We start from the raw sequence: 144179 nt of genomic DNA, 5'->3' as shown, positions 1-144179 counted from the left end.
ACTGGCGTCGTGGTGTGGAAACCCCCCTATGCAAATCCTGCGTTTGCCCCTGAATGCTAAGCTAAGCTTTCGGAGCTTGATAAATTTGTCCAGACCGTGGTGCCCATTGAAAATGATGGGACTGCTGTGTTCTATCATATCTCCTGCATTAGGCATTTTATCTAATTGTTTACATACTTAAATATGTCTAAACCATGCGGAAACAATCATTTCCACATGGCTTAATGGTTGCTAAATAGACCCCTTAGTCTTTAAACACACGCAGCAAAGTGACAAAAATTACAGTGGAAAATGATGTAGTGTCCTTCACTTAATTTCTTTTAGAATGTATTAAATAATAAATGAATCTCATATATATAATTAAATGCACCAAGTGACTCAATTAATAAAATATGAGCTATTATAATCTTTATAATAACCATAAAAAATGCATTAGCAATAAATCAAGTTGATCCAGACAAACATTAAAGCAGCAGGTAAAGTTCATTAGGGAGATGACAATTAAATTGGAGCTTTAATTTAAAGCAACGCAACCCACTTGGTTTTTCACTGATTCTTCACCTCTTAATTGATGTATGTAGAGGAGACATAAGGACACTTCATAATGTAAAAGCAAACATTTTTTTCAAGCTCTTCAATAATATGTAAATTCCTACCAGGTATAAGGAAACCAATACTTATTTCTAGAGACAGAGATTGGTTCATCAGCTGCAACAAGTAGTTTGCTGTAGACGGAAGGCAAATAACATTTCATAACCAGCGCCATTATGAGGTGTCAAAGTAATGTGCGTGTAAATAGACCTGATTCATGTCCGAACTCAAATTGCCCGTAATTTACGTGTTGAAAAAGAGCATGCAACTTGTGCATATTTAGGCTTGTATCCAAATAAAAGCATTTCTTAAGCTTCGTTACCATTTGAACAGAGGTATAAATACGCTTTGTATAAGGAGTATTTTCCGTACGTGACACACATAACAGAATGAGGTATATACACACATGCGTATGTACAATAATTTTACATTAGAATGCACATAAAATTAAATAACAACTGCTAACAATATAATAAATAAAACCAATTGTTTTTGTTCTATGTACATTAGGTAACTATATAATTAACTCTTCAATTATTAAATAATAATACTCAACCAGTAGATAAATACTTCAAATAAAAAGTTTGGATCCTCTCCTTGTTGGGAGGTGATTAAGTGATAACAAACATAGGGAAGACATTACAGAAAATGGACCTGATTCATTAAGGAAAGTAAAGCAATAAAATTAGTAACTTTGAACCTTGGCAAAACCCTGTTGCAATGCGAGGCATGCAAATGAGTTTATTATTTTGCACATAACGAAACTACTGGCTGTTTTTCATGTAGCACACAAATACTTGATGGCTTTATTTTTACACTGACATTAAAAGTTTATCTAGGACATGCTCTGCCCCAATTATAAATCTGTCATCACATTTTAAATTTACCTCCCCCTCCAATGCAACATGGTTTTGCCAAGGTTCAAAGATATTCATTTTTTTGCTTTACTTTCCTTAATGAATAATGTGTCCACATTCAATATGACTCACCAGGACCGGAACCCCCCTCTACAAATTTGCAGAATTTGTAGAGGGGGGTTTCCAAACCACGCCGCCAGTGGGCGTGACCAGCATGCATGAGGGCGTGGCTATAATTTTAGACAGTGCTTGGCTGCTCTCCAACTCTTCCTATCCCCATAATATTCATGGATAATGCTGCATGCACTACTGTTAGGTGCACGCAGCTCTCCCTTTTCAAGCTGAGGTGTGTGAAGCGGGAGCAGGGTCCAGCCACCTCAATTATACAGTGCCCCAGGCTTGGAGGGGGGTTTCCAGGCACTAGGAAACCCCTCATCGGTTTGCCTATGAAGATGCAGGCTTGGTCAACGTCTGTTCTTTCAGGCTTAACATGTTAAACTCTGTCCAATGAGAGGTCTCGACAGACTCTGCAGCTGCTTTAAGGAAGGTCAACGCATTAATAGTGTGCTTCAGTGATGTCACTAGCTGCTCGTGAATTGATAGGCTACATCCTTAGGAAACCTGGCTAAGACCACACAATGGGTGACCCCTACGTAAAAAAAAAAAAAATTAATATTGTAAATGCCTTTTGTCAAACCAAAACATTTTTCATCCATCTTTTTATGCTTTATTGAAGAAGAATTAAAATGAAAGCTCCAAGCAACACATAGACAGATGGATTTTCTGTTTTGTATTCCTCGAACCTCCCGCTATATCATAGGCTTGTTCCAGGCTGTCACTCCTGTCATTTCTAAGGTAATGTATTCCATTTTTGTTACTGTCTAGCAATTAATCATAACTAGTCTGAGAGTCTGTGTGTTGTGGGCCCTTATTAAGGAGGGTCGACACCTTCTTGGGATCTGCCAGCTTTGCTAAATATCACCAAAAAGCAATAAAATATGTGCCTGGGTAGATAATGATATCTCACACGTTTGCAGAATTAAGGGTGACGGGAGAGTGTATGAAAGGATCACACTAATGTTTCATGAGAATACATTACTGCAAATCCATTTTCATTCCATTTCAATCATGGTTTAGAAACAAGGCTTTTTCCAGTTTCATAATTTGCAAACAAAACAAATGCACTATGGGGTTACTAATGCTGATCAACACAGAGAATCACCATTTTTAAGATCGATATTTTGATCTATTCAGTGATGAAATTTAGAATGGAACGTGGAGATTTTGCTTGATGTGAAACCCATAAGACACAAATCAGATCAGAGGTGGAACAATATCTAAAGGGTCATCAGTAACACTACCGTCTACCTCTCATGACTTCGTTGAACCAATAATTAACCACAAGTGTTATGTCCTAATGGGAAGCATACATAAATGGCTCGGCTACCTAACCATAGAATAGTGAAATGCAAATAATTATAAAATAAGCAATTATCTTTGGGTCTTCGTTCAGGGGTTCTGTATTATAAACATGAAAAGCATCTACCATATTTAAACATTTTCAGTTTTGGCATCTGTCTACTTTTAAAAAGCAAAATTGAGTGAAATATAAGATCTGCTCAAGATACCTCCAAACCACATCTTTTTTTTGGACCAAACCAAGCACAGGTTATGCTCAATCGCAAAACCATTGAAAGGAAGCCACACCTGATTTCTGGTAGGTTGCACCCATTTTCTGGTTCTGAGAAACAAGACAGTCCCATTGTGGCATATAGATATGTGGGTTAGTGGGGGTCATCTTTCACAAAGGGAGCTAGGGGAGATCATATGGGACAGAATCCGGCCGTCTGGTAAACTATGCTGCTTTCTCCTACCTGTTCTTTAACTACCTGCTGCTGGTGTCTTACGCTCTACTGCTGCTTGGTTGGATCCTGGAATATGGGGGCCCTGTTTGGAAAAGGGATAGGTAATATAAATTAATATCATTCACATTTAATACAGAGACTCTACATTGCATTACTAGTCTCTACAATATATTAATAGCCACCACCAACTACACATTACATGAATAGCCCTCACATTTAATAAAAATAGATCACATATTAAATTAATAGCCCGCAACAGCCACAATGTTACATTTATAACCTCCACTACACTACATAAACACCTGCTCCCTACACGTTACATTAATACCCCACCGCACTTACCTGCTCTGCAGACGACTGCTGGGGGAGGCAGAATACTCTGTCTGCCTTCTGCATTGTCTCAGAACACTGGGGAGATGGCACTCGGAGGTGTGCAGAGACCTTGCATGAGGCAGCTAGATGATGATATCCTGGTAGATTTACAGCAGGTCCATGTCTACATGGGGAAGTTAGAAAATAAGAGAAAAAAAGCAACTAATGTGGTGGATAAACTTGCAATAGTGAACAGGAACCAGACAGGTGTTAGTTTTAGAAAATCTTGCAGATGAAAGATAACAGGGCATATGAGCCTAGTTATAAAAATGATGCCCACGGTAAAGGTAGGTATAATTTTGTAAACACTACTTATATTGCAAGTACAGCCAAAACAGCTGAGCGCTAATTTGCTGAGTCGGCGATACTGGCCCAGAGGGGTAAGAGTTATTTATTACATTGTTGGGCCAGTCTCCATTGTTACTTGTATGCATGAGCTAGAGCAATGGAACTGAAGGGCCAGATTTAAGCTTGCAGTCCCTGTGCTACATATTCCCTATCTGATAGGGACAATTCGGAGAGTCAGCATGTTTGTCCTGTGTAATAGGAAGTTGGAGGGTATGTTAGTAACAACATAGTAACAGAGGGAATCTACCTGGAGAGTGATTACCTTCGGTCTGCATGGCAATTCAAATGTGTTCTGAGGGAAGAGGGTTAGGGGGGAGGCCCCTTGGTGTATTGGCACACCCTCCTATGTGAACTGACCACACCCTCTGGGACAAAATTGAGATGTATGCAATGATCTACTATTATCTTACCATTTAGGCAGCACAGTGGCTCAGTAGTTAGCACTTCATTCTCTCAGCACTGGAGTCATGAGTTTGATTCCTGACCATGGCCTTATCTGTGTGGAGTTTGTATGTTCTCCCCGTGTTTGCGTGGGTTTCCTCCAGGTGCTCTGGTTTCCTCCCACACTCCAAAAACATACTGGTAGGTTTATTGGCTGCTATTAAATTAACCCTAGTCTGTGTATGTGTGTGTGTGTGTGTGTGTGAATGTTAGGGAATTTAGACTGTAAGCCCCAATGGGGCAGGGACTGATGTGAGTGACAAATGTCAAAGTCAAATAATTGAATAAAGTTGTTTCAAATTAATATCCATCAATTGTCTTTGTCTGAAAATATGCGAGTAGCACGCTAAGGTGTGGAAGTGCGTATTTAACCACAACACGTGCGAACACTTCTACCCACATGTACACTTACACATTCTCTTGTAAATAGTTCACCTTAAAATAGTTCCAACACACAGTCGTTTATAATCAAATGTAATAGAGTTAATAGTTAAATATAAAAATGTTAAAAGCACTTTATTGAGAGGGTTCAGGATACAGGAAACATATCATGTTTGGTATCATTCTAATCCCCTATTTATCCTCAGAGATCCGTTTCTATTGGCTAAGAGATCGCACCTTGCGTATGTGAGTTATGGATGATAGGGAATTAATGATCAGAATGGTATTGTGAGTGTAATGCAAATAGACCAGTTTGAACCAGCTATTCGGCGGGAAGATACGTATGCAGCTGTTGGAGAGTTGACCCCCACCCTTGGAGGGCATCGTTTGAACTGGCCTGTTACCTGCATTATACCGGACTGTCCTGAATCCTGAACCGATGGAAACATGCCAAGTCATCTCTACTGTTTTCAGTGTAACTCCAACTGTATATAAACTCGGCTCTGGGACTATCATACAGTCTTCTTGACCACAGACTCCAGGATTGAATGACTGTATGCTGGATCCAGTGCGCCTGCGTATGTAATCAGCTGTACTTATTTTATAAATGTGTTACTCTTTTGCTTCTTGCTATTAAATCACTTTGTGCGTTGGAACCACACAATTCGAAGTGGACAATTTTCATTGAATAGCGACTAGACAAACATAACACAAATATTCTCTATACAGCGCTGCGGAATTAGTGGCGCTATATAAATAAATAGATGATCATGATTTGTTTATTATTTTTTTTTAAATGAGGTGAGTTAAGGCAGGGAGTGGGAATATATTTCATTTTTGCTTGCCTGCCGTTCATATAATTACCTCTAAACATCCACTTCACTAGACTAGACTCTGCCAGCTCAATCTCTAGATAGTTGTCCCTATTCTCCCTACTCCCCTTCTAGAGGTCTCCAGATTTTTCTATTCTCTAGGCTTCAACAAAATGGACACTGGAGCCCACAGCGGAAAACAAATGCTGCCTATATTGTTGGTGCTCTATTGTTCAGCAGCTGGGAGATGGACTGTGGAGGGGAATGTAAGCCACATTACCAACTGTCCTGCAAACATTATTAGGACTTAATGACATTTTTGTCTTGGCTAGAGATGCTCAGACTCGGTTTCTCGAGAACCGAATATACCCAAACTTGCAGATCCGAGTACCGAGCCCCTTCACGCTTTTTCGTATTTAAAAATGAGGCAAAACATCATTGTTACGTCGTCAGGTCTAGGATCTCGCAATTTTTTTTATTCCTTTTTAAGATCCAACATAACGGTTGGTGGGAGGGTGGGTTATACATTAATTTAATGAGAAATGTGTTTATTAAACTATATATTCTCGTATTCTTTTTCAGAATTATATAAATGGTCTCCCAGATCTCTGGTTGTTCCATATAATTCTCGACTACTTATCCGACATATGATACAGGAACCAGTCCAACCTCTAAGGTCTCTGATTACCATCTAACGGCGAGAACGAAGATGTTCTATTGTCGTTTACCACGGCGATAGATAATCTAGTTTGGCTGGAATCTATCAATAAAATGTGATCGGAGCAGTTGAGTGATACTCAGCTCTCCAGCAGTACTGACCTACCCCTTTGCCAGTCAGTCCAGGGTGCCTCTGCTCTTGCATAACCTAGCATTGCCAATTTACCCAAGCACAGTGGATCCAAAGGCCGGGGTTGGACCTTTAGTTCCACTTTCTATTTAAAAAAAAAAAGTTAATAAAAATATAAAAACTTTTTTTAAAAAAAAATATATAATTTTGTGAAAATTTGGGGGAAACCAATGCTGTATTTAAATAAATAAAGCGTTTTTCCATTATTGCTCTCTGTTATCGCCACAGTGAAATGGCGATAGCAAAGAGGACAGAACTTGGACCACCACTTGTCTATGGTACATAGGCAGCACAGGGAAGCTTCTCAGTAAGACAAAAAAAGCCTGCAGGACTCTATGCCTGCGCTAAGACCTTGATGTAATAGCACACTGCCTCTCTGTGTTCTCCCGAGAAAGGAGTTATCTCTCAGTAATAAATATACCCACAATTGTTACTATATCACAAAGTTTATGGACTGTGTATGGCTAGTTGGCATCCGCCACGTTCCTTGACGCTACGGTTTAGGTGCCCAATCCGCAATGTTGAAATTTATTTGTATGGGATGCGATATTTAAACAAAGGAAGGTGATTGAGATTGACATATTTTACTGTGGGGTCTCTGCATCAAGCTTAATTAACACTTAAAAGATGCGGAAACTTCTGTTTCCGTATCTTTTAAGTATGTTTCCTATGCGTGAACTGCCTAACGGAAGAGATTTCACGGAAATCTCCTCCGTTTAGGCAAATACCGCTCAGCATCGCAGTCCCCATAGATTATTATGGGGACTGCGATGTTCTGCAGTGCATCAAGCTTTGCTAAGCTTTGCATTGCGCAGACAGATTACGCCATCTCAGGATGGCGTTATCTGTCATTTCCTGTGGGAGTCTGTTGAAGCCTCTTCGGCTTCGCAGAATCCGATACAAGGTTAGTGATGTGCGCATGCACCCAACACCTCTTCTGTCAGTGGCAGAGTAGCCCCGGCATGGTGCATCTTAGCGGTGCATAAAATATACATCACTGCGATGCATATTTATTTGCACTGCATCTAATTGATGCATAGACCCCTATGTTTCTTTTGTTCTGGAATAAGAAGTATTTTAGCCATATTAATAGACTTACAAAGGAAACTAAAAAAATAAATAAATAAACTAAGCTAAAAAATAAACTTACAAACAAAAGAATTAAATTAGCCTAGCACATCCTTCATGTTGTAATGTGGATAAAGGAGCTAAACGCAGTAGGAGAACCATTAGCGCCTATTCCAACATGGCAGTTTTATTGTTATACTTACATTGCAGCAAAGTATTCTTATACATAAATTAAAGCCATTAGTTATAACGTTGCAATTTCACTATGACTATTCTCATCATCTATTTATATAGCGCCACTAATTCCACAGCGCTGTACAGAGAACTCACTCACATCAGTCCCTGCCCCAATGGAGCTTACAGTCTAAATCCCCTAACATACACACACAGACACAGACCGAGAGAGACTAAGGTCAATTTATCATCAGCCAATTAACCTACCAGTATGATTTTGGACTGTGGGAGGAAACTGGAGCACCCGGAGGAAACCCACGCAAACACGGGGAGAACATACAAACTTCACACAAATCTTTGTTGTCGCCGTTAGATGGTAATCAGAGCCCTCAGAGGTTGGACTGGTTCCTGTATCATATGTCAAGTAAGTAGCCGAGAATTATATGGAACAACCAGAGATCTGGGAGACCATTTATATAATTATGAAAAAGAATACAAGAATATATACAGGGTGATTCAAAAGTCGCAGTACACCCTTTTATTTCAAAAACTCTACAGGAATTGGACCGATTGATCGATTTCAAGATGGCGCCCATGTTTGGTACATACCGAAAAAGATAGACCACGTCACCCATACCTTACCGGAGTATTCAGGTTTCCCAATTTCCTGTAGAGTTTTTGAAATAAAAGGGTGTACTGCGTCTTTTGAATCACCCTGTAGTTTAATAAACACATTTCTCATTAAACTAACTTGTATGTAAGAATATATATAGCCCCCTTCCGTTATAACAAGAATCTAGCTCTTTTCATATTGTGTGATGACCTCTGTCTTTTATATATTCTAATCTGCATCATGTAACTAATGACAGTACAGTTTAAGCTAACATTCATCTTTCTTCTTAACTGTGGATTAACTGATGGGACACCCAACGGGCTGTTAATTGGGCTCCGGGCTGCCATGAAATGAAATAAGTTGGTTTGTTTCGAAAATCTTTATATAAAACAATAGATCTTGATAAGCCAATTTTTTTATGCCAAAAATAGGATAATGATCTTGGTATATTGAGAAATGTTTACCAAAAATTAAGATATTTTTCAAACATATGGAGCAAATCGTACTTAGAACAATGGCTAAATCCATAGTCAAGACTAGGACGTTTAAGACCACATTCACATTGGCCAAGATTAATATGTCATTAAGTCCTAATAATGTTTGCAGGTCAGTTTGTAAGGTGGCTTACATTCCCCTCCACAGCCCATCTCCCAGCTGCTGAGCCATAGAGCACCAAACTATAGGCAGCATTTGTTTTCTGCTGTGGGCTCTAGTGTCCATTTTGTAGAAGCCTAGAGAATAGAAAAATCTGGAGACCTCTAGAAGGAGAATCAAACTCATGACCCCAGTGCTGTGAGGCAGAAGTGTTAACCACTAAGCCACCATACTGCCTATGAAGGTTGTTTTCTTTATGGTCCTATCCACCTGTCCTATGAGCCAACAGAACTCACCAAATACTGCAACCTTGGTGCCACTAAGCTTACTGTTATTATAGTATTTTGATACTATCCTTATTTAGTTCTTATAAGTAATTGCTTTTTTTATTGGTTCAGAAGAACAGTATGCATGCTTGCAGTGGTAATAATAAAATAATAAAACTGCGGTAATATTTTATTACATAGAATAGTGCTTAGAGTCCATGTTGATGTTTTAACTTGGGCAAGACGTTTATTTAAGTCCAAAATTTAAATGCCTGCTCCCCTTTGAAGCACAGAAGGGCCATGGATTTAATCGGTTGGATCGAGCACCTGTTTCTATGTAAACCTAAAGTAGCAGGTACAAATGTACTTGTATAAATACAATGATCCTCTTAACTTATAAAACTCATAAAATTCGGACAGGAAGCAGATAAATCGAGTGCTGTATCTATAGAAGGTTAAGAATCTGACATTCTATTAGAATATAGGTAATATTTTCTAAGGTAAAGGATAATATTAAAATACAATTTAAAGAAATAATCAATGTGATAAGGAATACAAAGCAAAAAATAAGAAACCACATTTTAACAGTCAGCCCAAACAAGCTTAGACTCAGCTGCAAAATTTAAAAATATACTTGGCCACTCCCCTGAAATTTACGGGGAGTGGCTCAGTGGTTAGCACTTCTGCCTCACAGCACTGGGGTCATGAGTTCGATTCCCGACCATGGCCTTATCTGTGTGGACTTTGTATGTTCTCCCCGTGTTTGCGTGGGTTTCCTCCGGGTGCTCCGGTTTCCTCCCACACTCCAAAAACATACTAGTAGGTTAATTGGCTGCTATCAAGTTGCCCTTAGTTTCTCTCGGTCTATGTGTGTGTGTGTGTGTGTGTGTGTGTGTGTTAGGGGATTTATACTGTATACTAAAAGCCCCAATGGGGCAGGGACTGATGTGAGTGAGTTCTCTGTACAGTGCTGTGGAATAGGTAGTGCTATATAAATACATGATGATGATGATGATGACTCCCGAATTCTGAATGGGACATCCCGGAGATGATTTGATTGTCCTGCATCTTGCTTACTTCCTAGTGAAGCAGGGCAGGATGGGGACCTCCGTGGCATTATTGATGGTGAAACGCGTCATTTTGGCCCCGCACACCTGTGGAAAAATATTGCACTTGCATCATAGCTTTAGGGGGCCGTAATGATGCGATTTGACCCCCCTCCCCTCCCTTCCAGATCTCCTGGAGTAGTAACAGAAAAAGTCAGGAAGTTCGCTTAAAATTCTCCATTGGGCTCCAAGCATTTATTGTCCCCTATTTTCAAATTTGATAGCTGAAAACAAATGAAAGTACCTTTGTTACCCTTTGATATCACAAAACCACGACAAATTCTATATTCCACTATTGTAGGTTATTGGATATTTTCAGTATAAAATCTGAGCAGTGCATACAATTTATTTTCAGCACTACTGGTGGGTTTTGGCTGTTAACATCACATTCTGACACTGAACCTAAATGCTGTATACGGTAATAAAAGCTTCAAACGCTAAACACAGCTCCACCTGTCTAAAATGTAAGATTCACACAGCACAATACTGTAACTATATCAGCATCATCATCAGCTATTTATATAGCGCCACTAATTCCGCAGCGCTGTACAGAGAACTCACATCAGTCCCTGCCCCATTGGAGCTTACAGTCTAAATTGCCTAACATATACACACACACAGACCGGGAGAGACTAAGGTCAATTTAATAGCAACCAATTAACCTACTAGTATGTTTTTGTAGTATATAAAAACATGTTATAAAACATGTTAATGTTTCCAAACCTTGGGTGTCAGAGAGAATCCTCTAGGCTGAAATGTCCACGTTCTTCACAATTTTATCAACATGATTTTCCTACAATAAAGCCAGTATTATGATCTCTCATTTTTTTTTTTCTGAAAGGTCACGAGCAGAAGAAATAATAAATGTCAGAGCCGGCAGGCTCCATGCAGATCCTTAGCTGCCCTTCCTTTGGCTTTTCACCACAGAACCCCCTCCCCGGGATGATGATCTTTTGCAAGTCCCCTGGGCTATGCTATATATAAAATATTAATACTATGCAGAATCACTTGTAGCTCAGCTCCCCGGGGACTGTAAATTACTCAAGTGATATTGAAGCTGAAAGGTAAATTAATGCATTTTAAGTAAAGAAGGGCCCTTTCTGTTAGTTGGAGGCTGTTTGGGCACAACAGGACCTAGCACAGAGTTCATTTATTATACATGTCGGCCAATAGATGGAAATTAGGAAGAAGGGGGCATTGTCATCCTCTGCATAATGTAATTGCAATTTTGACCAAGCTATTTAAAGAGAACTAACTGTATAATTCAATTATAAGGAGACTTTATTTTATCATTAAGTATTGGTGTTTGCATTATTTGGGAAAACAAACTACAACACCTGGGGTTGTTCTGCTCTATAAGGTATTTGAAGGTCCTCAAGCTGTGGTGAAGAGTTAGTGGACCTGGGAAGCAGCTATGTGTTAAGGAAGTAGACCTGGAAATCATAATATTAGAGGTGGACGTCTGGAATGGCACTGAAACGTTTTATTATTCACCATGGGATTTTTCCCAGTCTAAGTGGGGGAGGATTAACGGATTCAATGTACCCAAGAACTCTTTGGACAGGTAAACTGGGGAGATTTGCAGCAGGTCAATTATCTTTGGTAGCACAATAATTTTCAATATAATACCACACCCCCTCAGGTTGTGTATTGACCTGAAAGCCTTTCAGTACCGTACTTATATTAGACCCCTATTTAGTCAGGGGTCTATGAATGAAAAGGTAAAAGTATTGAGTGCGTAACCTAGGGAGATTAAGAGGGTGGTAGAGGAATATTATAAGCTTGCCTGAAGTGGTGGGTTTTCAGAGAACGCTTGAAGGTTTGAAGACTAGAGGAAAGTCTTACTGTGCGAGGGAGTGAATTCCACAAAGTGGGTGCAGCCCGAAAAAAGTCCTGTAACCGAGAATGGGAGCATGTGATGAGAGTGGAAGAGAGACACAGATCTTGTGCAGAACGGAGGTGTCGAGATGGGAGATATTTTGAGACAAGTGAGGAAATGTATGTCGATGCAATTTTGCTGACGGCCTTATATGTTAGTAGAAGAATTTTATATTGGATTCGGTGAAATACAGGCAACCAATGTGGAGACTAACAGAGTGACTCAGCAGAGGAAGAACGGTTTTCAAGGAAAGTCAATCTAGCCGCTGCGGGCAAAATAGATTGTAGGGGTTCAAGTCTGACTTTGGGAAGACCAGTAAGGAGGGAATTGCAATAGTCGATACAGGAGATGATGAGTGCATGAATTAAGGTTTTTTCAGTGTCTTGTGTGAGATATGTGAGTATTCTGGAAATGTTCTTTAGATGTATGTAACATGATTTAGATATAGAGTCAATGTGGGGAATAAATGATAGTTGTGAGGCAAGGATTACACCTAGGCAGAGAGCTTGCGGGGTGGGATTTATGATCATGTTATCAACAGAAATAGAAATGTCAGGTAGGAAGCTTCTGTTTTTGGGTGGGAATATTATTAATTCAGTTTTTGAGTTGGTGAGAAGACATCCAAGATGATATGGCAGAAAGACAGTCAGTAACGCGAGACAACACAGATGGTGAAAGATCAGGAGAGGACAGATAGATTTGTGTATCATCCGCATAGAGATGATACTGAAATCCAAAGGAGCTTATTAGTTTTCCAAGAGAAGTGGTGCAGATAGAGAATAGCAGAGGACCTAGGACTGAGCCTTGTGGTTACTACAACTGATAAAGGAAGCGGAGCAGAGGTGGATCCAGAGAAATTAACACTGAAAGAGCGATTAGATAGATAGGATGAGAACTAGGATAGGACAGTGCCTTCAAGACCTAGGGATTGTAGCTATTGTATGAGGAGAGAGTGGTCAACAGTGTCAACTGCAGCAGAGCGATCCAGGAGAATTAGAAGAAAGGGGCTTATGATGTGATGGAGTATGATGTGTTTGAGGGGGGGATGATGTGTCGGGGGGGGCTATGATGTGTCAGGGGGTTGTAATGTGGCTCTGGGGATGGCGTGATGTAGCCGTGGGTGTGGTGTGTTACATGTAATGTATAATTATAATGTATTTATGATATACTGCATGCTAAAAATTAGGAGGCGCTCAAAAACCCTTAAATATTATATATATATATATATATATATATATATATATATATATATATATATATATATATATATATTATTTAAGGTGTGTACATCTTAAATATATATATATGTATATATAAATATATATACATATATTTTATAATTTTTTGTATTGTGAGACATGATGGAGATTCAATCAGTTGTCTCAAGAACATCTACAAGACACTTTGCAGTGGAGATTCCAATTGTAATTCTCGGCAGTGTGCGCAGAGCATTGTCCACGTACAGCATTTGACTCTCCCCCATATTGTTACTTTATAAATAAATTAGTTTGTAGGACACATTGTCTGCAATTACGGTACAAATTTCTGACAATAACTCTGCCGCGAAGTGTCCCACGGACGTTCCAGAGACACTTTGCGGCTAATTGAACTCCCCCCCCCCCCATTTCATGTGTAAAGAGGTGCAGCCACAGCCCATGTTGGTCACACCCCCATCACTATGTGACCACGCGCATCCTTTCTCCTACTATATGTGAAGGGGGCACAGAAACTGGCTGTACCAGGGCCCCAAATTCCTCTTGGCAGCCCTGTTCACTATGCAAACTGACTCACGTCCGAACATGAATCATGGTGTGAATTTTGCAAGTTCTGATAGGAGTAGCTTTACAAATTGGGGATCGCTGATAGCGAAATGCAGGCTAGATGCACTTGTGCTACAAATAGAATTGGAAAATGCAACACAAGATTTTGTTTTGCAGGTTGGTGAAGGCTGCAGAGTATTTCTGTCCCCGGCATAAGATTTATTTTCTATATGTTTTTTGAGGTTGTGTAAACCAGGATTCAGCCGGTACAATCCATAAGACACCTTTGTACTTTCCAAGAGTATTTTAATTTGAGATGGAAATGAGCATTTTGGATAAAAAAATAAAAAAATAAAATTAATCCATGGGGTGGTCTCCGTTCCTAAGCTGTCCCTTCCACTGCGCCCATTAGCAGTTGTATCAATTATGCAAAAATAGGCGCAGCAAAATTTTCTGTGCCCATTCTGGGCGTGAGGCGGATAATTATCCGCATTTGCACAAAATAAACTGCAATTTGTAAATGACCTTTTCATATTTGCAAATCCCAAGTCTAGCCCAACGAAGCCACCAGCGAAGTTGGAGAAGATTAATGTTCCAAAGCAAAGATGTGACGGCAGAGGGGACAAACGCCGTACTCGGAATACTGTCAATATCCTTATCAGGTTGAATGCAGAATTTGTAGCGCAACAGGGTTTAAGCAACGAGCTGAAGCACAGGATGTAACTGCAATTTCCCATCTCTGCAAGAGCAGGCATCAAAACTAGCGCTATAATTACTGCTGAATGGAGGTAGCTGCTGGAGAGCATTCATTATAATGTACACAAGCTATTTTTAGCTACACATTGATAGTGCTGAATGGATAACTGCTTCAATAACTGGAGAGGTGTTTATTTCTGAAAGGCAATCAAGCAAATATCATTTTATTATCTATCAGCCCTTGCACAGCAGTTCAACAAACAGCAGGGAAATAATAGATGCTGTGTATATAACATTGTCCCAAAAATACTGAACACTGATTATTATTTTAAAGAAAGCCACCAGGCTCTCATTATTCATGGGTGAAATATGGAGCATCTTTGTACCTTAGACCCCAAACATTCCCTATAAGTCCATTATGTTAAAAGTTATATTATAAGTTATTGTTATACATTTGGAGTGAGATAAAATATTTGTGCTACTTAAAATTAGAGATGGTCACTGACCCCCGTGTTTTGGTTTTGAATTCGGTTTTGGATCTGGATTACCATCGTGTTTTGGTTTTGGTTTTGGTTTTGCAAAACCGCCATTGCGTGTTTTGGTTTTGTTTTTGTTTGGTTTTGTTTTGTTATTTTGTTGGAAAATCAATGTTTTTGGGCCTAAAATAACCCAATTTAGTGCTCCAACTGTTTCATAGATAAGTAATCTAATTGTAGAGGTAATAAATCATCCAAAAAACAGTTTAATTCCTGGTAGGTAGGCCTTCATTTATTCTACACACAAAACAGATTGTCTTCCTCTCCATCTATGCATATTGGCAATGCAGCCATCGTCTTTGGATGTATATTACACCCTACACTTATAGTTAAATATGTAAAGAAATGGAAAAAGCCAGTTTGCTTTCTGTCTCTATAGGCCCCCCTCCACTTGTTTAAAAAAACAAAAAATTCAGCCGTTATAGACTGTACAATATTAATTGAAATGGACAAAGCCAGTTTGCTTTCTGTCTCTATAGGCTCCCCTCCACTTGTCGAAAATATAAAAAAATTCAGCCGTTACAGACTGTACAATATTAAGAGAAATGGACAAAGCCAGTTTGGGGTCACTCTGTCTATGACACCCTACCCTTAAGGAGAAATTGCCCAAACAGCAGCCTTTCAAGACGGTACGTGATATGGAAATGCCACAAGTCCCTTTCCTCTTTGGGGGTAGATTGCACCCTACACTTACATAGAAAGTTTTAAAAAGATGTTATCGTCATCATCTTCAGCTTCATCCTCACCCTCAGTGTGTACGTCATCATCACAGACTATCAATTCATCACCGCTTGAATCCGCCATTAGATAACAGTCAGTGCTTGGATGTCTTGGATGGTGAAGGCCTTCCTCGTGGAAGATGTAGTTCATTTTTATAAACATAATTTTCTCCACATTTTTGGGAAGTAACCTTCTACGGCGATCACTGACTAAGTTCCCTGCTGTGCTTAACACTCGTTCAGAGTACACACTGGATGGTGGGCAGCTTAGGTATTGCAAAGCAAGTTTGTACATGGGTTTCCAAATGGCCTGCTTTTCTTCCCAGTAAGGAAAGGGACTGTCTGACATTTCCATATCAATTACCTCTTGAAAGTAATCCTCCACCATCCTTTGCATGTTTATACTCGTATTGGATGGCGTTATGGGCAAAGTGACACATTTTTTTGAAAAATCCTTCAAACCAGCCCAGATGTTAAATTGTTCTGGTCTGCCCCCTGCGTCTTCCCTGCTTCTTTTTGGGAAATTTAATTTTTTACGAGCAGCAGCAGCTTGAGAAAGTGAAGGAGGACACGTCGTCAAGCCGAGGCCCAGTTCGGCGGCCAACTTGCTGAGCAATAGCTCCTTGCAAAAGTTCCCATCGCGCTCATTTACAAGTAAAGACTCAATGTAGGTTTTAAACCTTTGATCAAGCACAGTGGACAAAACGTACTGATCCAAGTTCAAGATCTTAATAACTCGAGGATCATTGTGAAGCAAATTAAGTACTTGATCGACAAGGCCAGCATACTTTGCAGAATTGCTTGCTTTTAGCTCCTCCTTCATTTTCTCAAGCTGCTTTTCCAATAGTCTAATTAAAGGAATGACTTGGCTCAAACTAGCAGAGTCTGCACTCACCTCACACGTCACAACTTCAAATGGTTTCAGCACCTTGCACAGCACTGAAAGGATTCCCCACTGTGCAAGAGTGAAATACATCCCCCCTCCTTTCCCAATGTCATGGCTTGTGCAATATGCTTGGATGGCTTTGCGCTGTTCCTCCATCCTTCTGAAGCATGTACAGGGTGGAATTCCACCTAGTTACCACCTCTTGCTTAAGTTGGTGGCAGGGCAAGTTAAACTGCTCTTGGAGCTGCTGTAATCTCCTACATGCTGTGGCTGAATGCCTGAAATTTTACGGGCCACCGAAAGCATCTCCTGCACCTCACGGTTATTTCGTAGGAAGCTCTGCACCAACAAGTTGATGGTGTGAGCAAAACAGGGAATGTGCTGGAAATCACCCAGCTGCAATGCTCGCACTATATTGTTGGCGTTATCAGAAATGACATACCCTGGTGAGAGTCCGAGTGGTATAAGCCATGCATCAATCACATCTCTCAGTTTGCGTAACAAATTGTCAGCTGTATGCCTGTTAGTGAAGCCGGTGAAACAAAGAGTGGCCTGCCTGTGACAAATGTTACGTAGTGGTGTACATGCTGCTGCTGTTCCTGCTGGTGAAGGCGAATGACCAACCCACAGGGCTGTCACAGTCATATAGTCTTTGGTTTGACCACTTCCACTTGTCCACATATCTGTGGTTAAGTGGACAGGGGGCAGAATGGCATTTTTCAGCGCAATCTCTACATTTTTAAACACTTTTTGGTATAGTTGTGGAATTGCTTTACTGGAGAAATGGTGTCGCGATGGAATTCTGTAACGCGGACACAAAACCTCAATTAACTGTGAAAAACCAGCTGCGTTTATTGTGGAGATTGGACGCAGATCTAACACTAACATTGTAGCCATGGTGTCTGTGATTCGCTTGGCGACTGGGTGACTGCTGTCATATTTGCTTCCCCTCGCAAATGATTGTTTCACAGTTAATTGCTGAAATGTAGGACTGCTCATTTTCTTGACCTGCCTCTGGGATGACGATTCACCCCCAGCAGCAGCAACAGCAGCAGCAGGACTAACGCTTTCTTCAGAGTAATCAATAATAGTGCAGGAGTCATCCAGCCTTAAGTGGGATGCCGGCCTAACTCCGAGCGCTACTGAGGATATTGATGAGGATGGTGTGGTGGGTGTATTTTGTAGCCGTCGGGATGTCGGTAAGCGGAGGGTCTTAGCTGATGATGGAGTGCTTGTAATTTTTTGGGAAGAACTTTCATCTTTTCCCAACACTTTGCCATGAACTCTCATTAAATGGCATAACATAGACGAGGTTCCAAGATGGTTAAGGTCCCTCCCTCGACTGACTGTGGCTTGACATACGTTACAAATGGCTATACAATTGTTGTCTGGATTTGGGTAGAAATAATTCCACACATAAGAAGTGGATTTTTTTGTTTTATGCCCAGGCATGACAATGGCCTTTTTCTTGTCACGTGCCAGAACTGCTGCCACTGGTGCAGGACTTACACAAACAACCTCATCCTCATCAACATCCTCATTAGCGCCCTTGTCGCCTACACAAATCTCCCCCTCATTCTCTCCTAATTCCAAAGTGGCATCCTCAATTTGGGTATCACCGGCTACACTCGGGCTATTAAGGCACACATCAGCAGAATGCTCACGATTAGACATCCTACTGTTGGATGGACTCTCCACAGGGATTGCTGTCATTTGTGAATCAGAGCAAATATTCTCCTGTAATGCCTCACTGTTATCTTGCAGCTTGGCTTTGACGCGTAACAGTAGTTGTGCACCAATTGTAGGCTCGGTAACTTTTTGGGATCTGCCACTAATAGGCAAAGGTGAAGGCCTCATTCTCTCTTTGCCACTGTATGTGTGTACAATGGCATGTTGTCAATTTTTTTTTTATCGGCACTTAACTTTTGCTCAGTAACACTTACTTCTTTTTCGCTTCAACACAGTAAATTTTTTTGTGGGTTTTGTTTTTTGGACTGATTTCGAAACACTCTGTAGTTTGACATCGCCTTGCCCAGATGATGTACTGGGAACACTAACATCAGGACTGGTGACAGAACCTGGTTGCTAATTCTGATCATATGTGGACTGCTTTGAATCCATTCTGAGCGCAAAGCTTTTGTAGTGATAAAAATTATTTGGTAAGATACTGCTGACAAATATGACTTTTGACAGCCAGAAATATTTATGCACAATTATGAGGGACACCCCAAAAGCACTGGGGAGTGCTAAAAATTATTTGGTAATTACTGCTGACAGATATGACTTCTGACAGCCAGAAATATTTATGCACAATTATGGGGGACACCCCAAAAGCACTGGGGAGTGCTAAAAAATATTTGGTAGATACTGCTGACAGATATGACTTTTGACAGCCAGAAGTATTTATGCACAATTATGGGGGACACCCCAAAAGCACTGGGGAGTCCTAAAAATTATTTGGTAGATACTACTGACAGATATGACTTTTGACAGCCAGAAATATTTATGCACAATTATGGGGGAGACCCCAAAAGCACTGAGGAGTGCTAAAAATTAGTTGGTAGATACTGCTGACAGATATGACTTTTGACAAACAGAAATATTTATGCACAATTATGGGGGACACCCCAAAAGCACTGGGGAGTGCCAAATATTAAAAAAATAAAATAAACCTCTATCCTCCTCTCTTCTCTAGCGATTTTTGTTAGAGCAATTGCAAGAAGAATATTGTATTCTCTGTCCCTGCTCTAATCAGCCTGTGACTACACCCTGCTCTTTCCCTCTGTCAAATGGTGATGCATTGCTGTGGAGGCGTGTATTTATAATCTTGAAGTATCGCGAGAACCGAGCCACGAGATCCGACGACGTCACAATGACGTGCGGCCTCGATTTGGATTCAGAGCGGGCGGGAGAGTACCGAGCTCGGTACTCGGATACCCAAGTTTGAGTGGGTTCGGTTCTCGGAGAACCGGACCCGCCCATCTCTACTTAAAATATTGTCTACATTTTCTTAAAGTCAGGTTTGACATGTCTAAATGCTGTTTATTAGTGACAGAAAGAGATCACAGAGTAGCTGCAGTCAGTCAATCTGTAGTCATTGGTTAAACAAACCTACTGCAATATGTAGGTGTATAAGTTTCTGTGTCTATTGCGTCTTCTGATGTGTGAAATAAACTCTATACTGAACTTACACATGCACTCCCCTGGCCAACTCTTCAAACGCTGGGGGGGGGGCAATATAAGTGCAACTCAGAAAATGGATGCAAATTGCAATGGCAATCCACAGTGTGATAATGTCACGCAAGCCACATTTTTAAATCTACAAATGGACTTATATCCAGCTCTAAATCAGGCCTTCTTGGAGCACCCGGTGACATGAGGGAGAGAGTTCCAAAGAAAAGCTGCAGCAGAAGTAAAACCCTGGGGCCTGGGGGAGAGGTATATGCCTGGGGGATTTATTGGTTAAGACTGAAATTTCTAACTATATCCTGAGGATTCAGGGAGGAGCCGCACTTGAGAAGGAGGAGTAAAGGTTTATGAGTCGAGTTGCAGATTTCACAGAGTGGGCCCAGTCTGTTCCGTGGTAGACCCCTGAGGGGGGTATTGCAACAGGATGTGCTTAGAGCAAGCGCCAATATTTTAGTTGCAATCCTTTTTCTATAAGAGGAAAAGTGTAAGTAGCGTAGTGTATGCAGTGGTGCTCTGATGTCAGTATTGTTCAAATCCTTAAGTGTACTTATTTTTCAAAACACATATATTGACAGCCCTCTTTGTATGCGCTTGAAGTCAACAAATATAGCTCATCTACAGGTAAAAATATACATAGAGGGCACCCAGGGGCGGACCTAGACCTCGGGAGGGGGCAATTTAGCATAGTCATGCTCCTTCATTCTGATTGGCTGGTCCAGGATGGCCCCGCCGCTGGTCCTGATTGGCCTCACCCTCCTCCATTTTGATCGGCATCTTAGCCTCAATTTAAAGGTATGCTTGTGCTGCTAGGTGGGGGGGGGGGATTGCCCCTATTGATCCCCCTGGGGATTGCCCCTATTGACCACCCCCTCCTCCCGGGATACGTCACTGAGGGCACCTGACAGTGAATACCAGATATAAAGAAATTGCATGCTTATCTCATAAAAGCTCAAGGGAAGGATCAGTCCAGTGACATATAAAGAGTTCTCCAGTATTATATGTGTAACAGTAAAATCGCCCATAATGTACAATTGTTTGACAGATTAATGGTCTCATTAAAAGTTACAAGTGCACAAAAATATCACCAATTAGGCTTATCTGAAAACAACAATCCTCAGAAAGTCCTAATAAGGTACCAACGCGTTTCATCTTCTCCAGATATCATCAGGAGGACTTCACCATGGCTCTTAGACTCTTATATATAATCACATACTCGTTATATCTGCTTCCATCATCAAAGTTAGACAAATACCAATTATGAATAAATAGGACATGATTCCAAACATTTTAAACATATTACATATAGTTTTCCATTTTTATATTATTTGCATAAATGGCCTCATAACAATCAATACATTATTTTATATAGCTGATTATTTAATAACATTATATCCTTCATTGTATCAACATCCAGTCTGTGAAACTCATCCTGTGGTCTATGGAAGGCAGGCGTGAGACTCAAGCGCAATAAAATGTTATAAAACAGACTAATCCAGCTGCTTTCGGTATCAGGTATTTTGTTTTATGTATAATTATCAGTAAGAACAATAAGGTGCGTCAGCCTAGATACCGTCTGAACCAATGTAGCGAACAGGACAATGCAGACTTTGCAGATTGAAAGCATCCTAAGGATTAGAGTCATTCTGGTGGCACACAAATGCAATTATAGAAATGCTGCCCAACAATTGCAATTCTAACTCAAACAGAGGATTAGAAAGGAGATTTAGGTAAATTTAGGATAAATCAGTTTCATTCACTGTCTAGAGATTATGAAGTACAGAAGAATTGGAGAGGTTCCAGATCACATGGAATGTATCACATTGTTAGGAAACTTTTCTTTAAATGACTGTATTTGTAATTGAATTGAACTACGATCTTATTACAGCACGGTATCTTTTTCCGGAAGCCTTTGGGGTTTTGGTTTTTTTTAAAGAAGGAGCTTTTTCATAATTTGGAACACAGTGGCAAAATATTGCTTAGTTACCCCTGACTTCCCCATCTCTTCCCCTGGCATTCCCTTTCTCACTGAATGGTTTAGCAGCACTCGTCACAGTGACTGTAGGAGGAGGTGATGGGTGATCATGTCTGTGTAAATGACATTCTCCAGCTTACTAAATTGTGCTAGAAGTGCTCCTCACAGTGTGTGTAGGGGAAACTACTTAATTATTATGTTTGTGTATATGACATCTTCCGTTTCACAAAATTGTTTTATCGAGGCTCCTGACATTGACTGTATTAGAAGCTGCTCAGTCATTACTCTTGCCTGTATCGCGTATACCATCTCAATGCTCGTCACAGTGTCTTTAAGAGGAGCTGCTCAGCTATTATTCTTTTGAGTATGACATTTAATTTCTCAACAACCTGTTTCTTAGCAGTGCTCCTGACAGTGTCTGTAGGAGGAGCTACTCATAATGCCTGTGTATATGACATAATCAGAAAGCAGCCACAATTAGTTAAATTTTACCTCCCTGCCTTTCAGAGCTTCCAAAATAATGTTGTTTTGAGCAACCAATCCCACATCAAGAACCAATCCCATATATATATATATATATATATATATATATATATAATGCATAACTTGTATTCCTACAATTAAAGAACCAAATGTGTTGCTGTAATACTTTATTCTGCTAGGATAAGCAGTATGTACGTAGTTTTGATGTTGATCCAATATTACCGGATAGCACGTCCTGAACAATTTCAGAGTGAGGAACGCAGTCTAAGATAGATTGACCTCTTTAGAATGTGGGTTTCTTCTATAATACAGAACAGGTGATGAGTTAGGAAACTTTTCTGATGTCAGCAGATCTGAATGTTCATCCCTAACAGTGCAGTTCACAAGGTTCTATCCAGTTGCTGGTTCAATAACTGAACAAAGGGAGGAACTTAGGATACATGGAAAATGGAATTAACAGATAACTGTTCAGTTAAATATCATCATAGGTGCATGCAGCACATTTCATTAGGGTGTGCACCCAGGGAAGTGTAGAGAAGAATACTCTGTACCGCAGTGCACCGCCGGAGGGGAGTCTCTATGTATATATGAAAATATCGTATATTGCCAAAATGGTCACAATAATCATTAAATCAGTACAGGTCTTACCACGCTGCTGTGTCTGGTGGAGGAGAGATCAACGGACTACTAATAGTCTCACTGCTACCGCATCCACAGTCTCTATGGAGGGAACTGTTAAAGTGGGGATAAAATAAGTTATAAATGGACAACATGACCTTTAGACCTCCCCACGTGCCCATCAGACCTCCCCACATGCCCATCAGACCTCCCCACATGCCCATCAGACCTCCCCACATGTCCATCAGACCTCCCCACAGGTCCATCAGACCTCCCCACAGGTCCATCAGACCTCCCCACAGGTCCATCAGATCTCCCCACAGGTCCATCAGATCTCCCCACATGTCCATCAGACCTCTCCACATGTCCATCAAACCTCCCCACATGTCCATCAGACCTCCCCACATGTCCATCAGACCTCTCCACATGTCCATCAGACCTCCTCACATGTCCATCAGACCTCCCCACATGCCCATCAGACCTCCCCACATCTCCTTTAGACCTCCCCACAGGTCCATCAGACCTCCCCACAGGTCCATCAGACCTCCCCACAGGTCCATCAGACCTCCCCACAGGTCCATCAGATCTCCCCACATGTCCATCAGACCTCTCCACATGTCCATCAAACCTCCCCACATGTCCATCAGACCTCCCCACATCTCCATCAGACCTTCCCGCATGCACATCAGACACCACACATGCCCATTAGACCTCCCCACATCTCCATCAGACCTGCACTGAATACTCCTCATTTAGAGTAGTCTGCAATTTTGTAGCCCAAATCAAAGTGTCAAATTCCGTGGCCTTACGTGTACATTTTAAATTGCAGGGATATATGCATCTTAAAATATAATAAAAATTCAAGGTGGCCGAAGTCAATATAAAAAAGTCAACGCCATCAGCTTGATAAAGATGACTGCCGTATTACAGCTATGAAAAATACATAAAAATGCATGTAATATAGCCTATATACTACATATAGCCGACTTTACTACAGGCACAAATATAATTACGACAGAAGATTCGTGACTTGAACAACATCATTAACCAAATGTTATCAACCAATCAGACACTTGCTTGTATTTTCTAACTTGCACTAGACAAACAAAAGCTAACTCCTGATTGGATGCAGCGGTATAGTACACATTTTGCACATAAATGCATTGTTAGTAAAAGAACCCACCTGTATGAATAAACAAATGAACCCGTCTTAGCTGTATCTCCACATTAGCCTATTCCAAACAAAATGGCTTTGCTGAATTAACATCACAAAATAAATATATATATATATATATATATATATATATATATATATATATATATATATATTCATATATTTTTATTTATATGATCTCTAAATCACAGGCTTTGTTACAAAGCAATTTAAATATTTGACTTCTGCATGGTCTTTGTGTCAACATTTCCAAATGGGTTTTAACAAAAAGAAAGCAAAACCTAAACATTTGGTTCTGTTTGATATTTTAATGTCATTTTGCCTGTTTGTGAAATCATAGTCTATATATTGGTGGAAACTGCCACCTATTGATCAAAAAGTATAAATATAATATTATAGCAAACGCAGCATTGCAAACTGACTGCGATTTTATTGCATGTTATTCAGATAATCTACAAAATATAGTGTATAATGTGTGATAAAATGAAGTCAGGGAGCAATTATAAAAACCTTTGGAATTTAAATTGAAACAAGGAAAAGCACAACACCAGGTATATAGATACTGGACCTGATTCATTAAGGAAACTAAGGCAAAAAAGTTAGTAGGTTTTCTCCTGGACAAAACCATGTTACAATGCAAGGGCTGCAAATTAGTTTATTATTTTGCACATAAGGAAAATACTGGCTGTTTTTTCATGTAGCTCACAAATACTTGATAGCTTTATTTTTACACCAAAATTTATGGTTGATCTAGGACATGCCCAACCCCAACTATAAATCTGTCCCCACATTTTAAATGTACCTCTCCCTCCAATGCAACATGGTTTTGCCAAGGTGCAAAGTTGCTCTTTTTTTGCTTTACTTTACTTAATTAATCAGGCCCACTGTTTTCATTCCCGCTTTACCCTGACAGCATACAGACAGATGGAAAGAAACGCTTAGTTTGTGACATTAACAACACAAAGACTCGTACCACACACAGAGAAAATGTTCACACTCCATCACACCGACACAGCCGGGATTCACAGCAAGCTTGTAATAGGACGTCCAAAGAATGTTGTCCCTCTAGGGAGAAAGCCCAGGCTATTGGTCCATATTGTGCATTCTAATTGGCTATTGAGCATTCTTTTCCCGTTGATTGATGAGAGACATTCAGTTCTGATGGACAAAGCAATCATAATTGAATGTATCTCACTGGCCAATGGGAAGCCGGCAATTCGCAACCAATCCAAGTATCCCCGCATACACAATCCCTGCAAAGTATTAACCCAACACATCAGACCCCACATAACATTAACACCCACACACCAGTCCCCATATAACATTAACATCCACACACCAGTCCCCAAATAACATAATACCTACACACACTAGTCCCTACATTGCATTAACCCCCTCACCCTTCCCCACATAACATTAACACCCACACACCAGTCCCCACATAACATTAACACCCACACACCAGTCCCCACATAACATTAACACCCAGACACCAGTCCCCAAATAACATTAATACCTACACACACTAGTCCCTACATTGCATTAACCCCCTCACCCTTCCCCACATAACATTAACACCCACACACCAGTCCCCACATAACATTAACACCCACACACCAGTCCCCAAATAACATTAATACCTACACACACTATTCCCTACATTGCATTAACCCCCTCACCCTTCCCCACATAACATTAACACCCACACACCAGTCCCCACATAACATTAATACCTACACACACTAGTCCCCACATTGCATTAACCCTCTCAACAGTCCCCACATAACATCAACACCAACTCACCAGTCCCCAAATAATATTAATACCTACACACACTAGTCCCCACATTGCATTAACGCCCCCACCAGTCCCCACATAACATTAAAACCTGCATCAGTACCCACACAATATTAACGCCAACACACACCAGTCCCCTTATAACATTGCCCCCACCGGTTCCCAAAAAACAATACCCCCATCACACTTGTCCCCATATAACATTAACTCCAGTTGAAAGGGAGGAGAGAACTTCCACCTAACTTCCACCTAACCTGGCCTTCTCCCAATTATAAAAAAAAGGGGGAGGAGTAAAGGCCCCTGTTCTTTCAGGGCCCTATAAGGCAGCTTAGTTCACCCATTCCTTGGTCTTGCATTTGAATCCTGCCGTCAACCCAGACAGAACATCACTGATGCTGATGCTGATGCTGACAATTGGACCATGAGTGAAAGTCATCATACATCCTTATATGCATAAGGCAAGAAGGGTAGGATGCACTGTATACAGGTCATATATGTTTGCTGTCTGCAGCAGAGAATGAAAGCCAATATAATAATAGAAATGATGAACATATGAAACAAAAGACACAATACATAAGAATACAACACGTAGCAAAAATTATATGTAAATATTTAGTCAACTCCAAAGTTTCGGATATAGGGACAATAAATTGAAGCAAAAATAGCTACAATATACAAGAAAACAGCACTCACACCTAAGTATCACAGTCTGGGACTTCATGACCAAAATGCAAGAAAAAATGTAAACTTTAATTGGCCATAAAATACTGCAAACCCAACAGACTCTATAATACGAACAGCGACCATTCTAAATACAATATACAAAAGCATCAGGTTTGATGTGTCCGACAGCACAATTTTCACCCGTCAGATCAACAACTCTCAAACGACCCAATGTCGTCTTTTTTTTTTAGAAGTGAACCAACCAGCGACACTTGTAACTTCACCCAAAGACCGTGACAAGAAGAGAAGAAGTACTAGAGGAGGGAGAGAGAAGCAGAACATGAGCAAATCCTAACAGATACGGAAATCTTTCTCCATCTTTAATTTGCGCAAACACATTGTAAACCCAACTGAGCACAATGTTCTCGACAAAAGCTATAATTTGCTCCATCCACAAAGCTCAGTACATTCTAGACCTTTGTTCGCATCAGATGTTTGTACACAACCTTTTGCCTAAAAATATACTTTGTCAAATCTCAGAAGATTACTAGCACTTCACAACCTACAGATAGCAGCCAACTAAATAACTTTTATCGGAAGAGTGAAGCAAGGTCACACAGGTCCACCTTCCAGAAAGGGACATTAAAAACTGAAAGTCAAGAGTAAAACACAGACTGAATCTAACCAGACAAGAGTATCATTCCACAAAACACTGAGAAAGGACCAGGAAATTCTAATTCATCTTGATGACAAAGGAGGAGCAATAGTAATCCTAAATGAGGAGGAGTGATAGTGATTCTAAATAAAGCTGTCTACAATCAAGAAGTATATAAAATACTCGATGACAGCACATATACAAACCCAGATCACCCTTATTTCCATTGAGTTATGAACATTATTGGACTCCAGAAAACTAAATTACATCTTGAAGTAACAAAATTGCAATATTTATGCTCAACTAAAATATACTAACACTGGTAAACTGGCATTTTATTATCTAGCAAAATTCCATGAGAGTCAAAAGTCCCTGGGAGGCCCACCTAATGGGGAATAAGTTCTCTATGATCACCTCTGTCCCACATTGAATATAAAACGTCATCAAAACACTAAATAACTTACAACGGTGAGAAGGTGACATTTTGGGCCTCATGAGTGCAAAATTTGTCTATTTGGCATCCAACAAGTTGTCCCGATAATGGGCCTGATTCATTAAGAAAAGTAAAGCAAAAAAAAAAAAGAGTAACTTTGCACCTTGGCAAAACCATGTTGCATTGGAGGGGGAGGTCAATTTGAAATGTGAGGACGGATATATAGTTGGGGTAGGGCATGTCCTAGATCAACTTTACATTTCAGTGTACAAATAAAGCTATCAAGTATTTGTGTGTTACATGAAAAAACAGACAGTATTTCACTTATGTGCAAAATAATAGACTAACTTGCACCCCTTGTATTGTAACATGGTTTTGTCCAGAAGAGTCATACACCTTTTTTGCCTTGTTTTCCTTAATGAATCAGGCTCAAAGTATCACATTTTCGTTAACCATCTAGGAGCCAAGTCTACATCCGGGCCCCACAGTTTGTGACCACGTCTGGCTGTAGGAGAATGACAGCGTATTTGACATTTGTGACATCGGCGGTTTAGAACATTTACCATTGAACATCTGTCCATCATCCGTATGGGTTTGTGAGAGTATACAAAATGAAAATGACATATCCACATAAGTAATCATTATGTTATAGCTTTAAAAGAAATTAGCAGATAATATTCTCAGAATGAGAAAAGAAAAAGATTGAAGCCTTGAAAAAAATGTTACAATAAGATGTTCTGAGAGAACATGGACAAGCCAAGGATGGACAGCGGAATGTTCCATGAAAAGTAACAATAAGACTAGTGGCAGAATGCCTGAGAAGATAAAAACATAAGAAAGATTTGTTTAAAACGTACATTATGTGTATTCTGCAATTTGTTGTTAGCTTGTTGTTTTCATGCTGTATTCATAATTTACTGTCTTCTAATTGGTTGTTAAGCGTCTATACCCCTAAAACTTCTTATTGGTTGTCAAGCTTCTATACTCCTAAAACTTTCATAAGTGTAAGAGTTATTGCTACAATAAAGCAGTTTCAGTTTGGAAACCAGACATTTGTGTGGTCTCTTATACCCCATTCATACTGCACCAAAATCCCGGGTTTTTGCCGGGACGAGCTCAAACGACCCGGGTCTTGGTGCAGTATGAACGGTACAAGTCAAAAATCCCGGGTCTAAAAACCCGGGTCTTCAACCCGGGATTTATCGAGGGGTAATTCCCGGGTTGGACCCGGGTTGCCTGCACTATGAATGGTGCAACCCGGGTTTTTCAACCCGGGTTGCACAGAAAACAAGCTGATTGGCTGTCTGCCTGTCTCTGGAGGAAACAATCACCACCCACTTTTGCATCATCTTTATGCATCAAAAAACCGGTCACCTTTCAATGACATCACCATTTTTCAGCCAATGAAAACTGCTCTGGTGATGACTCCCACAAATTGCCAGGGCACAGACTTGTGCAGTATGAATGGGGTCAACCCGGGAAATTCCCGGGTCCGGGTGCAGTATGAATGGTGTTTCTGAGCTGGTACGCTCCGAGTCCCGGCAAAAACCCGGCTTGAAAAACCCGGGATATTGCCGGGGCGGCAGTATGAAAGCGGTATTATTCTGTGCTCCGATCGATCGTTACTATAGATATCTGACAAATTGCTGACTGACTTATTCAATTACAGGTTGTTATTCTGCTAACATAGGTAAAGAACTCCAACAGGTGGATTGGGATCTCCAATGTACAGTAGAGGAAGAATCTGAATAATGCGTCACCATGATTAAGCTCTGTAGTATTACTCATCCAAACTTCCCGTGTAACGTATGTTTCATAAAATACACAAGATACAAACACGCAACATGCATGTAAACGAATTGCAGTGAAAGGTGCATTTCATAGGTACGTCAAGAATTACAGGTCTGATATATATATATATATATATATATATATATATATATATATATATATATATATATATATATATAATATAAAAGCCTAATGGCGTGTGTGGAGGAAAAAAAAACCAAGCTGCAGCGCCACCTGCTGGGCGGAGTTATACACTGACCTACTAAATTCTTAGTGTGTGTGGGAAAAAAACTCAGAAAGGGCTGAAATTTGGTATACTAAGATGTTTTTAATTTGTTAATTTAATTTATTAATTGTTAAAAGTGTTTATGAAGATTTTAAAAATATATATATATATTTCTTGCTGGAGAAGTGACAGTTGGGAGTGGTTGGTGGTTGCCGGGGGTGACAGCTGGGAGTGGTTGGTGGTTGCCGGGGGTGACAGTGGGGAGTGGTTGGTGGTTGCCGGGGGTGACAGAGTGAGAGGAGTGTGATACTCAGGACCGCTGAGAGAGATCCCTGTGTCTGGATAGACATCTGGATAGATGTGGCGATAAAGATGAAGGATGAGGTGATGGAGAAAAATGATGAGGTGGTGACATGTGAACAAAACCACGTTAAAAAAGGGCGCTTACGTTGGGAAGTAACGCTCTTCCCCTGAGGAGGCCTGGGCTAGGCCCAAATGCATGACAAGAACCTTTTTAACACCTTAAGTAGCTTGATTTGACTAGAATGCATGAGTATCATGCACAGGTTAACGTGTGTGTATATATATATATATATATATATATCAGACACAAGGCTTGCATAAGGAATAAGTGGAAAGCAGCAGTATAGCTCATCCATTTCATATTTCATCTGTAAGATTTTACCTTCAGTAAGTGAATAAATAATATATTATACCAAACATGGACTTTTAGTGCATTTTTAGAACCATTTAATTTCCAGTAAACACAGACTATATGGTTATTTTACAGTCAGTGGACATACCTGCTGGTTTTCTGTGCAGTCATGCAGTATGTATGTCACGTAATTGCAATGCTGCATGTATATTTCATTCTAAGGGGTAAATGTATCAAGAGGCGGTTACGTAAAACTGCCGATTCTCGGCGGTTTGCCGTCATTTTTTTTTAAACGCCAATTTTATCAAGGGCAAAGCCCATCTGTTTTTGTCTTTAATAAAAAAAAAAAAAAAAAATTCGGCAAACCACAAAAAAATCGGTGGTTTTACATAACCCATCGCTTGATAAATATACTCCTTAACCTTAGCAATGGAACCGTTAAAACAAACCACCTAAACCTACTTTAAAAGAGACTTGGCTATGCTCATGCAGCATACATCAAGTGCTGAGAGAGAAAGACAAAGGGGTATATTTACTAAACTGCGGGTTTGAAAAAGTGGAGATGTTGCCAACCAATCAGATTCTAGCTGTCATTTTGTAGAATGCACTAAATAAATGAAATCTAGAATCTGATTGGTTGCTATAGGCAAAATCTCCACTTTTTCAAACCCGCAGTGTAGTAAATCTAGCCCCAAGACTTCGTCCAACCCCCACAGAGACAAATAAAACTAAGCAATGACCCAACTACCAAATTCATTTCAGAACTAGAAAAATACTGGAAGAAGGACTAGCAAACAGCATCCTCAACCAACAAGAATTCCAACATCTTAAAACCAAGCAACCACAAATCCCCACATTCTACTACCTACCAAAAATGCACAAATTCATGACCAAATAGATGGGGGATAAAAATTGTCCAACCTTGTCTATGAAGCAGCTGCTGGTGCTGAATTTCACAAAGCTGGGTGACATTACATCAGCAGCTGATTAGTCAGTTTTGTAGTCAGTTATGATGCAATACACATGCATAGGAACTAGCAAATTCGTCATGCAGGATTCCATTCAATTCAATAGTATCCTGCTCAATTGTGCCCTACTAAGCTGAAATATAACAGATCACTTATATATCATCTAAAACACCTTCCTGCTTGTGTATTGCCCCGGCTTACTATTGACTGGCCGCTTGTGCCAACGTGGTTTCTGACTGACCACCCACTTGTGTGCCAACCTGACTAAAATCTGACTACCCACTTGGGTGCCAACACAGCTTATGCCTGACTTACCACGTTTGTACCATCCCAGCTTACTTTTGAATAACTGTTACTAATATACAGTGCATTCGAAACACTCTCGCGTTAATTCAGTATACTGACTTTGCTTGCAATTGTCTTTAACTCACCAGTATTATGACAGTGGTACTCTGCAGTTCAATATTAATTATTCTTTAATCAAACTAACCCCCCAACTTTTAAGCACAGAGTTTCATTATTTCATATGGATGTGCTCACCTGCCCGGGGGCAGAGGTTATCTTATCTACCTGGTGTCATGTTGTGATGGAGGTAGTATGTAAAGTTTGTTTCCTACCTTGAAGTAACCTTGAATCAACTTCCTGTCTGTAGCTCATTCTCTCCCACCTCCAGATTCTGTGTGTCCAACCTACTGAACAGTGGTTTATCCTGCCCCCAATGCCCTCATGTTGGGATGGGTGGTTGTAATAGTTGTCACCCCAAACCACTGAGTCAGTAAATTGCCCAACCTCACATTGCACCAGGTGGGACTGTGGAGAACTCCCCCAGAACATTGGGGAAATATTTTTTTTTCCCAGACCAACAATGCACTAAGTTGGGCTAAGTAGGGACCCCAGTACTAGGCCTGGCATCATTGTATCATGCCACCCTCCTAATGAATGAGAGGAGGATGGTTAGGCATAATTTTTTGAATGAAACGATCCAAGGATCCAGCTTTTAAGGCAACAAGAAGAATTCTAGAATTGTTGACCTCTAACTGTCTTTCGTTGGACATTACTGTATATAGAGGCGCGTGCATATTGTACTCTACATATGAAACAAGTTCAAGCATTCAACTTGTTTTTCCCACTTGTGATATTAGAGGATGACCAAATTATAACCAGGTGATGGTCATGATGATGACCAGATGATGACCATGATGATGACTAGACGATGACCAGATGATGACCATGATGATGACCAGATGATGACCAGATGATGATCATAATGATGACCAGATGATGATCATAATGATGACCAGATGATGATCATGATGATGACCATGATGATGACCAGATGATGACCATGATTATGACCAGATGATGACCATAATGATGATCAGATGATGATCATGATGATGACCAGATGATGACCATGATGATGACCAAATGATGACCAGATGGTGACCATGATAATAACCAGATGATAACCAGATGATGACCAGGTGATGACCATGATGATGATGACCAGATAATGATCATGATGATGACCAGATGATGATCATAATGATGACAAGATGATGATTATGATGATGCCCAGATGATGATCATGATGATGACCATGATGATGACAAAGTTACTGTAATAAATATTATTTTTTGTGAGATGATAGACGACATTTAAATAATCTGGTAGAGCTTTTTATTAATGACAGAAAAAAGCTCAACTTTATCAGTCCCTTCCCTAAAATGAGACTCATTTTAGGGAAGGGACCGATAAAATAATGACATTAGCCTCAAAAGTAATTTTCTCTTTTACTTCTGTCGTCACTGGATCCTGAACGCTGAGACATCTGTTCTTCTTTTCCAAATCCTAATTGGCAGCACACAAGATAACCTAGTTTGTAGTTGACATTACACACTGTTCACGGAAATAATTTACGGGTGCTGTGAATCACTTTATTGTTATTTAAATACACAATGTTTTAAACATTATTTTATACAGCTTGGTCTAGACAGCTGAATACATAAAGGGAGAAATAAATGATCGGAAAAGCAAATTATTTAATGCACGCTACTCTGTAGAAAACTCATTTGGTGAATAACAAGCTTGTCGAGGTAGGAGGCCGGTATACTTTTCTAATTATGAGCCAGTGTTTAGTGAACTGGGATTTTTGATTTTGCTAAAAAAAAAATAACATGTCTGTAATTGAAGTTTAATTGTTGCCTATTCAACATTTTCCTGATATTTCGGAGTAATCAGCCACGATTGTCATACCGTTTCTGTAGTGGGAGACAAATCACACTTCCCCTTACTATGTTCTGTATTCTGTTCCTAATGAGTGTTTTGCATAATGACAATTAAAACAAATGGAGACAGAATTGCTAATGCTACATGACTCATATCCCTAATGTCATACGGAGTATGGAAAGATTACTATTCTTCCAAAACAGCAGCAGGTTAGTATAAAGAAAAGTAAATGAATACAGGCAAGAAACAGCATGCACACTAGTATGTTATGGTTAATAGCAGAATTGCAGATAATGCCCATTGTATAGTAATCTTAAAAGTAAGTCTCAAATGGATCATCTGCAAGTTATATAGCTCCAAACTTTCCATAATATAATGTAGACCCTGGGCCTGATTCATTAAGAAAAGTAAAGCAAACAAATAAAGAGATAATTTGTACCTTGGCAAAACCATGTTGCACTGGAAGGGGGGGGGATTTAAAATGTGGGGACAGATTTATAGTTGGGATAGGGCATGTCCTGGGTCAACTTTAAATTTCAGCGCAAAAATAAAGCTTTCCAGTATTTGTTTGATACAAGAAAAAACAATCATTATTTAACTTATGTGCAAAACAATAAACATTTTAAATGTACCTCCCCCTCCAATGCAACATGGTTTTGCCAAGGTGCAAAATTATTCATTTGCTTTTTTTTCTTGACTTTCCTTAATGACTTAGGCCCATTAAGTCTTTCTGACATTTTCTAGCTGAACAGTGCTGGGCCTGTATATAAACTTTATCTGCAATGATCTGCATAGGGAATATTTGAGGCTGAAATTTGCTGGTAGAAAGTGTGTACTAAATTACAGTATTGAGTCTATATACTCTTTACTTGTACAGTTTGGCACAGGACTGTATTCTTCTCTATAAAGTATAAGTAAGCACAATGCATGCAAATCCTTTATAGAATGTATATGGATTGTATGAGAAAGGAGAAAAATAATAAAGATGATGATTGCAGAGTGACAGGCAGATGGCTAGTGCTAGAATTCACTACATTACTAGATTTCAGCAGGAGTAGCTGCATGCAGAGAGATTAGTCCTCTCACACTTCTTCTTTGCTATTATCCCTTGTTCTATCACTTTACCCATTAGCTTATTGGTCCAACATAATGTACTCTATTTTTTGCTTGTTTTTACTTGACTCACCAGTCACGCTTTAATTCATAACATCCAACTCACCAAAACTAAGAGAACCCTCAAAACTATTTTGTTCATATATACTGTAATCTAGACTTTATTTTAACAAAATTCTCTGTCACCTTTAATTATAATTATATTGTTCCAAATAAATAATCTGTGGAATGCACAGCTGCCCGATTGTCACATAAATTATTGTGGTGTATTACTGGTGTGTATATATAGGATTAATTTTTTCTGAACCGGAAAAAATTAATAATGATAATTTTGCTCAACATATAGGGAATTCGTTGTGAATGTGTTTCTGGCATGTGCAAAAAAAAGTGTTCTATACATAGTTCCCTATTTTGTTTGGTAATATTCACATGTTTTAATATTGGCCAAAGAGACAATAACAATGTTTTCTACTTTGCATGCTAGAAGTCGTTCTTACCATTAATTCCTAGTCTCTGTGCTTATGAAGTTAATATTTATTGAAAATAAGTTTACAAAATGCAATATTTAAAAAGTTATAAAGTACTATATATATATGGAATATTCTACTGCTCTATCGATGTTGTTTTACATGCTTTAAAAAGATGAATTTTTGTAAAACTTGGAATGATTAATGTCTTATTAATGGAGCGAGACTCATTGATGAGTATTTATAGCATTCGAGAACACGTCTGCCTTGGTGTTAACATGTAAACAGATGAATGTAGTAGAAAACATACTGCTACAGCGCACAGTACATGTCGTAGTCGTGTGTAAGTGTGAAGTCTGCTTTATATTACTAGGCCTGTGGTGAAGACTATGGGTCTGATTCATTAAGGAATGGAAACACCGTTACGGGCCATATTTTGTGCATTCCAAGAACCAAACTATACGTTGGTGAACGCAATAACATACAATTCACCTTTGATCGCAAACAATCCTTATAGCAGCCTGTGATTCAGAGGCAAAACGGGGAGAAAAATGAGCGTATGCACGTAGTCAATGTACAGTAAGGGCCAAGCTCCAGCGCACACAGCAGCGTCCGATCCAAGCTTTGGACATTTCAAAGGTTTTCTGCCGTATCACTGGCACCAGCTACAGGTCTGGTGTAAGTGCCAAGTGATAGTGATGACGGCTGTGTATACAGCTAGAACATGTGTTTGTAATCAGGAGCAACTGTAAAAATGTATTTTATGCACAGCAGACATTAATAACATCATGATAAACATTTTGGAGTGACAAAAAGTATGAAAAAAACATTTATTTATTTTATTTCCTTAACAATTTTGTCATTAATGGATATATTATTAACAGGTGACAATCGTTGAATAATTTTTTTTTTCTGTGTGTTCTTTTGTGACTTTATATTCTACATATGGATGTATTCTGCAGTGTGTTGTCCAGTGTGTTGCAGATGGCACCTAGACCCGTATTCAACAAGAGACGTTACTTCAGGTCTGACCCCAGTTGAATACTGGACTTCTGTACGCCCTACAAGACTCTAATTATTCCTGTAAAAATGTTGAATATATAATAACAGCTAACACAGAAAATGTATAGTTAATGTATAGTTAAACATAATAGGGATTATTATTGAGATCGCACTTCTAGTGAGGTTTCAAGAACATAGTAAAGTCCCTGTTTCATGTAATGACATATACTTCCTTTTTCTAGCACTATTAGCAAAGCTTTCTTCTGTTATAACTGAAGGAATAGTTCTTGGATTACATAAAGAATCAGCTGTGTGTAAGACGTGGTCCAAACACACGTTTAATCTGATTTTCTGAAGTTTTTTTTAGAGCTTTATATTATTTTGTTTGGATGCTATACATTGCGGACTTTGAATTTGATGTGCAAGTGACTGTTATTATCTTTACTTAGTAAGTTGACCAACTTTGTGCTTAAACAACTGTTACACTCGGTGGAGATTTGTTGAGATTATTGTCCACGGAACTGTGCGGTTTTCTGCTAAGTGGAATATCTGACAAAATCCTGGCGTCATATTGGGACTTGTCAGTTCTAAAGGATTGTTGTCAATTTCTACTACTATTAATTGTTTATTGTTAGTTTATACTTTTAAACCTTTTATTGTAGGTTATGGTGTATGTCATAATAAAATGTAAAGATCTTGTAACTAAGCCAACTCTGGGCTGTTTCTCACTTGTTAGCCTTCCATTTACAGACACATTTAGCTTGATTTAAATTTTAGATTATTAAATAATATATTTATTTTCTATAAATGTATTTTTATTCATTGGGATTTGCACACAGCGGTATATAGGTCCATTTAGCAGCGTCATTAAGTCATTGTTCTATTGGTTATAATGTTAATAGATATTTGCCAATTCTCTAAGAATGTCTGAAAGACTCTAGAATTCCGTAAGGAGTCTGGTATGGCCACAAGACATCAGTCTTATAGAGCTAGTTTAGTGGGTGTGGCTGATGTGATTGACAAATGGAGAGCTGGTTTAGTGGGTGTGGCTGGTGAAGTGGGTGTGGCTGATGTGTATGACAATGGAGAGCTGGTTTAGTGGGAAGAAGACTCAAAGTTTACATAAGGAGAAATTTTACTTTTACCAAAAGCGTGATAGATCCATATAATAATCTCCCAGCATTTGTGGTAGGGACTCAAAAATGTTGGTGAGTTCTCCTGGACTCATGTAGAGTAGGCCACGCTTTCACACCCTGCAAAGTAGGCGAGGTTGTGATGGCCCCAATCACTGCGGATAACATCCTCATGACCCCGCTCCCTGCTTTGTGATCCCGCAACTGAGCGTCAAAGTCATACCACACGCGTAGACACACTGGGGCGAATTCAATAGGTCACTTCAAACACTGGGACGTGTAAGCATAGTACCATTCATGTTTTAGGAAACATTGTTGCTTTACCAGCTGTTGTTTACAGTCTGTATTTGCTTTCTGCTTTAATTTATGTTTTGTTTTTCCGCAGGATCAAATCACCATGACGTATAACATCATTGCACAAAACATAATAGTTTACACACCTCGCAGAGATGATCATTTCCTAATTACAAACAGTGATGTACAGTACATAATGCACAATTGTATTACCTTGTTGTGTTGAGGGTGCAGTGAATATAGGATTAAGTACAGGTCACTGGTACCGTGGTGTGAGGTGGCTGTGCAGGCTCCTGCTTCACTGGGAGACCAAAATACAATATAAAGTGCGCCAGGGGAAAAGCTAAAAGTGAGCCTATAATAAATATGGCAAATATCGTCATAAAATAAAACAATACTTTTATTATTAGCACATTGAATAAGCAATTTCTGACGCGTTTCGCCAGCTCTAGACTGATACAAATTACACGGAGAGGAGAAGGAAAGTGACATATGATAAAGAATTATTGAAACACTTTGATATTATTAGAGAAGATAAATACATTAACACGCCTATAACTCATTGCTCATTAAAAAGAAAATAATTAAATCCATCTGGGCTTCACATGGAGAGGTCACTATTAAATATAATATGCACATGGGAAGAGAACAAATAAAATCAAATTTAATATGCAGATAAGCTGGTTGAGCATCTCTCAGCAATGTATATTACAATCCATTCTGTTGTGTATCAACTGTCATTAGCTACTTCACCACTAGATGGTAGCATTGTATTATTTATATTAACTACAATCACTTTTGCATTACTTTTTAATGGAAGTCTCATTAAAATGATCATACACTCACATAGTCGCCGTCAGTGCCTTGGTTTCCAGAGGAAAGTTTGTAGATGGAATTTGTTGCACTTTACTATTTACTTTTATTTTTTACTTTTATTTTTTTATTGGGGGCGTTGGTTGTTTTCTAATTTTAACTCGAGCAATAGGCTCTCTTGCATTAAACATTCGGTGTATCTCAGATTACCTATTCATATCCTCTATGTACAGACAATCGTAGAATACAATTTGCCTTCTTCTGCACACAGCATGAAAATACATATATTGTAGCACAGTGGCTCAGTGGTTAGCATTTCTGCCTTACAACACTGGGGGCATGAGTTCAATTCCCCACCATGGCCATATCTGTGAGGGGTTTGTTTGTTCTCCCTGTGTTTGCCTGGGTTTCCTCTGGGTGCTCCAGTTTCCTCCCACACTCCAAAGAAAAAAAAAACTGGTAGGTTAATTCACTACTAACAAAATTGACTCTAGTCTGTGTGTGTCTGTTAGGGAATTTAGACTGTAAGCTCCAATGAGGCAGGGACTGAGGTGAGTAAGTTCTCTGTACAGCGCTGCGTAATTAGTGGAATTATATAAATAAATGGTGATGATGATGATGATATATATGTTGTCATAATAATTGGACCATATCAGAGGATACGTCCACCTTCAGACATTTTTATCTTCCAAAGAGATTTGCTTATTTTTCTGGCTTCAGAAAGGACATGCACAGAAACGCTCAGGTCTGTGTACTGGATAAAATTGTAGATCTGGTATTGTGTCTAAGATCAAACAACATACACAAATCTACCTGGAAGATAAAATGACTGAAATTGAGGTTCCCCTTTAAGGAATTGTCCAGTGGTTTTGTCGAATTTGGGAGCGCTGTGTCCTATGACTGTTTTATTTAATACACCGTTCTAAACTCCAGAAGAAATAGACATCTGACAGCATTTATTAATAATAACATTTATTATTTCTCTTAAATAGTTTCCAAAATTGAAAAAAAGTTACATAAAAAATGGCAATCAATTTTTTTCATCTGATATTTAACTCAGTCTTAAACTTTATCTTAAATTATCTAAAAAAATTATCTACAAATGACCACAAACAAGTTATCAAAGCCTAGATGAGGACTATTATATATATTATACTTTACACACACACACAAAATGTTTTGTTTCTGTTCTGTTCCCCTTCCGTGGGCGTCATTTGGAGGTTAATATTTCAGAAATAGTTTCCACCCAGTACAAAGTTTCTAAAATAAACTTTTACAAATGTCTTACTTATTAAATGCCAAAAAATTTCACATGTATAAAAAATAAACTACTGAATGTAAAATCGGGTGTGAAGTTCTTTTTGCATCCCTCGGAATGTATTAAATTGTCCTTGTCTGTCTTTTGTATTCAGCGTCTCCTAGAAAACACATGAACAGTAAATATACATTAGTTGCATTATGTCCTTATTGTATACATTGTATATACTGTAAATTCATGCAGAAATGTTACACTTTGTATCCAGTATTGTAGTATATTTAACGAAAAATTGTATTAATATAAATAAAAATTACGTAAATAAAAGTAACAATATGTATAGATACTGTTCATTGCCATCTGCTTCACAGGTATGGCTCAATAGTCCTGATAAATTCACATAACTATGAACAACTAAGTAGTCCCTCTGTGCATCAACCCCAAAACTACAGGTCGGCACTTAGGGGGGTAGTCAATTGTCAGCGAGTTGTTTTTTTTTAGCGTGTTAAGTCATTTTAACGCTGTTTTTTATAATTTTTTCGAGCAGGTTAACTTTACCCGCGATTCAATTACATTTTTAACTCTCCGTTTTTTTTCATGAAACAGTCCTCTCGCGCTCCAGTAGAAGGTCTGTTGAAAGTACAGGGTGTGCGAGCGGCAGCCGAGTTAAAAACTATTCAATTGTTTTTTTTAACGCGGCGCGTTAAACATTCAAATATACTGTGTTATCTCGCACCTCCTTGGGGTGTGTTAAAAATAAAAAACCTTTGAAAAGTATTTGAAATCATGTAAAAATGTTGAAAAAAAAGTTACACTTATGTTTATCACTAATGTCTAACTGGTGTAAGTTGATTTTCTTGTGAAAAAATATTGGAAAAAAAAAAACCATAAAAAAAAAAAATCACTAATTAATTATATTTATGTATGTTTTTGGTACAAATATGAATGTAGTAATATGTTTTGACATGGTATAGATCAGGCCTGTCCAACCTGCGGCCCTCAAGATGTTAGGAAACTACAAGTCCCAGCATGCACTTCCAGCTATCAACAGGTTGTCTACTGGTAAAGCATGCTGGGGCTTGTAGTTTCACAACACCTGGAGGGCCGCAGGTTGGACAGGCCTGGTATAGATGATTGTATGGTAAAAAATAGTTCAATAAATAAATATGCTAAAGAAAGTACTGTAATGTAGATATTATCAATGTGTAATGCAATCTAATGTATGGAAATGTATGCAAAACGTTTTTTTGTGTTATACATGACAGCGTTTAAACTCCCCTTCACTCCCCTAAAATCTCGCAAACACAATTTTTAACGTGCGGGGGCAGCGTTCCCTCTTTTTCAATTGAATTGCACAAGATTTCCTGCTATGCTATCTCAAAACGGTCGCTATTGCCGGCAAAAACCCGCGGGAGATTATTTTTTTCTTAACACGGCGGAAAAAAAAAAAAAAAACTCGCTAGCAATTGCATACCCCTCTTAAAGTGCCCTGAGCTTAGTGCTTCCTATGTTAAGAGGTAATCACAGAAACCACGATTTTAGAAATGTTTACAGTTGTCCAGTACTATGATCGTATCTCATTCATACATGTTATTCATTTTCTGAATAACTAAAGAGAAGTTCAAGTTTGGCCAACATCCTAGTAGCCTCCTATATCCCGCTGACTAATTTGTTTTCCAAAAAAGAAAAGTGAGTTTTCTGAATTGACAGCTATACCTATGTTACATGCTTATCCGTCTATTAATCAGTGTTATAAATGTTTTTGATGGCTGGCCCATTCTGCTGGAGCAAAGTTTGGTGTATTGCCCAGAGAACAGAAAATATCAATAAGAGCCATTAATAAGTGATTCTTGTGGATCTGTGATGTGTCCTGTACAGGATTTTATGTCATGGTGAATCTGAGAATATCTGAACACTTCTGTGTGTAGGATCTCATATCACTTCTGCAACTGTTTCAATGCCAGGAAAGCATTTGTGATATTTCATCAAAACTGGTTTTAAACCAGCACGGAGAATATCTAACACCTGACCAGCGATGATAACAATGTTACATTATAACGCTGCCTGTATCCTCATTTAAATGTCCATCTAAGACTCAGTACAGCTTCTAGAGATGTCACTATTGCAGGCAGGCCTTGCAGGGAGTCCGGGATATGTATTATAAAGGACACTCACTGGGGTATCAGGACATGTTCAACTTGTCTTGGAGCAGAAGACTACACGTTCCACGTTCTACTTCAGTCTATTGGGGCACGTCATAATATTTACGGAGACGATGACCAACAGATCTATTCTAATACATCACTAAATATCTATTTTATCTTATTCTATTCTATCTTATTCCATTTCCTATTATTTGTACAGGAACTTCTGAACAGCATCATGGTTGTTAAGAGATTTACAAGGAATAAAATAAAGTACTATTAAGTCATAATCATAATTTTAGGCAAATTAAGTCTATTTATCCGTGAGATATTTGACTTTATCCAAGTATATGCAGTGGTCATGGGTTCAATTCCTGACCATAGGCCTGATTCAGTAAGGAAAGTTAAGCAAAAGTATGTAAGGCAGGCAAAACCATGTTGCATTGGGGGGAGGTAAATTTAAAAGGTGGGGACAGATTTATATTTTGGGTAGGGCATGTCCTAGATCAACTTTACATTTCAGAGTACAAATAAGCATTTGTGTGCTACATGAAACAACAGCCAGTGTTTATCTGATGTACAAAATAATAAATTAATTTGCACCCCTTGTATTGTAACATGGTTTTATCTAGAAAACTTGAGTAAGAAAACTTTTTTTTGCTTAAGTTTCCTTAATGAATCCGACCCCATGGCCTTATCTGTGTGGAGTTTGTATCCTAATGATGGACCAATGCGTTTCATCTTCTCCAGATATCATCAGGGGGACTTCACCTTTCATCATGACTCTTAGGGCTAGATTTACTAAGCTGCGGGTTTGAAAAAGTAGGGATGTTGCCTATAGCAACCAATCAGATTCTAGCTGTCATTTTGTAGAAAGTACTAAATAAATGAAAGCTAGAATCTGATTGGTTGCTATAGGCAACATCCCCACTTTTTCATACTCGCAGCTTAGTAAATCTGGCCCTTAGACTCCTTTATGTAACCCACATACTCATTATATCTGCTTCCATCAAGGTGGCTTAGTGGTTAGCTCTTCTGCCTCATAGCGCTGGGGCCATGAGTTCAATTCCCGACCATGACCTTATCTGTGTGGAGTTTGTATGTTCTCTCCGTGTTTGCGTGGGTTTTCCTTTGGGTGCTCGGGTTTCCTCCCATACTCCAAAAACATACTAGTAGGTTAATTGGCTGCTATAAAATTGACCCTAGTCTCTCTCTTTCTGTCTGTCTGTGTGTGTGTGTGTGTCTGTGTGTTAGAGAATTTAGACTGTAAGCCCCAATGGGGAAGGGACTGATGTGAGTGAGTTCTCTGTACAGCGCTGCGGAATTAGTGGCGCTATATAAATAAATGGTGATGATGATGGTGACAGCCCCGGTTCTAATGGAAGAGGAACAAAGACCAAGCTCATGTGTAGTGTACACTGCAGGCTAAAACCCGTGGAGAAGTCCAGATTTGTCTAAACTTGAATCTTTTCAGCCAGATTGTGAACTGATTCCTTGATTGGTCAAGTCTCTCTTTGTTCAATGTATACCCGTCAGTGGCCCCAAACCTGGGGGGCTTATTTACACCCCTGGTCTATACATACTGGTCAGCGCTGCCTATTTGGGGGCTTGGGGTTGATGACTGTGAGATGTGACTAATATCTTTTCTTGGTTTTCATCAACCTGAATTATGAACAGTAAACAATCACTTTCTAAAATGACTTACCGGCCATGAGTATAATTTGGGGTTAACTGGACATAATGATCTGCATCCACTGAAAGCAAAACACACTTATATAAAACACAACGTAATCTATTCAGTATATAGGGTAAGAACTTCACCTTATTCAATGTCTAAATGAAGTCTTTCAGTATTATTTTTTGAATATGACAATAGCTGTGACTGTGGGGGAAATAGTCTATCTACAGCCATCAGACTTCCTGTCTTTAAGTCCACTGAAGGCCCTTACAGCAGCCTGAAATCACTCTGCTACATAGTATCTCAGGTTCTACCATGAACACGTGTGAATATGACAAAATGTTGTTTAATAGTGAATCAGCCTGCAGTGTCTTTAAGCCATTTTCAATATTTGCATTTATACGTATTCTGCAATGACCCTGTGTCAGTATATCCCAAGGGGTCAGTATATCCCCAGGGGTCAGTATATCCCCAGGTGTCAGTATATCCCCAGGGGTCAGTATATCCCCAGGAGTCAGTATATCCCCATGGGTCAGTATATCCCCATGGGTCAGTATATCCCCAGGTGTCAGTATATCCCCAGGTGTCACTATATCCCCAGGAGTCAGTATATCCCCAGGAGTCAGTATATCCCCAGGGGTCAGTATATCCCCAGGAGTCAGTATATCTCCAGGTGTCAGTATATCCCCAGGGGTCACTATATCCCCAGGGGTCACTATATCCCCAGGAGTCAGTATATCTCCAGGGGTCACTATATCCCCAGGGGTCACTAAATCCCCAGGGGTCACTAAATCCCCAGGGGTCACTAAATCCCCAGGGGTCAGTATATCCCCAGGGGTCACTATATCCCCAGGTGTCACTATATCCCCAGGTGTCACTATATCCCCAGGGGTCACTAAATCCCCAGGTGTCAGTATATCCCCAGGGGTCAGTATATCCCCAGGTGTCAGTATATCCCCAGGTGTCACTATATCCCCAGGTGTCAGTATATCCCCAGGGGTCACTAAATCCCCAGGTGTCAGTATATCTCCAGGTGTCTGTATATCCCCAGGTGTCACTATATCCCCAGGGGTCACTATATCCCCAGGGGTCACTAAATCCCCAGGTGTCAGTATATCCCCAGGGGTCAGTATATCCCCAGGTGTCACTATATCCCCAGGTGTCAGTATATCCCCAGGTGTCAGTATATCTCCAGGTGTCAGTATATCTCCAGGTGTCAGTATATCCCCAGGTGTCACTATATCTCCAGGTGTCACTATATCTCCAGGGGTCACTATATCCCCAGGGGTCACTATATCCCCAGGGGTCAGTATATCTCCAGGTGTCAGTATATCCCCAGGTGTCACTATATGCTCAGGTGTCACTATATGCTCAGGTGTCACTATATCCCCAGGTGTCACTATATCCCCAGGTGTCAGTATATCCCCAGGGGTCAGTATATCCCCAGGTGTCAGTATATCCCCAGGTGTCACTATATCCCCAGGGGTCACTATATCCCCAGGTGTCAGTATATCCCCAGGTGTCAGTATATCCCCAGGGGTCAGTATATCCCCAGGTGTCACTATATCTCCAGGGGTCAGTATATCTCCAGGGGTCAGTATATCCCCAGGTGTCTGTATATCCCCAGGTGTCACTATATCCCCAGGTGTCACTATATCCCCAGGTGTCACTATATGCTCAGGTGTCACTATATCCCCAGGTGTCACTATATCTCCAGGTATCACTATATCCCCAGGTGTCACTATATCTCCAGGTGTCTGTATATCCCCAGGTGTCACTATATCCCCAGGGGTCAGTATATCTCCAGGGGTCAGTATATCCCCAGGTGTCAGTATATCTCCAGGTGTCAGTATATCCCCAGGGGTCAGTATATCCCCAGGGGTCAGTTCATCTCCAGGAGTCAGTATATCCCCAGGTGTCAGTATATCTCCAGGTGTCAGTATATCCCCAGGTGTCACTATATCCCCAGGTGTCAGTATATCTCCAGGTGTCACTATATCCCCAGGTGTCAGTATATCCCCAAGTGTCAGTATATCCCCAGGTGTCACTATATCCCCAGGTGTCAGTATATCCCCAGGTGTCACTATATCCCCAGGTGTCACTATATCCCCAGGGGTCACTATATCCCCAGGTGTCAGTATATCTCCAGGTGTCACTATATCCCCAGGTGTCACTATATCTCCAGGTGTCAGTATATCCCCAGGGGTCAGTATATCCCCAGGTGTCACTATATCCCCAGGGGTCACTATATCCCCAGGGGTCAGTATATATTCCCAGGGGTCAGTATATCTCCAGGTGTCAGTATATCCCCAGGTGTCAGTATATCCCCAGGGGTCAGTATATCTCCAGGTGTCAGTATATCCCCAGGTGTCAGTATATCTCCAGGGGTCAGTATATCCCCAGGGGTCAGTATATCTCCAGGGGTCAGTATATCCCCAGGTGTCAGTATATCTTCAGGTGTCAGTATATCCCCAGGTGTCACTATATCCCCAGGTGTCAGTATATCTCCAGGTGTCACTATATCCCCAGGGGTCACTATATCCCCAGGGGTCACTATATCCCCAGGTGTCAGTATATCCCCAGGTGTCACTATATCTCCAGGTGTCAGTATATCCCCAGGGGTCACTATATCCCCAGGGGTCAGTATATCTCCAGGTGTCAGTATATCTCCAGGTGTCACTATATCCCCAGGTGTCACTATATCTCCAGGTGTCAGTATATCCCCAGGGGTCAGTATATCCCCAGGTGTCACTATATCCCCAGGGGTCACTATATCCCCAGGGGTCACTATATCCCCAGGTGTCACTATATCCCCAGGTGTCAGTATATCCCCAGGGGTCAGTATATCTCCAGGTGTCAGTATATCTCCAGGTGTCAGTATATCCCCAGGTGTCAGTATATCCCCAGGGGTCAGTATATCTCCAGGTGTCAGTATATCCCCAGGTGTCACTATATCCCCAGGTGTCACTATATCCCCAGGGGTCAGTATATCCCCAGGTGTCAGTATATCTCCAGGTGTCACTATATCTCCAGGGGTCAGTATATCTCCAGGGGTCAGTATATCCCCAGGTGTCACTATATCTCCAGGGGTCAGTATATCTCCAGGGGTCAGTATATCCCCAGGTGTCTGTATATCCCCAGGTGTCACTATATCCCCAGGTGTCACTATATCCCCAGGTGTCACTATATGCTCAGGTGTCACTATATCCCCAGGTGTCACTATATCTCCAGGTATCACTATATCCCCAGGTGTCACTATATCTCCAGGTGTCTGTATATCCCCAGGTGTCACTATATCCCCAGGGGTCAGTATATCTCCAGGGGTCAGTATATCCCCAGGTGTCAGTATATCTCCAGGTGTCAGTATATCCCCAGGGGTCAGTATATCCCCAGGGGTCAGTTCATCTCCAGGAGTCAGTATATCCCCAGGTGTCAGTATATCTCCAGGTGTCAGTATATCCCCAGGTGTCAGTATATCCCCAGGGGTCAGTATATCTCCAGGTGTCAGTATATCCCCAGGTGTCACTATATCCCCAGGGGTCACTATATCCCCAGGTGTCACTATATCCCCAGGTGTCAGTATATCCCCAGGTGTCAGTATATCCCCAGGTGTCAGTATATCCCCAGGGGTCAGTATATCTCCAGGTGTCAGTATATCCCCAGGTGTCACTATATCCCCAGGGGTCACTATATCCCCAGGGGTCAGTATATCCCCAGGTGTCAGTATATCTCCAGGTGTCACTATATCCCCAGGGGTCACTATATCCCCAGGTGTCACTATATCCCCAGGTGTCAGTATATCCCCAGGTGTCAGTATATCCCCAGGTGTCAGTATATCCCCAGGGGTCAGTATATCCCCAGGGGTCACTATATCCCCAGGTGTCAGTATATCCCCAGCAGCGCATGTGGCCGTATTACACTCACCTCCTCCGCGCTCAGGTATACACCGCGTCCATCTTTCGTTAGGTTCTGGAATACCTCTGTAAAATAATAATAATAATAATAATAAAAAAAATAATACATGTTATGTCAGTCAATCAGTGATCAGGGCCCTTTATCAGCTTATAGCTGTATATTTTACCCCATGTATTTATGATATAAAAATAACAAATACACAATTTTAGAATATTAGATTAAAATACAAGCAATATAAAACAGTCATCTGAGACTGAGATATAAACGTCAGCACCAGAGTCAACGAGTGATGTGATGGAAAAGAGGGCAGAGTTATAGCAGAGAGTTGGGGGGTCTAACGGTTATACCCGGGTGACAAAACAGTGGAAAGGTCTATGGACATACCACTGCTGGTGTACTATGGATAACACTAAAGCAGAGAGTGGGAGAATACCCATCAGAGATCATCCATGAGAGAGTACCCACCAGAGAGTACCCACCAGACAGTACCCACCAGAGAGTATCCACGAGAGAGTACCCACCAGAGAGTACCCACCAGAGAGTATCCATGAGAGAGTACCCACCAGACAGTACCCACCAGAAAGTATCCATGAGAGAGTACACACCAGACAGTACCCACCAGAGAGTATCCATGAGAGAGTACCCACCAGAGAGTATCCATTAGAGAGTACCCACCAGAGAGTACCCATCATAGAGTACCCACCGGAGACTATCAATCAGAGAGTACCCATCATGGAGTACCCACCAGAGAGTATCCATCAGAGAGTACCCATCAGAGAGTACCCACCAGAGAGTACCCATCAATGAGTATCCATCAGAGAGTACCCATCAGAGATTATCAACCTGAAAGTATCCATCAGAGAGTACCCATCAGAGAGTATCCATCCGAGATTATCCACAAGAGATTATCCACAAGAGAGTACCAACCAAAAAGTATCCATCAGAGAGTATTCATTAGAGAGTACCCATCACAGAGTACCAATCAGAGAGTATCCATCAGAGAGTACCCACCACAGAGTACCCATCAGAGAGTACCCACCAGAGAGTACCCACCAGAGAGTACCCACGAGAGTACCCATCAGAGAGTACCCATCAGAGAGTATCAATGAGAAAGTACCCATCAGAGAGTATCCATGAGAGAGTACCCATCAGAGAGTACCCATCAGAGAGTAACCATCAGAGAGTACCCATTAGAGAGTACCCATCAGAGAGTACCCATTAGAGAGTACCCATCAAAAAGTATCCATCAGAGAGTATCCATTAGAGAGTACCCACCGGAGAGTATCCATCAGAGAGTATCCATCAGAGAGTACCCACCAGAGAGTACCCACCAGAGAGTATCCATTAGAGAGTACCCATCAGAGAGTACCCACCAGAGAGTACCCACCAGAGAGTACCCATCAATGAGTATCCATCAGAGAGTACCCATCAGAGATTATCACCCAGAGAGTACCCACCAGAGAGTACCCACCAGACAGTACCCACCAGAGAGTATCCATGAGAGAGTACCCACCAGAGAGTACCCACCAGAGAGTATCCATGAGAGAGTACCCACCAGACAGTACCCACCAGAAAGTATCCATGAGAGAGTACACACCAGACAGTACCCACCAGAGAGTATCCATGAGAGAGTACCCACCAGAGAGTATCCATTAGAGAGTACCCACCAGAAAGTACCCATCATAGAGTACCCACCGGAGAGTATCCATCAGAGAGTACCCATCATGGAGTACCCACCAGAGAGTATCCATCAGAGAGTACCCATCAGAGAGTACCCACCAGAGAGTACCCATCAATGAGTATCCATCAGAGAGTACCCATCAGAGATTATCAACCTGAAAGTATCCATCAGAGAGTACCCATCAGAGAGTATCCATCCGAGATTATCCACAAGAGATTATCCACAAGAGAGTACCAACCAAAAAGTATCCATCAGAGAGTATTCATTAGAGAGTACCCATCACAGAGTACCAATCAGAGAGTATCCATCAGAGAGTACCCACCACAGAGTACCCATCAGAGAGTACCCACCAGAGAGTACCCACCAGAGAGTACCCACGAGAGTACCCATCAGAGAGTACCCATCAGAGAGTATCCATGAGAAAGTACCCATCAGAGAGTATCCATGAGAGAGTACCCATCAGAGAGTACCCATCAGAGAGTAACCATCAGAGAGTACCCATTAGAGAGTACCCATCAGAGAGTACCCATTAGAGAGTACCCATCAAAAAGTATCCATCAGAGAGTATCCATTAGAGAGTACCCACCGGAGAGTATTCATCAGAGAGTATCCATCAGAGAGTACCCATCAGGGAGTACCCACCAGAGAGTACCCACCAGAGAGTATCCATTAGAGAGTACCCATCAGAGAGTACCCACCAGAGAGTACCCACCAGAGAGTACCCATCAATGAGTATCCATCAGAGAGTACCCATCAGAGATTATCACCCAGAGAGTATCCATCAGAGAGTACCCATCAGAGAGTACCCATCAGAGAGTATCCATCAGAGAGTACCCATTAGAGAGTACCCACCAGAGAGTATCCATCAGAGAGTATCCATCAGAGACTACCCACCAGAGAGTATCCATCCGAGATTGTCCACAAGAGATTATCTACAAGAGAGTACCCACCAAAAAGTATCCATCAGAGAGTATCCATTAGAGAGTACCCATCACAGAGTACCCACCAGAGAGTACCAACCAGAGAGTACCCATCAGAGAGTACCCATTAGAGAATACCCACCAGAGTACCCATCAGAGAGTATCCATCAGAGAGTACCCATCAGTGAGTATCCATCAGAGAGTATCCATCAGAGAGTACCCATTAGAGAATACCCATCAGAGAGTACCCACCAGAGAGTACCCACTAGAGAGTATCCATCCGAGATTATCCACAAGAGATTATCCACAAGAGAGTACCCATCAAAAACTATCCATTAGAGAGTATCCATCAGAGACTTTCCATAGATGTCACCAATGTGGGACTTACATAGGAATGTAACGGTAGCCCTAGGACTGTGGGGGGCACTATGCCAGGTACAGACCAGCGCATTATAGACCTAGGTATATGGACATGCTGTAACCTAATGTGAGAGTCTGTGTCTGGATATTAGTGAACTAATAAGGATTATAAACAAACATTGAAAGATTTCTGAGCAAACCTGTTGAAATATAGTTTTTATTGAATTTTTTTTACCAATAACAATTATGGGAAATCAAAGAGTCAACTTCTATTGTGTAGAACAGGAAATTCTGTGTTAAAGAGGAAGAACCATCAGCTAATTTGAATTTACTGAACAAAACGTAGTTGTCCATGCTGTTCTCTAGTTAATACCAATTTGTTGATTATAAAAAAAACGACACAAATAGAGTAAAGAAACAAAAGGATTTGATAATAAATTCAGAGAATCTGCTGTTCAGCACAACCCTACTCAATAGAATTCTCTTAACAAGTCAAATTTTTTAACACTATTAGGAGATGGATAACAGAAAACAGCCGGTGAACGTTTCATTCGTAGGTGATTATTATTTAACTTACTTGTCACAGTCTCCAGCCGAATCACGCAACACACAAAGCCCGCAAAGGTGAATTTTTGGTAATAGTTTGCGTATCTCAGAAGCATAATATTAAGCACTGCGTCGCTGACCATCAGTCCTGTGCAATGAGACAAGATGCAATTCATAAAGTTTGTAGCTAGATGTGTTTAGCGGATGTGCCATGCTGATAGTTATATAAACTAAAAGGTGATATTTCTAGTTAAACTCGGATGCGTTCCTTTGCTTCCTGATAGGTCAGGTTTGCAGATGTTCCACTCGGTCCTGACTTACTGTTGGACGGGAGAACATTGGGGGTGATTCATTAAGGAAACTGCGGCAAAAAAAAATGAGTAAGTTTGCTCCTGGACAAAACCATGTTGCAATAAAAGGGGTGCAAGTTAGTTTATTATTTTGCACATAAGATAAATACTGGCTGTTGTTTCATGTAGCACACAAATACTTGATGGCTTTATTTTTACACTGAAATTTAAAGTTGATCTAGGATATGTCCTACCCCAACTATAAATCAGTCTTCACATTTTAAGTTTACCTCCCCCTTCAATGCAACATGCTTTTGCCCAGATGCAAAGTTACTCATTTTTTTTGCTTTCCTTTCCTTAATGAATCAGACCCAGTATTTCAGACTAGTAAACCTGACACATGAACGTAGCACATTCCGAGGACTGTATAAGGAGCTTGGGACAAGGGGACACAGACAAGGGTGTGCTTAGAATCAGAGCATGCTTGCCAACATGGGCAAGATTATTCCCGGGAGGTGCGGGGTGCAGGTGGGTGTGTGGGGGTGGGGCTCGAAGAATTGTGTCTTAGCCCCGCCCCAAAATGGACATAACTACTCTGAACCAATAAAAACAGGGGGCGGGACCAGGATGCAGGGCCCATTACATCACTAGGTCCCTCTCCCTCCGTTTAGTTTACACAGCCGGCCAGGATCAGGGAGAATTGACTGCTCTCCCGGGGAGTCCTGGAGAACTCCCAGAAATTCGGGAGTCTACCAGACATTCCGGGAGAGTAGGCAACTATGAATTACAAAAACTCAGGACATGAATCGGTCATATCTGTGTTAATGCGTCCTCAGTAAGTCTTTACTGTAGCTGACATGTAACTGCCCCTTCCCTCCCCCGTTCTGACTTTCAAGTCATAGCCCGTCCTTAGTGTCTTTTGCGCTCATGCATGAATTGAATGTACCTGGCCTGAACCATGTTGCATTGGAGCGGGAGGTAAATTTAAAATGTGGGGACAGATTTATATTTGGGGTACGGCATGTCCTAGATCAACTTTACATTTCAGTGTAAAAATAAAGCTATCAAGTATTTGTGTGCTAGATGAAAAAACAGACATTATTTATCTTATGTGCAAAATAATAAACTAATTTGCACCCCTTGTATTGTACCATGGTTTGTCCCAGAGAACATTTACGCCTTTTTTTTGCCTTACTTTCCTTAATGACTCAGGCCCATTGTCTTTACCATGGGAATATGTCAAGATAAAAACCTTACTACATTATACCTCTCCCTGTCATAACCCCTCCCCTTCCCAAAAAAATGCTGTGCACCCTATACTGCAGCTTATTGTATAATTAGACCCTGGTGTATAGTGAAGATGAATAAGATGGAGGACATACAACTCAGACTGGGGACCTTCTCGGCTTGTATCGTAGCCGAGCGTCCTGTCTTGGAATCCTAATTACATAGATCTCACTGTCTCACTCTCACTACAGCATGAGTAACAAGACCATTATTCTTATATATTATGCTATTATTCTTTCCTTAAATATAAGCAAAGTACAATAATATTTGCGATTCAGTGATTGAAGTGTATTGAATTGATAAAATCTGAGGACATTGTTTAGTCCATCTAAAGTAGCCAACTTTGTATTTATCTCATCACTGATCTCTCTAAGCCCAGAATTTCCTTTTAAATATATTTGAACCTCCAAACTTGGAATCTGCTCACGACAGTCCATTAAATTTACAACTCATTATAAATGTAAGTAGAAGAGTTTTTGCAAGTGTCAGTGGATGTGCGAAATCAATCATTATATTCTAGCGAATAGATCTGGGACTATCGTGATTTACTGACGGAATTGAGATGTGGAGGCTGCAAATTTACCCCCAGAGTCATTCACGTTCACTGTTTTAACCCTATGTTTCCATATTGATGCCAAGGACATTTTAATATTAACACATTCAATTGTGAATTTCATTGCCTGATTAGATAACTTGCTTATTATATGATCCAGAGCTGCTTACTCTTGTCTTTTAAACTGTTTCATGCATTTACTTTATTTATGATTCAGAGATGCTTACTCTTGTCTTTTAATCTGTTTCATCCATTTACTTAATTTGTGATTCAGAGATGCTTACTCTTGTCTTTTAATCTGTTTCATCCCTTTCTTTTATTTATGATCCAGAAACACTTACTCTTCTCTTTTAATCTGTATAATCCCTTTTCATTGTTTACGTAGATAAATTGTTGTTTTATGTGGACCAATATTCAGCCTATAAATAGGAACTCTAGGTGGCACTGATGGTATTTATCTGCAGTATCCTTTGCAGCTGAAATCAGAAGAAAAAACTAGAAAACTTACCAACTTCTTGAACGGCCCTTTCCAAACCAAATCCATCGATAAACCCAGTCTTGTTCACATCAAGGGCCCGGAAAATATCCTGCAAATATTTAACCATGTAAATGAAATGTCTTTCACGTATATTGTTTTTGCTAGATTTAACAAATCAAGTTGTTATATGTATTATTATAATATTTTCATGCTCAATAACATTTATGGAAACTGTTCTATGGGTAACTGTGGAGAAAGGGGAGAGGGGAGGGGTTTTGCCCATCGCAACCAATCAGATTCAGGGTCATTTCAGAGTAATTTTTGTAGCATAATTTTGAAAATGAGCAGAAATATCTCCTTGGTTGAAATAGGTAAAACCAACATTTGCACATTGTTACCTGTAGAACAGTTTTCATAATTGTCCCCATTGTTTTTAGATTATTTAAAACCGGAAATTATATTTAAACAAGAGCTAAACCTCAAAAAGAAATATTTTGTATGCTCTGAAAATTATTCTGTCTGTTTACAGCAGAACAGATGCTTACCGCATGCTGCCATATTTCTTTAAAAGCCTGTCTCACCTGGATTTTGGGTACTGCTCTTTTAGCATCAATGATTCGTTTAAACTATAAATGAGGTTAAACTGGGTTTTATTACTACAACAGACAAGCTGAAATAAAAGACGGGATGTCTTAAAGTAAAGATGAGATGGGCCTTGTTGTGACGTTTTCACACTTTTCACTATCTATTTTTCCATCCAGACCCCCCCCCCCCCTCCAAAACTGTAAATTACCTTTAGGACTACTACATATGGGCATTCAGATTAAACACGCTCTTAAAGCCTATTAAACGTGACTTGAGGTGTATAAGTGAACGGAGCTGATTATTGACAATCAAAGACCTTGTAGCCGGAACTTTGCACCTCTGCGAACTGGCCGGTTCCACGGTGAGATTTAATTTGCACAAAATGTAGCAGCCATTTTGCTAATTTGTACTCGAGTCACTAGTTCACTTTGAATGATACGCTGCGTTCTCATGGAAATTGCATCAGCCCCCCCCCCCCCCCAAAATTGCTGCCTCCGCTGTGAACAGGTAGGTGACAGGTGCAGCTACCAATGGGCAAGATTTACAATCATATGTGATTATTAAACATGTCTGTCTCGAACATACCTTACACATGTTCAGGCGTTTCCACAGACGGCCAAATTCGTTGAGGCTGAGTCTCCCATTTGCATTAAGCTGAAAGTTTAGTTAAGTACAATAAAGTTTTATAGCTTGTCGCACTGACCGAGACTTGCAGCTAGATGGCGCTCTAAGTTCTCTTAACAAACTTTATTTTCTGTGTAGAAATGGATACATTTTACCTCCCCATTCCTTATCTTAACCTCTCAATATCCTGTTATCTGATTCCACCAACACAGGACTGAGCAACCAAAACACTTATCATTATAATTTGCACTATTCTTATATAGTATAATATTGGGTTTCAAAACTCTTTTTTGTAAAGTAAGATAAGCCGAGCTTTCTGTACAATATTCTTATGTAATGCATTATTGACCGATATATATCCTATTCCTATACCATGATAAGTACTGCCTCAGTACTAATAAAAGATATTTAAGAACAGTGGTAATGACCTACAAACTGCGCTTTACATACAGTATATCTAGTAGCATGGTATAAATATTACATTTATTCCATAACTCCCAACATGCAAGTTAATGACACCAGCTCACAATAAATCATACTTGTCAACTCTCCCTGAATGTCAGGGAGACTCCCTGAAATAGGGGTGATCTCCCTCACTCCCTGAAGAGTCTGACATTCTCCCTAATGCTGAGCCAGTACAAGACGTGGTTGGCTTCTCCATCTGTGGCATGATGACACAGTTCAGAAATTGTGTCCTATGTCCATGTATTGATGCCTATGGAGGTGGCCATTTTCATGGAGACCAAGATTTAATCAAAGACTGACAGGTAAGACAACATGACTTCATTAATGGAGACAGAAATGTAAAAGACACTTCAGTCTCTAGAGATTCATTAGCTGCTTTTCTTTAACGTATAGTTGCCTATTCACCCGGAACGTCCTGGAGACTCCCGCATTTCTGGGAGACCTCCTGGGCTCCCGGGAGAACAGGGCAACATGCCCACCTCCCCTGGGATCTCCCTGAAGCCAACAAGGAAAAGTTGGCAAGTATGCAATAAATCCATTGCATAACAGCAAAGAATGTCGTTAATTTTTGTTACAATTTGTGCCTCCTTTAGTTGGTTTTGAAATCCGTGTCATATAAAGGGATTATTTTGCATCTTAATCATATGAAGCCCCTGCAAGATAATAGCGGGGTGGGGGTTAGGTTGTCTACATATTTAAAAAGCAAACAAACTGTCTGTTCTTAGAAAATATAATTTTCTAGCAATTCTTCTCTATGCCGCTGGGCATATCACATAAAGACCAGTATGAAGATCAGGCTACTGCTTTTCAGATCATGTACATCAGGGGTCAGGGAACTTTTTTACCTTTTACCCCCAAATATATTTAGATACGCCGACGTTACCCCCTTGATTTGAAAGGAAGGAAATCATATATTATTAATAATTGGAATTCAAAATTTTATTGAATCTATTCAAAATTTCTTTGAAAGCTTCAACTTCAAAGCTTCAGGTTTTGGAGAAATGATGTTGCTTCATTTTTGATACGAGAGCATCAATATTGGGGCATTTTGATGTCAGAGCAATTTGGATACAGTCTTCAGCGTCCAATCGATTTCTCTGCTTTGTTTTTATGTTCGTTAGAGTGGAAAATCCTTATTCGCAAAGGTAGGTTGTTGCAAAAGGCAGCAACTCTTTGACTGCCTCCTCATGTGCAATTTTGATGCCTTTGCAGCTGTTGACATCCAAAAATATGACAGATCTGCTTTGTTTTCAAATGCAATACGCCAATACTGCCAACCCTTGAGGCTCTTCTGGTACAACAGCAACTTCACATTTAAAGGGGTCTACAATCCAACTGACAGCATGTGAATCGGCAGCATTACCCCCAGGAATTTAATTTTTAACCCATTTGGGGTAATTTACCCCTGTTCCCTGACCACTGATGTACAGTATGTACAGTCTTGATAATGAGCAGAGTTGTAACGGCAGAAATCTTATGGGTAAATTGCTAAATTTTGGATGCACTGAATACTGTGTATTGCAGTTTCTATCATGAATCGATGCGTCACTCCAAATGACCGGTCTAAGTTGATGAATAAAAACTGGCCTCCCCCAGTTTTTACACGTGATGATTGCCCTTCTTACATTTTATGAACTGTAATTTCAGGGATTTATTCAGCAAATTTCAGGTGAATCAGAATCGATGTCATTAAAAGGAATTCACTGATGGTGAATCCCTCAAATTTGGCTAAATTTCTGAATCGGCCGAATTGAGTCACTGCTGCGTCTTTTAAGGAGCTGCGGAGGCAGATGGTAAAAGATACATCCATCAGCATTAAGATGGCTCGGCAGGCGTCCAAGGTGAATTCTCCCCTGTCGGCCACGAAGGTCTGATCTGCAAATTAAGAAGCAAAATTAATGACTGAACGGTATAAACAGGAGCGATTTAACAGCACGATTTGCACACATTAGAATGAGCACTTTATTAAATATCATGCACCCCGGTGCTCCAAATCTTATACATTACCCTGACCACTACAGCCCAGGGGGGCAGGAAGAGACCCTATCACTTCTCAGCAAGTATTAAACACTGTAATCAATTCATGTTTGTTTTTAATTTATAATTTATTAATAAAAAAAAATCAGTTTTTTGAATTTTTTTCATTTGACATTACAGAGTATTTTGGGTTTATTAGTGTTGGCTCGTTGATATTGGCGGATGGTGGGGTATTTGTTTTCTGTTTACATTTACCTGTAATGACGACATCATTTAGAAGCCTCTGTAGTTGCTCGGCGTACATTTCTGAGCTCTAATAGAAATGAAATACAAAATTTTAGTGCTGTCGTGTCAATCGTATGACTTACATTTTAGTTGCATGCTGATTGGGTGGTAAATCCTTTAATTGTAATGTTTCATAAAAAAAAACACTGAAATATATTTAAATAGAAAATCTTACAGTTCTGCTACATTTTGTTTCTAAGCTTCTCCATTTTTTTTAGTACTTTGATGTATATGGTCAGAGACTAAAGATAATCACTCACTGATTGAGCAAAAGGATTATAGTTCAGCTACCGCCCAACTTTCCAGCACTTCAAATTGGGATATGCAGCTAAGGGGGCGTGGCCATGTCATGATGTGGGCAGGTCTACATTATGATGGGGAAATGACCACACCCCTAGGGCCGAGACTAGTGCTCCGAAGCACTTGACTGTACCTTACAGCCCATCATTCTCAACTATTCACATGATTTTGAGCTCCATTGTAGCCTGTTCGTGAGGACAGATGACCGTACAAACAAACCGGTTGAGAGAACTGCTAATTCATTCACAAACGTAACAAAATTGCCTTTGTGAATAAATGCTAATCTGCTACACAACAACATTGCCTTTGTGAATGAATACTAAGCTGCTACACAACAAATTTGCCTTTGGGAATGAATTCTAATCTGCTACACAACAAATTTGCCTTTGTGAATGAATGCTAATCTGCTACAAAACAAATTTGCCTTTGTGAATGAATGCTAATCTGCTACACAACAAATTTGCCTTTGGGAATGAATTCTAATCTGCTACACAACAAATTTGCCTTTGTGAATGAATGCTAATCTGCTACACATCAAAATTGCCTTTGTGAATGGCTTCTCAGAGCAAAGATGTGTTTCATCTAAAAGGTTTTTAAACTCCTAATTGCTTTTACTGCAAATCTCTGTGAAGCTTGTATTGAAAATGTACTTCTATTTCAACAAAATAGATGGAAATAACAATGTTGATTGAAATCTAGAATTAATAGCAAAATGCTGTTTAAAAGAATAGAACACATATATTTGATAAAAAGTAAAACATAAATAAATGAGAGAAAATTATACAAATAGAACTATTAAGAAACTGTCATTCACTGCAAGAATTTACTCACCTGGTTTGCATAATGGGCAAAAACAGTTTCATAACTGCCATCGATATATCTTTTCAAAACTGCCTGATTAGAAAGCACAAAAATATTAAAAACACATTAAGTATTATTATTATTATCTTTTATTTATATGGTGCCACAAAGGCTACGCAGCGCTGTACAAAGAGCATAGGATGAAACAGAACACATCATACAGGGCAATAAAAACAAAGTGCAATTAAGTGTTCAACCCAGCTGAAAGCAGGTACACCGGGCAAAGAGGTATAAGTGAGGTCCAGAACACTAGAAGCTAGAAAAGGGAAGGCAGAGAAGTAGAAGAGGTGCTGTGTGGGGGCGGACTAACAGAATCAGAGCATGAGTGATGCCAAGGCAAGGCAGAAGACGAGACCAAAGGCAGGGGCATAGTCACAAGGTGCAAAAATGATGTTGGCGTGCAGGAGGCAAAGGTAGCTGAAGGAGGACGTGAGGACAGGCGAGTCAGGGTGCGGGGACTAGAGATCTGAAGGGAGAGATGAACAAGAGTAACTAGTATGAGGAACGAGGAAGAATGAGGGGGCGGTGTACTATGATTCGTGAAAAAAGAAGAGGCAGGTTGTGGCTGGCAGGGAATATGTTAGATAGAGGAAGGATAGGCTTTCCTGAACAGGTGGGTTTTAAGGGATTGTTTGAAGTATCGACAAAAAAAAAAGGTTTCACAAAATAAACTCAGCATTTATATCTTTGTCCGCTATATTAATTTCTGGGAACGCTACTCAATAAATAAGCAGAGTGTGATATTTGTGTTTTGTGCAGCCCTACACTTGTGCAATAGCTGGTAAAAGCCGCGCTCCGGCAGTGCATCAGATGCTGGGTAGGTTTGTTGTGTCAAGTACCATTAATAGTATTTGCCCCATCAGGCTGACTGTTGCCCGCCCCCTACAGGCGGTGAGTGGTATGAAAGACAAAGCACTGAGAGGTAACAAAGCTGGAGAGAGACTTTCATCTTCTACCTAAGAATTGTGGGAGATAAATGTAGATGTAATTTGGGATGTTTTCCATCAGTCTGATGTATCACAGTGACCTCTACAAGGTCAAAGACTCCATTCATTTTCAGTCAACACTAATGAGTAATTACAGCAACTGTAATTAGCTTGTTTAATTAATGCCATGGTGAAATTGCAGACAGCATTTGACCTCTTAATTACATGAATTTCCACTATGTACAGTGAATCTCTCTATTAATCCACCTATTTTTTTTTTACATACATACAGGGACATGAGATAGATAGATAGAGAGATAGATATGAGATCATACGGTCTATGTAGTGCATAAAATGATCCCACCCCACAAGCTCGCAGCCTAGGTGTAATCCTTGACTCACACCTATCCTTTGTTCCCCACATTGGCTCTATATCTAAATCATGCTACATACATCTAAAGAACATTTTTAAGAATTCGCACATATCTCACGCAAGACACTGCAAAAACCTTAATTCGTGCACTTATCATCTCCCGCATTGAATATATTGCAATTCCCTCCTTACTGGTCTTCCCAAAAACAGACTCAAATCCCTACAATATATTTTGCACGCTGCGGCAAGACTGATTTTCCTTGCAAATTGTTATTCCTCTGTTGAATCACTCTGTATGTCTCTACACTGGCTGCCTGTTTTCTACCGAATCCAATATAAAATACTTTTACTAACCTACAAAACCATCAACAAAGCTGCACCAACATACATCTCTCTTGTCTCAAAATATCTCCCAACTCGGCAACTCCGTTCTAGACAAGATCTGCGTCTCTCATCCACCCTCATTACATCCTCCCATTCCCGGTTACAGGACTTTTTTCGGGCTGCTGCCACTCTATGGAATTCTCTCCCTCGCACAGTAAGAATCTCCTCTGGTCTACAAACTTTCAAGCGTTCTCTGAAAACCCACCTCTTCAGACAAGCTTATAATATTCCTCAACCACCCTCTTAACCTCACTACCTTAGCCTATTAGCGCCTGTTACACAACTACCCCCTGACAAACATTGTTGTGTGACAGGATCATTTAGCCTATGAGTCACTTTTACCTTTGCAGTCTGACTGGGCCAAAATGCAAAATGTAGACTTAACCTCATGTGTCAAACTCCCATTGTCCCATAGATTGTAAGCTTGCGAGCAGCCTTCTCACCTCTTTGTCTGTTTTACCCAGTTTGTTTATTAGTTTATTATGTTTGTCCCCAATTGTAAAGCGCTACGGAATATGTTGGCACTATATAAATAAATGATGTTGTTGATGATGATGGACGCTGGAGATTGCTGGTTTTTGAAGCGCGCCTGTCACTGATACTACCAGTACTAAATAGCGAAACCTGAATTGTACATCGGGTATGTACCCTAGGAGCTGGCAATATGGCTGGAGATTATGTAGTAATGTCTGTATGGAAACTATCTAAAGTTAAAAGAACATTTAGAGATGAGAGATATCAGGAAAAACGATAAGAAGCCTTGGGCCAAATAACATATAAATCTGTCTTTTTGCTGTTTCTCATTAAACCAGGTATATGTTAGGCTTGGTTTGCATGTAACGCTCACAATGGAAGATGACAGGTATGTTTGTTTCGTGAAGTAACCCATTTGGAAGGAAAATGACAGGGGAACGACTGTTGTCAGTCCTCTGCTCCCAGCAGGGTGTTATAACAGACTTGATGAGTTAGCATTGCTGTAACGCAGACTGCTGTGTGTGCAACTGCGCTCTGAGAACTGTACCGGTGACGGCACAATTAATTATACATTGCCATTCTACAGACATAAAGGCAGTTTTGTTTTTACAAGGCTGTAAATCAAAGTCTCCGGAACGCGACATATTAGACCACGGCAGTGTGGGATTTATACAAGAAAAATGTTAGCTGGCAAAAAAAGCTTAAGTTGGGCATTATAACTTTTGACAGATATTGATAAAAGCAATTAAGGAGACGAGTATCCATTTACCTTAGGATTCTGAGTGTTTATGCTAAGCCTTGAGCTAAAGTCACTGGAAGAAAAATGAAGCACAGGAAAAGTTACGGTTTCATATGAAACATGATTGTAAAACTTTGCTTTGTAGGGATTACTGTGCAATTAAAGAATGACATAGTTACTTTAATGGTCTACGCACATTGGTGGATGACATACTTACCTTGCTCACTGCCTATATGGACACGTTTAAAGGTATCTAAGCCTATATTTTGAAAAATTTGTAGCTTTCTAATTTGGAAATGAAACTGGTCGCATGGATGTGGGATCAGCCTACTGATCGCACCATTTTTATTGATTTATTTATTTGCGCAACAGCTAGGGAAGCATCAACTATTAATACAGTGATGTCCCAAGTCGCTGACTTGCATCAATATGTAAACTGCAATGTTAGCAGACTCTGCCTCATTGACCAGTTTCCATATCACACTTTTCTATAAATGTATTTCCTGTGATATATTTAGAGTCACACAACATACTTTGTATAGTGATATGTTTTGTTTTTGTTTTGTTTTAAAATGTATAATAATTGCAAAGAATTAAAAAAAAAAAATTTCCCCCTTTCTTTCTGGAAATATTGCAAAGACAGTAACTGATGAAGCTGGCGGGGCCCTCGGAGGTTAATGATGGTGTCTTTAACCAAAAGCTAAAGATGCTTACACAGCCTAGAAGGGGTGTGGCCATGTGGGCCAATTGGAAGCTCCCACAATCCCTTTCCCCAGCTCACTTGGGGTTGAGGAGGCAAAAACTGATTGAGGCCGATGTGGTCCAGTATTTGCCCCCCACTAGGCACCCAAGCATAGCTCCCAACATTCAAAACCCCAAAAGCAGGACAAAATGAGCCCCCCCCGCGCCTAAATTGCCCAGTTACGCCCAAGCTCCACCCACAAATGACCATGTTTTTCAAAATCCACCCACTTTTCCATTAAACTCCACCCCTTTTGTGGGGCGGGAATCAGGGCATTCAGACAAAATTGGGACAGTTGGGAGCTATGCGCAAGGAAGGCCTGGACCTAGAAGCCTAAGACCCTGGAATTAGGGACTGTAGAGAAATCAGAGTACAAACCTGAGAACTGAACCTTTACAATCTGTGTCATTGTCAAATGTTGCATTAAACATGTTACATATATTATGTCAACACAATTTTTATAGATTTCAATCAATTCCACCCCATAAGGGAAACATGAAAAGAAACGGAATTTACCCTAATGAAGAGTTCGGGGAGAGCGCTTGGTTTCCGTTTCTTGGCATTGTTTTGGTGGTTGGATATCTAAAATGAAAATATATATTGACCAATTACTGTAAATACTGTATATACTGTACGTAGCAGTATTATATGCCCTGTAATGGTTTAAAAATAAAGACATTTGTGGGCCCCATCAGGGGTGCACGCAGGTGGGGGAAAACATATATACACATGAATGTTTCAGAGGACAGATTGGGGCCCTTCAGCTGCGAGCCCCATTTGTTTATATAGTCCCACCCGCTGTACGGAGAATGTTTGCCATTCACATCAGTCACTAATCCAATTGAGCTGACAGTCTAAATTCCCTAACACACACACTGTAGGATTCATTTTGTCAGCAGCCAGTGAACCTAACAGTATGTTTTTGGAGTGTGGGAGGAAACCGGAGCACCCGGAGGAAACCCACGCAAACACGGGGAGAACATACAAACTCCACACAGATAAGGCCATGGTCGGGAATTGAACTCATGACCCCAGTGCTGTAAGACAGAAGTGCTAACCACTGAGCCACCGTGCTGCAATATCTGTATTTGCATGCTGTGTGTTGAAGAAGGCAAATTGTATTCTATGGTTCTGTACATAGAGGATAAGAATTAACTGGTGATCATGCTGGTGGAAGGTACTTAGAAATGTCCATAATTACAAATGGCCTATTAAAGAGATAACAAGTAATATTTTGGGGAAGCACAAATTACAGGACTTGTGGGGAGAGTGATTGGGAGATAAACCAATGGGGAAATAAGAAAAACAGGAACACAGTAGGATTATACAGTGCATCCAGAAAGTATTCACAGCACTTCACTTTTTCCACATTTTGTTATGTTACAGCCTTATTCTAAAATGGAATAAATTCCTTTTCCCCTCAAAATTCTACACACAATATCCCATAAGGACAACGTGAAATTTTTTTTTTTTAGATTTTTGCAAATTTATTAAAATAAAAAACAAATCACATGTACATAAGTATTCACAGCCTTTGTTCAATATCTTGCTGAATGCACCTTTGGCAGCAATTACAGCCTCAAGTCTTTTTGAATATGAAGCCACAAGCTTGGCACAACTATCTTTGGGCAGTTTCGTCCATTCCTCTGTGCAGCACCTCTCAAGCTCCATCAGGTTGGATGGGAATCGTCGGTGCCATTTTCAGGTCTCTCCAGAGATGTTCAATTGGATTCAAGTCTGAGCTCTGGCTGGGCCACTCAAGGACATTCACAGAGTTGTCCTGAAGCCACTCCTTTGATATCTTGGCTGTGTGCTTAGAGTTGTTGTCCTGCTGAAAGATGAACCTTCGCCCCAGTCTGAGGTCAAGAGCGCTCTGGAGCAGGTTTTCATCCAGGATGTCTCTGTACATTGCTGCATTCATCTTTCCCTCTATCCTGACTAGTCTCTCAGTTCCTGCCGCTGAAAAACATCCCACAGCTTGATGCTGCCACCACCATGCTTCACTGTATGGATGGTATTGGCCTGGTGATGAGCGGTGCCTGGTTTCCTCCAAACATGACGCCTGGCATTCACGCGAGTTCAGTCTTTGTCTCATCAGACCAGAGAATATTGTTTCTCATGGTCTGAGAGTCCTTCAGGTGCATTTTGGCAAACTTCAGGCGGCCTGCCATGTGCTTGTTACTAAGGAGTGGCTTCCGTCTGGCCACTCTACCATACAGGCCTGATTGGTGGATTGCTGCAGAGATGGTTGTCCTTCTGGAAGGTTCTTCTCTCTCCACAGAGGAATGCTGTAGCTCTGACAGAGTGACCATCGGGTTCTTGGTCACCTCCCTGACTAGGACCCTTCTCCCCTGATCGCTCAGTTTAGATGGCCGGCCAGCTCTAGGAAGAGTTCTGGTGGTTCCGAACTTCTTCCATTTACGGATGATGGAGGTCACTGTGCTCATTGGGACCTTCAAAGAAGCAGATATTTTTCTGTACCCTTCCCCAGATTTGTGCCTCGAGACAATCCTGTCTCGGAGGTCTACAGACAATTCCTTTGACTTCATGCTTGGTTTGTGCTCTGACATGCACTGTCAGGTGTGTGACCTTATATAGACAGGTGTGTGCCTCTGCAAACCATGTCCAATCAGCTGAATTTACCACAGGTGGACTCCAATTAAGCTGTAGGAACATCTCATGGATGATCAGTGGAAACAGGATGCACCTGAGCTCAATTTTGAGCTTCATGGCAAAGGCTGTGAATACTTATGTACATGTGATTACTTACTTTTTTATTTTTAATAAATTTGCAAAAATCTCAAAAAGATTTTTTTGCAATTTTGAGGGAAAAAATTAATTTATTCCATTTTGGAATAAGGCTGTAACATAACAAAATATGGAAAAAATGAAGCGCTGTGAATACTTTCCGGATGCACTGTATATAATACATTGAAGTAAAACGCTAGTACTTACCGTACTTGAGCATTGCTGGGGTACAGCGCCTGGCGGTCTTCTCTAGACTTTGTTTGGGTGTCTTCATATCTAAAACGATAATACTCAATGAGCAATAATAACACATACATTAATTACCTTGCTGTAATTAGAGAGGCTCATGTGAATACGGTAATGTTGATATCATTGATATGTTTACACCAGAATTGATGATTGTAATGTTTACACGTTGGCAGACGCCGCTTGTGGCACAAAGTATCGATACGGTGGAGTTGGACTTGGCAGTGATGGAAGCGTTAAGCTGGTTATTGAAAGTCACATTTAGATTAGTCACATATTACTGATATACCAGGAAATATATATTGCTGACATTGGTGCCCCCCACTGCGCAGAAAAACTGCTATTCGGAGTAGGTGACGCCCCCACACAAGAATCACGCTCCTACTCTTCCAAGTAGATGATGATGATAATGACGGCAGCTTTGTCATGGACAAATCTATTCACTAGATTACAAGTTGCATTTCTCTTGTTATTTGTCTCTTATCCCTATTGATTTGTATTATCTTCAATATTTATGTTGCTATTTTTATGTATAGTAAGACACATGCAACTCACAATACACACGTCCAACCACAATTTTGTGGGCATATTTTTCAGCATACTGTCCGTCCTTAATTTTGCTGCTCAGGGAGTACATATGGTAACATTGCCGTGGGGAACGGAGTACTAACTGGTGATCATGCTGGTGGAAGGTACTTAGAAATGTCTTTAATCACAAAATGCCTATTCAAGAGGTAACAAGTAATATTTTGGGGAAGCACAAATTACAGAACTTACAGTGGGAAGAGTGATTGGTCGTTTCAACACGGAGGAAGAGGAGAGACAGGAACACAGATGGTCTGATTCATTAAGGAAAATAAGGCAAAAAAATGAGTAAGTTTTCTCCTGGACAAACCATGTTACAATACAAGGGATGCAAATTAGTTTATTATTTTGCACATAAGATAAATACTGACTGTTTTTTCATGTAGCACACAAATACTTGATAGCTTATTTGTACACTGAAATATAAAGTTGATCTAGGACATGCCCTACCCCAACTATAAATCTGTCCTCACATTTAAAATTTACCTCCCCGTCCAATGCAACATGGTTTTGCCAAGGTGCCAAGTTACTCATTTTTATTTTTTAATAAATCAGGTCCCGTAGCTCTATATATAACATTGAGATAACACGCTAGTACTTACTGTACTGGAGCATTGCTGGAGTACAGCGCCTGTCGGTCTTCTCTAGACCTTGTTTGGGTGTCTTCATATCTACAATGATAATACTCATTTAGCAATAATAACATACAACCGAATTACCTTGCTAACAATAATGTTAATATCATTGATATGTTTACACCAGAAACACTTTGATGATTGGAAGGTTTACACTTTGTCAAGTGTAAACTTGACTTTCCAGCATCAGTAGGTGAACTCAAGCTATCATGGTGGGCCTTCAAAAATGAAATAACACCAAATTAAGTACAGGCTAGTTTACCTGGCAGGTTGAACCGTATCCATTCTCTCTGTCCTAAAACAAACTCCTCTTTTTTTACACTGGATGGAGGAATACCTTAAACCCTGGTGAAAAAGTAGAGCTTCTTGATGTCTTCTTGCTATCTCCTTGTGGGTTCTACTGTAACTTCTGTCAGTCTGGGTGTAGTTATAAATTGGGGACCCAGTTCATCATCTCTTGTCTGCCCCCTCAAAAACTTCTCAATTCCCTTCAACAGCACCGATTTCTTCCAGACACCCCAGAGATCTTGCAGATAAAACAGCCATGGCCTAACAGCAGATAGCTTGGCAGATTGTAAGGGTGAGCTGGTGAAACTTGGCCTATTTTACCGCCACTTTTCTTCTTTGGTGTGGGAAGCTATAAGATTATCAAAAAATGTGGTGTGATAGGATTAGGCCCATGGTTTGTTTCAGGATGTAACAGCTTTGCCTTGTTTCTTCGTATTATCTTCACCATCTATATTGAAAATTTGTTATCAATAGAACACTCTTTAAACCCTAATTAAAAAACAAGCCAACAGAAACTTATGCGCAGGTTTCAGGGCACAGTTTATAGGGGTATCGCTATATTTTCTAGAAATGGTTCTATGAATGTAAAGGTTCTACTGTTCTACTGAAATTATTACATAGAGTACATTGATTATATCATTTGTTATCCTTATCCATTGAAATATAAAATACAAAAATAAAATATGTTACTTGGCAATTTCAGAAGTCTGTGTGAAAATCCTGAGAAGAAACTCCGACTCTTGCCCCTTGTTTTCGGTGTATGGCACAATGACGTAGGTGCTGGGCGGAGCCATGAATGACCTGGTGACTTCTCGCGCCCGTTCTAATCCCGAGTTTATTGTTTCCGCTACTTGCTGCCGGGAGTATTTCTGCTGTGATCCGTTCTTAACACCCTGCAAGGATGCAGCAGACATAAAATGTTCAACTAATCTGTATTAACCCAGCTACCGACTGTGCTTGGCTTATTTCTGATATTATAACTCTCTCTTGTTCCCCTAAATGAACTGCCCCGATAAAGACAAGAATATGGGGAACATAGGGCCTGATTCATTACAGAACGCAATCAGAACTCAATGTCCGCCAGTATAAGTACAAGCGGATCTCGAGAAACGTTTTCATTCCAATCTGAGCAGGTTATTACGGCTAGAAAATATGTACCTAAGAAATGCCCATAGCTTCAATCATCATCATCATCTATTTATATAGCGCAACTGATTCCGCAGCGCTGTACAGAGAACCCACTCACATCAGTCCCTGCCCCATTGGGGCTTACAGTCTAAATTCCCTAACATACACACAGACTAGGGTCAATTTTGTTAGCAGCCAATTAACCTACCAGTATGTTTTTGGAGTGTGGAAGGAAACCGGAGCACCCGGAGGAAACCCTTGCAAGCACTGAGAGAACATACAAACTCCTCACAGATAAGGCCATGGTCGGGAATTGAACTCATGGCCCCAGTGCTGTAAGGCAGAAGCTAACCACTGAGCCATCATGTGTTTGACCCAGGCAGGCCCTTACCGCATATTGTCTACGGTAGTCCCCCCCATCCTACACCCTTCTGCCATTCAAATTGTAGGTTGCCGGAAGTGCCATTTGCCTGAGACCATGAATTGCATTCTGCATGTAGTTGTGTTTACTGGTATAAGACTCATTCTGTCAAGATTCAGGTCCATAAAGTTTTTACTTGTTTGGTTTAAGGGGTTGAAGGCTACATAGGTGAAAACTACTTTATGACTTACCACCACAGTTTTGCTAAAACTTTACGTGTTATAGAATTCTTCCCCCTTCATCAAAACCACAACAGCCACATTCTAAGCTCCTAAATGACTGAAGATATAAAGTAAAATGAATCTTTCTCTGTTACCACCTTTGCTTCTGTGTTTTCAGTCCACAAATAGAGCAGTGTTTCTGTTACCTAGAAGACTGATAGAGAAGAACCCAGACTCTTCTCTCCTTCTCCTATTCCAGAGTGATGTAAGATAGAGAAGCTTCTGTAAGCATGGCTGCTCAGTAGAAATTCATTTTGAGAACTGCTCCAAAGAACATTGATTTCATAACACATTTGGCTGCAAAATTTTGAACATTCCTTTCTGTGGAATAATCCCTTAAATGTGTTGCACAGAATTTCCTGATTTATTTTTGTTTCAATTTTTTCTGCGGCTTACACATAAGGATGAAGAATACGTGTGAGAAGCCGGGATCGGAGAAAGAAAAATAGAGGCAAAAAAGTAAGTGATAAAAAGAGAGAAAAAGGTGCTAAAAGGAGCAAGAAATAAAGAGAAAGAAAAAGAGCAAAAGAGAAAGTGAAAAAAAGAGCAAAAGAAAGTATGAGAAAGTCAGAATGAGTCAGTAAGAATAAAATAAGAAAAAGTGAGAAAAACTTTTTTTTAAATAAAAGAAAGAAAGTGAAATGTTTCAAAAAAATGACAATACATTTTTCCCAATATTTTTAAATGACCAGTCCATTCGGGGTTTTTTAGACTTTGGCTTCCACAAACATGGTGTTGGCAGATAAGCAGAGAGATGATCTTATGTGGCAGTCCCACCTGTTGTTTTAAAACACCCACTTTTAAGTTAAGGTCCGCCCCTTTCTGTAGAAGCCCCGTCCCCTTTGAGGTCCACGATTTGTGACTATCCCATCAAAATCAGGACAGTTGGAAGGTATGCTAATGTTTTTGAAAGATGAGCAATAACCTAAATTGCAAGAATAGATCAGTCTAATGTTGCTAAAAACTGGTCATATTTGGCCAGATCCCAAATGTGATCCTGGATCCAGTGTGTTTCCTACAAAAAAAAATAATTCTAATAGACAAAAGCAGAAACAGTGACACCTACAGGTTATATTGCAGTACTACATTGCATCAAGAAAATGTGTAAGTCTGACTTCTGCATCATGAAAAAATAATATGGAATATAGCAGAGTTAATAACTGCACAGTGATCACTGGCATGTCTGGGATTGTTAGTGAAGGTGCTCAGCTGTGAGCCATTAACAAAACAGCTGTGGTTCATCTGAGAAATAAACCAGATTGCTTTAGGGGGAAATGCTGTATTTAATCCACTAAGAATAAAGCTCAGTGTTCCCTTTTTCAAATGCCCACCTGCTGGCTGCCATTAATAGAGAGGATTGCACTGCGTTTATTTCTGCTCGGATCATATATTATGAGGGAATGGGCTGCAACTGCATGTGTTCAATAACTGACAACAGGATTAGCAACTCCTGACATAATCCTACGCTATCTCCAGGTTAATCAGTGTATATTTAGCAGTAGCGTTGGTTTGACCTTTGTACTTTCAAAATGAATAATTTCTTAGCATGAGTCAATGATCTACTCACATTTTTATCCTTTTAAAGCATACCTCCTTACTGTCCCAATATCGGGGGCACAGTTGAAATTAGAGGGGACTATCCAACAGTCCTGCCGTCTTCACCGTTGTCTCTATTGACAACAAGTCAGGAGTTATGTCCCGGCTCCTCGCTGTGCCATCGGTGTGTGCAGCAATTCAAGATTTTCTAAGGGCAGAGTGTGTTAGGTGCGATCCAGGGCTTCACCCCTTGGGTGGCCATATTGCAATTTGGAAATGGCAAATGTTGCGAGGTATGATATGCGGGGGCCTCATTGCCTACATACACTGGAGGGTACAACAACGTTGTCTGGTGAACCAATGTTCATGGTTCTCGTATGCGCAGTAAAAAAGATGTCAGTTCTTGTGCTGTTATTGCTATCTTGAGATAAGTATTTGTTAAATAGACTTAGGCTGGGTACACACTGCAGAAAATTTCTCTTCTACATGTTTTGCAAGATTTACCATCAGATCTGTGCTCTTCATCTGTCGTAACCATCGGCTGAAAAGATGGTGACTCTGTAAACTCTATGGAGATCCTGGTCCTGAGTGCGTACACACTGCAGAACTGGAACGTCATTCCATCATTGAACAAGATTTTTAGTCCGGTTTAAAAATCAATTGAAATGATACGATGAGCTTTAGAACAATAACCGTTCATTGTTTCAATGTATACACAAATGCAATATAGGGCCGAACAATCGTTTATCATGTGATTGGCCAGATGATCAGCTGAAAGTGTCTACCCAGCCTTACCCAAGCAAAAGCTTCACCGGTACTATTTGTCACCTGCATGGTCATTTGTCAGCGCTAATTCTTTTCCTTTATTGGGCGAAGCAAAAACAGACGCCATCACCGATGAAAACACCCATTTTTACAGGCAATAGGACTATTCACCCATTCATTTTGCTGTTTAAAAAAACCCTACTTAGTATTTTAATGCAAAAAATTGTATTCTAAAAATGTCTCTATTGGACGTTTGTTTAAAATAGCAATATATTTCTTATTGTGTCTTCTGCACATACCTGCCCATACAATCAGCATCTTATGGATTTCTTACCTTGACAACAACCTGGAAAAATAAATACAAAAATATATTAGTTTTCTTTTTCAGACTATACAGTTTTGCCAGCTGAATTTTTGCTAGATAAATTATTGCGTCTACACAGTTATGCTTAAAACATACAGACAGGCAGGAAAAACAATGGCAAATGAAGACAAATACTTTTTTTGTTCTCCTGTTAACATAGCGTTATCAAAGCCACCCTGCAGCACAGTATACTATGTACTAAATGAGTGTTCCTATGGTACTCCGTTATAATGTACCAAGCATTGATGATCATGAATTCTGCAGACAAACACTGAAATCGGCCGTGAAGGGAAGTATTTGTATAGAGGTCCATTTGCTTTACATTTTTTGCATCATTGGCACTAAAGTGCGTTTAATAGTCTTTAAGAAAATGCATAGAATAAGTAAAATTAACACCTGTGTGTACAAGGCCTTACGTCTAAATATTTTGCTACGATAGAAAACATTTCTGCAGGCACATGCCCACATTTTGTATAGTAAACTGATTAAAAATAAAACCATAATCCTCAATAGTTCCCATTCTGGTTGGACTTTCCCGATGGTTGGACCCTGAATGGGGCGGATCAGAAAGTGAGCATAGTTGGTTTGATGGGTGAATGGTTTGTGAAGATCATGGGCAGGCCCTTCAAATGATGGGAGATAGGCAAAACTCTCATTTATTATACCAAAAAACAACAACTTATTTGATCAAATTAAAAAACAAAGTTTTATTGATTACTAGAATCTTACTAATTCATTAAATACAGCTCCAACAATACTCAAGTTCATGGGTTGTGTTAGATGATGGTGACCCAGGACAAATGCCCTTCAAAAAATCTGGCCTGACTATATCCACTCATATTAATTATGTATATGCTTACATATAGTTAATATGGTTCAAATAAATTGGGAGTATGAATTTTGTATCCTATATTACTGCATTTGACATCACAATTTTCCTGCATCATTTAAACAGGAGCTTCACATCACTAATCCATACTCCCCAACTGTCGTGATTTAGGTGGGACAGTCCCGATTTTAGGACTGTGTCCCGCCATCACAATCGGGACAAAGCTGTGAGAAAAGTTGGGAAGTATTGTCTTTCACTGCTGCACGCATGGCAGACCAACGGTAAACGTGTGCACACACCAACGAAGGTGTTTGGAGGGAGGAGAGAACGGGGAAGCCAAGCTCTTCAAAAGCACTTGGCAGGCCATGCCCCATCGATATGTGGTCAAGCACCCATTGAGAAGTGACCACGCCCCTGTCCCAATGCCGCCTGCCCAAATGTTGGCAGGTATGGTAATGTGGGCTGTCTTTGCCCTCCTCACATCATGGCACTGCCCCTCTGGTGAGATTGTGATGTCAAACACAACTTTATGTAAGATGACATTCATACATCTAACTCACTCAGTTAATATATTTGCTCTCACTACCTCCTGTGACCTCCCGTACAGTGATTGAACTCAACATTCAAGTCTTCAGGCTCCAAACATATTTATGTGGGAAGATTTTAGCAAATCAAGCCTGAAGCCGGGTCATCACCTGACTGCTATAAAGGAATACAAGTTACTGTACCTTGCTGAAGGAGAATCCGATGGGTAACCAGCGAGGTTTGTACTTCCACTCATTACTAAGACTCTGCATGAGAGCAACGGTCACATTGTAGCCTCTCTTCCCGGCCTGGGACTCCGCAACTGTGATCACGTACTGGGGGTTTTTCCATATGTCATCTGATGAAACCGGAACATCGAAATAAGATTGTTATGTCGTGAATTTTAGACACGAGTGGGCTTTATAAATGGCGTTCATTCGCATTTCCATGGCTATATAGACTGTATAGGCAAACTAGGCACTTGTCTGGGACACTACGTTTTAGGGGGCAGCAGATATATCAAATTTACATTTTATGTGTATTTACCCTTGTAATTTATTTTTGGGTCTGTTTAACCAAGTATGAATATTAGACATTTTATTCTCATCTCATTACAATGTATTTTTTTTTATTATTAAATGCCAACTCATTATTTTAGAGTTTAATCGTTTTATGACTGGATGGATTCAAAAACTTCATGGCCAAGATAATTGTCACATTTACCTGTGGTATCTTGTAGCTTTTCTTTATATCTTACTATACACAATTAATTTTATACATTTTTCAGAACTGATAGGACTTTCGTTCAGTAGATAAGCAGAATAAAAAAAACCTTTGTATGATTTGTCCCGTAGTTACATTGTATGAAAAGAGTGTTACTTCAATTATTTACCCTAAATTATAATCTGCGAGTTGTCTACAGCACAATGACACAAATAAGTATTGTTTATACGAGGTCCATTTTTAATTGTATTTAGCATCGTGCTTTGACAATTTAAAATCAGCGTCTCACAAAATTAGTGTTTTTTTTTAATAGAAATTTTACAAAATAAGGCAAATAAGAAGAATTCATGATGTGAACAGCTCACAAGGAGGGGGATGCTGGGTAATGTGCGACCAAGATATTTAGTAAACAATTGTCACACAAATGATATGTAAATTAGATTCCTCTTTGGTTGAGACGGAATATTGCACTAAAATAGCTAAAGGAGATCACTAAATAAGATGTTTTATGTGGAGTTTGTCAATGTTGAAGAAAATACAGAGTAGATTCTGGTTAGATTTAATAATCAGCAGTTAGTTTGTTTGTTTTTAAATACACAAACTAGGGTTAATGTTCTTAGCAGCCAATTAACCTACGGGTATGTTTTTAGAGTGTGGGAGGAAACCAGAGCACTCGGAGGAAACCCACGCAAACACGGGGAGAACATACAAACTCCACACAATTAAGGCCATGGTCGGGATTCGAACTCATGACCTCAATTTTTTTACTTTCACAATCATATCCCCCAGTGTTTATTAAGATGATCTGCAAACATTTTATTTACTGATGTCCACAGGTTTCAGCTAAATAGGTATCAAGTGAGCTTGAAAAGACAACACTGTGAAATCACATCCTTCTCCCTTCCAAACTCGCTACAATAATACTGGAGGTAAAGCCAGTGATGACTGTTAGTTTGGTTACATTGTTGCAACAATGTTGCTGCGCTCTACACAACAGTTACCCCATAATGCTGCAGTGAAGTTGGTGAGTTGAAATGTTTATAATGAGTAACGAACCTGCGGTGCTGCACCCGCCTGCAGTGCTGCCTCTCACCCACTGGTTATAATTAACATTGGACTCCCAGACGTACTGCTCTTCGAAGTCTAAGAAATTCGGGCTGTGGTTACAAATGTTCACTTCTCTGAAATTCTGCATGAAATCCGGGCAGGACATCCTGCAAACAAATAATCATAATATATTAAAAAGAAACAATGAGCACTGTTGTCACATAGCAGATTGTATTATAATATTGTGATGGAGTAAATTATTATAATCTGCCTGGGTATCCGATACTTGTATATTTGGGACTGTGTTGCGGATATAAACTATACAACCTCTAGAGAGTTTTCTGGAACTCTAGAAAGAGCTAAGGGTCAGATTTTAGAAGTTCAACTTGTATGCACCTGTTTACATAATGTATTAAACTCTACCCCATGTGTTTATGGACAGCAAGTTCTTGTGTAATCTCTTATTCTACTGTAATAACACAAGGTGATATTTTTTCTCTAAGGCTTGTCTTACATTAGAGATGAGCAGGCTCGGATTGCGCTAATCCGAGCCCAACCGAACAGTGCGGATCCGACGGGATCCAAGCACTGTTCGGGTATTTCCGGCTGCCAAAAGAAATGAAAACGAGGCTATGACGTCGGATCTCGCGAGACTCGGATTGCATAAATTCCCCGCTTGCGGCCGCCATCTTCAGTCGGGCTCAGATCATTGAAGAGGGAGGTTGTAGTTTGGTGCTCCTGTGTCCTGTGTCCTGTCACTCTGTCCTGCTTAATCTAGTGGCTATTTAGTCCTGTGCTCTGTCCTGCTGATCAGTCCAGTGGTGCTTTGTCCAGTGCTCTGTCCTGCTGAGTCCAGTGGTGCTGTGTCCTGTGCTCTGTCCTGCTGAGTCCAGTGGTGCTGTGTGTGTCCTGTGCTCTGTTCTGCTAAGGCCATTGTTATTTAAAAATTATTAAAAAGTTATAAAAAAATAAAAAAAAAATTATAAAAAAATTATACTAAAATAATTTAAAAAAATTATAAAAAAAGTATACAGAAATAATAAAAAAAAATAAAAAAAAATTATACAAAAGTACCGTATATAAAATAATATATTTTTTATAATTTCTACTGCAATATATAAATACGTTCACTGTTCCTGCAGTCAAGAAATATTACTACTGCAATATATAAATACATTCACTGTTCCTGCAGTCAAGAAATATTACTACTGCAATATATAAATACGTTCACTGTTCCTGCAGTCCAGAAATATTAGTACCAGAGATTAAACTACGTTCACTGTTCCTGTAGTCCAGAAATATTAGTACCAGAGATTAAACTACGTTTACTGTTCCTGCAGTCCAGAAATATTAGTACCAGAGATTAAACTACGTTCACTGTTCCTGCAGTCCAGAAATATTAGTACCAGAGATTAAACTACGTTCACCGTTCCTGATTGGTTTGTTAAAGTGCGAATGTCCTATTTCAACAACATCAGGGTGGGTGGGAGGGCCCAAGGACAATTCCATCTTGCACCTCTAGCAAACTCTTGCAAACTGCCATCCTGTCTGCCACTGCAGTGCCACTCTTAGATGGGCCACGTGTTTGTGCCGCCCACTTGTGTCGCTTAGCTTAGACATCCAGCTACCTCGGTGCAACCTTTTGGACTAAAAACAATATTGTGAGGTGTGAGGTGTTCAGAATAGACTGGAAATTAGTGGAAATGATTGTTATTGAGGTTAATAATAGTGTAGGAGTGAAAAAAAAAATATGGATTTTAGCACTTTTTATGCTTTTTTAAAAAAAAAATCAGAACCCAAAACCCTAAATCAGAACCAAAACCTTTCGTGGGGTGTTTTGGCAAAACAAATCAGAACCCAAAACCTCAAGCTAATCAGAACCCAAAACCCAAAACACCAAAAGTGGCCGGTGCACACCCCTATCTTACATACACGTCATCTCAAAAAAGGTCCAGTAAGTTGTTCACTTTCTCATTGTGGGTACAATATTGTCACTACAAGACCAAAGTTCACCTAATCCTTATCCTTGGTTAAAATACAGAATGCCCCAGTGTTTAAGCGTACGACTATTAAATGTCTTGTAAATATTTAATTTATTGTCCAAACCCAAAATAACCTCTATAAAAATACCAAAATTCTCCATCATTTCTTTCAATATTCAGCTTTTTCCGTATATCAGGATTGACTCTGTCCCACTGCGATGACCTGTAAAACATGAGGTTAAGATCATTATAAACAGTGGTTGGGTTTTATACAATTTGATATTTCAGTTTTATGTTAAAGAAAATGATTAGAATGTTGATTATTCCTATTTGTTTCATTTGACAACTAATGTACTTGGATGTGTTTTTGTTAAGTGGTAAATAAAGTTTTTTAAAAAAAGAAAACAAAGAGAGAAGACAGGAAACTAGAAACTGACAGTTGATACTTTACGTTCTAGCAGGATCCCTCCACCCCAAGGGGTAAATATATCAACCTGAGAGTTTTCCGGCGGGTTTGAAAAACCAATCAGATTCTAGCTATCATTTATTTAGTACATTCTACAAAATGATAGCTAGAATTTGATTGGTTGCTATAGGCAACATCTCCACTTTTCTAACCCGCCGCAAAACTCTCAGCTTGATACATTTACCCCCAAGTGTCTGTATAGAATTTAAAGGGAGTAAACGAAATTCTTACGCATCACTCCAGCGTCCGTTCCATTCGCCTTTTCCCCAAGGGTTCCAAACCCGGACAATGTCTTCCGATTTCTTGTTGTATTCAATCTGCAGGACACAAAGTGAAGCTTTTTATCTCTTCGTCCTTGTAGCAATTGTCCAAAAATGAGACAAGTTGTTTAAAACAAGTAGCGGTTATTTTTGCGGCTCTGTTGAATGCACAATTGTAATGTTGCTGCGACTGTGCCGCGGGTACAGAATAAAAAGTGGAAACTGGGAAAACATGAAACCTCTCAGTACAAGAATAGCCACGGTTTTAATGCTCGTTTGGAGGTAGAATTGAAATCACTGTATTCTCTGCTTCTTGCACAATTGAGGAGAACTAGATATGTCTGGCTGATAGACCAGGGCATATTAATCAATCTACTTAATATTACAAAGATAACTCCGGAAATAAAAGTATAGTCATCGTCCCTTACGTTACTGAGAAGAAAGTTTCAGGAAGTGTAGTTATCAATCTCCTTGTATAGTAGGTTTATATGTCGCTCAATGTGAGGGCTTATTGTAATCATTCTGAAGACCTGATGTATCACCTGAGTGTTTTTGTGAAACTAAAGATGAGCATCTCATATTCTATGGAATCTGACAACTACCAGCTGTGCCTCGTTTGAGCTGGTCAGATTAACAAATAACATTTTGACCACAAGTCCTACATCCTTGTCTAACATTCTCAAAGGTTCGTAACTTTTTCAGAATGTTGCGATGAAGGTTCTAGCATTAGACACAAGGGGGCTCCCTTTTCCCAGAGCTAAGAAGTGCAAGTTAGGGTTTTCCCATAGATCACAGAGATTATACACTACTTGAGCACATAATACCAAAAGATTCCAAGTGGAAGCTTAGGTTGTAGAGAGAGCTAAATCTGGGTACACACTACAGAAAATATCTCCCAGTGAGATATCATTAACAGTTATTACCAATGACTGAAAGTCCCAATCAGCAGCCGATTCCTGTGTACACACTATACACGTTTTACACGATTTACCTTCAGATCTGTGATCTTCATCTGTCATAACCATTGGCTGAAAAGATCATAACTCTGTACACCCTATGAAGATCTACGGACACTGCCGGTCCTGAGCACATACACACTGCAGAATTTGCCCCAAATCGTTCCATCATTCATAGTGATTTTCAGTCCACTTATAAAATCAAATCAAGTGATACGATGTGCTTTGGGGTGATACAACATGATCATAGGAGCGTACACACTAATGCGATTTCGGGCCTAACGGTCGTTTATCGTGCGATTGGCTTGATAATCGGGTGAAAAACCTATAGCTTGTACCCAGTTAATTCAGGAAGTCTTTGTAGGCCTGTGATCTGCACAATTGCAGTCAGGAGAAGGAATATGCAGTGAAGATGCACTCAGGTGCTGTGTGTGCAAAGTACGAGCTGCCAAGAACGGAGATTATTATTAACCTGTATATAGCGCCAACATAGTACACAGCGCTGTACACCCACAGAATGTTTATTCCTTCACATCAGTTCTTGCCCCAGTGGAGTTTACAATCTCGATTCCCTAGCACTGACACAGAAACTCACACTAGAGTCAATTTAGTTAGAAAGACAATTAAGCTTACACAATGCTTTTGGATTGTTGGAGGAAATCAGAGGACTTGGAGGAAACCCTAATAAACACAAGGAGAGTATGAAAACCCCACACACATAACACCCTGGGGGGGGATCATACCCAGGGCTCCAATGGATGGATCTTGGTGGGTGTCTAGGATTGTTTCCAATATAAGGAGAGCAAAAGATCTTTATTGAGATTTGGTCCAGAAAGGTGATAATCACAGAATATTTTTGCAGACAGATTTCAGTAAGTATCATAAAACTGCATAAACCCATAGGCTAAATTGGAGCCTTCCCTTAAGGGCTGTAGGATTTTTCATCATCGGTAATACGATTACCACCGGTGTGTGAAATATTGCAATACATTTACACTTCCTGATCTTCTGCTCATTGAATTAAAGGTCCAGAACTTTCAAGAGACTTATCTTGACTGCAAAAATTATCTGCAACCAGTGTCTATCTTTATTCTTTTTATTGGGCGGCAACGAAGATTCATCCTTTTTTTTTCCATTTCTGTCTGTTTCTCATATACTCCCCCCCCCCCCCCCCGGTGGGATATTTAAAATACAACAAAACAGTTTGGGGTGTCATACCCCATTTTAGCCAGTAGATGGCAGTACCTGCACAGTATTTGTTGAGATTATTTTACATACTGTACACAAACTCCTCTCCCAACCACAATTGGTTTATTTTCCAGGACTTCAAAAAGATGAACAAAAAAACATGCTTAAAAGGATAACTCCACTTTCATGGTGTTTTTTTTTTTTTTACATCGTTTTTCTAAGAGTTATATGTACAAAGTAGACCATGGAGATAATTTGCACATATACCTCTAAGAAAGACTACAACAGCGGAGAATCTTTAAGTACTGTGAATGTCTCCATTTGTTTGTTATCAGTAGAATCGCCAGCTCTAAGGATTTGAAGTAGAAAACTCCACAGTGATACTTTGTGTCTCATGTTCAAAAACGGACATAGATTTATTTGATGTTTAGATGCTGAGATTTATTACAAGCTGGTCTTCAAACATTACTATACATAAACTATACATAAACATGCAAGCTGGGCTGAAATATTCTGTGCCGCTGTTAACATTTTAATGCTCTGCTTGGCTGTAGCCCGCCCACTTCATTTCCTGGTCATCCTCGTGCCTGTTATTGAAGAATAAGTGCAGAATGCATTGGCATGGAAGTGTCACATACACTTTGCTGGAGGAATTTGGCCTCAACTGTTTCCAGTCTCACCCCAATACCACCACACAGCAGAATGAAGTCACATTCCAGCTCTAAATTACGCAAAACGCAAATGTAGAATTAAAGTGCGGAACGGAACGGCGTTCTACGGAACCGGACATTTGTATCGATGGAGCTTCATATCTCTGTGACACGGTCTCTAATGCCGTTAAACTCGATTTGCACGAAGCTTTGCTCACCGCTAGTTATCAACTCGAGCAGCACGGTAGCACAGCGGTTAGCATTGCTGACTCACAGAGTTGCTGCCATGGGTTTGATTCCTATCACTGCCCTATATGTGTGGAGTTAGTATGCTCTCCCGTGTTTGCTTGCGTTTCCTCCGGGTGCTCTGGTTTCCTCCCACACAGTCCAAGAACATACTGGTAGGTTAATTGGCTTCCAAATTTAGACTGTAAGCTCCAATGAGACAGGGACAGTTGTGAATGATTCCATAGAATATTGGCCAAGTGCAACCCCTGATGGCTGCCTCTGAAACAATTTAAAGAGCATTGTCCAATTGGAAGAAGGGCACTATATAAATAACACATTTTTAACTAATTGTTTTTAGTTGCCTTTGTCTTCTAGATTTTATTGATTTCCCTTTTGGGTACATTTCATAATCACATAAAAATGTCAGTAAAAAGTACTGAACATCAGTAATTATAAAACTGTCAGTCCAAAAACATATTTTCAAGGCCTGGAAGCCCCGTGTCAGGGGTTCCGAGAGAAATTCTGGACCAGAGATCCCTGAGATGAACCTAGGGATCGTTTTGCTTAAATGATCTTAGAACCGTATCTAGTCTGAAGGCTCACAGAGACTGTATGACCAATGTTATATACATCTAAAGGTCAGAGCATTATAAACCCGCTGTTACCTTTCCGTCACAAGACACTAGCGCTGTCTGAGTGCTTTACAAAACAATTTACACCCTGGAACAATATTTGTATTGTACAGAATCTACAAACAGGCTGTCAGCAGATTCTTGTTATATGATACAGCCTCTAGTACAATGCCTGGCTTATCCACTGAGACCGGCAGGTAATTCTGATCTGGTTCCCAAAAAATAAAAAAATGTCTCATTTTTCTAGTGATAAAATAAAAAAATAGAAAACAGATAAAACTTTCTCGTTCACAGATAAGTGTATTTGAGAACGTCTGTAACCTACTGAACCGAGTCTCTGTTTGTACCATCTTTGCTGTGACAGTCTGATCAGTGAAAGGTAGAGGCAGCGAATGACTGTGAGTTCTCTTACTGAAATCATTTATAGTTAAACCTGCAGTTACAATGTAACAAACGTATGTGGGTTAAAGTTATATGAAATAATTAGAGGAAGTTAAAATAACTGGCTTGCTAAGGCCAGGCTGTATATGGGTAAAGCTCATTTTTGTAACAGTCACTTGTTGACCTAATGGTGTGAAACCATTATAGAATAACATGCAGGATATGTACTTATAGAACTGAAGGTGATTACCCCCGAAGAGAAATAAAAACTGAAGTGTATGCATAACTATTTGGATCACTAAGGGTTAACAACGCAGGAAGCTGTGGTGTTATCTGGACCAGTGTCATAGGGGGCAGGGGTACAGGGAATGGTTTAACAGAACAGTGAGGAGTTAGGGAACTCTCTTGGTACCAAGGAATGCAGCCCTCCCTCCCAGTCCTGATTCCTGGACCAGTGTTCACTTCCTGGATGAAGGTCCTTCTCTGCGGATTGTGAGAGGAGTGACTGCTATATCTTAGTGAGCAATTGATGTGAGGGCCTGGTTATCTAAATATGAGTGACAGCGCAGACATGGAGGAATCTGGAACCACTTGGTGCACGGGCTCGTGGTATAGTACAGGGTACTGGTTCAGCCCCAGAGGTATGATGTTATGGTACGGGTGTGCTGATTCAGCCCCAGAGGTAAGTTGGGCCAACCTGGTGCACAGGCCTTGGTATGGTATGGGTGCTGGTTCAGCCCCAGAGGTAAGTTGGGCCAACCTGGTGCACAGGCCTTGGTATGGTATGGGTGCTGGTTCAGCCTCGGAGGTAGGTTTGGCCAACCCGGTCATGGGCCTTGGTATGGTACGGGTGCTGGTTCAGCCTCGGAGGTAGGTTTGGCCAACCCGGTCATGGGCCTTGGTATGGTACGGGTGCTGGTTCAGCCTCGGAGGTAGGTTTGGCCAACCAGGTCATGGACCTTGGTATGGTACGGGTGCTGGTTCAGCCTCGGAGGTAGGTTTGGCCAATCCGGTCCTGGGCCATGGTATGGTACGGGTGCTGGTTCAGCCTCGGAGGTAGGTTTGGCCAATCCGGTCATGGGCCTTGGTATGGTACGGGTGCTGGTTCAGCCTCGGAGGTAGGTTTGGCCAATCCGGTCATGGGCCTTGGTATGGTACGGGTGCTGGTTCAGCCTCGGAGGTAGGTTTGGCCAACCCGGTCATGGGCCTTGGTATGGTACGGGTGCTGGTTCAGCCTCGGAGGTAGGTTTGGCCAACCCGGTCGTGGGCCTTGGTATGGTACGGGTGCTGGTTCAAGGTGGGTGAAGCGCACATTCATGGTGTCAGACGTTTAAAACCCGTTCCCTTGGAAGAGTCGGCTTAGGTTCGGTGCAAGTACAGCTCCTCTGGGCTGACTTACGGTGCTTTATGATTAGCTCAGAAGGGGGCGGGTTCCGGATTGCCTGGGGACGGTGACCCATTAACATGCAGATACTAGGGTGCGCTTATGTATAGACAAGGCGGAGTACAGTGTTCTCCCCCCACCATTGTAGTAAGCGGTTATTTGAATAAAGAAGTTCTTATTTGCCCACAAGTCGGTCTGGAGTCTTTTATTATAGCACCTAAAGGTTAAGGTTAAACCAAGAAGGGTCTATGGTCATGTTATCAACCGTTAAGCATTTTAAAGCTAAGAGTCTGATTGTAGGAAGAATAAGTAATCCAAGATACTGACCTCCATGGACAATACCAGGACTGGGAGATAGATAGATAGATAGATAGATAGATAGATATGAGATAGATAGATAGATAGATAGATAGATAGATATGAGATAGATAGATAGATAGATATGAGATAGATAGATAGATAGATAGATAGATATGAGATAGACAGATAGATAGATAGATATGAGATAGATAGATAGATAGATAGATATGAGATAGATAGATAGATAGATAGATATGAGATAGACAGATAGATAGATAGATATGAGATAGATAGATAGATAGATATGAGATAGATAGATAGATAGATAGATAGATAGATAGATAGATAGATAGATAGATATGAGATAGATAGATAGATAGATAGATAGATAGATATTAGATAGATAGATAGATATGAGAGAGAGAGATAGATATGAGATAGATAGATAGATAGATAGATAGATAGATAGATAGATATGAGATAGACAGATAGATAGATAGATATGAGATAGATAGATAGATAGATAGATAGATATGAGATATATAGATAGATAGATATGAGATAGATAGATAGATAGATAGATATGAGATAGACAGATAGATAGATATGAGATAGATATGAGATAGATAGATAGATAGATATTAGATAGATAGATAGATATGAGAGAGATAGATAGATAGATAGATATGAGATAGATAGATAGATAGATAGATATGAGATAGACAGATAGATAGATAGATATGAGATAGACAGATAGATATGAGATAGATAGATATTAGATAGATAGATAGATATTAGATAGATAGATAGATAGATAGATAGATAGATAGATAGATAGATATGAGATAGATAGATAGATATGAGATAGATAGATAGATGGATAGATAGATATGAGATAGATAGATAGATATAAGATAGATAGAGAGATAGATAGATAGATAGATGGATAGATAGATATGAGATGGATAGATAGATAGATAGATAGATAGATAGATAGATAGATAGATAGATATGAGATAGATAGATAGATAGATATGAGATAGATAGATAGATAGATAGATAGATAGATATGAGATAGATAGATAGATATTAGATAGATAGATATTAGATAGATAGATAGATAAATATGAGATAGACAGATAGATAGCTATGAGATAGATAGATAGATAGATATGAGATAGATAGATAGATAGATATGAGATAGATAGATAGATAGATGGATAAATAGATATGAGATGGATAGATATATATAAGATAGATAGATAGATAGATAGAGAGATAGATAGATGGATGGATAGATAGATAGATAGATAGATAGATATGAGATGGATAGATAGATATGAGATGGATAGATAGATAGATAGATATGAGATGGATAGATAGATATGAGATGGATAGATAGATAGATAGATAGATAGATATACGATAGATAGATAGATAGATATGAGATAGATAGATAGATAGATATGAGATAGGTAGATAGATGGATAAATAGATATGAGATGGATAGATATATATAAGATAGATAGATAGAGAGATAGATAGATAGATGGATGGATAGATAGATAGATGGATAGATAGATAGATAGATAGATAGATAGATATGAGATGGATAGATAGATATGAGATGGATAGATAGATATGAGATAGATAGATAGATAGATAGATAGATAGATAGATAGATAGATATGAGATAGATAGATAGATATGAGATGGATAGATAGATATGAGATAGATAGATAGATATGAGATAGATAGATAGATATGAGATAGATAGATAGATAGATATGAGATAGATAGATAGATAGATAGATAGATAGATAGATAGATAGATAGGAGATAGATAGATACATAGACACATAGATGGGAGATTAGTTCCCTGTTTATCCTCCCTGTGAGCATATGGGACAATGTACTTAAGACCTGTAACAAACGAGTAATGTTCACAACTGTTTGCCTTATGGTAGGAGGCCGCTATAGGTGAAGCCATACTAGGCAGATCACAGACATTTACAAATGTGTTATTGGGTCCAGAAGTTAAAACTTTATGTGTCACCTATGGAAAATGTAATGTATTTGATTTTTTTAGATGCCTTTAAATACACTTCCACTGTTTATTGGCAATATAGTTTCAGTGACAAATTATTTTTTGCGTCAGCCCATCCTCAGGCTCTCACTAGTTAGAATACGATATTAGAGGCAGGTTTGTTTGTTATATGCTGAATCATCAGACAGCATTAAAACATCTGTAATATAATAATAGCAAAAACAATAATAATAATAATAATAATAATAATAATAATAACAATATAGCGATATGCATTATGGACAATGAGGGGATTTTTGCATTAATCACATTTTGTACTTTGTTTCACATAAAAAGATATTATTCTCTGGGATTTTCTAGTTCTGTGAAATAATTATCGTTAGAATCCTGCAGCCATATAAATGGTGACTGTTCAGCCAGTTTAATGAGTGAACATTCATTTGCAGAGAGCACATTCTCATTACAAGATGAACATATATTTTTTTATATATTTTTGTTTCTTTGGAGCAAGGTCGGTATTTACTGTGATTTAAAGTAAAACTACCCTCAACGTACATTTTTGAATAAGTTGTATAAATTAGATTTACTTAAACTTTATAGTTCATTAAGTAAAAGAAACATATTTAAATTATTTATTTTTATAATCCTTGGTTTTCCTAGTTTAATTTATTTTAATTCTGTTTTTATGAGCTGCAGATGTTGCTAAAAAGGTTTCAGCTGTAACAAATTTTTGTACGCAGATATTAACCTTATAAATAGGAGGAATATAGGAATACATTACTAGATATAATAAAAAAAATAGCAATGTTATATTATATTTAATTGTATATATTGTTTACAAAAGTGTCATAGCACTCCTTTAATTATCTGTCTGCGTCCACGATCTGTAGGCAATGAGTACACTTTGAAAATATTGTACTACCTGTGTGCCATCCGTCACTGTGTAGGCGTGACCTTGAACTAGTCCATTCTGCATTTTCATGTTTCCAGTGTTCATCTGAGGGTTACATAAATGATGCAGGATTTAGGTGGGAATAATGTAGATGGTGCACAAAGCTTGTTTTATATTGGTTTACATGGGTAACCCCTCCACTTTTCCTCTTTAGAAGGTTTGATAAATTTGCCCCTTAGGGAGTTGTGTCTGTTCCCTTTTTGCCTTTTTTCACTAACCCTAGGAAGATGGTTTATCAAAAGGCAAAGTACCGATTATTTGGAGCAAAAAAGGGGGGAGCCTAGTTATCAAGTATTTCGGCTGTACTTTTACTGCTATGATGGCTTTACTGTTATCGCCACTAGCAGGGGCAAACGCAGGATTTGTAGAGGGGGGTTTCCACACTATGCCGCCAGTGGGCGTGACCAGCATGCATGGGCAGGGCCGCCGAGAGGGGGGGGGAGCGGGTACTAATTACCCGGGCCCGGCATGTCAGGGGGCCCGGCCCGGGCCCTTGCGCTGCTGATTTTTTTTAATTTTTTAATTTTTTTTTTGAAAACGTTTTTTTTCCTTTCCTTTTTTTTTTTTTTTTTGGCGGGGGGGGGGGGGGTGGGGGGGGGCTCGGTCGTTGGTGGGGGGAGCAGGCTAGTTTAAAAAAAAAAAAAAAAACATACTCACCTGATCGCGGAGCCGGCATCCCTCCTCTCTGCTGCTCTGTGCTCTATTCAGACTGTCTGAATGCTGGGTGTGATGTCATCATGTCATGCCCAGCATTCAGTCAGTCTGGAGCACAGAGCAGCAGAGAAGACCAAGAGAGGAGAAAAGGTAAGTGAAGGGAGGAAAACGAGGGGGGCACAGAGGGGTTAAAAAACGGGGGGGGGGGGGGCAGCATGACAGAGGGGTTAAAAAATGAGGGGGAGCACAAAGGGGTTAAAAAACGGGGGGGCAGCATGACAGAGGGGTTAAAAAATGAGGGGGCACAAAGGGGTTAAAAAACGGGGGGGCAGCATGACAGAGGGGTTAAAAAATAAGGGGGGGCACAGAGGGGTTAAAAAACGGGGAAGCAGCATGTCAGAGGAGTTAAAAACGGGGAAGCAGCATGTCAGAGGGGTTAAAAAATTAGGGGGAGCACAGAGGGGTTAAAAAACGGGAAAGCAGCATGTCAAAGGGGTTAAAAACGGGGAAGCAGCATGTCAGAGGGGTTAAAAAATGAGGGGGAGCACAGAGGGGTTAAAAAATGGGAAAGCAGCATGTCAGAGGGGTTAAAAAATGAGGGGGGGGCACAGAGGGGTTAAAAAATGGGAAAGCAGCATGTCAGAGGGGTTAAAAATTGAGGGGGGAGCACAGAGGGGTTAAAAAACGGGAAAGCAGCATGTCAGAGGGGTTAAAAAATGAGAGGGGCACAGATGGGTTAAAAAATGGGAAAGCAGCATGTCAGAGGGGTTAAAAATTGAGGGGGGAGCACAGAGGGGTTAAAAAATGGGAAAGCAGCATGACAGAGGGGGTGAAAAAATGAGAGGGGCACAGATGGGTTAAAAAACGGGGCAGTATGGCACAGTGGGGTTAATAAACAGGGGTCAGCATGGCACAGTGGGGTTAAAAAATGGTGGGCAGCATGACACAGTGGGGTTACAAAGGGGGGGGGGAGGCATGGCACAGTGGGATTGAAAAAGGGGGGGAGCAGCATAGTATAGTCTGATGAAGGGGAGCCAGATGAAGGGGGCAAAAACAGCATGGAGGGCACAGTGTGATCATAAGGCATGGCGATGATGAAGGGGCACATTATTGTAATATTGGAGCTGGAGGAAGGCCTAATTATTAATCGTGGGTGCTATTGATTTAACGCTGGGGCTGGCTGTAATTTTCTAAATGTAGCCATTTTTTTTTCAAAATAGGTCCTTCAACATTTCTGGATCCGGACAAGCCACAACTAAAGAAAGCAGCAGCCACAGGTGGAGAAAGTGAGAAGAACAGGTAGGAGAGAGCAGCACAGTGTGTGAAATGTTGTGATTCTAGTAGGGACAATACCAATTTTTGGTGAATGTTGTGTCCAATGTAAGGTGTAGGCCAAGACTGAACTGTTTGTGTACACACTGCATTGTTTGTATACTACCCTGTGGTGGTAGATGTCCTGAAAGTCAGGAGTGCTTAAACATATGTGACGCTCCGGCGAATTGAGAGCCTAGTGGTTTTTATGTTAGCCACGCCCCAATGGCACGTTTGCCACGCCCCCAAATGCATGACCGCCCCTCCCAAAATTTTTGCACTGCCGTTTGGCTAGCCACGCCCCTGAATATATGACCATATACCTAATCTTTTTTGCGCCGCCGTAAGGCGGCGCAAAAAAATTTTGGGGCTTACTTCACTATGAGGGGGGCCCCATGAATTTGTTGTACCCGGGCCCTGAATTCTTCTTGGCAGCCCTGTGCATGGGAGCGTAGCTATAATCTTAGCTGTTCTCCAACTCTTCCTATTCCCATAATATACATGGGCAATGCTGCATGCACTACTGTTAGGTGCACGCAGCTCTCCTTTTTCAAGCAGAGCCGTGTGAAGCGGGGGCACGGTCCAGCCACCTCAATTATACAGTGCCCCAGGCTTGGAGGGGGGATTCCAGGCACTAGTAAACCCCTCCTCAGTTTGCCTATGACTAGAAGGGCATTAACAGGAGACCTTTGAAACAAATAATTGATTATTAATTATTTCTTTCAGTCCTGATCCATTTGACATAGGCCTAAGTAGGGCTTTTGTCCAATGACAGAAAATAAATATTTTTGGTGTGCTGGTGGTTGACATAGATTTAGGTGCAAAGCAAAGTAAAGGAGCAAGTATGCACCCTGGTAAAACCATGCTGCATTGCAGGGGGGGGGGGGGGGGGTGCAAATGTAAAGTGTGTGGATAGATTGGGAGGGGGAATGTCCTAGCAGCCAGTATCTCCCTGCATGCACAAAACTAAATAAATACATTTGCACCCCCTGCAGTGCAACATGGTTGTACCAAGGTGCAAGTTTGCATCTTTTTTTGCTTTGATATATTATATCCCTTGAAATATATAACAGCTTTTGTTTTTCGTTAAAGCAGTGGAATGTTAGCTGAAACCAATCACGCATCATATTAATGATTATACGTCAAATAGCATGCCAGTATAATCTAAAAAAATGAAACATTTTTCCGTTACATATAATCATTAATGAAGTTTGGCCCAGTAATTTAATTAAGTAACAATAATCTTTTTCCCCTCTAAACAGGAAATCATGATTACCCACATAATTAAACCTTGCATTGAGTCTCCTGTTATGTTGAGCATGACCGAATAGCTCTAACAATATGCTTATTTTTTCTGTTGAATCTCGGGCGAATTTGAGTAAACTGCCGACGGGATAGTTTTTTTAAAATCAACACAAATCGCCAGAGATTGGATTTTGGAATCTCAAAATCCCAGGTTAATACATACGGCGACTTTGCATGTAAAATCTCCGACGATCTTGAGCGATTTGAAATCACTGAAAAAAAATCGCACTTTGATACATTACCCCCAAGTGCTATTTATTTTTGCTTAACTGTTAATTCATTTGTTTTCTCTTTTAAAAAAAAAAATACAGAGCAATAGATGATCTCATATACTTACATCTCCTGGCGTTGTACACCCCATAAGGGACCCTGATCGTGCCGCTGCTAAAACGATATCCCGCAGATCCGGTGGGGGTTTGGTTAAGTTAAAGTCCATCTGCACCCCTCCAGTGAAATCCACCAGTGCCTCCGAAATGAATCCCCAGTGCAGGTTTTGGTAAGAGCCTCGCAGTCTGAAAGAATATAAGCAGCAAATTATAGGGTGCAATGAGGACTGAAATTATTACAGTAATCCTACCCACTGTTGGTCATCTCTCCCCTCAGGGTTCTAGTCCCCTCACCCTATCGCTCCACTCCGTGCCCCCCATCAGTCTCCCTCTCCCCTCTAGATTGTAAGCTCCCTTGACCAGCTCTCACTTATCCTCGTGTCCCCTTCTGCCTATGTATCTTACCCAGCCCCTTTGCCATGTGCCCCTGCTCTCAGCTGAATTTGTGGCTAGTGCACTTTATCTTTGTACTGCTCTGCACGCCATGTTCTGCTTTGTCTTAAGCTCTATGTACGGCGCTATGGAACCTTTGTGGCGCCTCATCAATAAAAGATAATAATATTAATTGCAGTACATGACTAGGGAAATAACTGATTCAATATAAGTGACTTTAAAAATAATGAAATAATCTGAAGTGTAAAACATTCAAGAGCTATACCTTCCATTACTATTATTATTAATAATATTATTAACATTAATGTATATAGCGCCAGCATACTCTGTAGCGCTTTGTAAATGGGGAGAAACACCTTAATAAAATGGGACTGGGTAATACAGACAGACAGACAGTAAGAGGCTGCTGATCACAAGCTTACAATCTATAGGGAAATAGGAGTTTGATACATGAGGATAAGTGTCACTGATTGTATATTGGATCAGCCAGATAAGAATTGTGGGGTTATGTGATTCAGTCAGGGGTCAGAGGGTTTTTAAACTTAGCAGTAGAATACATGTAAGCTTGTCTGGACTGTGTAGCCTGGTGGTGATCGGTAGAATAGTCTACAGAGCTCAGGAACTAGTAAGCTTGTCTAATGAGATGAGTTTTCAGGGAACACTTAAAGGTTTGAAGACTAGAGGAACGTCTTGTACAAAGGAGGGAATTCCACCTGATAAAGTCCTGTAACCAGGAACGGGAGCAGGTAACAAGAGTGGATGAGACGCAGATCTTGTGCAGAGCGAGGTTGAAGGTTGAGTTAGGAGATATTTTGAGACAAGTGAGGTCCACTCTCATCACATCCTCCCATTCTCGGTTACAGGACTTTTTCCGGGCTGCACCCACTTTGTGGAATTCCCTCCCTCGCACAGTAAGACTTTCCTCTAGTCTTCAAACCTTCAAGCATTCTCTGAAAACCCACCTCTTCAGACAAGCTTATAATATTCCTCAACCAATAACTTAATCTCCCTAGATTACCCTATTACCACCCTCTACATAGCTAATGCAAGACAACAACCCTCTGACCAACATTGCTGTGTGACTGATCACACAGCCCACTCAATACTTTTACCTTTGCATTCTAGCTGGTCCAGTGTGCAATATGATGTAGCACATGCCCTTGTGTTTCAAACTCCCATTGTCCCATAGATTGTAAGCTTGTGAGCAGGGTTCTCTTACCTCTCTGTCTGTATGTATTACCCAGTATTGTCTTATTAATGTTTGTTCCCAATTGTAAAGCACTACGGAATTTGCTGGCGCTATATAAATAAATGTTGATGATGATGATGATGGTGATGATGTATGTAGGTACAGTTTTGTTGATGGCCTTGTTTGTTAGTAGAAGTATTTTATATTGCATATGGTAAAGTACAGGAAACCAATGTAGGGTCTGGCAGAGCGAAGCAGCACTAGAACGTTTTGCAAGGAGAATTAGTCTAGCCACTGTGTGCAAAATGTATTGTAGGTGTGAGAGTCTGATTAGGGAAAGACCTGTAAGGAAGGAATTGCAACAGTCAAAGCGGGAGATGATAAGTGCATGAATTAGAGTTTTTGCAGAGTCTTGTGTGAGATATGTGCGTATCCTGGAAATGTTTCTTAGATGTTTCTATGTAACATGGTTTAAATAGAGAATAGATGTGGGGAACAAAAGATAGTTCTGAGTCAAGGATGAGACCTAGAGAACAAGCTTGAGGTGTAGGGTTTATTTCCTAGTTGTCCGCCTATAAAAATCTATCAGGTAGGCAGCTTCTGTTGACCACTGGGAATATTATTAACTTAGTTTTGCAAAGATTGCTGTTGAGGTGAAGAGAGAGGACATCCGAGATGAATCGGCAGAGAGACAGTCCAGAACTATCTAAGATTCCTAACAAGTTTCTCTAAGACTAAGTGGCCCATAGATGCTGTGACAGCGATAGACAATTAGATGGTTTTATCATTCATCTTTATAAATAAATGGGCCCGAAATTATGCCATTCCCAATTACCATATGATTGGGATCTATGAGATGTCATTCGAAACTGGTGGAAAATGCAACGATGGCGAAGACTACGATCTATCTTTGTGTAGCAGGCATTGTCTGACTGTACTAATTGTGCCCTGTTGAACATAATTGTAGTTTCATGACAGCTAGGAGGCAATTATATGCCACAGTTCTGTAGTGTTATCACACAGCTGGATGGCTGATAGTTTCTAGGAATTTCAGGGGACCCAGTATTTATTTTTGAAGTGATAGAGGGAATGTCAGCAACAACAAAAGCAGTTTCTATATCTGTCCCCTACCTTATGCTAATGATTTACCTAAAATAAAATGTTATTTTAGTTGTATTAAAGATCTCATTATCAAAAAAATAAACTTTTTCATGCATTTTCTATAAACTCCAAATACTATATAGGTTTAACAAATATGTGTTGCTAAAATAATAAGTGTGAATGAAAACACATAATGATATCTCGTCTTTGAGACCAACCAATACAGTAAACAGTATTTGCAGAGAGGTGTTTATTTATTAAATTGTATGTTGCACAGTTAAAACTATGACATGTACTGTGAGATCAGATAAAACACTGACAGGATTATCTGGGTGAAAATTATATTATTACTGTTGTTATATTGTGATAGACTCATATTTCAGTAGCTAAATTACTGAATATTTGTAATATTTAACTCCAGTTTTCCCCTGCTTAGAAATTGAGATTATTTCAGTAGCTTAAACAGTGAATATTTGAAATATTTGACTCCAGCTGACCTGTGATTGGCTAGACATGCTGATTATTGGACGAGAGTCCTGTCCAATGCTCGATGCCGGAACTGGGGAGGAAAAGCCTCTCATACATTGTTACCAGATTGTGAACAAGATTTGTGGCAGATGTGGCTAAATCTGGCAACATTATTTTTGGTTCATCGATCCACATGGCCACAACTTCCTTGTTTCGGTTGCCGGATGATAGCCCACACGTGCCGATGGCCAACTGGATTTTCCATCCCACTTGTTCAATTTAATTCCATTTGGCGAGAATTATGATTGGACGGTTGCATAACTGGCCATAAATGCTACGATGCTGGGCTACGATGGTCAACACCACCGGTGTTTGTATGGTCACCAAAACTAAGGAGGACAAAGACTGCCAAGTGGATGGACTGATACACAATTTGTCATTGCGCCAAATTGGCAAAATCTGTTGGTTCAGGCAGCATGTTGCTACAGAGTGCTTTAGGTAACTGGATTTCAGTAGGGGTAAAAGCAGGAATGTAGGTATAATATATTAAACCTCTGTCGTACTTAGCGTAGGCCTTCTCAAGCAGGGACGGCCAAAATTCATTGCTTTTGCGCGGCTGCACGGATAAGTACGTTCCATTCAGAATAGGCAGACGGTCATCCACAACGACATCTACCCACTCTCCAAACTGCCAGAACTAAAAGCAAGAAGAAAAAACATTAGATTCAGAGCACGTTCTGTACTCACACAAAATATCCTATTAGCTGCTCCTACGGCTTGGTAAGAAAAATCTCCTTGGTCAGTTTACTAGATAATAGCAATTAACCCTCCTTAACGCTGTCTGAAGGAATCAACCCTTAACCAAAAAAAACCCTAGCATTCGCCTAGGGCGCCAATAGTTAGCGGGCTCCTAAAATACTCAATGGGTGACATAATATCACTCATCGAGTGTTCTTAATGGCGCCCCCTGCTGTCAGGAAAAGCAGCAGACAGGGTCTTGCCTGTAAAGCAGTCGGCTGCTGCTCCTTTGTGTCTGTGATGGACTGGTAAAGTGGCGCTTGGATATGATGTCACAGCTATGCGCCATACTCCCACTGAGAGGTAGAAGGTTCTGCCCTCACCTCCCAGATGCTATGGTAGGAAGCAGCAAGGATGCAGGGGCAAATGCAGCATTTGTAAAGGGGTAATTTCACACCACGCCACTAGTGGGCGTGACCAGCATGCATGGGGGCGTGGCTATAATATTAGACAGTACTTGGTTGCTCTCTTCCTTTCCCTATAATATACATGGGCAATGCTACGTGCACTACTGTTAGGTGCACGCAGCTCTCCCTTTTCAAACACAGCCGTGTGAAGCGGGGGCAGGGTCCAGCCACCTCAATTATACAGTGCCCCAGGCTCGGAGGGGGTTTTCCAGGCACTAGGCAACCCTCCTCGGTTTACCTATGGGATGGTGGTGGAGAGTGTAAAGAGGAGGTCGCCACCTAGGGCGTCCCCAAATATAGCGCCGACTCTGAGCATGGAAATTACATAGTCATAATAAAGTTTGCTTATCCATTATAATATAAGGACATTTATACATTATTCTAAGCGAATATGTACATTATAATCTATGGAAATGTGCCGCATTGTCAGTTCCACACCTCTGGCTTTAGAACATCAGTATTTAACTAGTACTAATTGTCATAGATTATCTAACATAAACTTTTTCTTTTACAGTTATGACACAGAAATATCATCCATATCTGGGTTGCATTTGTTATTTATATTTTGCAGAATAATAGTTCCCCCGTTCTTGTGGGAGACGTCTGCAAACTTTGTGCAAACGAGTCCTATTTCTGAGTGCTGAATTTACATAACAACATGCAAAGTGACCCACACACCAACGCCCGTCACCTGGGATAGGCAAATGTTTACAAACTGGGATTTACTCCGCACTTGTCATTTGCACATTGTTTAAAATAGTTTATCCAGCATAATCCGGGGCGAAAGAACAAATAAAAAAAGTATTTAAAAGATGGGATTAAAGTTTTAACAAATCCAACTGAAGGGTTTCGAGGTGAGCGATACATCTACTTCATAACATCAAGTGTTGCTTGTATGTAATTATCGTAAAGAGAAATTAAACTCGTTTAAGAGGGGAGAAATTTTCAAAAGTGTCTCTTTAAAGGTTCTTTGGAACATCAATGCTGGGTAATTGTTGTTCAAATCTAAAACAAAGTTGACTAAATTCTTATAATTACGTGTTTTATTCTAACATTGAGTGTAAGAGACACTTTCTTATAGGTAAGTAATGACTGGGTACTGCCTGTCTGAGAGCAGCTATTGTCTGAGCTTAAGTGCTGTAAACTTTTATAAACCAGCGAAATAAAGAAGTGATGTAGCCAGTAATAGAGGTGTTTGAACGTAGGCTTTTAAATCACGAAATTCATTTTGGGGAGGCGTTTTTGTTTTTTTAATAAAAAATGCAGGGCCTGATTGGTGTACGGACGCAACCTGTGCGCAACTTGCGTTTAAAGAAACAAGTGCGGAACTTGAGCGTAGTTCCAACCTTAGTTAAATACAAGCGGATTTCAATATATGATTCCATCGGAATCTTAGTATACCTACGCTCTGATTAAGCGTTACTTTCTATATGTAGACCCAGGGCATACTGCAGGATACATACATGTGTATGTGCAATATAAACTATCAGAACACATGCACAAAAAATATTTTATAATATAAATTTACAAGTCTTAATACTACAACGTAAGGTCTGTTTCTGAGCATGCGCAGAGCATCCTCAGCAAAGATACGGCAGGCAAACGGACTTATGTCCAAAGATGCATCGGGCCCGCAATGTCTAATCTTGTAAATGAAGTAAGATAAAGCCCCCCCTTTAGCATAAATTGTCTGGCGCTTGTTTATTTGCCTAGTGAGTGCTATAGGATGTGGGATGGACTTGCAGACAAATATGGCATCGCTCAGTAAATACTAAGAACTGGCATTTACAGAAAGAAACCATTCTCTACATATTAAAATATTTTTGTGTGGCGTATTTACACTCAAACCCATTGGATCACTTCATTGTCTACGACAAGGTGAAATAAATATGTGTATAAGTTATATCAAATGATTCTCTTGCATTGTAAAGAAGTGGGGGGGGGGGGGGGGCTGGTGGCTATTTCTTTACTAAGCAGATTTGAATACTTTGCTTAGGGTGTGAGTACCCTAAAGCTTAATATGTAAATAATAACTGGCAACTCTCCCGGAATGTCCGGGAGACTCCCGAATTCCGGGCAGGTCTCCTGGACTCCCGGGAGAGCTGGCAATTCTCTGGCATCTGCCCACTTCCTAGCAAAGTGACAGATTTTGAGACACATTAATGCGATTTGCATCATTTTGGCCCTCCCCCTTGGTAAAATGCATCATTTATCACGGGGGCGGGGCCAAAATGATGCAATTTGCCGAACCCCTCTCCCTCACACCCACCTCATCCCCCCCCGAAACTCCCAGAGACCAACCTGGAAAGGTTGGCAACTATGATGTAAATTTAAACAGCACCAACACCCCTCCCCATCCACAATACACAGTCACTTCTTACCCTAAAATGAAATATTCCAGCATATTTCTCCGTAAACTCCTGGTCTTTGGGGATCACGTTCTCCAGAAATCGCCGGTGTAATGTTAAGGCACCAACAGCAGCAAGAACCCAGCAGTCACCTGAGTAAGTGGAAATATTCTTACATTATAACAAAAACAATGATCCATATAAAAAAAAGAAGAATCATCTCTGTTCACCAATGGCTCATACATAACCCTGCTATTATTCTGTGACCTCTGTTATATTCTGAAACGCTCAATAAAAGTGTGTTCATCTATTGTGTTTCCTAGCTCAACAAAAGCCTTTGTGTGGGATACATCCAGGATCATGTGTGTTACTGTGAGTCTATCTAGATACCTCGGTAGAACACAATACTGAAATATTTTCCTTTTAACCCTCAAGTGAGACTTTTATTAGAGACAAGAATAAGTTGGATATAACAATTTTATTTTACATAGAAGTGAGTTTGTCATTCACCTCTCGCTTAAAAGTTGCCTACGCACCAGTAGGCAGAAGCGCATATTGCTGAAATACTCTGTGCATCTGTTAATGATCTAGTGCTCCAATTGGCTGCTCGGCCCACGCTAATGTGCACTAAATGAAGAACGGGTACAGCCAGTGGCCTGGACACAGTCATATGTACTTAAACATTCAGGGCTGTCTTTGGAATACAAATGAGTGAACCCTCAATGAATAAGCAGGAACATCAATTAGTTGAAACGTACGTGATCGCTTTTCTGGTTTATCTGTACCGGCTTTATAGCTCTATATTTATACTGCATTCATTATTATTAATATTATTATTACCATTATAATACATTATATATATGTATAACCTCCACAGGAGGTTTGTGTTCTCCCTGAACTCGCCCTAGGACACCTGCGTTACCTACAGAAATTGGGATTTATAATAATATGACAGCTAAGCTTTACCCGCCCTTTATAATGGACATCCAGCTTTATAATGTCCTCTCCCTTCGGGACACTTCCTCTAAATCTCAGCTATAACAAGAGATTTTCTACAGGGTAATTTGACTATATATAAAATCAGCAAACTCCCCAAACCTTCTTACCTATTTCTCCTTGAACAATGTCAAATATGCTCGCTCCGTCCACCAGAAAATGGGGGTCTCTGTCTATCTCCTGGAAGAGAAAATAAACCAGTGATTGATAGGTACATAATTGAAGAACTACCCTGCGACAATGGCATACTGTCCAAGTAGAAAGTAATTTATTACTCTGGTATTTTTCTGATACAGTATTGACATCCGTGCATAATCGTATGTTCACCCATGTGGCATGGTGCGTCAGGAATCTATTTGCAACTATAAAAGCATCTTTCACAAGATAGACGGCCATGTTCGGTGGCAACAAACATAACTAGTTTTTCATTTTCTCAGCAATTGTCACTGTGCCATCTCACAAACCCAAAGAGGCGGATTAACATTACTCAGATTTAAATGAACTTGGAGTCATTGTGCACTTGTGGTAGAGTTCAGACCTCCAGCAGCTAGGCCATTGTTTCCACCAAGTCTGGAAGTGTTTGCCGTCTAGAGTAACTATGGGAACACTGTTTATATTCCATGTGGTCATATTGCGAGTTGCAAACAAATAAGCATAACAAATAAGCAGTAAAACAAAGGACCAACAAAAAAAACTAAGTTTAAATTTTCATATATCTATACCATGCATGTAAAATGCATTGTTCAGTGTTAAGCTACTATACTCTGCTACAGGCAGCTGAAGCTCCCCCTCAAAGTGTTGTAATCAGATCCCATAAAGGTCAAAATGCTGCAAATGCAGTCATGTGAGTTAATATGACTCCCTGTGTATGAATCAACCAGTCCACAGAGTTGCCAAGCAAGACTGAAAAGTTGTCAGTCAATCTCTGTCTGCTCTGACAATGCAGCTATAGAGGTGATAAAAAAAAAGTCATTGTTGCTATCATTAAAACTTCAATAAATAAACCCCTACTTTATAGTCTGGCACCACAACACAATCCAAAGAGAAGAACATCCACCGCCGCTCCACACGAGATAAGAAGCGGGGAAGGGGTGGCACCCGATGGGAAAGTGGGGTTCCGCTAATTGGGCACGTTCTAGGAAAATTAGACAAGTTTACTGGGAATGTCCCTTAGTCTCGTACAGAGTCTGTCTAGTATGTCTACTATCTCTCCCCTAACGTTTTTTCTCAGCTAGCCATAGGATGTCAGACACAGGGTAATACAGAATGCATTTGGTGGTCCGGTCAGCCATTTTTGGGACCAAATTGCCTCGTGAACGCAAATATAGTGTTACAGCGTGGAAAGGTGCTCAGCGGAAACCGAAAATGTAGTACTGAAACTGTTCCCCTTTGCGATAAGACCTGTTCCACCGTGAAACTCAAATTTAAGACCTCGCGAAGTTCATCAGAGCAACATATTTGAATTCAGTTACAGAATCCTATATATTACTGCGACTTGGAAAAGTGAAGGTGTTATCCATAGCAACCAATCAGATTCTAGCGATCACTTATCTTGTACATTCTATAACCGGAAAGCTAGAATCTGATTGGTTGCTTTGGGCGACACCTCCACTTTTCCTCTTTATAAGGTTTGATGAATCTATCCCTAGGTGTTTTTCCTTCATATGAAATTATGTCACATGGCAGCGCCCATTATAACGATCCATCATGCAAAAGTCAGCTCAACGATAGTGTTTACTATAATTATACAGCTTGTATAAAAAAAATTGTAACGAGTGTAAATCAGACCAACTTGTTACTTATAAAAAACCCCTCTGAATAGCGTTATAAACACGCATAAAAATACACACACTTCAGTTTCCAAAGCTACATGACGTAACTCCCTTCCGTAAAATTACATTTGATATTCAGGATATATCACAATAACTATAGATTGTAATCTCTTCCGTTTCTCTCAATTACAGAACAGAGATTTTCATCAGTATCTTATTCAGAGGTGAAGTGATTATTTAATTCTGTCTCTTTGAGAAGCTGCTTTCATCTAATCACTGAACCGCAGAGAACAGAAATAACACTTCTGATTATCAACTTTACTGGAGTAACTGTTACTTTATCACACATTGTGTCTGGCTTAGGAACAGATCGCTAGAGCCACAGTAAGAAATAGGTTTAAAGGGATAATATATATATATATATATATATATATATATATATATATATATATATATATATATATAGCCAATTTATATATAGGTTTCAGTCTCACTTTATTCTAGTATAAATGCTCAATAAAACACGTTGCGTCATTTGGCACAGAAAATATATTTTACCTCCATGTGTCCAGTTATTGACATGACTGGGGTACACCGCTACCTCTGCTAAGCGACAATAACATTTTAACACAGGGACATTTTTGTAGGACAGTGCCCCCATTGATAATTAAGACACAGTAAATTAAATTGTGACTGGAAAACATCATCATCATCTTTAGCTATTTATAAAGCGCCATTAATTCCACAGCGCTGTACAGAGAACTCACTCGCATCAGTCCCTGCCCCATTGGGGCTTACAGTCTATAGTCCCTAACATACAGCACAGTGGCTCAGTGGTTAGCACTTCTGCCTCACAGCACTGGGGTCATGAGTTCAATTCCCGATCATGGCCTTATCTGTGTGGAGTCTGTATGTTCCCCCCGTGTTTGTGTGGGTTTCCTCCGGGTGCTCCGGTTTCCTCTCATACTCCAAAAAAACATACTGGTAGGTTAATTGGCTGCTAACAAATTGACCCTAGTCTGTGTGTGTGTGTGTGTGTTAGGGAATTTAGACTGTAAGCCCCAATGGGGCAGGGACTGATGTGAGTGAGTTCTCTGTACAGCGCTGCAGAATCAGTGGCGCTATGTAAAAATAAATGATGATGGTGATGATGAACATACAGACAGACCGAGAGAGTCTAAGGTCAATTTGTTTTACAGCCAATTAACCTGCCGGTATGTTTTTGGAGTGTGGGAGGAAACCAAAGCACCAGGAGGAAACCCACGCAAACATGGAGAGAACAGACAGACTCCACACAGATAAGGCCATGGTTGAATTCATGACCCCAGTGCAGTGAGGTAGAAGCGCTAACCATTGAGACACCGTGCTGCCCCATATATTTGCAAATAGTTTTTTAGTCACAATTTTATAACAGCCAACTGACAGTGACTGTAAGGTGTTGTCCACCTTTGGACCCCTCCAGGTATACAGGAACCTGTTTCCACCTCCCCAGAAATCCCAATTTACTGCACCGCTAGTGTCTGAAAGCCAGATAAGGGGAGAGAGATCTCACACCAAGTTTTTACTAGAGGGGGCTGTCTCTAAATTGCAGGGGAAGCCCAGAGATGGACAGACCTGTAAATTATTATTGACATCGAAATGTAACAATGGAATAGTAGAGGTAATCACATCCTTCCAGAAACAACCCTTTAAATAGGTTGTATACACACTCGGGGGAAGATATGTGTAAAAGTGGAGGTGTTGCCCATAGCAACCAATCAGATTCTAGTTTTGATTTTGTAGAATGTACTGGATAAATGATAGCTTGGTTCTGATTGGTTGCTATGGGCAACATCTCCACTTTAGTAAATCCACCTCTTGGAGATAAATGCTGACGGGTGGTCTTGTCAGCTTTCCACCAAGAATACATTGAAGAAGGGGAACATTAAGGGTGGTATCTGCCCAAATTAGCAGCGATTATAATTCAGATAGTCCCCTTTATTTGTAAGCATGGGGTGACAGCAACCTTCCAGGTAGTGTAGTGATTATTTCCTATTCACCAGCTGTATAACGGTTATACTGTACAGAAATAGGACAGAGCCCTACAATCGGGACTGTCCTGCCGACATCGGGACTGTCCTGCCGACATCGGGACTGTCCTGCCGACATCGGGACTGATGGGAGGTTTGTAGTTCCACTCCTGTAAATTCTTGCCAATAGTATTAGATACAAGTTTATTTCTTTATCACTGATGACAAAAATGTTTCTTTTTATTGGCTGTCAGTAAATTTACTACCTGTTGGCATTAATGGATAGTAGGCAGCTTGGTTTCAGCAAGCAATAACATTTTGAAGAAAGCACCTCTGGACCTGCTATGTTCCTACATCCCACCATAGGTCTGCAATCCCTACATTTGTCATTAAGCTACATTTGGATGGACCTGAGCCTTTTTGCCTCCAGTTTTGAAGTGGTTAGCGCAAGCATTAGCCAATCAGATCAGCAATGTGCTCACAGCAGCACAAATTATTTAAGGGATGGTACATGTCACTCTTGCGGGTGTCCTCTCTACATATGTTCCTATGTTAGTGAGGACAGGACTGCATGTGACACCAGCAATGTTATTATGAGAGGAGGTGAAGGAAGACAACCAGGATGTCACAGACTGAGCTCTAGATAGTGATACGTGCGGAGTCTCCAAAAGTATGGAGTAATGGGATATAAGAAAATGTTGCTGTCATATCCACCTCTGTACACAACAAATGTTCATACATGTTGATTAAATGTTTCAGGGTATTGTGGCACAATGAATTACATAACATTTTTCTATAATCATGTTTTTCTTCTAATTCTGTAACTATAGTAGCGTAGTACGCGTCAGCTCATCGCCGATTTAATTTATCTTGTTTGCATTATTTGCAGTTCACCTAATCACATTTTCTGGCCTTGGTTTAAATGTGTCAACTTGTAAATATACATTGTATCATGCTAATGATACAGTGAGTGGTGTGATCCGTTGTATTATGTTAGTGTTACATTAAATCACTGGGTTGTTATACTCTATATTCCTGGTCTTCTATTACATAAACCATAATTCCATATTTCATTAAGGTACTTTATTATTACATCAACATTGGTTTATTTGATAAAGCTGGTGTTGTAGTATATACAGTGGAATGTTGCATTCTATTATGTCAGTATTTTATTACATTAGTACATATGTTGTGTTTTATTTGTAAGTAGGAAAAAATATACAGTTGTTTAACAGAGGTAAAAAAATAAAGGGAAAGGGGGGTAGAGTTACAGTATTTATAAGAAGTCAGGGGAGAATGCACCCCCTATTGTAAAGGATTATAGATATCAGAACTCACCCTTCAATCTTGTGCTTTAATATGGATAGAGAATTCTAATATCCATACACTTTGCCTTAGGGTAGCGGTTGGCAATAGGCCGCCCACTAAGAGTTCACCTGCAGTCATAAAACCTGCTGATCCTGATATCATCAGAACGGGGGCAAACAAATTCTGCGCCATGTGACCTCCTCCGCGCAGTGCAGGGAGATCACGCGGCATGACCGGGGGAGAAGGGAGGTCTCTCCATCATTCTTCTGTGTGACTCCTGACTGGCTTAGGGAGTGAGGGGCCCATACTGTACATAAATATGTTTTGGCAGAAGAGCTTTCAGCAGATCACAAGCTTCAGCAATATATGTGAGTGATCTAAAGGGTAAAGCTCTGAATGCCAAACAACATGCAAAATATCAATGCACAGTGACATTCAAAGGGTATTTGTCACTAGACTCAATATCTGAGCAGAGTGAATAAAACTCTACAAAGATGAGCAATACTATAGTGTGACTTCCCCCCGATACCCAGCATCCAACATTGTGGTAAACCAAGGTGGCATGAAAAGCTGTGCCCAGTGATCAATAACTGACTTGCAGAGAGTACCTCTGGGTGCTACAGTTCCTGCTGGACTGCTGAGGCTTACAATAACTATTGTCAACATTGTCCTACTACTTGGCTCTATGGATCCAATGAGAGTTTGTGCCCACAAAAAGCGGGATGACATCGGGGTTGGGTTGCTGCTAAGGACCAAATATTTGAATCAGTGGTTCATGTATTCACGCTCCGCTGTTGTCTATCATGTTTAGTTATATTTGAAAAGAGTGATAGAGTACTTGTTTGTGAAAGAGTTATAGCTCTGCTGGTGAATGGTTCCTGGCTTAATAAAATATCCTGTTCTTTATGGAGATATTTGCCTGTGTGAGAAAATATGTCCCATGTCCACAGTATTGCGGCAGGTAATTGGCCGATAATTGTCCCGATAAGCACTGAATTTGTGCAAGAGTCATTACTGTTTATTTTCCAGTATTCTATCCACCAGTGGGTGTGGGTATGTAGCCTGAGGGTGCCCCTGTATCGTGACAGCCACAAATCCCTAGTGTGGTGCAGGTTATAGCCAGTGTAATAGTTTCTTTTTTTTTATTACTGAAGGATTCAAATATTTGTTTTTATTGACTGTCAATAAATTTGCTAACTGTATGTAATTATGAATGTCAGACAGCTTGGTTACTGCAATAACTTTGTTGAACAATTCATTTAAAAATAAAGGATACAATAGCAAACAGTGGAAGAACTATAAGGGGTACAGGGGGGGGTGGCTGCAATGGGGCTCGGAGGTGGCGGTGGGTAGACCGGTGATGGAGATTCGGCTCGTTCTCCAAAGTCCCTGCTTACTTGCACCTCCTAGCGAAATCAAGGCCTATTTTCAGAGGGTTTCCATATTTTAATAACTCTCCCAGGCATTAGTGGCGGATAAATGACATGCAAGGCAGCTTGCTCTGGATTAAATCACCCCCCCCCCCATTGTCTGTTATTTGTTTGTAATTAATTAAGAAAAAGTTGAGCAAGAGTGGTCAAGGTATTCCTACTGATACCGTCCTACTGAAGTACAACGTAGACTCACTGAGGAGCGCAGAAACCACGTTTGATTTTGCAAAGCCAGATTATTGTAATAATGTAAAGGGGTGGAATGAACACAATTTTTATGAGCGTCGCCTGCCAAGACTAACTTGCAGAGGCATACTATACCTGCTGCCAAAACTAATATGTACAGCCATCCCGGGTGCCAAAACTAATGTGTACAGTTATATATAGCTATATCTAGTGCCACGATGAATGTGCAGTCATATTTGGTGCAAGAAATGAAAAAAAAGGATTTGTGCTAAAGATCACCTTGTGCTGTATAATAATAATATTAAAAATCTGGTTGATAAAAAAAAAAATCATACATTTATTAGAATAAATAAGATTAAATAATAATAAACAAAACACATCCAATATCTGGCTAATAAACATATATAACACAAAATCTTGATCTACACACATGTATCACAACACAACATCTAAATCTATACACGTGTATCTAATCTATTGGTAAACTAAATAAAATTGTGTACCTTTAAATAGATATAGGCTATTACTGTGGGTACTGGTAACTACATATGTGAGGAGATGAATGAATAGCAATCCCGAGAATACTAAGTCAGAAGGGAACGTGGGAAGCATAAGAGACACAGGATTACTATTTGGAGACAACTGGTCTTATTTGCAGCTCACAAGTGACATCATTCCTAGACCATGCGGTGCAAAATTGGCTCAGTGATTCTATTCCTGTTCTCCTTTCCAATGCGAGCGAGTATGTTGTAGATGGAGAATTGATTCAGCTCTATTCTCTGCAAAATGCTCCTGTAGCCCAAATAATACATTCTAGTTCCTAGAAATACATAACCTATTAAATGCACCGACTCATTTATAAATTCAAAAAGTAGAAACACAGTCTGCCCACACAAGTCAGATAAAAATAATTAGCGCGTTTCGCTTTCACACATTTTCTTTGGAAGTGTACAATGGATACATGTAGCAGAAGCTTCCTTTTAAATACGTATTAGCCAGCCCGTGTAATTTTTGCACACAAGTTGCAACATATAATGAATAGTGCTAAGTTTCTTATGCAGAGCCATTTCTGGTGAATCAAACTTCACTGTGGAACAAGACAGTTTCCAGAGGTGCAAAGCTCTGAAACTACAATGTTTAAGTTCTGCTTTTGTTTCACTATTCCGCTGAATATCATTCTGCACTGTATTAGTACATTTGCATTTCGTGACATTTATAGTCTATTAATAGACTGGTTGGGGGTGGACCAGGGACATCTAAGGCCAAATATTACCAAAAAAATTAAGAAAAGTTTTTTTTCTCACTTTACGTTAAATAAATTTGTTCTGGATCTACTGGGAAAAAATGTTACACTAAACATACATTATAACAAGACTGACAATGACAGGAAGAAGTCTCATTCTGAAAAATAACATATAAGTCAGTAGCAAACACCCAACTCTGAATAACACATAAGGAAAATAAATGTAGTCAATACATAGTGCCTGGTGCAGAGTGAGTACTGCGCCAGTTTGCGTAGCGTAACTTGCGTGAAATCTCTCTGCACATACCCAGAAAGTGGGTGCACACATAGGCGCGCAGAGTTGTGCGATTATGCCATTTACGCCAGTCTGCGCCAGGAGTTGTGGGACTGGGCCGAGGGTGTTCTAATGTAGGTAGTACAGTAAGGGCGTGTACGTGCATGTACGAACAGATGAAGACTGGGATATATGCCAGAGAAAGCTGTATTATTTGCGGGTGTATATAGCGGATGATGATGATGATAATGGTCTCCAGCACTAGTGAACTACTTGCCATTGGCTGCTGATAATTGCTCCGCTGAAGCTGATTGGAGCTTACTTCATCGCTCGGGCATATATTATCTTTATTACTTTGCTTTTGTGTGCATCAATTTTTTTTTCTACACAAGACAGGCAGTTGCTTCTGCCACATTAGAGAGGTTTCTTAAGTCTTATTGACGTCTAATAGTGAATTATTTTATTATCCATAAACAAATGAATGAAAATATGGGCGTTAGTGGGACATAAGTTTTTGTGACGTGTGCCTGGCGTTAACCGTTTGGATCATCATCATCATCTACTTATTTATAAAGCGCCACTAATTCCGCAGTGCTGTACATAGAACTCATTCACATCATCAGTCCCTGCCCCATTGGAGCTTATAATCTAAATCCCCTAACACACACACACACACACACACACACACACACACACACACACACACACCGAGAGAGACTACTCTACTGTTAGCCAAGCTACACAGATCTTAAGATGCGTAAGTCTAAGCATATGGGCGTAAATATTCAGTTTTTACATCCAGCGTTTTTAAACGTAATTTACACCAAATTTGCAAGCAACTGTGCATCAAGCCTATACTGCCCAATAACCAAGATTGGGGAAGGGGGGTTTGTGATGAAGAACAAACTTTGGGGGTACACTGCAAGAGCAGCATTAGGGCAGCACGGTGGCTCAGTGGTTAGCACCTCTGCCTCACAGCACTGGGGTCATGAGTTCAATTCCCAACCATGGCCTTATCTGTGTGGAGTTTGTATGTTCTCCCTGTGTTTGCGTGGGTTTCCTCCGGGTGCTCCGGTTTCCTCCCACACTCCAAAAACATACTAGTAGGTTAATTGGCTGCTATCAAATTGACCCTAGCCTCTCTCTCTCTTTTTGAATGTTATGGAATTTAGACTGTAAGCTCCAATGGGGCAGGCACTGATGTGAGTGAGTTCTCTGTACAGCGCTGCGGAATCAGTGGCGCTATATAAATAAATGGTGATGATGAAGGAGATATACACTTTTAGTGCGAGCATTTTACTTTGTGATTACGAGATTTGTACTTGTTATTCTCAGTGTGAGGTATAACAGCATTATGCTGGTTTTATATATCTTCCAGCAGATTTTATCAGTAACACTTGGCTTTATTCATACCTGTTCTTTTCTTTCCATGTCCTACAAGCCCAGCAATTTGTGGTATTTTATGTTTAAACATTTGCAGATATTCTGATACTTTTTCTGGTATTTTTAGCTCAATCCGCCTATAATTTCAGACACTGCTCAACCATTACGTGGCCGTTTGTATATCACATTATACACAATTCCTCTTTCAAATAAATTAACTATTTTACACGCTATTAACTCCAATCTAAAAACTCTGGAAAGGAAAAAAAAAGACAATAAAAAAAAATAATTCACTGATTCATGCTTAAAAACACACACGGAATTGAAAAGAGTAGCTCATTTTACAGTGCATTAATCATTCTAATCTAGTCCAGGGGCTCACAATAAACGTATATTTTTCTTAATATCATTTTGCAGCTTACAGTCCTGATGGAAATAAAGAACCGCTAGTTCGTAGCTCCTTAGTCAGATAAAAATATAGTCCATGCCGCAATACCATATACAGCAATTTTTTAGAAACGAATGGGTGTTGTTGTTTTTTAAAAATAATATTTCAAATAAAGTTTATTTTAGTGGCATAATGACGGTACACGTGGCCCTGGTTGAAATGATGGGACGGGGAACCTCTTCCACGTGTTTCCTGCAGAGCGTAATCATTGGCTGTTCGAGTTCCATTGTCTGTGCTGCACTGAACTCTGATTGGCTTTTGGAACTCTGCTACCAGAGCTCTCTTAGCCAATAATATTGCTGGTTGGTCCTCCTCTCCAACGAGCAGGCCCCATCACAGTCGTTGCCATAGTTCCTTTGGCAGTTCCCCGTTTGATTTGTTTGTTTATTTTTTTGTACTCATTCTGCATAAATACATTAGTGTACATTCTATCTCCTGTTTATATGCATACTAATTAACATGAATAGTTTCTATAGGGCTCTAACAATACTGATGCAGAAAAGTGTGACATGAACTGAGCTTATCAAGATTATGGGCCTCATTCACTAAGAAACGCAGTAATGTGTGTTTTAAAGTAATGTGTGTTTTTTTTTTTAAAAAAACGCAGGTACATCAGGTATACGCACATCCGTATTCAGCAAAAGGCGGGTGTGAGGATATGTCGGGTGATGAATACAGGTCTAGTTCTGCTCTGTTCTAACAGACAATACACTGCAGGATACGTCCAATACATATGTGGAATATAAAGTCCCAGAAGAATGCAAAGAAAAAAATATATTCAACTAATGTCACCTATTATTAACATTAATTATAAAACAATAAAAAAATAAATACTTTTTTTTGTTTTCCCCCATAAAATACATTTATTAGGATATTATGAATGTCTACAGTACATAAAATACATTATTACAGTTGCTCCTGATGACAAACACATGTTCTAGCTGTATACACAGCTGTCATCACTAGTAATCAGCACTTACACCTGACCTGTAGCTGGTGCAAATGATACAAAAAAACGACCTTAGAGATGCCAAAAGCTGGAATTGGACGCTGCTGCGTGCACTCAACCTTGGCACACCCTTACTGTACATTGACTACCTGCGTACACTCAGTCCCCTCCCCGTTCCACCCATGAAATCATAGGCTGTAGTAAGGATCTTTTGTGCTCAAAGATTAATTGGACGTTGCGCGTTCTCTGGTGTATGGTCCGGTTCTGGGCTTGCGCAGAGTGATTTTACTCAAAACACGGCACCTATCAACATTTAGGCTCCTTAATGATTCATGCTCTGTATCTATATCTATTAGCTCTTATCCTGCACCAGCAGATGCACAGGTTGGACGTCTGAAGCACTAAGCATTAACTATTTGAAGTGGCTAAAACCAAGATTGTCCTATGACAACTGGGACATATACGGGTCCATTGCTGGCTGGATCTGCCATGCTGCTGGGTTATCAGGGGTAAAGACCCACTTGAACACAATCCAAGTGAACAGCAGCTGCAGCTCAGTACATGGGGGCCCAGCCTCCTAAACCACGTCCACCCCCGGTTCCCCTGCTCTCCAGCAGGCGTCCGTGAGTGTGCACTAACATCACTGACCTCCGCAGGGACCTACCCTCTGGAGGTCAGTTACCTAGCTTATTCATTGCACTAAGCCCAGATCTAGATCTAGATTCCTTATTTCATACCGTTAATCTATTTATGACATTAGTTTTCCACCAATACGATACAGCAACTCTCACATGTGTATCTGTTTTGACTTAAAATCAGGACTCTATTATTGCTGTTGACTTGATGTGCTGCGCTATTTTAAACATATACTATTTTTTGGTTCCGTCACCTCTCATACTAATCACCTTTATATAATAACCATGGATGTGATCCACCGTACACAGTGATACACAGCAAACAAAACCCTGTTCCTACCTCCCAACTGTCCTGATTTCAGCAGGGCAGTCCCAAATTTAGGGCTCTGTCCCGCTGTTCCACCTAAGCATGGCCACACCCCCTGTCCCCGCTGCCGGGGACTTGCATTTTGGGAGGTATGTTGTTCAGCTTCAATACCACAGCAGTAGCAGTTGAAATATTACCCAACCCCCATTTCTCGCACCCCTCCACTATATTTTCCTCTCACCATTTGCACCCAAGTAACTCACACAATGCTTGTTTTCGCCTAATTCATGGCTTAGATTGATCATGGGACCAAGGAACACCCTTACTCCCCATAGCACTGTACAAACTTCTGATCCCTCTACCAGCACAGCTAGTATAGAGATGTCGCTGACCCCCGTGTTTTGGTTCTGGATGTGGTTTTGGTTCTAAAACATCTTCGTGTTTTCATTTTGTTACAGGTTTTGCCCAAAAATCCTAAAAGAGTTTGGTTTCTTTTGATTTTGGATCTGGATTTAATTAAAAATTTGCTAAAGATAGATTAAATGATGTGATTTGAGCTATTTTTTTCTCCTATTTTACTATTAATATAAAACATTTCACTATAATAACCAAACACAAAGATTCCTAGGTTAGTCACTAGTACACCTACCTAGCAGGTGTGTATTCCCCATGAGTACCTACAACGTGTACCAAGGAGGTGCAAAAACGCACCCCCTCCATCAAATGCACACTCCAGCGGTCTGCGTTCCAGCTTGGAAGGCGTTAACTTGAAGTGCAATGACACACTTCCTGTATAACAAGCGTTTTTGTTCCATATTTTCCTGGAAATAATGTTTTTTTTTTCATTTTTAGATCTGAATTAGGTGCAAAGAATCGATTCGTGTCTTGTATCTACTCGGAACCCCAAAATCTCGGATCTGTCGGATTTCTCTGAATCGCTTATCTCTAAACACAGCCATATTGGTCTACAAACGCCTTGATGGAAACAAAGAGGATTTTGCTGTCTCCTTCAGATGTATTGCATTTTATAAATGTGGCTCTGTGTGTCTATACCCATTGTGGAGCTACAAGTCCCTGTGTGACCCGTCATCCAGCAATTAGCAGAGCTTGCTGGAACTTGTAGTTCTACAATAGCTACAGAGGCACTGGAAAAGACTCCCTGCTTGTCATAAGCAGCGTTGTTTCTCTCTAATACTGTGCTTCTGATGTGCTGAATACAGCAGAAAGCTCACTATGCCATTACACATAATCTTACACAACACATTAAAATAATTTTAGCATTTAAAGCTGCTTGGCTACGTTTCGTATCCTTAGGTCATTTCTCTCGCAGCACTAACTAAAGTGCATCTGTCAGTCTGTTTCTCCTTCACAGTCGAATGTGCACTTTAAGGTACACTGAGCGCACTGCAAAGCGGTTTTGCATGTTGATCATTTGCATCAAAGCCTACAGGGATACGTCAGTGGAATGAAGTTGTGGGAAGATCAGGGCAGTATATCCGCTTCACAACACATCTCTCTACTGAGGTTTATATCTCTCAAGGTCATGGTGTCCTTGATACTTTCAAATACTCTCCCCCCAATTCTCACATCTGATGTTGTCCTGCTCCATTTAATAACACATTGTAGCTAACCATGCCATCTGCTGCATTCCTTACACGGATTCATGAATGGCAAAGTGTGGAAAATTGGATTCCAATACTTTTATCTGTGTAAGCCCCGGAGAGGACAAGTGTTTCAGTTTATTGTGACCAGAGAATTAAGGGAACTGATGGCTCCAGGCCCTTTATATTTATTTATATAGCGCCAAACTTATTACACAGCGCTGTACAGAGAATATGTCATCATTCACATCGGTCCCTGCCCCACCGGAGCTTACAATCTAACTTCCCTAGTACAAATACATCATTACTATTATTATTATTATTATTATTATTATTATTAACCTTTAATTGCAGGCGCCATGTGAGGTCCGCAGCGCCGTACAGAGGGTAAACAACAAGACAGTACAGGGTATAACAGTACAATACAGTAAACAAATAACACTACAACTCTCACCACAGCTACTGGGGTACAAGGGGTATATTCAGCGCAGGCTGAAACCTGTGCCCATTAGTGTGGGCGCAACTAACAGGTTTAGAGCCACTGAAAGAGGTGCAGAGACAATGGAGGAGAGGAGACAATGGGCAGAGAGCCCAAGGAGGAGGTGAGCAGTGTAACTGGTGAGCAACTGTTATAGGTAATGAGAACAGGAGGGAAGAGGGCCCTGATCACTAGAGCTTACAATCTAAAATTGTAACATTCATACACATACATTTTTGGTCAGTAGCCAATTAACCCACCAGTGTTTTTGCACTGTGGGAGTAAACCCAGACACAGGGATAGAAACTGCAGGACCATGGTGGGCATCAAACTCACGACTCCAGCGCTGTTCGGCAGCAATGTCAGAGACAGTATGATAATAAGATCACCTTATCATGCAAACACCTGCTCAGAGCAGAGTTTGGAGAAAAGACCTGGTTACCCCTCCTGGTGCCCTATGAGTCAGTGCAGCAAGCACCCCTCTAGCCTGCAAGAATTTGGAACTTTTAAATTAGATATTGTCTTCACCATAGGGATATTATTGTAGAGGGAAAGGTAAACAATTTTTGGGAAGACTATTATTAGATGATTATTAAATGAAGATGGAGTTAATGTTCTAGATTTCGGAGACGTGTCTAGTGTTTGACTATCTATTATTTGCAATGTGCAAGGTCTGAAATCATATATTCTGTACATTTAATAGGACATGCAGGAGATACTTCTGCAGTCGGTGTAGTTCAGGGTGACCCCTGCGGTCGGTGAGGTTCAGGGTGACCCCTGCGGTCGGTGAGGTTCAGGGTGACCCCAGCAGGCGGTGAGGTTCAGGGTGACCACCACGATCGGTGAGGTTCAGGATGACCACCACGGTCAATGAGGTTCAGGGTGACCCCCGCAGTCGGTGAGGTTCAGGGTGACCCCCGCAGTCGGTGAGGTTCAGGGTGACCCCTGCGGTCGGTGAGGTTCAGGGTGACCCCAGCAGGCGGTGAGGTTCAGGGTGACCCCAGCAGGCGGTGAGGTTCAGGGTGACCACCACGATCGGTGAGGTTCAGGATGACCACCACGGTCAATGAGGTTCAGGGTGACCCCCGCAGTCGGTGAGGTTCAGGGTGACCCCCGTGGTCGGTGACGTTCAGGGTGACCCCCGCAGTCGGTGAGGTTCAGGGTGACCCCCGCAGTCGGTGAGGTTCAGGGTGACCATCACGGTCGGTGAGGTTCAGGGTGACCCCCGTGGTCGGTGACGTTCAGGGTGACCCCCGCAGTTGGTGAGGTTCAGGGTGACCCCCGCAGTCGGTGAGGTTCAGGGTGACCATCACGGTCGGTGAGGTTCAGGGTGACCATCACGGTCGGTGAGGTTCAGGGTGACCCCCGTGGTCGGTGACGTTCAGGGTGACCCCCACGGCCGGTGAGGTTCAGGGTGACCACCATGGTCAGTGACATTCAGGGTGACCCCCAAGGTTGGTGAGGTTCAGGGTGGCCCCCACGGCCGGTGAGGTTCAGAGTGACCCCCACAGTCGGTGAGGTTCAGGGTGACCCCCACGGCCGGTGTGGTCCAGGGTGACCCTGACAGCTGGTGAGGTTCAGGGTGACCACCACGGTCAGTGACATTCAGGGTGACCCCCATGGTTGGTGAGGTTCAGGGTGACCCCAGCGGTCGATGAGGTTCAGGGTGACCACCACGGTCAGTGACGTTCAGGGTGACCCCCATGGTTGGTGAGGTTCAGGGTGAACCCCACGGCCAGTGAGGTTCAGGGTGACCACCACGGTCAGTGACGTTCAGGGTGACCCCCATGGTTGGTGAGGTTCAGGGTGACCCCCACGGCCAGTGAGGTTCAGGGTGACCCCCACGGCCAGTGAGGTTCAGGGTGACCACCACGGTCAGTGACGTTCAGGGTGACCCCCATGGTTGGTGACGTTCAGGGTGACCCCCACGGCCGCTGAGGTTCAGGGTGACCCCCACGGCCAGTGCGGTTCAGGGTGACCCCGACAGCTGGTGAGGTTCAGGGTGACCCCACTGTCAGTGAGGTTCAGGGTCACTCTAGGAGCTACCCTTCTCTATAAAAGTGTGGTTTTGTTTTCTCTGCTGCTGAGACGTCCTCTTTAAAATTCATATTTTAAACATGACCCTGTCACAATACACCTGAAGTGTGTGACCTTAAGAAGACATAATAAATCTATGTATTTATGTTGTGCTATAATGAGAAAGTGTTTGCCAATTAATTCTCCCTGAAGGTGACCTCCGGACTGAGACGCAGGCTGCCGTGTTTACCCGGTGTAACAAATCTGCATAATTTAATATTTGAGGAGACAGAAAACCGACTTGACACATAATAAATATTTAAAAATACATTAAAAAGTTATGCTGTAAAATATAAATATGTATACAAAATAAATATATTCTACTGGAAACAACCATCTGCTGGAATAACTGACACCTGCGTGTTAAGACGTTATTCAAGCTCTCTTCCTGTACGGAAATGTTTTTTTGGATAAAATGTCTAAATATGAAAAATGAAGAGAATGATTACGGTGATGAGCCACAAAATAAATAATATCTAAATAAGTAACAAAATATATATATCTATAGTAACATTTGACATGTGAGATTTAAGCAAATTAAAATGGGTATTTTTTAACCACCGCTGGCTAGTGGGCGGTAATACCTATCATTCTGTATAGCGGCATATCTCAGCTATATAAAATGTAGTACCGACGCTTTTTACCATGTCGAAACCATCCCTCCTAAACAAGCAAAAGAAAAAAACATTTTACTGGCAGCCTAACGATGCCGCGATACGAGGAAGTGACTTTTCCTAGATACATTTCATGAGCAGCTAAAGCTGCACATCATCATCATCATCACCATTTATTTATATAGCGCCACTGATTCCGCAGAGCTGTACAGAGAACTCACTCACATCAGTCCCTGCCCCATTGGAGCTTACAGTCTAAATAATATGTGCAGTTTCTCCGGAGGCGATGGACCCCATTTTGAGATTGGCAAATTAGTGGGGGGGAATTTGCTACAATTGATGCAAATCAAATGTTGGTATTGCCCAAAGCAACCCTTGAGATGTTTAATTTAATTTTCTAAATTGTAGTAAAAATATCTGCCTATTTCAAAGTGTGGCCTAGCAGCTCAAAGGGTATACCGAGAAGTGACCAGGGTGGATTAAATGCAAGTATCTAGATTTTCCAACCAGGTTTGTTGAGAGATTAACCGGTTGTTCGCTCCATATGCCAACTGTGTAATCCATTCAGTTATACATACATAGGACAATGTGTACAGGGTATGTCCTTATATACTGTTCCCATCAACCTTTCTTCTGTGTTCCTCTGACCTCTCTCTCCTCCCCTAATATGTCCACTTTTTACTCAACCTCACAAACGAACTGTTGGAGGTCATCTGCTAACCTTACAGATTAATTGCAAACCAACGGGTCCAAATTTTGGATGCCCGGATGGGGCCACAGACTGCAATTTTATTCATTAGAAAAAATGATGAACGGATTGTACTTATTGCTTTGTTATGACTCTATGGTATGACCTCTGTTTATAACTTTCCTGCCTGACCAGCGACTAAATGATCCTAGTTGACTTCAGACCGCTCCTTCATTGTCTCTACATCTGGCACACTATTGGTTGGGTCCCCTCGGGGCTCTGTTCTCTACTTTCCTCATTGGTCATCTCTTCTCTTGGTGTACTATTTCGTTCATTTGGCCTCCAGTACCACTTCTACGCTGAGGATGCCCCAAATTTTCAATCCTCCCCTGACCTCACCATTTCTGTACTATCATGTATGACCAATTGGTAGCACAATGGCCTAGTGGTTAGCACTTCTGCCTCACAGCACTGAGGTCATGAGTTCGATTCCCGACCATGGCCTTATCTGTGTGGAGTTTGTGTGTTCTCCCTGTGTTTGCGTGGGTTTCCTCCGTGTGGTCCGGTTTCCTCCCACACTCCAAAAAAAAACCATACTGGTAGGTTAATTGGCAGCTATCAAAATTGACCCCAGTCTCTCCCTCTCTGTCTGTCTGTGTCTGTGTGTGAGTGTGTGTCTATATTAGGGAATTTAGACTGTAAGCTCCATTGGGGCAGGGACTAATGTGAATGAGTTCTCTGTACAGCGCTGCAGAATTAGTGGCGCTATATAAAATAAATGATGATGATGATGATGATGATTGTCTGCTACACTGGCTCCCCATGCTCAAATTACCCGTCTCCACTTACAAAGTCCTCAAAAGCTCCATCCTGTCAAACCTCATATCAAAAACCCTCTTCCTCCCGCCCTCGTAGACCTTCCTGTGATCTGCACCTCGCCTCATCTCTGATAACCACCTCTCACTCCCTCCTACAATACTCCCACTAGACTTCTCCCGTGCTGCTACCTACTTATGGAATTCCTTACCACACCTGATCTGACTCTCTCCCTGCTATAGAACCTTTAAAAGATCTCTGAAAACCCATCTCTTTACAAGAGCCTATTCCCACCTAGACTACTTACATCTATGTTCCCGGTACTGTCCACTCAGTGCCCTTTTACCTTTTCACAAGCTGGACCCTCCCTCTCTTTATCTTAATTTGTGCATTTGTTTAGTCTACCTTATATATACCCTGCTTTATGTACAGTATGCTCTACCAAGCACTGTGGCAGATTACAAATGAACAAATGAACAGTAATAATAAACTAGGTCATCGAAATCACCAAGTGCAATGACACCATTAAGTTTTACTAATGTACAACTTGCAATACTGAGTAGGGGGAGGGTTTTTTTTTTTAAATCTGATCAAAACAGTAAATTTTTTCTTCTAATGAAACAATAGTTAAATTATATTACATATAGCACAAGCCTTTAATGTTGTGCTCACTTTGTATCAGACCACGAACCACTTCCCTTGCTGATTGTTATAGACACTGGAATTGAATTGCTGTATATTTGGATACAATGTGCTTTTTAAATAAATGACCCATACAAGATACAATATTATATAATATCAGACTATATCATTTGTTTACTGTGCAATTAACTAAATATAATTTGCTACATTCTCACACACAAGAACAAACTAAACCTTCCCTAATCAGCAATAAATGAATTAACAACAGACTTGCTTTAAGAATATTCTAATTAAGATTCCAGGCAACAATTTAGCTTTTTTTTTTTTTTATTACACTAAAGGTTCTCTGAGGTTTATTTATTCATATCACAAGCTAATCTGTATCAAGATTTAGTGTTTAACTAATGACAAAGGAACACCTCTTATATGAGCTTTTGAAGAGGTAATTTGTTTGCAGTGTTTCATCATTAAACAGAAGATTCCAAATATTTTCATTTCAGGAGCATTAAAATAAACAAGTGTTAAACTGGCAACAATGTATGATGTTTAATTACTGCTCACTAATATTTACTTAATACTATGTCTAATTACAAGCATTCTTATTGTTTAATAGTGACATGACAATATGGTAAAATGCTAAATCAGGACAAAGATAATCCAATCCGTGATCCACTTAAACCATACTCACACAAATCCCACCCAGATCAGCGCGACCACACCCACATTATAGCTAGACCACACCCACTTTCTGATAGGACATCCCCCTTTCATTGTCTTAGAAACTAGTCCAACATTTCATAGTCCTCTAACCACTCCCTGCCCTGGGGCTAGCTAATCTACTGAAATCATAAATATTTTTTTAATAGGACTGTATTTATTTCATTAGGTATTTCACAATAATATACACAATTTTTATTTCATTTACTTAGGCATTATCAATAGTTTTATTTATTGAATGAGGTAGCAATATCACTGTAATCATACAATTTTTGAAATATTGTAAGTTATATGTAAGATATATTTTTTTTTAATTCATGCGATATTACAACAAAGAAATAGCCCAGCATTTGTTTTAGTAAATTTTAGGGATGTCCACATGATTTATTGAGTATATATATATATATATAAATATATATATATATATATATATATATATATATATATATATATATATATATATATATATATATATCTGTGTTGTCTCACGTTGCTGATTGTCTCTCTGCCATTTCATCTTGGATGTCCTCTCTTGCCAACTCGAACTCAATCTTTTAAAAACAGAGTTAATAATATTCTCACCCACCAACAGAAGCTTCCTGTCTGACATTTCTATTTCTGTTGATAACATGACCATAAATCCCACCCCACAAGCTCGCTGCCTATTTGTAATCCTTGACTCACACCGATCCTTTGTTCCCCACATTGACTCTATATCTAAATCATGTTACATACATCTAAAGAACATTTCCAGAATACGCACAAATCTCACACAAGACACTGCAAAAACCTTAATTCATGCACTTATCATCTCCTGCATTGACTATTGCAATTCTCTCCTTACTGGTCTTCCCGTAAACAGACTCTCACCCCTACAATCTATTTTGCACCCAGCAGCTAGATTGATTTTCCTTGAAAATTGTCCTTCCTCTGCTGAGCCACTCTGTCGGTATCTACATTGGTTGCCTGTTTTTTACTGAATCCAATATAAAATTCTTCTACTAACATACAAGGACATCAAGAAAGCTGCACCAACATACATCTCCTCACTTGTCTCAAAATATCTCCCAACTTGACACCTCTGTTCTGCACAAGATCTGCGTCTCTCTTCCACTTTCATCATTTCCTCCCATTCCTGGGTTACAAGACTTTTTTCGGGCTGCACCCACTTAGTGGAATTCCCTCCCTTGCACAATAAGACTTTCCTCTGGTCTATAAACCTTCAAGCGTTCTCTGAAAACCAACCTCTTCAGGCAAGCTTATAATATTCCTCAACCACCCTCTTAACTTCACTAGGTTACCCTATTATCACCCTTTATACAATTCACACAAGACAACAACCCTCTAACCCCAGACCAACATTGCTGTGTGACTGGATCACATAGCATGCAAATCACTTTTTATCCTTTGCAATCTGGCCGGACCAATATGCTATATGTAGATTTAACCTCATGTATCTGACTCTCATTGTCCCATAGATTGTAAGCTTGCGAGCAGGGCCCTCTTACCTCTCTGTCTGTATGTATTACCCAATATTGTTTTATTACTGTTTGTCCCCAATTGTAAAGTGCTACGGAATTTGCTGGCACTACTTAAATAAATGTTGATTATGATGATATATATATAATTTAATTTTTTTCATTGTCTCAATAAAGAAATAATAAGCCGATTTTTGTTTTATTCATCTCTGTGCCCCGCACATTAGGCCAGCCCTGTCCCCACATTGTCCCTCCATTACATCAGCACTGTACCATATTCCTAACATTTGGATATCCCAGGCACAGAGCTGTATCTCCGTTATTGCTACAGCCACAACCTTGACTGTGTCATCCCCGAGGCTGGCTGCAGATTAGGGAAGTGTGTCTGTTTCTGCAGTAAGGGCACATTGTTCTATCACACTGTGTCCATGGGCACCCAGGGTCAGGAAGTGAGTCTAACGGGTTCCAGGTGATGCTTTTTTAGAATGTTTAGGAAGAAAGTTGGAGCTCAGTGCGGGAGACATCGGCAGGACAACAAGGAGTATCTATAGGGCTCTATTTATGAAACAGCGAAAAGTGGGTCATTTTGCGGGAGAGTAGCTGGTTCTCCAGGGAATTCAGGAGTCTCCCAGATAATCTGGTAGAGTAGACAAGTGTGATCATAGGACGTAACTTTATAAGCAGGCTAGTCCATTAGCTGAAACCTCTACTTATATAGCAAACAAGCATGCTGCTACACAATTAACACAACCATGCAGGTAATTGTTGCACAAGCAGTGACCTTGTACACAATGCAATATCACCCCAGCATGCAAAGGTCAAACAGGTAAAATTACATGATTACAGATGACTTTAGTATACATTATTATATTTTATATATTATATAAGCAAAGTGGCTACAAATGTCTACCTTTATCTTTACAATAACCTGTCTGTTTCATCTATTAAACACACGCCTATGCCACATAACACCCCAAATATTAGACACATCTCGCTCAGTATTATGATTTAAAGGGGGGAGAAATCATTTTCTTTGTGGCTTTATTTAAGTATAATATAACAGTTTTGCACTTTTTTAGATGTTTATTAGTTGTTCTCTGCCATCTTCTGACGTTTACAGATAAAAAGGAAACTTGTAACTTTATGTGATTTGATTGTATCATGTGACTAACACATAGACACAGATGTCGTTGTCTGCATTCATTTAGTACTAGAGAAACCTGGTAGTAACCGTCTTAAATGAAACTGAAATGTAATGACTCAATTACTTTATTAACAGAATTCAATAACTTTTTTACACACTACATTACATGTAGAAATGTTAACAATGGAGTATAATTAATAAATAACCATATTATCAATCATTAAATTTACGGAACTAAAGGATTTCTTTATACACTATAATATATGTAAAACTTCTTTCATCAAAGTTACATTGCTGAGCATTGTCCCCACAGGACACACTGATATATGTAGCTGCAAATAACTGTCACAGTTTCCAGACCACCCAGCAGGCCACATGTTCTAGGTCACTCAGCAGGGCTGCAGATAACTGACACAGTCTCCAGACCACCCAGCAGGTCACATGTTTCAGGTCTCCTGGCAGGTGCACAGGGAGAGTTTACTAACTATCACAGTTTCCAGAGCAACCAGCAGGTGCACGGGTGTATTGGCAGCTGTCATGTTTTCCAGAGGAGAATGGTAATGCATTGTTGTAAATGGCAGGTTGACATTGTGCGAAAAAAACTCTGAAACAATGCAATTGATTACAACAAAGTGAAGAGGTGGGTATTAAATATTTGGGGCCACAGTTCGGGGATATGCTCTGATTAGAAGAACAGGAGGAATAATACACAGCCATAAGTTTACTAAGTGTGTACAAACAGAGAACATAAAACGGCCTCTACAGTAGGCAGGACTGACAATCAGGCAGCCTTTAATTTCTTGCCATCAGGCACACACCGTTGTTGTTTTCCCCAGAGAAAGTAAGTATTGAGCTGAGTCAGACTAATCCTTTGTGTACATGAATATTATCTGCTGTATGTGACAAGAAAGAAAATGCAACTGAACTTTAGAACCTCTGATATAACTTGTGTACAAAAGATTAAATGAACCTAACGCGTAGATCAAGCGATTACACTACTGTACCAAGGTAACTGCACAGATCGTATTACAGAACTATGCACTAGAGCTAAACAGCTGCATATATTTTATACTATTGTCTATTATGTTTCTCGCGACCTCGATGCAAACATGTTACAATGTAATTTGAAATGAACAAATGGGCATATGGCAAATAGATTCTCCGATAGAGGGTGGAAAGTAGGACTGGATTGGGACAAAACTAAAAGTAACTCTGGCCGGTCACTTGTATATTGGAGGCAGCAATTTTCTGGCATGGACTACTATATATATAAAAATTCAGCAATAAGGGGAGAATGAGCTAATGGTCATGTTTCCATCTATTTTAAATTGCTGAAAATTGACACCCCCACCCCCAAAAAAGAATCAATTATCTCTCTAATCTTTCCAATCAATGCAAATTGTAGCGATTTCCAGCGATTTACAAAACGAGATTTAGCAGTGATGCTTTAATAAATATTTAGTTTTTCCCATTCATTTCAGTGGGGTTTCCAGTATTTGTACTACATGTCAAAGCTACATTAAAATGAATGGGCCCATTTCAATTAATGGACAAAACTGATAGGAGCTCCCCGTCATTGTTAATTGTTTCTTCCCACATCAATACAGATTTGGAGATCCCAATTGATCTAAAATCAAAGTAGGGAGTTCCCAAGAGACCCTTTCACCTCTAGCCAATCACAAGAGACCAGTGTGGAAACCATTTGTGATTGGCTGGCTGCGATGGGGAGTCCTGGGTAGCCCTTGTTTTGGTAATTTTGCGCCAGGCAGCATCAGTGAGTTGATACAAAAATGAAGTATTGGTATCCATTAATGTGGGTAAAAAATGTTTTTAAAACAGATAACATTTATTTCAAAAATTTGAAACAAATATTTGAAAATCCTTAGTCATTAAGAATTTTTTTTTTAATGATTTTAGTCTGTCGTCACCATTTTGAGATGGCGAAAAATAAAAGGTTGTTTCAGTGGTACAAGTTAATACTTGCTAAATATGCAAAGGCTTATTTAGCAAGCATTACCCAGCAGAGAATGGAGGGTGGTGTTACACACCCTGCTGATTGCAGGTAATCATATATAGGAGGGTATAGCAGTGATTGTCGCACTGAGCTTAAGTGACCTGGATCCTGACCACTAGGCACTGCTTGCTGGAGGAAGCTTTTCTAGTCTGTAGCCCAATTAGTGTGTGTCTATCATTAAAATTAAAACTTTAATTTAGGAAGTATTCATTCTGACATTGCATTTAATCTTCCCTTCCTGCTCGTTACGCCATCTGGTACAATGTCAAAGTTCTTTCTAAATCTAAACTCTCCACTAGTTGGCCAGTTGCCAAGTTCTTGTCATTATAACATTTTAAATTTAAATATTAATGCATCATAGACAAAGAGATGCTTCAGTACATTTGGAAGGTATCACTGTGTAAGGTGTCACTAAGCAAGAATTTACAAACGCCATGATTGTGAAAACTGGCATTTAACCAACATAACTAAATTTAGAGTCCAGTAGTAGTTATTTGCAAATGCAAACACAAGTCAAAAACAATGTATACACTGGTATTGCTACATGTTACTAGCCATGAATATACATTGGCATTATTATAAGGTACTCATAAATAGTCGCTATCTGCCTTATTCACAGACACCTGGGGTGACAGCTGTATGGTACATATTGATTTTGGTTGTGCATTTACCCTGTTTTGCAATATTTGTCTGTATATCGTGCAGCTCTTGATCAGTCACACAGAATACTCAGAAAAGGAGACGTTTGCCAACAAAGAGGAACGTTGAACAAAATAAACAATTTGTATATTTTCTAAACTGAATTGGTTACATTACTAAGGACATGCCGTACAGCAGTGCTGGGCAGCAGATGGCCCAAGAGCCAAAGTGGCCCTCTGTGACTTCACCTGTGGCCCTCGGCTCCTTCCTGCTTTAATGTCAGATTTGTTTTTTATAGCGTGTAAGACTTGTGTAAAATGCTGCTGATATGTTATTACAGATAAGTGTCTCTTTCTTTAATTAAATGTATCGTTTTAACTTATTGCTAAGATGAAGGGTAATGTGCGGCCCCTATCCCTGCCTAACACTTCTACTCCAAACTGTTTTTGCTCTATAAACTATTTGGTGTAAATAATTAAAGGGATGGCAAGGATCATTTAAAGTGCAAACGACCAAACATGTGCAATTTTGTGGCAGCATGTGCCTATCGTCATCGTCAGTTATTTATATAGCGCCACTAATTCCGCAGCGCTGTACAGAGAACTCACATCAGTCCCTGCCCCATTGGAGCTTACAGTCTAAATTCCCTAACATACACACACACACACACACACAGACTAAGGTCAATTTAATAGCAGCCAATTAAGCTACCAATATGTTTTTGGAGTGTGGGAGGAAACCGGAGCACCCGGAGGAAACCCACGCAAACATGGGGAGAACATACAAACTCCTCACAGATATGGTCGGGAATTGAACTCATGACCCCAGTGCTGTGAGGCAGAAGTGCTGACCACTGAGCCACCGTGCTGCCGATGGTTGCATGAATGCATGCATTTTTATGGGGAGGTGCATGGATTTTGGGGCCTAAAAGGTGGCATCTGCAGGGCGGAATAATGTAGAAACCTCTGATAGGAGCAGCTGGTTGGACTGGGACATTTTTTGTGAATGTTCCTAGTAATGCATGGAAATGTTGATTTTGACACGCTTATCCATACTGAGAGCACAGTTGTCTTAGTATTCTTAACAGAGGTATATTTTATTTAACGGTATATACATTGTTGTAAAGAAAAGCTAGGGTAGTATATAACCTACCGTCGGCCTTTTCCATTTGATGCTGAGCAGTTTATCCTTAGACAGCAGATGATCTCCGATAGAATACAGGTTCGCTGGGAAGATGTCATCCTCAAACAGCTGCTTCCTGTTGATGCACAATTCCCGAATGCTGAGGAAATCTTGATTCTTGAACTTATTCGGGTTCTCCACAGTCCCAGACTTTTTCTGAGATTGCTGCCCCTCCGCCACCTTCTGGTACACCCCAGGGATCGGCATGATTGCTCAACGCTGTCTAGGAAAGGAAATATAAGCATAACTTTATAAACATAATAAGCTGCAAGGGAATCAGAAATTTATTTTGCAAACTGAAAGTTGTGTGTTTACCGTAGATCAGGGCACTTCACTTTGCAATTTAGGTCAATTTGTTTAAATAAATCTTTCTAATTTAAATAAAATCATTCCGCAAACATGTAGAAATAGACAGGTCAGCTTACTTAACTGTTGTTTTTAATATAATAGCATGCTTATTTCTAAAGGCTGAAACAGAAAATTTGCAGCGTTGTTTTTAGCAGCAGGTCAGCAGTCAGCAAAAAAAATAAGAAACATTTTTGTTTGTCAGTAAAACAATTATTAATCAGAAAAAATATGTAAACTTAGTAACACTACCAGGTTACTCTGCACTTGTGGGTTATATTTTAGTGGTGTTGTAATTCTTATATCTCCAATCTGTCCAGGAGACCACACATGTTCGGTTACTGAATCCCAGTTTTGGCTATACAAACTTAGCCTCATTAAGAGTTAAGAGCAAATATTTAAATTAATTGTTTTCCATGCAGGGAAATACTGGCTGTTTTGCAGGTAGCACACAGATAGTCTGCAGCTTCATTTTTACACTGCAATTTAGAGTTAAGCTAGACACAACTCTAAATGTGTCCTCACATTTTAATTCCACCCCACTTGCAGCTCAAGTTGCAAAATTTCACATTTTCCCTGGATTTTCTCCTAACCTGAGATGCGTCCCTGTGTGTGTAAATTTATCACATAACTGGTCATCCATAACTCATAATACTTATTTCCCCATAGTGTAAACTCCTGTTCCCCAATTAAACAGGACAAGCTGTAATAAGGTCCCTATAATTATTTTACCTTATTTGGGGCCTAAAACAAATTATTGGTTTTACAACATGAGCAAACCTCTGACCGCATGGGTGTTCCAGTTTTTATTTCATACGATTGGGAACCCTGTACATTTGCTGATGGGTGTCAGTGATCCTCTAAGATTCCCCAGTGGATCAGATTTGGAATGGACAAGATGGTCAGCTTGTTGGCCACATACATGATGACATTTGTCTGATTTGACATGGACGTCATCTGAGCCTGTTTGACCACTTTTAGACCCTTTGCTGATAATTACATTTTAGCATTTGTTGATGTTATGTAATAATATGTCAGTAAAATTGGTGCTTTTTACTTTATTTTCTTAAAACATGTTTTCAAAGTTGACAATCCTGATGGAGGCCTCAGAGTGACCCACTTTGGGACCCTGGACAAACCACTTTATTTACCCGTGCAACCGAAATTTGACCTCAAAAAGTGATGAGTCTCTTTCTTGCAGTTTGGCTCACAGAATGAGTACCGACATTGGGTTTTATTTTCCGTTAATGGACACACTATAACAAAAAGGTCTGACCCATTCCGTCACCCCCTCGTCCACTGCGTTTTCAACATCTGTCAGCAACTTTGTCGCCACTGGTTCCTGGTACTTGTGACACTTGGTCAAACTAGCTACTCACTGACTATAAATGTCAACTGCACACCAATTCCGCGCCCCTAGTTGTAGGACGGTAATCGCTGCCACCAACAACCTCCTGCATCTGGAACTCTCAGGGTTCCTTAGAATTCTGTAGACTGCACAGAGAGCTTTCATGTCTGCCTCTCTCTTGTTTCCATTCTCGGGACCAAAGAGCGACAATCTAACTGGGCCCTACTCGGAATCCCAGTTGACCGCCCCACTCTACACCATCTTCTGCCTTCATCAAGAGGAAGAAGAAGAGTAGGAGGTACAAGTAGCGCTTTGTTCGAAAGTATCGTATTCACTTTTACATCATCATCACCATTTATTATATAGCGCCACTGATTCCGCAGCGCTGTACAGGGAACTCCCTCACATCAGTCCCTGCCCCATTGGAGCTTACAGCCTAAATCCCCTAACACACACAGACACAGACCGAGAGACACTATGGGCAATTTAATAGCAGCCAATTAACCTACCAGTATGCTTTTGGAGTGTGGAAGGAAACCGGAGGACCTGGAACAAACCCAGGCAAACACGGGGGGGACGGACGGGGGGGGGGACATACAAACTCAACACAGATAAGGCCATGTTGTGAATTGAACTCATGACCCCAGTGTTGTGAGGCAGAAGTGCTAACCACTGAGCCACCGTGCTGCCCACACGGGTATAGTGTGTACTTCTGAACTGAGGGGTCCCAGAGATGGCACCCACACATTTCTGCTATATGGGGAGACTGGTAAATGAAAGTTTTACTTTGTGGGTGGACGTATCCTTTAAAAATGCAGAAAAAATAACAAAGATTAATAACTTACTAAGTTTGTTGCAACTGAAATAAAAATGGAGAAACTTGTTTCTATCCAATTATCAGTGAGTCGAAGATTTTATGAAGCATATTATCAGTTGTGCTGTTATATGTTTCTCGGTGCATGTAAACAACCTGATTTCCCGTGTAAGCAGCAGGAGCCAAATTTACCGGCTGTTCCGCAGTTTCCAAGTTTCCATTTACTGGCTTTTATCTCTGCATCTGTTTTTCATGAACTGGGTTGGCTTTTCTTCATGCAAGTATAATAATTAAAGGTAATTAGCCTTTAAAAATCAGAATCAAGGTCAGACAGGGCCCTTTCCAACTTTTTCCTACTAATGCTTTGACAAATAGTCACTTTCTTTCCTTGTACATGTTTCCTGAAAGTGGTTTGTTGTTTTTTGTTCCGGCATTTTAGCTGTATATTTATACCTCTGGTTGTTTTGTTGACAAGACAGAAAATGTACAGACCACTCAGACTCTCTTGTTCCAGCTCAGTAAGAGAGATCCCGTAGTTCAGGGACAAAAACAAATGCACTCCAAAGTCAAGTGGAAAGTATAGAAAATCCTTCTTTAATACACAGAATCCACATTAAAAGCAGCTGTAGCGCCCCCTGTTGGCTAGACATAGATGACATGGAGAATGAACCGGACACTTGGTTTAGGGAGAGGAGGACACATGCTCAGGAGTTAGCTAATGAGAAGAGTTACGATGGTTGAGTTGAGCTGAATGGTATCAAGTTCAGAGTTTCAAGGGGTGTAGTACCTATTAACAGTACTGACTACCCCGACACAGAACAGAACGACATGAGGATTCCGAATGAAGACTACACCGACCTGTGAAAAAACCTACTTACCGGAATGCAGTAGACTTCACATCACGACTCCCTGTGTTGCCGGCTTGAGAAGATGACGTCATCAGGAAACGTGACTTGGCTTAAAGCGGCGATGGATGGACCCACCTGTCATTTATGTAAAGTAAGTACTGTTTTAGGGCTTAAGGTTAGGGTTAGAGTTAGTTAACCCTAATCTCCCTAACCCCTAAAACAGTACTTACTTTACATAAATGACAGACGGGTCCGTCCATCGCCGCTTTAAGCCAAGTCGCTGTTGCTGATGACGTAATTTTCACCAGCCGGCAAGACAGGGAGTCGTGATGTGAAGTCTTCTGCATTCTGGTAAGTAGGTTTTTTCACCGGTCGGTGTAGTCTTCATTTGGAATCCACATGTTGTTCTGTTCTGTGTCGGGGTAGTCAGTATTGTGAAACTGACTATCACTGGTTTCAAGGTCTAAGAGTGTTGAGGTGGAGGAATAGGAACATGTGAGGATGGGAACATGTGAGGGATGGAACATGTGAGGGATGGAACATGTGAGGCATAGGAACACGTGAGGATCGGAACATGTGAGGGATGGGAACATGTGAGGCACAGGGACATGTGAGGGATAGGAACACGTGAGGATCGGAATATGTGATGGATGGGAACATGTGAGGCACAGGGACATGTGAGGAATAGGAACACATGAGGATTGGAACATGTGAGGGATGGGAACATGTAAGGCACAGGAACATGTGAGGGATAGGAACATGTAAGGCACAGGAACATGTGAGGGATAGGAACATGTTAGAGATAGGAACATTTGAGAGTTGGGAGCATATAAAGCACAGGGACATGTGAGGGGTGAGAACATGTGAGACATATGAACATGTGATGTTCAGAAGTCAGGAAGAGTGCGCTTGATAATAAATCTAATGAGGTGAGTATCTGGGACCATCCGATCTAACGAGAGACTTACAGAGAGGAGTTCTAGAGGAATTAGGAGGAAATAGAGATCAGTCACCATAAAGAGTGTTAGTTCTTCAACCTCCTTCAGTGATTTTTCTTTGACCATTATTAATGAATTTATTGTAGTGATTATCCTACAAAGTACTAATGCAAACAAGTTCTGTGAGCTGCTTTGTGTTTTGATGTGAAACTATAAATAAATACTGTAAATACATATAATTTATTTATATATCATTTGACCAAAGGCATCACCGGGTAGGTGTCAGGAAAATCGCCCTATCCCAATATACATCCCAGTCACCTAAACTGCCCTTAGTAAGATGTAAACATAACTACTAGTCCCTCCACACATCCTAATCACTCACCATAGAACACGTGGTGGACAAAAGGCGCTGGAAGTCTCAAGACAAATTACAAGTGACAAAACGTACTGGTTCTGAATATCAAATTGTTACATTTGATGCCTCGGCAGCCCCCCAAGGAACGACATCTAACGGATGCTGATATATATATATATAAATGTTTATCATGTAACAAAAAGGGAAACTACTATAATAGCATCTATAGGAAAATTTAATCTAGGGCCTGAAAATAGGGGGCTCATTACCCAAATCAGAGCCAAAAACTTTAGTTTGGTGAATGCTATGTTAGTGCTGTCAGAGTTTATCATATATCAGATGTTTAACGCATCGTTTTAAAATTGAACTTAATGAAATGAAAACTAGGGAAACCCTTCCAAAATGGAAGATTTTACTTTTTGATCTAAGTTTTTTAATAGGTTAGATATGCCACAAATGTATAACCTGGAACACATCCCAGAAACTGACCATTAACTACATAGTATTTAGTTTTAGCCCTCTGCGTTCGGCTAATGACCGTCGCCTCTCCTCCCCCCTGGTTACCTCCTCCCATGCTCGCATCCAAGACTTCTCCCGCGCTGCCCCCCTCCACTGGAACCAGCTCCCCCACTCCATCAGAACATCCCCCAACTTGTCCAGCTTCAAACGGGCCTTAAAAACCCACCTCTTCCTCAAAGCCTTCAAGTCCCCCTCCTAACTGACATCCTTCCAACCTCCCACCTCCCGCCCTCCCTATCCTGCCCTCCTCCTGCCTCCCTCCTCGTCATTCTCCTCTCCCCCCTCTCCCTCTCTGCGTTCTCCCCCTTTCCTCCTCCTACCCTTGTGTCTCTGTCGGTCCTACCCTCCCCTTAAATTGTACGCTCCTTTGAGCAGGGCCTCCTCTCCTCCTGTTCTCCACCACCTTAACTCTGCTCTCCAGCTCCTTGTCTCCTCTGTGAGGTCCTCCTGCCCTTCTGCCCCTCTAGCTACACCGCTGGGGGCTCTCACCTCTCATCTAGCTGTACATTGAGCTTCCGAGTTACTGTGCATTTTGTTAACTGTTCCGTGCTGTCTCTCCCTGTATCGTGTTTCTGTCTGTCCCTGTACGGCGCTACGGATACATAGTGGCGCCTTATAAATAAAAATGAATAATAATAATAATAATAGTTTTGTTTATGTTCTAAGGTTTGTCCAGGCAAGAAATGTGTCTTATTGTGTTCTAAGTGGGATAGGACAGAAGAACGCCATGGGGAAGATAGACCAGGGGCCTGATTCATTAAGGATCTTAACTTAAGAAGCATCTTATTTCAGTCTCCTGGACAAAACCATATTACAACGCAAGGGGTGCAAATTAGTTTAGGGAAGTGTGGCCATCAGACTAAACGTAGTTAAAATCATGCAGGTGAGTGACTTGCCAAAGATCCTATTATCTGTGGATGCCTGTAGTTTCAGCCAATCGGAGCAGGAAGGGGTTGGGACTTATACACAGTTATAAGTCAGTTCAGTCTGGTAAAAGTTCTTCATGCTTCCGGATTCCTCCTGCCCTCCCTACAAGTTTTATGGGCAAGTCTTTTTTATGAGTTGTTGCAGTGTAGGAGAGCAGTGCAGTCTTTAACTGTGCATATGGTGCTCGGTTGATCTTGTCATAGGTCACTACCCATCTGTGGTTATGGTGTCATACCATGGTTGGTCCGACTGTGAACATTGTTTAGAAGACAAGGGTGGTTTACAAAAGAGTCGTCTAGGGGGCTAAGACATGCCTCCGAATTATCCAGATTTAGGTGGGACAGTCCTGATTTGAGGGCTCTCCCAGCTTTGTCCTGAGGGTGGGAAATTTGGGAGATATGTGTCGTAGATAGAGTTCTGCAAATGGTGTTTGGATGGGGTGAACACGCCCCCATTGCAACATGGCCACGCCCTGTCCCGCTGTCGAAACGACAGATAGCGAGGGCTTTGCTACAAAGCGCAGAGATATTAGATCATTTTATTATACATTTAATACATTTTGAAATTGAACTCTTGGATCTAAAGCTTTTCGCACTTTCACTGCACAATTTATTTCTAATCAAAATAAACAAGATTAAAACTAACAGAGCCTGAAGATGAGGTCTGACAAGAATCCCATTCCTGGTGGTTTAATTGCATTATATAGTACATTAAAATCAATGTACTTAGTCTGCTGTGACAAAAATCAATGTTTAAAAAGTTGTTCAGCTTCCAGTGTGAATCATTGAGTGAAGACTTAAGAGTTTAGCCAGGTCAGGAATATTAAAAGAAAAGGAAGGAAAAATATTGAACTAAGGATTGATATTATTTTTTATAATTTTGGAGATTTTCATTACAGGTGCTAGGGGTAGATTTATCAATCCTTCTAAAAAGGCAAAAGTGGAGATGTTGCCCATAGCAACCAATCAGATTCTAGCTGTTTTCTTGAATGCACTAGATAAATGATAGCATGAATCTGGTTGGTTGCTATAGGCAACACCTCCACTTTGGCTTTGTAGAAGGTTTGTTAAATCTCAATGTCATATACAAGGGACGTTTTAAGAATATTCTAAAGGATTGTTGGTGGTAATTAAATTTTCCATATCGAATTTTGTCCAACCTTTGTGAAAATCTGGTCGTACTCTGCAAAGTGACCCGACCACAAGGTCTAAAACGTTTTAATTCGCAATCAGAATCGCAGAATGTATGGGCACCATAAGTCTTCTCAAAATGTAACTTTCAGGGTTATTTATTATTGTTTTTTTAATCTAAACTACAAATACTTGCTAGCTTTATTTTTTACCCTGATGTTAAAAGTTGATCTAGGACATGCCCTACTCCAACTATAAATCTGTCCTCACATTTAAAATTTACCCCCCCTCCTCCAATGCAACATGGATTTGCCCAAAGTTACTACTTTTTTAAGCTTTGCTCTCCTTAATGACTCAGGGCCTTGCTGTTTTCAGAATTTACAGAGGGAGATTCAATTCCCCACGTTGTTCTAAAGAACAATGCGGGCCACACACAATTGCCATTACTACGGCGTTTTCAACACTGATTTTTGCTCGTAGCTCTGTGAGCCGCGAGCAAAAAGCCATGTTAAAATTGCCGTAGTAACAGTAATAATAACGCGCGCCCTGCGTAATTCTTTAGAACAACGCAGGGAATTGAATGTGCCCCATAGTGTATTAGTTGGGATGGTGTCTTCAAATCACTCCTTGTCAATCACCGAAAAACAGCAGTCATTAGGAATAATGTAAAATGCTTTACAATTTATTGTTAGAAAAATTAGAAATAAAAAAAAATTGCAAATCTTTTTATTCATGATTAAAGTATTAAGAATTTTTCATTTGTTTTATAAATATTTTTTTTTTGCCTTTTGATGGAACTTTATATTGCACATATACATTGTATGTATCCTGCAGTATGTTCTGTCTCTCTACATACGGCTAGTAACGTTTTGCCAGAGAGTACTTATACCAGGATTCAAATGGAAATGTATTTTGATATTGGCTTGTATGTGGGAGAGGTGTGAGGGGCTTCATCATCATCATCATTACCACTTATTTATATAGCGCCACTAATTCCGCAGCGCTGTACGAAAACTCACTCACATCAGTCCCTGCCCCATTGGAGCTTACAATCTAAATCCCCTAACACACACACACACAGACAAAGAGAGAGAAACTAGGGTCAATTTTTAATAGCAGCCAATTAACCTACCAGTATGTTTTTGGAGTGTGGGAGGAAACCGGAGCACCCGGAGGAAACCCACGCAAACACGGGGAGAACATACAAACTCCTCACAGATAAGGCCATGGCTGGGAATTGAACTCATGACCCCAGTGCTGTGAGCCAGAACTGCTAACCACTGAGCCACTGTGCTGCCTATGTGGAGGAGGTGTGAGGGACATGTGGAGAAGTGTCAGGGTCATGTGGGGAAGGTGTTAGGGGCAAGTTGGAGAGGTGAAAGGGGCATGTGGGGTGGTCTGAGTAGCATGTTCGGGAATGTGGGGTGGTCTGAGTACCATGTGATGTGATTTTGGAGCAAGTGAAGGACATGTGGGGGTATTTTAGCATGAGTGATGTGGGGGTTGAGGCTGTTTTATCATTCTTCGAATTTAGAGTTATGTGTGGCCCTTTGGATGGTTGAAGGGCCACAAATGCAGCCTGTGAAGTGTATTGGATTGCCCATCACTGGTCTATCTAGTGACTTATACAATGTTAGTACTATGTATGACATGTACTTGTCCCTCTTTTTATGCATCCCAGGATTGTATTCACCTTTGCAGTCCCTTCCTGGCTACTCTGCTAATTCTCCTAACTGACAGATTCACACATCACACATTGCATAAAATACACATTTCTTCAATTGCTGTTATATTGACCCTCTTAATAAAATTTGCTGCATGAAAAAAAAAATTTCCCCCATATTCATAAAATATTTCACTGGACACAAAAGACTTATATAGGGGGAATATTTTTTTAACACTACGTTAGTTGATTTTAACGCTGTTTTCACTCATTATGGAGCTGATTAACTTTACACGATATTAATTTTTAACGCACCTTTTTTTTTGCTCATATGGTCGCGGACAAGTAGAAGATCTATTGTAAGTATAGGGTGGGCGGGAGGCATCTGCTTTAAAAGCTATTCAATTGTTATTTAACGCAGCGCAATAAACTGGCCAATCTGCAGTTTTATTTCGCACCTCTTTGGGCTGTGCTAAAAATTTAAAAGTGTTTTAAAATATAAAAAAACATCTAATAAAGGTATAAAAGTGAAATAAGTCGTTTCTTATTATTTATGAGGTGGAAATATAGTTCAAAAAAGCATGTTAAAAAAAAATTAAGTTTGCTTATTCCCACTTTGAAAAATAGCTTATTGGTGCAGTCCTTTATTTTTAAATAGAACAGACACTTGTATTTATTTTCTAATCACTGGTGTTGACAGTGGGGAAGAAGAGCATTTTGGAGAAAGAGCTGTTGGCTGAGAGATTTATTTTGGCAAAACAACATTATCCTGCATTTTGCTTGAAGTGATTTCTACTGGATTATCGACTATTTCCAAGGACACGTATCGCATTGTTTGTTTTGTGTTGTTTGTCATGTAATTAGCTAAAATTACCTATAAATTAGTCACGTCAACCAAAGTAATATCCTAGTAAACTAGTGCTTCTCACAGGCCCATTCGTCCCCTGCACAAACTGGCCTGACTCCTACATTTTTTGGTGTAGAGAAATAGTTAATAGTTTAGTTTACTTTAATTACCCTTTATTTAATAGTTTAGTGTCTCTTTTCCAATGGAGCCATTCATGGACACAGTGTGGATGTACATGTATGATGCATGTATGGAGGAGACTGCTTTGGATGCAATGCAAAGCGATGCAAATGTGGGAGTGGCTGGAGAGAATGTTGTTCCATGTGGTATGAATGTGAGTATGGAAGAGATGTTATGTATAGCTATATCATACTTGTCAACTCTCCCTGAATGTCAGGGAGACTCCCTGAATGTCAGGGAGACTCTCTGAAATAGGGGTGATCTCCCTCACTCCCTGAAGAGTCTGGCATTCTCCCTGATGCTGAGCCAGTACAAGACGTGTTTGGCTTCGCCATCTGTGGCATGATGACACACTTAAGAAATTGTGTCCTATGTCCATGTATTGATGTCTATGGAGGTGGCCATTTTCATGGAGACCAAGATTTAATCAAAGACTGACAGGTAAGACAACATGACTTCAGTAATGGAGACAGAAATGTAAAAGACACACCAGTCTCTAGAGATTCATTAGCTGCTTTTCTTTAACGCATAGTTGCCTACTCTCCCGGAATGTCCGAGAGACTACCGCATTTCTGGGAGACCTCCCTGGAGAGCAGGGCAACCTCCCGGTTATTGCCCCCGCAATAGATAAGTGGCAGGGCTTAATGAAGAAAATATCGCATCATCTTAGCCCGCTCCCTGCTACAATTGGCCAAAATTGTGACAATCGTTTAAGGGGCCGGGCCAAAATGATACATTTCATCAAGCCCCACCCCTGCACGCCCACCTCCCCCAGGTCCTCACTGAAGCCTAAGAGGAAAAATTGGCAAGTATGTGCTATATATAGGTATATATGTATGTAGGGTGTTATGTATTTGTAAAAGTGGGTATGTATGTATGTATGTACTAATGTGTATGAACTAGCGTTTTGCATTAAAATTTAGTTTTAAACACAAATGCAGTATGTATTTATTAAAATAGTATTGTGTATTGTAATGCTCATGCATGCCAATTCAATGCAATGCAGAAAACTCACCAACCCAGATGCTATGCAGTCACCAAACCAGCCAACAGCTGTCAGCAAATGACAGTTTGCTGGTGGCAGCGTTATTTTTTATATTCAAGATGGCCGCGTTAAACCCTCCTCTCCCCTCCCCTAAAAACTCGCTTTGAGCAATTGTTAGTGCGCTGGGGCGGCATTAAAAGATTTCAAATTGATTTGCACGATTTTTTACGCGGCGTTACATAAAAACTGTTACGCCAATGGGTCAAAACCCGCTCGGGAATTATTACTTTTTTACGCGGCTCAAACAGAAAAAAACCCGAGGTCAATTGAATTCCCCCCATATTTGCAGAAAATCAAATTGATGTGTTCATCTCTAAACATAATATAACATGTTGCACTGACATAGTGTAATCATTTTAGAAATGACAAAACATTTCATTCATTTTAGTCTCCTCAATACCTGTCCACAGCACATTTCACATTGACCTTCTTTATGGTATAACCTATATGCGTCTTAGTAACGTAAACACAATATACTGCATTGTAAATACAACACCAATACATTAAATTAACCAAAACCAGCATATCATGGAATAAAACAATAATCAGTCATTGTATATTGTATACTATATTGTATTATATATACTACTATACTAAATATAATATTTCCCCTCCATGTGACACGGTCCAGTCGTAATGCTCTCTGGAATCACATGACAATTAGACAATGGGAAATTAGGAAATCCCTGCGACTGCCAATATTGTATAATCAAATGTTTGATATTTATAGAGCCAGTTACTCTGTAACAGAACATTCTATAGAATATTACAGAGTATCCTATGAACACATTTGAATTGTAGAAGGAAAAACATTTTACCTGAAGACCAAACCAGATCAGGTTCTGATCGTCGTTCTCCAGGTCTATTGAGAAAAAATCTTGGGAGTTTTTTACTGTATTTCCTAGATCTTGCTTCAACTTCTTCTTATAAGTCTGCAGTCCCCGTCCTCGCCTTAGTTAAACATTGGCTTGATGAATCTATATTTATGTGTTTATTTGGCAATGATTATAGACTTGTATTTCAGTGTTGCAGGCAGGCAGGTGCGTGGAGATCCTGACACTTCCCCATGTACAACTGAGGTGTACGTTCTACCTGTGTTTACCTGCTATTGTTAGGCAAATGTGCTGCATGAGGAATACGTCATTTCAGGAAGTCATCGGCCAGTGCGATAATGTTACCTACTACCAGCCTCTACGGCTTCATTTTCATATAGTCATTTAATGCAGAGGAACAGCCAAATTTGCTTTATACCATTGTGATATTAACGGAAAAAAACTCCACAGTGCAGACTTTCAGGGCCTGAGTCATTAAGGAAAGCAAAGCATAAAACAGTAGTAATTTTGCACCTGGGCAAAAATATATTGCATTGGAGGGGGAGGTAAATTTAAAATGTGGGGACAGATTTATAGTTGGGGTAGGGCATGTCCTAAATAAACTTTATATTTCTGAGAAAAAATAAAACTATCAGGTATTTGTGTGCTAGATGAAAAAACAGTATTTAGCTTATGTGCAAAATAATAAACTAATTTGCACCCCTTGCATTGTAAAATGGTATGTCCAGGAGAACATTTACTTCTTTTTTTGCATTACTTTCCTCAAGGACTCAGGCCCTCACTGTATACAGGTTTATTCTGACAAATACACGCAAATACTTGTAGAACAGCCAGATAAACAGGCCAGTGCCTTAACGTCTGGATTTGTACAATTTAGGGGCAGATTTATTAATTAACGGGGGTTTTGCCCAGTTAATTTTCATGTCGCAATGATGACAGATGATCCGTCAGGCCCAGTTAACAAAAAGTTATCACAGGATAGGGCGTTGGACAGGAGGCTGTGCCAGGGATGACTCTACTTACCTTAAAACTCCAGTTACTATCGCAAAGGTGACTTTGTGCAGGTGTGACCTAAAGTAGCGCATGTGTAAAGCCACCTTTGCGATAGTAGCAGTAGCAGGTAAGATGCCGTGAGGGATCCGAAAATCCCTCTATCGCAATGCTGTCCTCATAGGATTCAATGGCTGACGCCATCTTCAGATGGCGTTAGTTCCAAAAATATTACATTTTTGTAACTTGTTAAATCACGCAAAATAACAGTCCCCATAGAAACATATGGGGACCGCAGCAGATATCGGAGATTTCTACTGCATTCCTATTTGAATAGATAACAGTGTTGCCTAATAATGTGGTTATCCCCCAAAAAAGGCCATTTTCGGGGGATTTTCAAGTCTTAGGAGACTCTTAAATAGGCCCCTTAGTCTTCCACACAGGAAGCCAAACCGCTTATAGATCCAGTCACACAACCCTATTGCACTGTGCATCCCGTAATAATGACCAGAACTGTGTTATATGTTGATATATAATGGATGATAAATAACAGCATTCCTGGGGCAGAGACATAGGAACGATAGTCCTGAAAGGTTTTCCCGTGCAGCCCCCCTTCACTGGAACGACCTCCCTCGCTCCATCCGCCTCTCTCCTACTCTGTGCTCCTTCAAACGTGCACTCAAAACTCAAAGCCTACCAACCATCCACTTAACCCCCATCTTCTCCGCTCTTTCTCCCCTCTCTCCCATTCCCTCAACTGGCTCCTCTTGTGCCTGGTCTGTTTACCCTCCCTTAGGATGTAAGCTCGCATGAGCAGGGCCCTCTTCCCTCCTGTCTCCTTACCTGTTCTTCTGCTCCGTGTTTATTGCATTAGCCTGCCTGGAGTTTCTGAAGTATTGGTACTTTTTGTTTATTGTTCTGTACTGTTATACCCTGTATAGTCTACTGTTTGTACTGTGTGCGGCGCTGCGGAAGCCTTGTGGTGCATAACAAATAAAGAATAATAATAAAAAGGTTGTTCACTTGACCAATGAACAATCAAGCTTATAACCCTTATCAATGGCTGATACAGTACAAACCATCAATGCTGTCAGCAAACAAGCTGTCATATTGTTATATTATTATTATTATTATTATTACCATTTATTTATATAGCGCACACTAATTCCGCAGCGCTGTACAGAGAACTCACATCAGTCCCTGCCCCATTGGAGCTTACAGTCTAAACTCCCTAACACACACACACACAGACAGACTAGGATCAGTTTTGATAGCAGCCAATTAACCTACCAGTATGTTTTTGGAGTGTGGGAGGAAACCAGAGCACCCAGAGGAAACCCACACAAACACAGGGAAGAACATACAAACTCCACACAGATAAGGCCATGGCCGGGAATTGAACTCATGACCCTAGTGCTGTAAGACAGAAGTGCTAACCACTGAGCCACCGTGCTGTCCTTATCATAAATGGATAACTGGAAAATCTGTAATCTGCAAGTACTACTTGTATCATCGTCCGGCCTGTAAACCTATCAACATCCTAGTTGCCAACTGTCCATAATTTGCAGGGAATGTCCCGGGTTTTAAAAATGTGTCCCTGATATTTTTGGAGAAATGTGTCCAGTCCTGATACACATACCAAGAGGCAGACACACTTGGCACATAGACACACATACAAGTTTATGCACCATATGTACCAGTCACACAAACAGGACAAGAAACAGTCCTTTATGTTAGAGTGAGATGTCATTTTTCAATAACCATTTCACATCCGTTAATGTACAGGTCACTTTTTCAAACACAAATATCTAGGCTATTCCTTATAGTGGGATTGATATCTTCCAACGCTTTTACTGTGCTGCTTGGGACAGTGTGCGTGGCCCGTGACAAAGCAACGTCATGCTGCCAACAAGAGGGGCATGCCAAGATCTCCCGAAGTGCCAGGGTGTTACCCAGACCTCATCCCACCCTCTCCACCCCTAAAAATACCCCCGCATCTCCGCAAGCACTTGTGACTGCTGAAGAGGTGCTCAGCGGGGCGCACATTCCAAAAGTGGGACAAAAGCTCTAAACCCTACTGGAAGTAACAGCCTATCTCTCTGTGGGCCTCACGTAGAGACAGACGGAATTTTCATCTAAAACTTAGATGGAAATTGTACCCCAAATAAAGACACATCTTACAGGGGTACGTTGAGCTAGACCAGTGTTGGCTAACCTGTGACACTCCAGGTGTTGTGAAACTACAAGTCCCAGCATACCCTTCCATGAATAAGCTGCTATACATTGGCAAAGCATGCTGGGACTTGTAGTTTCACAACACCTGGAGTGTCACAGGTTAGCCAACACTGAGCTAGACCCAACTAATCTGTTGGCCATCACCATCAGATCCTAACAGCCACTAGTGTCTCAGTCCCAGTGTCCAGTCTCATGCGAACCGCATTATAGATGGAGGATAAGATGTCAAACAAATTGTATCACAGAACAATTTCAAAACCTATGCTCATCTCTCGTTACCAACTGATTTTTTCCTTATGTACCAGTGATAAATACACGGTATGTAAAAGTACATATTCTCCTTTCAATATAGTGTCCCAGATATGATATAGGTCATCATTTATCCAAACCTTTTTAATTTACTAACATTGAACGATTCCAACTGTGTAATTTACTAGGAACAGGATTTACTGTGTGAAAATGCTAATTAAATCAAGATCAAAGAAAATACATCAGATCAGCAGTGTTTGGCTTGTTGACTTTTCTTGTGCAACTGGATGAGTCAATCTCTGCGAAGTCTCGTGATATGGTTGTATAATTGATATTTGTGGCATTTTGAAATATTACCCTTTCCTCTTGATTACTGTAAAGGACATTTGCTCACTAATTCTGTATTATTTCCGTATTGGTATGCCAAATCATTCAGAGATTTTGAATGAAACATAAACACATATCTTTGCACACACAAGGCACATGCATAGATGGGTAGATTGGATGAGACCTGTCCGGGACATAATATTTCTGGTAACACATTATTTTCGGAAGACAATATTTCGGGAAGACATTAGGGACAGTGCGCGTATCAGAAGGCTGCTGGTAACAGATTATGATGGGGGCAGATTAGATGACCTTCTGGGGCCCACTGGCCACATCGCTCCGGTCCACGATTATTGGAACGATTCATCTTCGAGGGCGAAGGACACTTACTACAGACAACGGGCCTGATCCATTAAGGCACATATGTGCTGATTTGGAGCGTATCAAACGCAAAATCCCTATGCGCATGCGCAGATATGACCGTGACTGCAGTCCTGATCCGTGCGCTGCTGAGCGCAAGGGACTCTTAGATACAGCCTACTACAGTCATGGCCAAAAGTTTTGAGAATGACACAATTATTGGTTTTCACACAGTTTGCTGCTTAGGTATTGTTATACCTTTCTGTCAGATGTTGCTATGGTATACGGATGTAACATTACAAGCATTTCATAAGTGTCAAAAGTTTTTATTGACAATTACATTAAAGTTATGCAAAGAGTCAGTGTTTGCTGTGATGACCCTTCTATTTGAAGACCTCAGCAAGTCGCCCTGGCATGCTGTCAATCAACTTCTGGGCCACATACTGACTGATGGCCGCTCATTCTTGTCTAATCAATGCTTAGAGGTTGTTAGAATTTGTGGGTTTTTGTTTGTCCATCCGCCTCTTGAGGATTGACCACAAGTTCTCAATGGGATTAAGGTCTGGGGAGTTTCCTGGCCATGGACCCAAAATTTCGATGTTTTGATCCCCGAGACACTTAGTTATCACTTTTGCCTTATGGCAAGGTGCTCCATCATGCTGGAAAAGTCATTGTTCATCACCAAACTATTCTTGGATGGTTGGGAGAAGCTGCTCTTGGAGGACGTTTATTCATGGATGTGGTGTTAGGCAACTCCCTTGGCTGAGATGCAGCCCCACACATGTATGGTCTCGGGATGTTTTACTGTTGGCGTGACACAGGACTGATGGCAGCGGTCACCTCTCCTTCTCAGGACGAGCATTTTCCAGGTGCACCAAACAATCTGAAAGGGGATTCATCAGAGAAAATGACTTTACCCCAGTCCTCAGGAGTCCAATCCCTGTACCTTTTGCAGAATATCAGTCCGTCCCTGATGTTTTTCCGGGAAAGAAGTGGCCTCTTTGCTGACCTTCTTGATACCGGGACATCCACCAAAAGTCTTTGTCTCACTGTGCGTGCAGATGCACTCACACCTGCCTGCTGCCATCCCTGAGCAAGCTCTGTAGTGGTGGTGTCCCAATCCTGCAGCTGAATCAACTTTAAGAGATGGTCTTGGAGCTTTCTGGACGTTCTTGGGCGCCCTGAAGCCTTCTTCACAAATATTGAACCTCTCTCCTTGAAGTTCTTGATGATCCAATAAATGGTTGATTTTGGCACAATCTTGCTAGCAGCAATATCCTTGTCTGTGAAGCCCTTCTTGTGCAAAGCAATGATGACTGCACGTGTTTCCTTGCAGGTAGCCATGGTCAACAGAGGAAGAACAATGATCTCAAGCACCACCCTCCTTTTTAAAGCTTCCAGTCAGTTATTCAAACTCAATCAGCATGACAGAGTGATCTCCAGCCTTGTCCTAGTCAACACTCTCACCCGTTTTAACGAGAGAATCACTGACCTGATGTCACCTTTGTGGCAGGCCTGAAATGCAGTGGAAATGTTGTTTTTGGGATAAAGTTCATTGTCATGGCAAAGAGGGACTTTGAGATTAATTGCAATTCATCTGATCACTCTTCATGACATTCTGGAGTATATGCAAATTGCCATCATAAAATCGGAGGCAGCGGACTTTTTGAAAAATAAAATTTGTGTAATTCTCAAAACTTTTTCCATGACTGTACACTGGGGAGTGTCCTGGGCGAGGAAGAGGCATGTTGTCGTAGTCAATGTACAGTAGGGGCGTGCCAAATTTGAGCGCACGCAGCCGCACCCAAATCAAGCTCTCTGGCCGTCAGAGTAACCTGGCTTTCTGCTGTATCTCTCGCACCAGTCTAAGTTGAGCCTGCGGGTCAGGCAACATAACAGCCTCTGGATCCGCAATCTTTATATATTGTAAAAAGTACAAAAAAATGCTTGATAATGATATTAACCCTAGTGCTGGTAGTCGCAGGGGAAATAAAGCGTGGGATCCCTTTGCCATAATGACACACAGCTCCAGGCTGCTTAGCAGGGTTTCCAGGTGACAAGAAAAATAATTATATCACCTGTGGATCTGTTACAATGTATCAGTCAGTAATGAATACACCTGCGCTCCAGCAAGGAGATATGGAAAACCTGCACTGTCAGGGGTCCCTGAGGACTGGGTTTGGGAAACACTGTCCTAGGTAGTGAGGTTTGCAAAAAACATGTGCGGGTCCTCCCTCTAAGGATACCCAGCCCAGTGCTGAAATCGCTATGGCTCTTCCTTCACCCCTGGGCATTGGGTGTGGGGTAATAATGTGTGCAAAAAAGAAAGTTTAAAACACTATTTTACTCCGTGGAACTACAAGTCCCAGCCAGCCCGGACTGCCATTAACAATTTGGGCATGCTGGTGCTTGTAGATTACAAAATAATTAATCCTTTAAATCTAGACTTCATAATCTTTTTTCTTTTGTCAGGTGTGTTTATGAGATATTTAGTGTTACGTGTTTGAGAATTCAGATTACCAAAATGTTTCAGCTTTGCAGGATGTTTTCACCAGTTTATAAATCTAGGAAGTGTTTGCTCTATGTGTTTAGCTTTGAGAGGGACCTCATGAGAATGTATGTCTACGTCCACATCAATTTTGTTAAATATAAATTCATTTAAAGAAACAGAAATGAGTTTCACAATGTGGAGATGTAACACGACTGTTAATGTGTCACTGTACTGTGTTGAGGAGTGGTTTATTCAGGAGGAAAGTCCAGGGCTTCATATCTAGATGGAGGTCAATATAATGCAAAGTAGCTTATCTCCTAAGCTGCAACATGGGTGTAAAAAAAATCATTGACTAATGTACAACGGTGAGCAACAGAGTAAATAAGTATTGTGTCAATTTGGATCTATTTGGAAGTACAGTATAATACTGTCACCAGTTCCTGCATCGGAAACATATAATCTGAAATCCAGGGACCCCGCTGGCCTTAACCCTCATTCTGGGGACCCAAGGACAATCCTCTGTGGTGACTAGTATACAATACAGAGACCATCCTAATGGCGACTATGCCAACTATAACCAATTGAGTTGCCTAGTCGACAAAGCGGATATTTTTGCCGCCTGGCTCCGAAACTCACTCGGCATAAATCTAAGCGTCTTGCAGAAATTGGTGCGCAAGGAAGGTTGGCAGCGTGTTTTGCCCAGGGTGGTGACATTTAACCTTTGAAGACTCAATAGAGGAAACTGCTCTTTAGTTAAGATAACTTAACACAAAGCTTGTTTCCTTTTAATTCATTACAACTGGTCAGGCGACTAGTTAGAGATGTAATATAACATTTCCTATTAGCGCTGGAATACTCGACTGGAACAAGTGGTCAGACCGGTCTATTCACCTAAGTTGTTATTACAATGCTTCTCGTTATGCTCCATTACAGCCTAGATTAATATCCGGACAGTATTATAGACCAGTGCCGTAACTAGGGCTGTGCAACAGGGGGCGATCGCCCAGGGCGCAACGCTGAAGGGGGGTGCAATTTAGGAATATTTTAGGTTCATTTGGTTAAAATTGAGTGCTAGGGGGGCGGCATTTATTTTTCTCGCCCCAGGCACTAGAATTCTAAGTTACGGCTCTGTTATAGACTACAGCCTATATATAGTGTGAGATATGCACACTGAATTTTCTTGTTTGCTCCGTGTGCACTGCTCCTTCACAAAGAGACGAACCCTAAAATAACACCCATTATTTCCTCTGTGTACATAGGATTTTACACATTGGCCGTTCACCTTCGGCGCCCAAATTCTCCGAGCAAATTACGAAAATAAAAAAATGAGAAAACGATAAATTAACATGGAGTTAAGGGGTTACAAACAGGCTCACCCAAACACACAATGCTTGTTTTATGGAAAGAGCTAAAAATAAGATAAAAGTACAATAAAATGTTTCATAAAAAGTACCATATAAGAGCACTCACCTATGATTGGAATGTTAATAGGGCCTGATGCAAAATGGGAGCAAAACTACTCTAATAAAAAGAGCAGGTAAAAAATTGCGTATTTCCACCCATGTGGGTTTATGACAAGTTATCGCCATCAGCGAGTGTTTGCACCGGCCATTTAACAGGTGCAAAAGATACGACCCCTAGCATAACACAGCCCTCATCTCTTAATGTAGAATAATAAACAGACACATACAAAATATGTTTTATTAGTAATAATTAAAATGTAAAATGTGAAATATAAAACAATGTGCGAAGATGTGGGCAGCTCAGGAGTTTACTATTACTTCCAAAATTCCAATCATTATAGGTTCAACCCTGTTTAGTAGGATTCAGTGGGATAAAGATATAAACCCGTTTGAATAGTGCTGCTCTTATATGTATAGTTGACACTTAGATAAAATGTTGCAGTATTGTTGCTAATGCAACAGTAACTCTAAGGTATCAATTAAATATGGCAACGATAGTGTTGCAACGGTGAAGCTAAAACAAACACAGGAGACAACTCTGGTAAACTCATAGCTGGGTATTATTATAGCGATCCCATTGAATTCTACTAAACGGAATTGAGCCTGTAATGTTTGGAATATTGGAAGTAATAGTAAACTCCTGAGCTGTCCACATCTTCGTACATTGTTTAATATTTCGCCTTTTAGATTTTAATTATTACTATTAAAACATATTTTTTATGTGTCTGTTTATTATTCCACATTAAGACTAAGGGCTGTGTTATGGGTTTGAGGGAAAACCTTCACTCCATGTCACCACTTTGATAGAGATCATCTACTTCAGGGGTCAGGGAACTTTTTTACCTTTTACCCCAAAATATATTTGGATACACCGACGTTACCCCCTTGATTTGAAAGGAAGGAAATCATATATTATTAATTATTGAAATTCAACATTTTATTGAATCTATTCAAAATTTCTTTGAAAGCTTCAACTTCAAAACTTCAGGTTTTGGAGAAATGATGTTGCTTCATTTTTGATACGAGTGCATCAATATTGGGGCATTTTGATGTCAGAGCAATTTGGATACAGTCTTCAGCGTCCAATCGATTTCTCTGCTTTGTTTTTATGTTCGTTAGAGTGGA

At 40.5% G+C, this 144179-nt stretch overlaps 1 protein-coding gene across 1 annotated transcript; it reads right to left on the bottom strand.

Moving 5' to 3' along the window:
- Positions 1-39487: 39487 nt before the first annotated feature.
- Positions 39488-135166, bottom strand: LOC142144977 (calpain-13-like). The gene is given in 25 exon segments (XM_075204368.1): positions 39488-39904; positions 43591-43639; positions 47488-47543; positions 51017-51133; positions 53624-53702; positions 54764-54832; positions 57072-57142; positions 57500-57557; positions 58661-58723; positions 61617-61659; positions 62845-62910; positions 65284-65352; positions 66510-66578; positions 67521-67723; positions 72811-72977; positions 74399-74556; positions 76520-76594; positions 77069-77154; positions 85786-85860; positions 89423-89597; positions 93126-93259; positions 96149-96267; positions 97222-97291; positions 123115-123367; positions 134925-135166. Coding segments are annotated over 23 exon segments (2286 nt in total). The 5' UTR covers positions 123352-123367; positions 134925-135166; the 3' UTR covers positions 39488-39904; positions 43591-43612.
- Between the last annotated feature and the right edge of the window lie 9013 nt (positions 135167-144179).

This window comes from Mixophyes fleayi, chromosome 3, assembly GCF_038048845.1.
Source record: "Mixophyes fleayi isolate aMixFle1 chromosome 3, aMixFle1.hap1, whole genome shotgun sequence".
In the NCBI taxonomy this organism is placed as follows: Eukaryota; Metazoa; Chordata; class Amphibia; order Anura; family Limnodynastidae; genus Mixophyes; species Mixophyes fleayi.
Note: the sequence above shows the minus strand (reverse complement) of the source record. Positions and strands in the feature narration are given on the sequence as shown.